Source organism: Anabrus simplex, chromosome 1, assembly GCF_040414725.1.
Source record: "Anabrus simplex isolate iqAnaSimp1 chromosome 1, ASM4041472v1, whole genome shotgun sequence".
Lineage (NCBI taxonomy): Eukaryota > Metazoa > Arthropoda > Insecta > Orthoptera > Tettigoniidae > Anabrus > Anabrus simplex.
In genome coordinates, this window is record NC_090265.1 from 631861688 (window position 1) to 632005866 (window position 144179).

The 144179-nt window shown below is 39.1% G+C and overlaps 1 protein-coding gene across 2 annotated transcripts; it reads left to right on the top strand.

Moving 5' to 3' along the window:
* Positions 1-24355: 24355 nt before the first annotated feature.
* LOC136857230 (eukaryotic translation initiation factor 4E-1A) lies at positions 24356-108643 on the top strand. 2 transcript variants are annotated; one of them, XM_068225098.1, is made up of 5 exons: positions 24356-24510; positions 24729-24901; positions 52418-52595; positions 69595-69734; positions 77724-77866. In XM_068225098.1, the coding sequence occupies exons 1-5, from the start codon at positions 24481-24483 to the stop codon at positions 77788-77790; spliced, it is 588 nt and encodes a 195-aa protein (XP_068081199.1). In that variant the 5' UTR covers positions 24356-24480; the 3' UTR covers positions 77791-77866. The 2 variants fall into 2 exon arrangements, with proteins under 2 accessions (XP_068081199.1, XP_066991812.2); XM_067135711.2 differs by lacking the exon at positions 77724-77866 and adding an exon at positions 105560-108643 and having other exon boundaries at positions 24388-24510.
* Positions 108644-144179: the final 35536 nt, after the last annotated feature.

Sequence of the window (144179 nt, forward strand, 5' to 3'; positions counted from 1 at the left end):
TTGTATATGAGTGCCAAAGGATGTTAGATAAGCTGTGTGGACTTCGCTCAGTTACCCTGTTATGGTTCTCGGGGGCACAGGAATAAGTGGAAATGAAGAAGCTGACAAACTAGCGAAACAAGCCTCTAAAGGTCCTTTAATAGGACCAGTGCCTTTCCTGGGAATATCACTCCAAAGTGTGAAACTGGTAATATCCCAGTGGACAAACCATTCTCACTTAGACATTTGGAAGTGGTTAACTACGGCAAGGCAGGCACGCGAACTTATCGAAGGGCCCTGCCAAAGATATAAAAATGTCCTAATAAACTTGAATAGGACCAAAATACGAATGGTAGCTGGACTGTTGACAGAACACAACACCTTACAAAGACACCTACACATCATGAAAATCAGTCTAGATCCGATATGTAGAAGATGAGGTAGGGAGGTAGAGACCTCCGCGCATGTACTGTGTCAGTGCGAGGCTCTTGCACGCACTAGACTTCGATATCTTGGCTCACACATTGTGAAATGGAAGACATCAGGAATACCACCATCCGGACACTGGTATCCTTCATAGGAGCACTAGGGCTGGACGAGGCAAACCCTCTTAAGGGACAAAAGGGTATTCATGGACATACGTGTGGAGCGCTGCAAAGGCAGGGCTCAGCCGTTCCTTATCTATCTATCTATCTATCTATCTATCTATCTATCTATCTATCTATCTATCTATCTATCTATCTGTCTGTCTATCAGTCTGTCTATCTATCATTCTAGGCACTGCTGTGACTAGTGCGGGCCATGCCCGTTACCAGGCCATGCCGCGAAGTATCTTAAGAACAACTGCACTGCTTGATCTCTTTGGGGGTCCCTGGTACCCATCTTCCGATCCGGGAGAATGTGGCTACGCACACCTATGTGGGGACCTACTGGAGGGACTGGGCACATGGGGACGAGACTCCGTCCTCTCTGCCCAAGTCATAGCTCTGTAAATAAGGCAAATGCGATGAGCGGCCTGTTGGTCACGGCACAGTTGGCTCACACCAGCGTCACCCTACGTGCCATGAATTCTGTGTTGTAGTGAACACCAGAATAGCGATTCTAGCGTACCTGGAGCCACACCTCATACAGCGGAAACACAGCAAGAGCTGTAGAGGTTGAAAATTAGTTCTCACCTGATTGCCGTTTCGCGTCGATGTATTCTCCTGGTTGGTTCTTCGTTCGACTGCATTTCTGAGAGAGGTACTGGAATGCGGCTCGTTGGCTGTCGTCTTCTCCTTCCCGGTGCGGATGCGGAGTCTGTTTACTGTCAGCGGTCTCTTCTTGGAGGGAGAGGAGACGTCATGGCATTGGCTCTCCGCCTGGCCTGGAGAACCCTGTGGCGCGTAGCTCCAATGCAGTGTCGGTTTCTCGTTCTTTGTTGGCGGCGGCGTCGGTAGATGCTGACAATATTGTGTCCGCTCTGCCGTGTAGAGCATACACAGTTAGATGCATCTTGAGGGAGGTTCTAGTAGGTCGGGAGGCCTGGGTAGTAGTCTCATTAAGTCAGGAGGCGTTCCTATCAAATACCGAGCTGCCGTCCGTCGTGACGACGGGATACGAAAAGGGTAGTAGCGGGAAGGTAGCGGCCGTGAGTAGAGGTCCCAGAGCGTTTGCCTGGCGTGAAAATGTGAAACTGCAGAAGTCCATGTTCAGAGCTGCGACAGTGTGCTTGGAAAGCCGTATCTCCCGAATGCAAGCTGACTGTTCGGGAACCAAACCGCTCGACAATTTGACCGGTATTCCAGGCTTTTGGCATGCAACATAATGTTTAGATATTGTATATGACCATCTCTCCTATCCAGCCAGCCAACATTTTGTTGGTGAAATTTTTTTCGACCAACGGCTCATGAATCTTATAACTACGGCGTTAGACCCTATAGATTTGAACATTCTCGCTTGAGCAACCGTTGAGTGTGGACGCGTAGTGTAGTGTGTGCCGTGAAAGATGGTAGGAGTGGAACACTACCGAGCCGCTATTGGGATGTGGCAGTGGAAGCAGAGGAAGGAGCATAAGTTTGGTGAAAAAAGAAGAGATGTTATAGATGGGTACACCGGTACTAGTAGCAGGGGTGTTAGCTGTGCTTCTGGTCATTGGGTGGAGGGTGGATTTGAACCTAGTCACGAATATCAGTGACAAGTTCAGCTTGGAATATTTGGCAGGAATTAAGGAGAAAGTGAGGGAAGGCTTACAGGAATCAAGACAATGGGACCAAGTGAAAGAAATAAAGGACATGATGAAAGAACAATCAAGGAGATAGGAAATATGAAGAATTGGATAGAAGCAAAGACAGAAGCGCCGAAGAACAGAACGTGTAGGAATGAGATAGAACTAGAATTGTTAAGAGAGAAACTTAAATATCTGGAAGAGGAGGTGCGTAAGATGAATAAAGAAGTAGAGGTGTGAAGCCAGGAGAGGATGAAGGAAGCTATATCTGTATATGGTGTGAAAGAAGATGAGGAAGAAGGCAAGGTGGACACCATTTGTAAGGTGGTAGAGGTCATTCAGAAGAGGATGAAGATGAATTGTAGTGAAGTAGACATAGATGATGTTGAAAGAATGGGGAAAGTTTAAGGTCCCAGACATATTAGTAAAATTATTGTCCACTCTAATGGCAGAAATAGTGTTAAGGACCGCCAGCAACATGGAAGGACAGAAATGGGTAAAGACAGATATGGGTAAAGAAGGAAGTGAAATCATGAAATCGTTGAATAGACATCTTTGGAGAGCGAGGAAACAATGGCTAAAAGCCCACATAACGGGGAAGAGTCTAGTGGTGACGAATGGTATATGGTTTAGAGAGTTTTCAGTGACAAAATTGAAGGCGATGGATGATCACGACAAAATGGTGGTAGAGGTGATGGCAGAAGAAGATGGAAGGATGCAGAACGTAGTATGGATTGGGTGGAGGGTAGTGGGGAGCAGTACCCAGGAAGAAGCGGACATCGCAGTGCGGACTTAGAGAAGTGAGTCTAGGAGTGGTAGATGAGGCCGTGTCTCAAGAATCGTTAAGAGATGGAATGGAGGGAAGTGAGAAAAGCAGACCAGGAGGAAGTGGACTGTACAGGACGGATATAAAAGGAAGGGGACGAGAAGAGGAGAGTGATGGAGTATCGCAAGAATCGTCAAGTGCAGTGTGCAGTGGACAAAAGAACAATAAATGAGGTGAGAGCGTGTCGAACAGAAAAGTAATGCAGTTATGAATAAAGGAAAAAGTAAGAGTTTAAAAGACTTGTGGGGTAAAGTGTGTAAACGCATGGAGGATACGGTGGGGAGAGAATTACAAAGAATGTTAAAAAGGAGAAATGGAATCTATGGTAACAAGAAGTAATAATAGTGGAGGTTACTTGGAAGGGGGGAAGGGTAAGTTATATCAATTCCGGAAATAGGATTTGTGAATATTGAAGGGTTACTAGGGAGAGAAGTAGTGTAAAGTTACGATATTGTGTCACTCTTGGAGACTTGGTTGGAAACAGGGAAGGAGATAACATGGGAAGGGTTTGTGACTAAGTATAAATACAAAAGAAAGGAGAGGAAAAAGGTACACACTCCAGGAGGAATAGTTGTGTTAATAAAGGAAGAAATTAGTGGACTCGTAGAGTACATTGGGACAGAGATGCAAGAAGTGATTTGGATTAGATTTAATATGGGGAGGGTAGAGGGAAGGATTAAGAAGGTAAGTTTAGCCTTTGCATATTGCCACCCTAGAGGTTATTTATGCACAAACAAGCATTTTTTGAAGAGTCATTGGGGGATATTAGCATGATAAGAGAGAAGTTTACAGAAGATGATATGCTGTTATTTGGAGAATGGAACGATTAGCGGAACAGAACCCAGTGTATAATAGAGAAGCAGGAGGGGCAATAATGATAAGTAAAAAATGAAGACAAAGACACTAACAGGTATGAGGAGAAACTCCTAGAATTGTGCGCAGCGGGAAATATATATATTCTAATTGGATTGAAGGAGAGTGATAGGACTGGGAAAGTGACATTTGTTTCAGAGCAGGGAGGTAGCGTGATTGATGTAGTGTTAAGTTCGAAAGCCATGATAGAAAGAATGGAAATTGGATTGAATCATATCATTTTTCAGTATGGGTGTTACAAAAATAGGGAAGGGGCACAAAAAGAAAGAGAGTAAGGAGAACGAGGAATTAGGGAGAGGGTATATTAAACACACTGATGAAAATGGAAATTGCAACACCCAGAAGGAGTGGTGCTACATTGCTGCAGTTGAACATGCAGGACGAGTGTTCGGTTGTGATTCGATGATTACACTTTCAGGTCCCTCTGAACGCATGTTTGGACAACAATCAATACAGGATTTTTCCACCACGAGCTGCAATAAATTGATGAATTAGTCGAGGCATGGAGTCAATAAGGCCACGGATCGCTTGCTGAGGAATTGTGGCCCATGCTTGCTGCACTGCACGGGTCAGTTGTTCCAGAGTTGTGGGTGGCTGAGGACGGTTGGCCAGTTGTCGACCCATCATGTCCTACACATGCTCAATAGGACTGAGGTCCGGGAATCTGGCGGGCCATTCTAATGTTGTGATATCTTGGAGAGCTTCTCTTGTGATGCGTGCAGTGTGAACCCGGGAATTGTCCTGCTGAAACATCCCATTAGCAATGTTCGCCATCATAGGGACAACCACTGGATTGAGTACCCTATCAACGTACTGTCGAGCAGTCATAATGCCCTCAACAAGCACTAATTGTGATTTCACATTAAAGCCAATAGCTCCCCAGACCATAATGCTTGCTGTTGACCCTGTATTCCTCTCGACAATAAGATCTGGGCGGCCCCTCTCCCCGGTACGTCGGCGCACACGATTCCGGTGATCACTACGGGCAAGACAGAAGCGCGATTCATCACTAAAGACGACCCTATGCCATTCGTCGACCCATGTCGATCTTTCTCGACACCAGGCCAGCCTTACACGTCGCTGTTGTGGGGTCAATGGAAATCCCTCTGCAGGGACATGGGCTCGTAAGCCAGCTGCACGCAGGCGATTACCAACTGTTTTTTGTGTAACGTGGGGTGCCACAGCTGCTCGAATTTGCGCTGCTGTTGCATGGGGTTCCATCCGGGCCTTCCCAATGTTGCGGCGATCCTCTCTCACAGTTGTCTGTCGCGCTGGACCTGTGCCAGGTCTACGAGTGTGGGCACCTTCATTTGACCACTGCTGCCATACACGTTGTACCGTAGATGCCTGTCGCTAACACGTCCTTAGCGATAACCCAGCCTCACACAGCCCAATTATCCGAGCCCTCTCAAACGGCTACAGTTGTTGATAGCGTGCTCTTCTTCGTCGAGGCATGTTTGACGGGGAACACTTCACTGCACAGACTGCAAGTCAACTACGCTACACCAGAGTCCGTATTCAGGAGCTGATTCCTCCGCGACGAATCACGTGGGGAGACCTGTAGCAACAATCCAATGGCTCTGAAACTTTGATCGTTTACACACGTACATGGCGTCGTTCCATATCTTGAAAATCAACACAAACGACGAATGTCTTCATGGTGTTGCAATTTCCATTTTCTTAAGTGTATAAATGGTCAGAAAAAGCAGGTCGGGAATTTGGTAAGATAGTAAAAGAGGAGTTACTATTATTAAGTTATGGATGGGAAGTCGCGATGGAGGAAAATAACATAGCTAGAGCCTTGGAACTGCTAAGAGGGTAGCCAAGATTGAATGAAGAGATGGAGTAAAATTTATACACCGATATTAGCTAATGGATTAAATTAAAATTAAATGAATGGGCGGAAAAGGGCTCGGTTTTGACAGATTACCAAGGACGATTTAGAAAACGAAAAAGTACGGTAGACAATATATTGATAATGAAGACGATATTAGAGAAATACTTGAGTAGAAGAAGAGGTAAGGTATATGTTGCGGCAATAGATTTTGAAAAGGCGTTTGATAAGGTAAATATAAGAGCGTTAATAGAAAAATATGGGTAGGTTGGGAGTTTCGGGGAAGATGATACGAGCAGTAGAGGCGATATACAAGGGAGTAAAGTGCTGTATGAAATTGGAGGAAGACAGGTTGAGTAGGCCCATACAGTCGAAGGTGGTTATAAAACAAGGATGTAAATTATCCCCATTAGTGTTTATTTTATTTATCAAAGATATCTTACACGGGCACGGGGTGATTAATGGGTTAGAAGTACCGGGATCGTTTTTGCTGACGATGTGATTTTGCTGACATTGACAGCAGTGGATGCAGGGAAGTTTAAATTCAGTGTCAGAGTTTGCTAAGAAATAGGCCTTAAAATTAAGGGGAATAAATCTTAAGTGTTAGTAACGCAGAAACATAAAGGAAGAACAAAAGAAAGGACATGGATTTTGCAGGGAGAGAGGTTAGCACAAGTAAATAAGTTGGAATATCTAGGAGTGATTTTTAACAGAAAAGGGAAATGGGAGGATCAAATCAGAAGGGCGAGGAGTTAGAGGAATCCAGCCTTAGCCTCAGTAAAATATTTAGTGGCCAAATTTCCGGAAATTACCTATAAAACTTTGATGCTAGTCTTAAAGTCGGTTGTATTCGGTAGGATATTGTATGGGGCGGAAGTATGGGGTTTGGAGGAAGAGGGTATGCTTAAGACAAATTATTAGTAAATTTGGTAAGGCTGTGTTAGGGCTCCCACATTGCACAGCGAATGTGGGGCTAGAATTAATTTGTGGGGAAAATATAGAGGTGGAGTGTGTGATAACGGTAGTTAAATATTGGATCTCTCTTTCTTAGCATTAATCCCGACTTGCAGGGTCTGCTGATAGTTAAATATTGGATGTATCTGAAAAATGAAGGAGGATGTAGGGTGATCCATGCTTCGTATAACCAACAAAAGAAATTCATGTATAAGGGGTGTTGGTTAGAAAAATTAAAATATACTTGGAGAAGGTGGGGTTGGGTTACATGTGGGAAAAGGTTTGGAAGGAGAATAAATCGAGAGAGCGAGGGGTGCTTTCGAGGAGGATTAGAGATATACAAATGCAGAAATTATTTGAAGAACGTAGGCAAAGAGGATCTCTTAGTGTTTTTAATGAAGTTATGGAAGTAGCAGAGATAAATATGAGGCATATAAATAGGTTAAATAGAGGAGGGTTATTTTGGTGGCTTATGGGATTATACAGGAATAACGGTTGTTTAAAGGGTAGAGAAGAGATATTTTGTGTATTATGTGGAATAGCAGGAAATGATCTGACCCTCATTGGCAATTGTAAAATGAAGGGAAAAGTAAGAAATGAAATATTTAGTGCCAAACATCGCGAATTATTAGAAATAGGGTATGAGCAGAAAGTTATAAGGTGGATTATCAAAGAATGCGAAGACGGGGTGCAGGGGTTAAACAGGTATTAATGTGCGATAAAGAGAATTTGTGAAAGGAAGTTACGGGAAGTAGGTGCATAGAAAGAATTGTTAAAGAGTTAAGCGAGAAGAGTGTGTAAGAGTGATAAAGTATGCTGGTAACAAATAGATTTGTGGGGGTAGAGTTGATTAGTGTGGTTAAGGGTGAAATGTGAGTGAAGGCCCGCTATGTGCTAAATTTGGAGATACCTTGAAAAGTTGAGGTTGGTGTAGTGCAATTGGGATAGGGAAGTGGGTTAGTGACTGCAATTTTAGAAAGTGTAATCGTTATTGATATTGATAGGGCATGACATTATGGTTCTGGCAAAGCATGAACGTGAAATTGAGCTAACAGTGGTAACGAGGTTAGGTAACGGGCTACATGATGTAATTGTCGACTAACAACTGAACTGGAATCTACAGTGAGTCACCTTAATATTCGGACAACACCGATAATGGAATGTTTCCTGACATAATGCGTTCGCAAACAAATGTACCGGTATATACACTGACTGACAGAGCAAATGCAACACCAAGAAGGAGTGGTCAGAACTTTATCCCAATTGCAGGGTAGACTGACGTCACTGAGGTATGCTCATGATGTGAAATGCGCCGCTGTGCTGCGCACGTAGCGAACGATAAATGGGACACGGCGTTGGCGAATGGCCCAATTCGTACCGTGATTTCTCAGCCGACAGTCATTGTAGAACGTGTTGTCGTGTGCCACATGACACGTGTATAGCTAAGAATGCCAGGCCGCCGTCAACGGAGGCATTTCCAGCAGACAGACGACTTTACGAGGGGTATGGTTATCGGGCTGAGAAGGGCAGGTTGGTCGCTTCGTCAAATCGCAGCCGATACCCATAGGGATGTGTCCACGGTGCAGCGCCTGTGGCGAAGATGGTTGGCGCAGGGACATGTGGCACGTGCGAGGGGTCCAGGCGCAGCCCGAGTGACGTCAGCCAGCGAGGATCGGCGCATCAGCCGCCAAGCGGTGGCAGCCCCGCACGCCACGTCAACCGCCATTCTTCAGCATGTGCAAGACACCCTGGCTGTTCCAATATCGACTAGAACAATTTCCCGTCGATTGGTTGAAGGAGGCCTGCACTCCCGGCGTCCGCTCAGAAGACTACCATTGACTCCACAGCATAGACGTGCACGCCTGGCATGGTGCCGGGCTAGAGCGACTTGGATGAGGGAATGGCGGAACGTCGTGTTCTCCGATGAGTCACGCTTCTGTTCTGTCAGTGATAGTCACCGCAGACGAGTGTGGCGTCGGCGTGGAGAAAGGTCAAATCCGGCAGTAACTGTGGAGCGCCCTACCGCTAGACAACGCGGCATCATGGTTTGGGGCGCTATTGCGTATGATTCCACGTCACCTCTAGTGCGTATTCAAGGCACGTTAAATGCCCACCGCTACGTGCAGCATGTGCTGCGGCCGGTGGCACTCCCGTACCTTCAGGGGCTACCCAATGCTCTGTTTCAGCAGGATAATGCCCGCCCACACACTGCTCGCATCTCCCAACAGGCTCTGCGAGGTGTACAGATGCTTCCGTGGCCAGCGTACTCTCCGGATCTCTCACCAATCGAACACGTGTGGGATCTCATTGGACGCCGTTTGCAAACTCTGCCCCAGCCTCGTACGGACGACCAACTGTGGCAAATGGTTGACAGAGAATGGAGAACCATCCCTCAGGACACCATCCGCACTCTTATTGACTCTGTACCTCGACGTGTTTCTGCGTACATCGCCGCTCGCGGTGGTCCTACATCCTACTGAGTCGATGCCGTGCGCATTGTGTAACCTGCATATCGGTTTGAAATAAACATCAATTATTCTTCCGTGCCGACTCTGTTTTTCCCCCAACTTTCATCCCTTTCGAACCACTCCTCCTTGGTGTTGCATTTGCTCTGTCAGTCAGTGTACAACGAAAACACATCCAACAATTCATGACTATATACCCCACGTATCACAACAAAATGTCACGCGAATTGGTGAAGTGTTCTGTTAGTGATAGAAAAGGAAATCATGACTTACTACACATCACTTTATTATTCGGACACGTCGTCGATATTCCATTTGCACGTGACTACCTTACCCAATTGCGGCAAGGGAGAAACGTAATGAATGGGTACGTTTCCCTGAGCTTCACTGCAGAAACACGTTTGAACAGCGCCAACTGGTTATTTTCCACGATGCAGATGGACGTAGTTGCAGAGATATTGCGCAAGTGTTGTGTATGAGTAAGAGTACTGCCAATGACATTGTACGGCTTTTTAAAGAAGAGGACAGGATTGCGTCTATACCGCAAAACGGGTCAACTGAAAAAGCTAACTGATCGTGGAGAGAGACTTCTTTTAAGAAAAAATAGGGAAGGATCCTAAACTGAATGTGTCACAACTTGCACGGGAATTAGAAGTGGAAGCTGGTATATCAGTGCACCCTGAAAATGTGCGCAGGACTCTTCGAAAGGCCAGATATAACGGGAAGGTGTCTAGGATAAAGCCATTTATCAGTGAAGTAAACTGAAGGAAAAACTGAAGTTTGCCTTGCAATATGTACACAAGGACACAGAACGGTGGAAACTTATGTTATTTTGTGATGAGAACAAATTTAATATTTATGGATTGGATTGGAGAATAATGGCTTAGTGCAAACCAAATGACGAATTAAACATTTAACCAACTGTCAAACATGGAGGCGGGAATACAATGGTATGGGCGTGCTTTTCGTCTGCTGGAGTAGATGAAATATCATTTACTGAACATACAATGGACCATAAACAGTATCTAGCCATCCTGAAGCAGAATTTACACAAAAGTGACACAAAACTTTGGATATGGGACATTTTTCATTTCTATCAAGATAATGATCCCAAGCATAAAGCGTGGAATGTCCGAATGTGGCTATTGTTGAACTGCTTAAATGTGCATGAAAATCCACCCCAGATCCAGGATCTCAATCCCAATGAGAATTTATGGATTGAACTCGACAAGGGAGTAAAGAATTCCAGAATAACGTCAAAGTAGAAACTGCAACGAAAACTGATACAAGAATTGGCTAATATTAGCCCTAAGGGCACGGAAAAGTTAGTTTGTCCTGTGCCACAACGACTGAAAGCCGTGGCAGTGCCACCAAATACTAGATTGATTTGATTTCAATGTTACGCTACAGTTTCGGCCGTTATGATCCGTGTGTCCGAATATTAAAGTGGTTTTGTTATGTGATAAAGTGACGACTTATTTATCTACATGTCACTTTTGTTCTGAGACACTTGTATTATTATGTAATCATATTGGAAACATTGGGGTTTTTATTGTCAAACTTTCTTTTCTGTACCGTATGTGTCAAAATATCCAAGTATAATGTTCAGATAGTCACATGTCATATGGTGTCCGAATATTAAGATGACTCACTGTATCTGTACCAAAGGCAGTGTATATTTAATTATTTTATATTATGGGAACATGTATTTGGGCGGTTGCCTGTTCTGTTCAGCTAAATAAATTACTTACGTCATAAAGATTTGATGCCCTTAAGACGTTGGCCACCAGGCGGGCTTTACTTGCTCTATTACTATGGGACTAGTCTTTGCGTAATCCAACCAACCTGGACCTCTGTTGAGGAAGTCAGGCTCTGCTTGTCACAAGTCAGGACCAATGACGTGTGAAAGATGAGTAACACCCCGTTAAAAACATTGGATCGCCTCGTAAGGGACCCTAACCAGTGTTACGGTAAAGACCTCAGCGGCAGTGAAGGCGGAAATAACATTTATTGGTACGGTGGACTGGCGGAAGGGGCACCTGGCGACTGAGGTTAACAGTAGCAAACTACTGTTTTGTAGGAAGAGGAGGGATCCTCAAAGGGTACATCCCCGGCAGAATAGGTAACCACCCAACAGGCTGTGAAGGGGCAGACCCCCTGTTGGTTGTGCGCAGGGGTGACTTCCCTGCCATGGAAAAAATAAGTAGTCACGAAAATGTCGAGCGCATGTATAAATCGGACAGTCTCAATGGCGATGACAAGCAATGGACACGAACTAATCTAAGAATGGCTACGTAGAATATACTGAGTTTAAATAGAGCAGCAGCTTTCAGGAATGTAAAAGATCGACTGAGGAAGTACCAGATAGGAATAGCAGCTTTGCAGGAGATTATGTGGAAGGAAGCATACGCGATTGATTCGGGGGACTACACAATGTTTTGTTGTAGTAGTAGTAGTAGTAGTGGGACAGCTAATTTTGGAACAGGCTTCCTCGTACACAGAGCATATAAGGCGGCAATATTGAACGTTGAACCAATTACTGGCAAGATATGCACATTGAGAGTTAAAATGAAATTCTTCAATATGACATTGATCTGTGTTCATGCTCCAACAGAAGAGACGACTGATGAGGTTAAAGATTCCTTTTATGAACAGCTAGAACGCACATATGATACAATTGCTAAAAATGATGCCAAAGTGCTTCTAGGAGATATGATTGCCAAGGTTGGAAGGGAAACCGCGTTTCGGCCAAATGTGGGAAACTATATTTTATACGAAGAGTGCAATGACATCGGAACAAGGCTGGTTGATTTTGCAGTAAGCAAAAATCTCACCATAAACAGCACTATTTTCCTACATAAGGATATATATAAAGAAACTTGGACGTCACAGTATGGAACCACAGTCAATCAGATAGATCATGTGCTTATTCAAAGAAGGCATGGCACGGATATAAGGGATGTTAGGGTGATGAGAGGGGCAGATGCTCATTCAGACCACTACATGGTGTTGGTTAAGTTCAGACAGAGGATATCAACAACCATCTATAACCAAGTAGAAAGGGATAAAAAGTATAATATAACTAGAATCAGCACCCATGAAAGAGAAAGAGTTTCAAGGAGGAATGAAAGAAGCAATAAGAGCGATAACGGTTGAAGAGGAGGGAAGCCCTGAGATACATTGGGAAAAATGGGAAAAGCAATACGGCAAACAATGGACTCAAAGCTGGTTCAGGAAAATAGAGATAAACGAAAGAGTGATGTGATAAGGTATGTGAGAAGGCAATAGAAGAACGAAATAGTGCAAAGAAGAAGATGTTTCAGAAGGAAACACGGGTCGCCAGACAGAAGTATGAAGAAGAGAAGGAAATTAAAAACTATGTGTAGAAGGAAAAAAGAGAGAATTTGAGAAAAATAGACTTAAAGACATTGAAGAATGTAGAAACGAAAAGGACGTAAGAAGAATGTTTAGAGGTATAAAGGAGATAAAACAGGGATGGCAGCCCCGTACAACAATATGCAGGGACAAAGAAGGAAAGATGATCGGTGATGAAATGAGAATTATTGGAAGATGGGAAGAATATTTAAAAGGATTGCTGCAATGGGATGAAACCCAGGAGTGGGAAGATGAGGAACAGGGGAAACAACAGGACAGCTATGAATAAGAAGAAGAACTAACATTGGGAGAGGTAACTGAAGCTGCAAAGGAGATGAGAAATAATAGAGCTGTGGGAGAAGATAAGATATCAGGTGAAATATTCAAGTATGGTGGTATAGAGTTATTAAAGGAAATGCATAGATTGATAATCTGGAGAAGCGAGATAATGCCAAAAACTGGAACACAGCCATTATTGTACCAATATATAAAAAGTGTGATAGGACAAAGTGCAATAATCATTGAGGAACAGCGTTGCATAATGCAGCATACAAAGTATTTGCTAGGATATTGAACAAGAGACTACGACCATATGCAGAAGCCACTATAGGAGAATACCAGTGTGGGTTTGGGGAGGAAAGAGCAACAAGGACCAGATGTTCACCCTCAGAATAAAAATGGAGAAGTGTTACAAATAAAACGTAACGGTTCACCAACTTTATGTAGACTTCAAGGCAGCCTGTGGCAGTGTTAATAGAAGGGGGCTTTTTAAGGTGTTACAGGATTTGGGAATCCCACCAAAGTTAGTGAGACTCGTGGAAATAACTCTAAGCAACACCTGTTGCAAAATAAAAGCAAATGGCAGATATACCAATAATTCTCCAATCAATCAAGGACTAAAACAAGGGGATTCTGTATCACCGACATTTTTAATCAGGTACTGTTTGGGAATATGCGCAAACTCTAGGCAAATTAGATGGCACTATATTCAACAGAACATTCCAGAGTATGGCATTTGCAGACGATATAGCCATGCTTGGGAGGAATAGAAAGTACATGCTAGAGAACTATACAGTTCTGGAAAGAGAAGCGGCTACACTAGGCTTGGTCATAAGTAAGGAGAAAACAAAATATATGATCAACACCAGAAATAAAACCAGGTGTAGAGGGACAGAGCAGTTTGAAGGGTTTGGAAGAGTAAATTAGTTCAAGTATTTGGGAGAAATAGTCACAGAAGACAATGTAGTAGGCCTACCAGTAGAGATTAAGGCAAGAATAGCGGCAGGCAACAGATGCTATTATAGTTTCCATAACTTGTTGCGATCGTCAAACATCTCAAGGCAGCTGAAGATGAGAGTATATAGAACGATTATATAAAACGTGTAGTTATGTATGGATCGGAAACATGGACAATTACACAGCAAATCAGAGATACTTTGGATGCATGGGAACGAAAAGTGTTGAGGAAGATATATGCTGCATATACGAGAAGGGTGGCTGGAGAATTAGGACCTACAAAGAGCTGTATGAACTCTATAAGAATCCGTCTATAACTGCAGATATAAGATTAAAATATTATGGTGGTTGGGACATGTGCAGCGAATGGAGGAACAGCAAGTGCCAAGGAAGGTATTAGTCACCAAGCCTGAGGGAACCCACTCAGTGGGACGTTCGAGATTACGATGGCTGGATGATGTAGAGGCGGACTTGAGACGACTAGGAATACGGAACTGGAGAAGGCTGGCTGCTTCGAAAGACGACTGGAGTAGACAAGTGGTCGACAAGGCCCAGGTCCTTCAAGGACTGTAGCACCGGATAAGTAAGTAAGTAAGTAAGTAAGTAAGTAAGTAAGTAAGTAAGTAAGTAAGTAAGTAAGTAAGTAAGTAAGTAAGTAAGTAAGTAAGTAAGTAAGTAAGTAAGTAAGTAAGTAAGTAAGTAAGTAAGTCTTTGCGTAATGGGATCATATGTTACATTCTTTGCTTTAAGCGAAGACCGTAAAAGTAGTTAGTGGGACGTAAAGCAAATAGTATTATTATTATTTGCTTTAAGCGACCGTGTGGCCGCTTCTTTTCAAGGTAAAAAGGGATGTATGATGCAAAACTTGTCCTTTTCCTTCGGAGGGGTGGGGGTCACCGAAGCTCGCTCCTCTCCGCCTGGCAATCGACGCAATCTACATTGCCTCCGACATGCTATTACTTTCTAAGAAGAAAAAATTGCAGGGAAGAGTGGAAATGGTCCTGCAGGAGTACCTGCCTTTTTGTACGTTGGACGCAATACCAGGCAAGGTTTATGTTGGTAAGATGGTGTTAAGGCGTGGTATTAAAGATCAGGGAAAACCACATAGGCAGAAAAGAGCCTACATTTAAAACCTGACACCTTTTGATAGCACATGCAAAGATGTGGGCTGGAAAAGTGCAGAGGTTATGTTAGTTTAGAATATGTGTCATACAGTCATAACTCTTTTCTTCGCGTTTGTCAGTTATGGGGACCAGTCCTTCTTGTCACTGCCTGGTGCAGCTCGGGTCCGCTAGCGTCCTGGCTATGGGCCACAAGTTAGTTACTTGGTCCAGCAACCAGTGGTCCCTGGTGAAGTCTCCGTTAAGGAGAAGGGAAAATAGAGCCAAGCGTTACTTAAAGTAAGAGGCTTTTTCAATTTCGCCTGATGACCCTTCTTCTTTGCGGTGTTGGTGGCACACACTTGCCACTGCAATCTGTAAATATATATATCATATATGTATATTATACATTTATACATGTATACACTTATCGATAGATGACGGGTGATTTCCGACAAAAGGGTAGCGTTACAAAAATGTTGCAAAGTTTGGGTTGGGAAGAATTGAGAGAAAGAAGAAGAGCTGCTCGACTAAGTGGTATGTTCCGAGCTGTCAGCGGAGAGTTGGCGTGGAATGACATTAGTAGACGAATAAGTTTGAATGGCGTTTATAAAAGTAGGAAAGATCACAATATGAAGATAAAGTTGGAATTCAAGAGGACAAACTGGGGCAAATATTCATTTATAGGAAAGGGAGTCAGGGATTGGAATAACTTACCAAGGGAGACGTTCAATAAATTTCCAATTTCTTTGAAATCATTTAGGAAAAGGCTAGGAAAGCAACAGATAGGGAATCTGCCACCTGGGCGACTGCCCTAAATGCAGATCAGTATTGATTGATTGATTGAGTATGGATTGATTGATTGATTGATTGATTGATTGATTGGGCTGTTTTCCGCTCTCGTCTCCTGTAAGAAAACAACGTAAGCAACATAATAGCTGGAAATTATAGTTAGAGAGGTGGGCTTTCTGTCCACTCTCTTGTCGTTGGCGGGAGCGGAGGTGGATTGAGTCGTCTCTTATTATATGGCTGTGTTTCCTTCGTCGTTTGGATTTCTCCTCTCCATCCTTCCTCGCTTGTTTCCCTGCGGTGGTTAAAGCTGTAACATAGTAGACATATACATGTACATATATACAATCGTTTGCAGTGTAGGATGTGTGCAGAATGTTGTGTGGGTGTCAGCTTATGGGGGAGGAGGGTGTCTCTTCGGACCCCCGGCTTCCCAACCCTGTGGTTGAACATTATGTGTTTCGGAGTTTGGTATTTATTGTACAGATCAACGTCGTAACGTCCTATTCCACTGACTAGTGGGTTGATCTTATTACCCCAAGAAATCGTGTACATTCGGAGTGTTTGTTTACGTATGTGATGCCTTATCGAGGTGACTTTCGCAATTTCGCGTAGGTGGCGTATTGGTGTGTCAAGTGGGAGTCTAGCCACTGCTCGGATGCATTTGTTTTGCATTACTTCCAGCTTATCCAGGTTCGTCATAGCAGTGCGGCCGAATGCGGGCGCTGCGAATGGAATTATTGGCCTAATTAAGGCCTTGTACATGTTGGTTACAAGTCTCGTGTTAATACACGGTGTTTTATTCAGTATAGGATAGAGCTGTCTTAGTTTATCGTTTGTTTTTCGCTGGATGTCTTTAATGTGATGTAGCATGGTTAGCTTCCTATCTAGGAATACTCCTAGGTACTTGGCTTGTTCATGCCATGCTACATCTTGATTAAATAGCTTGAGCGTTTTCATATTGGCTGGCCTGTGCGTGCGTCTGTTCTTTCTAGTGAGCAGCACAGCTTGGCATTTGTCAACATTGACCTTGATACGCCATTTGGTTAGCCAGGGCTCGAGAGTTCTTAGTGCTACTTGTTGCTTCTTTCGGGTGTACGCTAGCTGAGGGTGTTGTACTGTTATGGCAGTGTCGTCAGCGTAGAGGTGCTTGGTTGTGAGTTCCGTTGTTGGCATGTCGTTTGTAAATAGGACGAACAAAATTGGGCCTATTAGTGACCCTTGGGCTACGTCCGCCCTAGTTGTTCGCATGCTTGACAGTGTGTTGTGAACATCTGTTGGAACACTCAGCCTTTCAGTATGATTTATTCTGGTGCCAGCAGCCGCGGTAATTCCAGCTCCAATAGCGTATATTAAAGTTGTTGCGGTTAAAAAGCTCGTAGTTGGATTTGTGTCCCACGCTGTCGGTTCATCGCTCGTCGGTGTCTAACTGGCATGGTTCGTGGGACGTCCTGCCGGTGGTGGCGAGTCGAAAGCGCTCGGCCGCCGTGGTTATCCGCGTGCGGTTCCTGCGCGCCGTAGGCGGACCCCGATGAAATCCTACCGCGGTGCTCTTCATTGAGTGTCGAGGTGGGCCGGCACGTTTACTTTGAACAAATTAGAGTGCTTAAAGCAGGCCGGCTGCGCCTGAATACTGTGTGCATGGAATAATGGAATAGGACCTCGGTTCTATTTTGTTGGTTTTCGGAACCCGAGGTAATGATTAATAGGGACAGGCGGGGGCATTCGTATTGCGACGTTAGAGGTGAAATTCTTGGATCGTCGCAAGACGGACCGAAGCGAAAGCATTTGCCAAGTATGTTTTCATTAATCAAGAACGAAATTTAGAGGTTCGAAGGCGATCAGATACCGCCCTAGTTCTAACCATAAACGACGCCAGCTAGCGATCCGCCGAAGTTCCTCCGATGACTCGGCGGGCAGCTCCCGGGAAACCAAAGCTTTTGGGTTCCGGGGGAAGTATGGTTGCAAAGCTGAAACTTAAAGGAATTGACGGAAGGGCACCACCAGGAGTGGAGTCTGCGGCTTAATTTGACTCAACACGGGAAACCTCACCAGGCCCGGACACCGGAAGGATTGACAGATTGAGAGCTCTTTCTTGATTCGGTGGGTGGTGGTGCATGGCCGTTCTTAGTTGGTGGAGCGATTTGTCTGGTTAATTCCGATAACGAACGAGACTCTAGCCTGCTAAATAGTCGCATCCGGTATCCGTTCGTGCTACCGGCGACAACACATCTTCTTAGAGGGACAGGCGGCTTCTAGCCGCACGAGATTGAGCAATAACAGGTCTGTGATGCCCTTAGATATTCTGGGCTGCACGCGCGCCACACTGAAGGAATCAGCGTGTCCTCCTAGCCCGAAAGGACCGGGCAACCCGTTGAACCTCCTTCGTGCTAGGGATTGGGGCTTGCAATTGTTCCCCATGAACGAGGAATTCCCAGTAAGCGCGAGTCATAAGCTCGCGTTGATTACGTCCCTGCCCTTTGTACACACCGCCCGTCGCTACTACCGATTGAATGATTTAGTGAGGTCTTCGGACCGGTGCGCGGGATCTGCTTCGCGCAGTTTCCGATGTGTCTTATGATTTAATAAATATTTTGTACCCTGGGTTGAATTCGTGGTCTATTAATTTCGCTAACAGGCCTTCGTGCCACACTTTATCAAATGCCTTCTGGATATCAAGGAATACCGTACCTGTGTACCTCCGCTTGTTTAGTCCGATGGTCGCTTGCTCGACGAACCGGGTAAGTAGTTGCGGGACGGAGTGGCCGTTTCTAAAACCGTTCATTTCGAATGATTCCTATTTCCTTGATATGTGCTACTAGCCTTTTCAGCAGTATTTTCTCGAATAATTTGCTGAGGGCTTCCAGGAGTCTGATGGGTCTCTACTTATTTGGATCAGATTTGTCCTTGCCTGGTTTCCCAAATACAAGGACTCTCGCCTTTTTCCACTGCTCTGGATAATGCTGCAATTGGAGCATTGCATTGTATATATTGGTGAGTAGTGTGAGGGCTATCTGAGTTAGTTTCTTGAGTATTATGTTTTGGATTTCGTCTGTGCCGAATGCTTTCTTCGGCTTAAGGTGAGCTATTATCCACTTAATTTTGTGTATATATTAGTTTTCTCAACCTCAGGCTTAGGTGAGTTTGCGGGGAATTCCGCTACCTTAGCCTCTGTTCGGATAAGGGAAGCAGGATCGGACGGTTCCTCGTTGGGTGTAAAAGCCGCCTCCAGTGAGTCTGCTATAACCTCAGCTTTATCCTGGTTTTTGTATAATGCTCGATTTGGTCCCTTGACTGTTGAGATCACGTGTGGTTCTCGCGTGAAATATCTCACTAAGTTCCGATCCGGTCTGGTGTTTGTGTCAAACGTACTCGGTTTGTTGTTCCAGACCCGTGACCTATGTTCCATTAGTTGGGTTTCGATTTTGACTTGAAAGTGGTTTCCAATTTCCTGATGTTCATCGCGGTGGTATTGGGCCCATTCGCGCCTGTGGTGGTTGCGCTTGTGAATTAGGTCTTTAATGTGAACAGGTATCTCAATGTTAGAGTGATGTTTAGGCTTGTGTACCGGGATACTCTCTGTTGTGGCTACCTGGATCGCGTCTACTAGTGTTTTGACTGCCTCGTCAATTTGGGCTGGGCTTTTAATTAGTCTGTCCTCAGTCCTCGGCAGAAGTTCGTCCAGTTCTCATTCGAATTTGTCCCATTTGGCTGCTTTATAGTTGAACCGGCGCTTGGGATTGTTCTCATTTTCCTCTGGGTTCGCATTCAGCGTAAATAACAATGGTTGGTGCCTCGACCCTAGGTCGTTTATTATTGTTATGCTATGCCGTTGACGAAAATGTCGCAGTAAGGCTATGTCTAATATGTCGGAGACCTACCCTTTTGGTGCTAGAAACGTGGGCTCGCTTGGGACAGTTACCAATATAGTCCTGGGATATCCTATGGTTTACAGCCTCGCGCCTGCTGAGTTAGGGCACAGGCAGCCCAGCTGGCGAATTTCGAATTTAGGTCTCCTCCTAGTATCGTGTTTCGATTTAGCCTTAGTACTGCTTATATGTCTTGTGTGTTTAGGCTTTTCGGTCTGGAGTATGCCGCTATGACATTGATAATTGTTCCTCGCACTGTCATGGCAATTCCGCAGGTCTCCATTTCGACTAGTTCTGGTATGTCCACCTCCATATTTTTTATATCCTTACGAAAACTGCCTACTCCGTTAGCCTTATCGCTTCTGTGTATTTTGTAGCCTCTTATGGTGAACTTCTTCCCCGGTGGGATGAAAATTTCTGTTGGGAGTGCTACATGTATGGTGTTCGCGGCTAGGAAGGCTTCGAGTTCGTATTTTCTTTTCCTGACTCCCTGACAGTTCCATATTAGCACTCGAAGCTCTTGTGTGTTATTATTATTATTATTATTATTATTATTATTATTATTATTATTATTATTATTATTATTATTATTATTATTATTATTATTATTATTATTGTCCTCGTTGGGTTCTTCAGTCATCCTGGATTAGGAAGTCGGAGATCGTATTCACCAGGTCCCTTGGCCATGGAAGTGATAGCGTCGCGGCCAGCAAATTGGCCATCATAACTCCAGTGGTTATGATTGCGGTTGAGTTCATGTTTGGTAAGACGTTTTTCAGACTTTCGTCTATCCTTTCCTTGAACGCCCTTCCTGCCATGTTCCCTTCTGTCTGCTGTACCTGTTTTAGTGTTTCAGGTGTAGGTGGTGAGTTGGGTGAGGCTGGTGTTGTGTGGGGGCGGGCGTTGGAGCAGTTCTCGGGTGCCGGCTTTCTAGCTTCAGGTACCCTGCGAGATACGGGGGACGGTGGAGCTGGCCTTCGGTGGGCTCCGGGGAACTCGGGATAAGCTTGCGTGGGCTTGTCCTGCCTTTTGTTAGTTGTAGGGGACTGGGTCTTCTTCTTTCTGTTGTTGTTGGGGGCCTTACCATGGACGGTGGTGTGGTTGGCTGGGCTGAGAACCCTGGGTTGTGTTCACCCTCCGTCCTTGGGAGTCACAAATTTAGTTTGCTCCGCCTGATGGGCCTGGTTTACCTGATGGGCCTTTTTTGGCCCATTTTTGCCTGTGGGGCCCGCTTGGTCTTTAGGGTCGCCACGCTTGTCACCCTTTGGCCCTTTGCTTTTATAAGCGGCTTCGAAATCCTTGCGGCTGGGACTTTCCTTAAAATTAGCCGCGTGTTTCCCCCCGCAGTTAGTGCCCTTAGAGAACACGGGGTCGCTGCCGTGGGGGCAGTCGCGAGTCAAGTGCGATGCGGCGCATCTGCGGCATCTGGGATCTAGTTGGCACGCCGCCCCTAAATGCCCGTGCCTCTGGCACACTCCACAATGGGGGCCAGTGGCTGGTGGGCGGTACGACTCGACCGACACCAGCATCTTCGCGAGCATCCGCATTCTCCTCAGGTTGTCCGCTCCTGGGGTGTCTGCCACGGCAACCAACAAGAGGCAGCCTTTGACTGGCCTATATCCCGTTCGCATCCGCACCAACTAGAATGCGGGGATAGCTTGCGATTGCATTGCAAACTGGATTTCTTCCGCATTATAGGTGTTAAGGGGCTTCCTTACCACGAAACGCATCATTATGCTGTTGGGCATTATCCTTACAAATTTCATATTTAGCCCGTTCAGCACTCTGATAGCAATCTCTTAGCTGTCATAGCTGGACAAGTGTAGCCGGACTTCTTCATGCGCATCTACTCTCGGCCTAAAGAAATAATAATTTCTCTGTTCACGAGCCAGCTTTTTGAGGAGCTCCATTTCGATTACCTTGGTGTCCTTAGTTTATACCGTAATGGGTGGGGTGTTGACCCCTTACGGGTGTTTGTTTGTGTTGGTTGTGGTGGTTGAGGTAGTTGCTGCTGTGTCTGCCTCGTACATGTTGTGATCTGTGGCTTTGTGTGTGGCTGCTGGATTGAGCCGATAGATGTGTCGGTAGAGCTATCGGCTCGGGTATTCGGTTCTTGAGCCCCGCCTTTCTGTGCCTTGCGGCTCAGGGGTTTAGATTATGCCCGTTCCCCTTCCTCCTCTTCCTCCCTTTAGCCTCACTGTAGCCGTCGCCCTGGTCTCCCGGCTGGGTCCAATGTTTCGGTCAGCCCGTGCTTACGCTGCTCTTCTCCCTTCGAACTTTCAGAGTCGGCCTCCTGGGAAGAATAAGACAGGTCCATCACCAGTTTAGCCTTGTCCGAGTTGCCAACTTGCTTGGGGGGGGGGTTGGACTTTTGTTGGCGCCATCCGCCGAGTCCGGTTCTTTTTCCCCTCTTTCCTTCCCTGGGGGACCGCATGTTCGCTCGGGTCTGTCGGACTGGGTCCCACTTTCCCGGCGTCCGGTTGGTCAACCACTGGGTTGGGTAGGAGGGGGCTAAATATGTTGGGGGTGAGGTGCTCTCCGTTTTGTGTTTGACCTCTTGGGCCACCGGGACAGGCGGCACGTCGCCCCCAGTCTTCGCCAAGCCGGCCGGCGTCTCAGCTATATAGCGTTCAGCGCGGGCAGGCATTGGTTGGACCAGAAGGTGCGAACCTAGGCTCCGGTTAGCTTTCGGGGCCGTGTGTGTGTTTATGTTAGGTTTGCCTGTCATGTGTAATATGTAGTGCTTCGTGAGTGAAACACCACCTGTCACATTTATTCCCTGCTCTACGGGCCAGTGTCCGGAGCGAGGATTATTTGTTACCTGTTGGGACCGCGCGTGGAAGGTCTGCACGTGTCGGCCTTAAGAAAGGCTGACTTCGTGTGCCTGCCCGCTTCCATGGCTGTGAGCCTGCCCTCAGACTGCGTCCACGGAAACGTGGTGTTGAGGTTGCAGCGCTTTGAAAACAGCGTCGCCACAGTCGAATATAGAGATGAGGCGGTCTCACTCTCCGCCATAGTATTAGTGACCGCCAATTGGTTAGAGCGCTCTAATAACAGCGGCTCTTCCCTATCGGTCGCCTTTGGATGTTCTGGATGATCGGCGATTAAGTCTGTATGGTCCCAGGCTCGCCGACAAATTGCCCTTTCCGAAGCGTATCATTGCTCTTTCGGGAATTGCGAGCCTGGTTCCGAGTGAGTAGATGTGGGACATTCGAAAGCGAACTAGTGGACGCGGATTGATCCGATGCGAACGGGATCCTGGACCACAGATTGCCCTATCTAACCCTTGGTACCGAAAAGCGGTACCGGTAACCGGTTTGGACAGGTTGTGTATACTCTAGAAATTCTCGGAGAGAGGAAAGAGAGCGAGAGAGAGAGAGAGAGAGAGAGAGAGATAGCGGGGCGAGAGGCACGTAGGTCCTTTCACTTCCATTTTCGAGCTGCTTCTCAACAGTTGTCCGCTAGGCAGCACAATAGTAATACCCGGTATGCGCATTCCGCTTGTCGATTGTTTTACACGAGAGGCATATAGAGTATTTCTAAATTTGTGTTAATCGAAACGAAACTGTTACTTTAAATGCATGAAAATGATTTTACCGTGTTCTTCTGATGTTTTGAAACAGCCGGGAAATAATATAGATGCAATTACGATTGCAGATTTCAAAGCAGAATAGAAGGAAAAGGGCATAACATTATCCGGAAAGAAGCGAGTTTAGTGAAAGGGAAGGACGAAAAGTAGCAACCTTTTCTTTTAATATTTCTTGTTAAGATTGAATTCTTAAATTGCAAATGGTCTTTTGAAAAGATGCGTAATATATATGTATTTTAGGGTAGAGGTATACATAAAGCACGATGTTCGTACGACTGCAGTACCAGAGGCTACATCCTGTCCTACTGAATTGAATTTCTTTTCAGCGCAGGAGTTTCATGACCTAGTTTCAGGTCATAAGGCAAATAAATATATTTTAAATTTGTTACTGATTAATTATTTCGTGTTCAGAAAGTCTGGAATTGATGGTGTTCCAGTGTCAAATTATAGGTCACTGTGTAATTCAGGGTGCACCACCGCACACGGTGTTTTAGCTGTTTCCCGACTTCTAAATCTTCATGCTCTCGGAATTATTTCCAAGTTGCCGGCGCCACCGCATGAAAATATCTAAGGTACATTGTTCTCCGTAAGTCCTCGTCTTTCACCTAAAAAGTTTTATTAATACTGAAAATGAAAATTTGCGATTTCCTCAAATTAAACAATGTAAATGTGTGTTATAAAATGATATCTCCGAATTTCCTGGCTCAAGACCATTTAATTCCTACACGCCTTCAATACACTTCTATTCTATTTCAGTTTTTTTTCTACTTTTTGGAAGGATACAAATATACTGCCTTGCTGGACCCCTTTTAATCACTACAGCATCAGGTAATTCTTCGCTTATTCTAATTTTCGGAATTCGGTTTTTCTAGCCGCCAATTCTTGCTCTACCTAGTTCCCTTCTGGGACTTTTAAAAAACATCATCATCATCATCATCATGTGCTAATAGAGCAACTCGCTGGAATGATTGTTGGTGGTTTGCGCCGGTTGAAGCTCATCGAAGGTTGGAGGGGAGGAATCGAATTATGCGTCTAAACCCCTGTCGTAACCGGTCGTTACTTTCGATCGAGTACGAATATAGTTCCAAGGAGCATATCATATGTATAGTTCTGCTTGCTCCTTTTGGAGGAATGACGTTGTCATTTCAGGGGTTTATAATGATTGTTGTTTATAAGTAACTATTAAAAGTTCAAATGAATTTAGAAGGAATAATTTTAATTATCGAAAATTACTTGATTTCATACTGATCTCTGTTTATTTCCAAATATCATTTATTCTGTGTTATTTTCTTGAATTTGTTATTTAGTACATGTTCCTGTACATCAGATGGCGTGAGGTGGAAATGTTTCGCGAGTTTCGGTCAAATTAGCGAGTGTTGTGTGACATGGCTGGAGTTAAGTCAGAAGAAGTTGAGGTGAGAATCTGGATTTTTTAACTGGGAATCGTTGTAATATCAAAGTTTGAACTCGCTGTCGTCTTGGGTAGATAATACATGCAGTGTGGCAGGTTCGTTGCTGCACACGCTGAAACAGCATGGTTAGGGCACGGACCGGCTGATGGACGTGGAGTCCTAAATAGATATGAGCTGTTCTTGCGTACAGTAATCTCCAATCATTCATATTTTGTTGACAGGATATGGAAAAGAAAGAAGATGGTGTGACTGAAGACATACCTGTTGAAGTAAGTTACAAGCATCCGCTTCAGAACACGTGGACCTTATGGTACTTTGAAACTGATAGGAACAAAAGCTGGGAAGATAATCAACGAGAAATCACGAGTTTTGATACAGCAGAGGATTTTTGGAGGTAATATGTTAGATATAGCATTGATCTAGAATGTCTGTTCGGATCATCTCAGTTGTGAGCACAGTTAATTATTTTTCGAAAGTATGTCACATATGTGAATTCATTGCTGTCAACTCTTTTCTCCTGTGACCTGTTATCGTTGGGGATATTCCCCCGACAGCTACTAGAACACTTTCACTAGATTTATAGTTCAGCCTTAATATATGGTTGTACAACATTGCTGTAATGCTCATTTTGCAATATAGGTGAATTATATCTTTCTTCTTCCTGTCTAGTTTTTTTCCTAACAATTTTTTAAAAATCTAGAAAATTGTATCTTCTGTTTGATATTGCTATAAATATGCATGTCTCATTGGTTCAAAAGTACTGACTCTGGGATTGCAGCAAGTTTTACACATTAGAATATTAATGCAGCATATGTTCTGAATAATGTTGATGTTTAGAATTTTAAGGTACTAGTAGTCATTTTCAAGTAATATTTTTAGAAATTTTGTGCTATACTGTAGCTTATTCAGTGTAAGATAACCTGAATTTTGCACATTTCTGCAAATTGTGTGGCAAGGGCTGTGAAAGGTACCACGCAATGTCATGCAGGAAAAGATTGGTGTCACTGACTAAATTCGGCCTCGATGAAAATGAGAGCTAAAATTATTTTCTTTGCACATTGTGCAAATCTTTATTATTAAATAAAAATTTATTCTTACAAATACATGCATGTTATTTTTGAAGAGGGCTATATTTAATTTTCTTTATTATGAAAGTATTGATCAGCTGATCATGATTGTGCATATGTTGTGTTTGATATGTATTGCTTTTTGTCCCTTATAATCTATTCAGTTTACTACAGTTTTATGATTATCTGTGCTTGGCCGTAAGTGCATTTTTTTCCCCAGGCAGCTTTTATTGATGTAAAACTTCAAAATAGGGAAAATTGTGTACAGTTCAACACTTAAGCATTGTCAGGGAGTTAAAGTATAAATTGTGCAGTATACCCCTAAAAGCAAATTAGTTGAAATTGTAGGATTTACAGTCAGATTTTACTTCCTCCTTTCAAAATTATTTTGAAGTTGTAATATTAAATGGACATAATACTGACTAGTAACTATTTTTTCAAGTTTCAATGTTCTTTTTCTAATGGCAGCTTTTGGTTTCTAACCCATTAATCTCCTGGTGTCCCTTTACTATCTTGGCAGTATTCTGCAATAACATATTTATGCAATAGTTTGGTTAGGATTTACAGCAGTAAAATATCATTTTATTTTATTTGTATTACATGAGATATTTGATCATTATTGTTGTGATATTTGAGTGATCAGGAAAGAAATTCTTACTGTAGCTACTTGGAGCAAAGAAATGAAGAAAATATCAGCACCCTCTTTGTCTGACGTGAGGGACTTACATCAGATCAGTAGTTGTCAAGACTTTCAACATAATTCATTGCAAAGTAAATCAGTTGCTTATTTACTGTATTGACATTGAAAATATTGTCTTAAAACCAGGGATCCTCTCCCCACCTAATTATCATTTCACATAAAGACATGCAGGTTGCCTATGGTGTCAAATAGGAAGACGTGCACCATTGCAAGAGAATATCCTCGTTTATGGCTGAAGATGTTCAGAAAATGAACGAAACATGTCCTATGCTTTAACAATCAAGCAATAAAATAAGGACGAGATCCTAATTTTGTATTTGCTTTTTAAGTATTGAATAGGTGGAAATCTAAAATTTATTATTCTCCTTTTATTAGACCTGCGCGAGCCGAGCCGGACATGTCCTTGGACATTCTCTGCTCTAAAAGCCATATGCCAAAATTAACATTTATCACTATTCCCATACTGAATTGCATACATACATTCCTGATATCCTTTGTTGAGTAATTGAAATAAAAACGTTAATCCAATTACAGCTTGTCGTGATTATAAGGTAAATAAATATGAACACTGTCAGTGATTCTGCATGTTATTAGAAGCAACTGTAATACTTCCATTGTCATTACTGTAGGCACTCTAGCAATCAAGTATTTTTTCGTCAGAATAAATATGGTGATACCAGGACGTTTACCATTTACCACGAATCTACTACGCTGGCGTAGCAGGGGGAGAGGTGATACTCCCACGTGGCGAATCTCCTGTGGAGGATAGGGGGGTCCTAACTGGCTTGCCGGCGGACTTGAGGGAAATAAAATACCTCTCGCGGACCAAACACACAACCCCCTGTGGGTGGGGGGGCGCAGATGAAGAATACACCCACGGTAACTCCTGCCTGTCGTAAGGGGCGACCAAGGGATGATTGGATTAGAACCATGAAACTACTTGTGATTAGTACCATTACGCGGGGAACACAGTGGGTTGCTATTACTTGCACGTAGTACCACTATGTTAGGTACCAAATAGGTTTGTGATTAGTAGCAATCAGGAGCACCGTATGGTCAGGCTTTTACGGTACCTGTGATTAGTAGCACTATATGAGCGACACTAGGGTTCTGGCTTGCCTATGATTAGTACCCACTATATAAAGAACACCACGGGATAGTAAGAGTCCCTGTGGTTAGTATACTAATGTGATGAAAACCAACACCATAGGTCTGTATTACATGTGCGAATTTCATTATCTGTGAGTGGTACCATAATGTGTGGAATACTGCGAGTCTACGATACTTTTGATTAGTACCGCACCATGTCAAATACCATGGTTCTACTTTCCAAGCGATAAGTACCATTATGAGAGGCCGATGACCTATGTTTTGGACCCCTTTAGCTTGCAAGCATTATCGATTCAGTATTGAGCTATAGAAGCAATCCCTTGGTCAGTATTACTATTGTTTTCGTGAGTTTCTGAGACTGAGGCATTGCGGGTCGGCTCCACTCATTGTTTTAACTTCATATCCATCCGTTCATTTTTCGTCCTCACGCTTTGAATTGTGGTCAGTGGAGGATTTTTATTTTGTCATTGCATTTCGTCTCATTTTGTACAATCAGGGGCCGATGACCTAGATGTTAGGTCCCTTATAACAACAAGCATCATCATAGTCATCATCAATTACCATTTAGTCAGTCATCAATGATGTGCATTTATTGCTGTTGCCTAGATTGCACCGAGCTCGTTAGCTGCAGTCGCTTAACTGCGGCCATTATCCGGTAATCAGGAGATAGTGGGTTCGAACCTCGCTGTCGGCAGCCCTGAAGATGGTTTTCCGTGGTTTCCCATTTTCACACCAGGCAAATGTCGGGGATGTACCTTAATTAAGGCCATGGCCGCTTCCTTCCACTTCCTAGGCCTTTCCTATACCATCGTTGCCATAAGACCTATCTGTGTCGGTGTGACATAAAGCAAAAAAAAAAAAACATATTTGCACTCATACACACTAACATTCATACATTCATACAAACTAATCACATATTTAAGAGGAATTCTCAACAAGACCGTTTAAATGAGACTATTGAAGTGCTATTACGTATACTGACAGGGAGTGTTCCATAGCCTTGCCCCAGACACTTGAAAAGAGTGGCTGTATACAGATGAATGATTAACCGGTACATATGGGTAAAAGTCAATCTGGTATGTCCATGGATAGATGAGAGGATGGTGAAATGTGAGGATAGGTATTCTTGTGTAGATTTGTTCAGAAGTCGAAAAATTAGTGTCGCAGTATGTAGATTTCTTAGTTGATCGATTTTCAGCCAGGATAGCTTCTCATAATATGGGGAAATGTGTCTTAAAGTTCAAAGAGAATATAAATCATATGCAAGAGTTCATTGCCCTTTGAAGTTTCATTGTTTCTTCTACAGTTGCATCTTTTAATATGACATCACAGTAATGAATTAGTGGAAAAATGAGAGTTTGAATAAGTTTTATTTTCATGCTGTGTGGAAGAATGGATTGTTTCACTTTTAGGGGGTAGAGATATGCATAGGGCCTATACCTTTTTGCAGACACTTGTTATATGGTCATTTCAGTTTAATGTGTCATTTATGACAACGCCTAGGTTTTTTACAGACTTCTGAAAAGGTATTCATCGCAGAGCATGAGAGTAGGCTGTTGTGTGATGTTCAGCATATTTAAAAGCCTAGATTGGTCCTATTATGACAGCTTGCGTTTTCTTCGGGTTAATAATAGGCAGTTCTCTTTTGCATATGAGCTAATTGAATTTAAAGTAGAGTTCATTTGGTGGATTGCTTTGTCAGTGTCGGAGACTTTGAAGTGCGAGTATATCTGAAGATCGTCAACATAAATGTGGTAGTTGCAGTCATTCAGATGAGAAGAAATGACATTAATATAGATTAAGAATAAAAGGGGTCCAAGAACAGACCCTCGGGGAATGCCAGATAGCTTACTCCTCCATTCTGTAGTCATGTTAGATACAACTCGCTCTCATCTGTATTTGAGGTATGAGCCCAAGAGCTGAATAGCAGAATGAGCCATGTGAAGTTTTTGTAACTTGGCTAACAATATGTCATTATTTACAGTGTCAAACGCACTGCTGAAATCAAGTAGGTAAGTACAGTCGGTTTTTGTTCGTCCATAGCCCGTCTAATGTCATCTGTGATTTTGATTAGTGTTGTTGCAGCACTGTGTGCTTTCTTAAAACCAGACTGTAAGGGATCAAGTACAGAATGTTTTTCCAAGTATTTAACTATTTGTATTGCATAATTTTCTCCAGAACCTTAGAAAGTGCTGTGAGAATGCAGACAGGTCGGTAGTCAGATGTATTGCTTGCAGGAGAGTTTATTGGGACTGGCACCATGAGTGAGTGCATCTTTCCATTTAATTGGGATATTGCCTGAAGTAAGACAGGTATTATTTAAATGGGTTAATAATGGGCAATATTATGTCAATTATGTAGGTCACGAATGAAATGGGAATTTCATCAGCTCCTGTTGCGTGAGATTTCATTGACATAACTTCCCTTCTTACTTCATGCTCTGTAACAGTATCAAATTCAAATACTGGACGGGCTGGTGATTGTTGCCTTAATATATTGTCAATGGTGTTTTGTACTGTCAGCGAGTCAAGAGTGAGACGTTCCGTGGAGAAATATGTAGTTAATTCATCAAGGGACACCTCGGGATCAGTATGCTTCGCAAGTGGTTTGCCAATACCCAGTGACTGAAGTTGTTGCCATGTGGAACCAGTGTTAATATTTTTGTTTAAATGGGGGAAATAATTAAATTTCTTATTGCGAATTACAAGCTTAATTCAGTTTCAAAGAACACTTGTACAAATCCCAAACAAGAATTTAATTTTACGTATAATACACAATAAGTTTTCCCAGTGTTCGTTTCGCAGTCCACGCCCACCAGACTCCATCCACACGCTCGGCCCACATACACCGTCTCTATCCACCCCTACTTCCCCTCCCTAGCAATGTCCGATCAAGCACACCTACTCAGAGCTTTCTCATTGTTCATAGTGCGTGGCTAGCAATAACATTGTTTCACGGCAGTTTGAGGCGAGTCCTACATACAATTACTTTATCATTATGCCAAATAGAGCCACAACACACTCAACATTGGATCGTTAACTGCGTTTTCATATATTTAGAGGTTCCGCATTGAACTAAGAAACATTGGTTTCATAAACATCATAAGAAGCCACTTTAATGTTTCCACCTCATAGGCCTAGGACATAGAAGATTTTATCCAGAAAATTCCATAAGGCAAACCTTCACGTTTTTCAAGATGATTCTGCAGTATACACACTGTAGTGGAAAGGAACATAACATTTTATCAATCGCAACACAAATTTAAGAACTCTACAACTGCTGGTCCATAAGGATATCATTTAACCAATGAATTTTTATTATACGATTGACTTGCAAGTTCTTTACTTGTCATAATAGTTTTTATGAGTCAAGGTTTTAATTGTAGATTTAATGGGTTTTCGTACCAAACATTTTAAGATAGGTTATGAATGTTATATATATGGTTGCCTATTTTCCGATAACAGCTGAAGATGACGCAAGTACGCGTTGAAACTAGTCCCATAGTATTTAATATGTTGTAATTGAATAACAGCATTAAAATTGTATTGAATAGGTGGAAATATCAAGTTTATTTATTGGAACACTGTACTGCTCATGTACGTCAGCTAGTTGAGTCTGTTTATAGTGTCGGTGTAGTGCATCTCGTTCTTTCATCATAGTCTTAACATCAGAAGTCGGCCAAGGACAGGGCGAGCATGTTACTTTCACATTACGCTTTGATATGTTTTTATTATAAAATTCATGTAAATAGGAATTAAATATTTTCACTTTCTCATCAATGTCGCTCGTTATCATTATGTCATGCCACTCTAAGAGTATGCTAAGTATACGAGATCATGTATCGATATGTCAGGAACAGATAACTTGACCGTGTTGAAGGACTGGGGTTATTTATTAGTAGGTCTATGAATGTATCAGCGGAAATGGTGGAAGTATAAACGTGGTGGGTTTAAAGGGCAATATAGTCATGTCACAAAATTTAAAAATATTTTGTAGTTGTAAGGCATCGTTGTTCTGGGTTAATACATTTGTGTTAGTCTCCAAAAAGTATCACGTGCTTGTATGATGGTAGCAGTCACAGTAAACTGTCTTCTAAGTCACGGAAGTCTCGCACTGCCTCAGGATGCCTACATACTACACCTACAAGTATTTTTACAGAATTGACAAACACCTCTACAAACATATATTCTGGGGCAGTCTTTACAGCAGGAGTAGACATGTGAACGACTCTACTCTTGAGCATAGATTTACAATACCACCTCGTCTATTCGTCCAATCATGGCTGTGAATATCATAGGTGAATATGTCAACCATGCTTGAGGGGATCGAACTACGGAGTCAACTCTCGCTTACAGCAGCAATATGAATTGGACTGTCTTCAAATATCGTCTTCAGTTCGTCGAGGTGAGCAACAATGGATTGGCTGTTGACATTGCAAGAGACTATCCTCATTTTTCTGTATTGAAAGTCTATTAAAAAAGAAACTATAAAAATTTTGTATCCACCTATTCAATACATTAAAAGCAATTATAAAATTAGGATCTCATCCTTATTTTATTGCTTAAATATTAAAACATAGGATATGTTTCGTTCATATTTTGAACATCTTCAGCTATAAATATTCTTACAACGTTAAATGATAACATTGTTAACCTTGTAAGAATATGTATAGCTGAAGATGTTCAAAATATCAATAAAACATGTCCTATGTTTTAATATTTAAGCAATAAAATAAGGATGAGATCCTAATTTTACAATTGCTTTTAATGTATTGAATAGGTGGATACAGAAGTTTCCTAGTTTCTTTTTTGTCTGTTGACATGCGCACACAACAGGGCACGATTAAATGACTTGTTCCTTCTCTAAAATTGTTTGGGTAGAATAGGAGGGAGAAAGTGTTGAGGAACGGTCGGAGGCAAGCCGTGTCCTTCCAGACGCATGTTCCCGTGAAAGGGCTGTGAAAGGAGTGTGTGTGGGGGGGGGGTCTGTCTTACTGAATTCTCTCTTGGCAAATTATTCCAGTCCCTCATTCCTCTTCCTCTAAATGAATAATTGCCTCAATTTGGCCTTTTGAATTCCAATTTTATTTTCATTTATTATTTATTAAGTGTTGATCTGTCGCTCCAAGTGCTCCCAAGTTGTGAAGTGTTACTTTGGGGTGTAATTCTCATGAAGGCTCCACATGTGTACATGGTAGAGGGAAGGGTATTTTTGTACAATAATTATGTGAAAACAGTCTTGCAGGGAAGTTGTTAGGTGATTTGTAACATAGTTTCCAGGTGTTCGCCCTCCACATAGAGAGACCATGCAGAAACTTGTAGACAACTTGAGAGGAACTGGTTTTTTACTCAATAAGAAGCAAAGTGTTAAAAAGTGTAGAGGAAAAAGTAAATGAAATCGCAGAAAGATTAGAACATATGCCTACAAAATCCCTAAGATGGCTTGGACAAGAAGCCGGGGTTTCGAAGAGTTCAGCATGGCGGGCTACGAAAATATTAAAATAACCAAACAAGGTAACTGTAGTATACAAACTGCATCCACGTGATCATGATTGGATGTTGCAAAATGTTCATGATGAAAGAATTGATCCACGCTTAATATTTTTCTCTGACGAAGCATGGTTTCATTTACATGGGTATGTTTCGATGCACAATAACAGATATTGGAGTCCAGAAAACCCCCATCGCATATACAAAATTCCTCTACAAGGCGAACGGATTGGAGTATGGTGCACAGGGCACAATTAGTGCACAAAGATACAGGAATGATATACCCAAACCATTTTTTGACTGACACTGTCAAAATGGATATTTTCAGCAAGTCTCTGCCACCGCGCATACAGCTAATGACACATTAAACTTTATTGAGGAAATTCTTGAAGACTATTATTAGTACGGACTTATCGCCATCACGGCCCCCAGATAACTGTTTGTGACTTTTATTTATGGGGGTGTTTAAAAAAAAGTGTATGCAAGAAACCCTCGCATGTTGGACAAACTAAGAGAACATATCTGGAGAGAAATAGCCTCAGTTACGGAAGACTAATGCGTGTGATTTGGAGTTTTCTAAGATTGTCAGAAATGTGTGGATGCTAGATGAGACATTTCCAACACCTCCTGTCATAAGGTACGAGCTTATTTTCTTAATTCTTAATTAATTTTTAAAATTTTTCTTAATTATTTTATTTTTTAATTGTTATGTCATGCACGGATAAAGTGAGCAAAGTGCTGTCCTTGTTGTTGTGCCACAGAGCCGGGAGTGATGAGTTAACGGTGCAACCCCATTAAGAAGAACAGACATAACAATGAAAACACACAAATAGCAAAATGAACACAAATCACAAATTAATCAACTTGAGGGCAGAAGCACAAAATACAACGCGTGAAGGACCAAAACATGAAGGATAAAGAGGACTGGATCTTGAAATTAACGCTTGAAAGGTTGCCAGATCAATATTGCTAATTACTAAATAAGAAGCGAGATTAAAAGTTAAATTAATTAATTTAATTGTAAAGTAAGTCTTTAAATTTCATTTCATATATATATATATATACAATTAAATATATTTTTAAAACCAATATCTCAAAGAAAATTAAATTGTGAAATAATACTTTAAAATGAATTTGAAATAGACATAAATGAAGCTGATATCAACATAGGCTTCTTTAAAGAATTAAATATTTGGAAGGTTTAAAAACTTATATCTTTAACTAATCTGGTAAATAATGTTTAATTAAAACACTGAAAAACTAAAATACTTTTTAAAAAAAGTAGGTTGCAACCAATTTAATCATAAATACTTGAACCATAAGGTAAATTCATAAATTAATACATTAAATAGATGATCATCTTAATTAAAATAATACCCACTTGATAAGTAAAATACGGGCCCGCAACTACTAACACTGTTTAAAATTGAAATTTGCTATACTTCCTACATTCATAATTACAAGCAACACACAGACACGTACTAAAAACCGACTGTGGCTCCAACTGCGAATAAATATTACACAAATAAATAAATGAAGATTAAATGACAGTAAATTAATAGCAGAAAGCTTTCCCGACTAAGTCAAGTATTACAAGGGAAAAATAATATAAACGCTCCACACTTAGTAACAGAACACGGAAGCACACAACAGGAGCTAGTCGTTACAGACGCCAAGCCAACAATGGGTAGTATACGACAAGAGAACGTTAACAGAATGGTATATATAAAATTAAAAGTTGACCTGCAAATTTCAATTTTTCACAGACTCGGATGTTATTAAAATCATAATAATAATAATAATTATAATTAATAATAATAATTATTATTATTATTATTATTATTATTATAATTACTGTCGTGGATGATAGTACGAAATTACATTACATTGCCAATGAATGCAAGAATCCCATTTAGATTGTTGGTTATGATGGTATGCAATGAGAGCAGCACATGTTGCAGTTAACTTAGCAAAACTGGGGTTGGGATAGTAAGGTGTGGTGGTGACATGAGATATAGATAGATCGAAGCAGAATTTTCTAAACAGGTTACAGGCAAAAGATGTAGCATTGTCAGACACAATAAACTTAGGAGGACCAAATATAGAAAAGATCGAATTGAGACAGGATATAGTGGTCCGAGCATCCATCTTTCTTGTCGGGAAAATCCATGTAAAACGGGTAAAACCGCCAACACACACTAGTGCAAATCGTTTTCCTTTAGAGCTTAAGGGGAATGCTCCGACATAATCAATAAACAGTCTCTCCATGGGTTTGGTAGGGTGAGGTGAGGACAACAAAACCAATAGGGTATTTAAACTAGGTTTACTTATACTGCATAGTCTACAAGCTTTGACCATTTCCCTAATGTAAAAATCCATATTCTTCCATATGAAGTGAGTGCAAATCTTTTGACGAGTTTTAAAAACGCCTAAATGTCCTCCCAAGGAGGAGTCATGATAATATTTAAAAATTTCAGGGATTAGGATTTGAGGAGATACAGTTTTGTACCTATTGTCATGTCTAGCCTTGTAACATAGGACATTGTTAACAAGCTTATAAGGTTTAACAACATTACCATCTTCAAGTTGTTTAACAATAGAACTAATTTCAGGGTCATTAGCTTGCACTTTTGACATATCATAGAAGAGCAACAGGGAGTCGGTCAAGATAGCATTAATGCCATTGAATTGGCATGCAGAATGGTTAGGGAGGGCGTTGACGGCAAACTCAAAATGAAGTCAAAGAAATATTGTTTATTTATTCCACCTATTCAATACATAAAAAGTGATTTTAAATTATAGGGACATGTTTCGCCCTTTATTTAAGGGCATCTTCAGCCTAAATCTCAATCTGAAGGATAAAAAATCAGGATCCTGATTGTTCTTAATATTGGTTGATTTAAAAAAAAAAAAATTATAAATGAATGTGAGGATGATGTAGGAAATAGTTACGATATTCTTAAAAATAGTGTCTTACAAACAAATAGACGTAATTTATACACTTTATTGAATGTCCTTGTCTAAAAATGTGGTAACAAGTTGCATATTGGTAGTTCTATAAGAACTCAAATTGCTACATTGAATCTTATAAAGCGGTGCCCTGTGTTGGTTGAGGGCGTTAGAGAAAAGTTTGGATCCTAAACAGTTCAAACGTCAGAATAATGATGAAGAATGTTGCTGATTACTCCAAGTGGAGTTTAAATACAATTTAAAGCTAGTAATGAGACGTTTCTGCCGCTCACTCAAATTATGCTGTAGGGGCGAGGGAAATGCTTGATACCGGGACAAACACGAATACAGCAACATTAGTGGTGCATATCAAATTTTAAAATAGTAACCGCACACGCATCTAGGAAATAACACAGAAAACTTACACATATACGCAGGTAAACAAAGAATACCAAGGAAAACAATTTTAAATCGATGCAAATGCGAATTTCAAAAGTTACGCAGACAATAATGACCTTCACAGCTACACAGGACGCTCACTTGAAACCAGAACACCATCACACCAAACTTAGATAAAATTCAAATCATAGTTAAAAACAACTTATAATATAAATGACACACCCCAAGAAAACAACATTAACACAAATAAATTAGAGCGGCGTACTTACAGGGAGGTCATATGACTGGGTAACCGACGTGTTTCGAACCAACACTAATACACTCACTAGTAATTATATAATAAACTTACATACTACACCACACGACTATTCTAATATAATAGAAGAATATTAAGACAAGTACAGTCCCCTGCTGGGGTAGTTATACGTCCTTAGCCATTACCCAAAGGTAGAATCATAGTTTTTCGGTAACAACTCCATTATTAGCAGTCAACGTCCGCTTTCTTTGAAGTCAACCAGTCAACAGACACACTCAGATCAAGGCCACAAGGAGTGACACTGTCCAGCCTCGCAACACACCCTGGTGGGCTCCGTCAAAACACACCTTGCGGTAGCAAAGCACGCACATAGATAGCGCAAGAGTACATGTTGCTATCCACAGTACGATCAAACGCACTAGGTATAACTTGCAGGAACGTTACGCGCTGTCATGTCCCAATAGCCATACATACAATTGGTAGTATTACCATCCACTTAGTCACATAGTGTTGGATTCCAGTTTCAAATAGATAATGGCAATAGTACTGCTCATCACATCGGCACATTGTCAATAAAGCAGAGTCCAACAGTAAAATGCCTAATTCACAAAATGTTACTTGTGCGGATAGTGCACACAATTTAACAAGTGTCGTGTAGACAGTTGATAGTCCAAATTATATTACATAAATAACCCTAGAACTACCAACGGGAGGCAAAAATTGCCCGCGTTCTCATTTTATGAATAAAATGCGCAATTTGTAAGCCAGAAAAGCAATATTTTAAATAGTTGTCACATAGTCATTATTCCAATGTGTGTTTTCTTTTATTAAAGTTCCTATAATATACTTTTGTTGACGGGGCAATTTATGCCCCTCCCCTTAGACGTGCATGTAACAGATTTCCTATCTGACGAAATATCTCAAATAATGTCAAATGGACTGATTCACACATTTGCACTTTGAATGTTGGCACTTATGAGGACTATTGTTGACGTTTGCCGGCACCATATTCATAAAAAATAACCCTGACTGGAATAAGAAGAGACTGAACCTCAGGAGGCTGTATATGTTAGAGTTGGGGCAACAGCTTTTAAGACCACCTGCAAGAGACAGGGCAAAGAACTTGCTTGGTTTGAAGAAACCTATCATTTCAGCTATGGAAAGTGTCCTTGGAAGGTCATTACCCAGTGCTACTTCAACAACTGCTTCTGCTCCATCATACACAAGAGGAAAATGTCATCAGTGTTTGAAATCCATTCACACTAAGAAGGACAAAGACAAGATGACCAAAGTGACAATGGTTTGTTGCAGATGTTCCAAATACGTCTGCAAGACTCATTCTATGAAGACTATTATCTGTACCAACTGTGAAAGTGAATGAAAGAACATTCATAATGTTCGTATGATTTATGACTTAACTGTTGCTATACACCATGCAAATTTCATTATTCTCTTTGTTGTTGTTTGTGAGTGCAGTCATTGTTAACTTATCTCAATACTGTAATATTACAGGAATTGTATATTAAAAACTTCATTAGAGATGAAAATAATAGCGGGTAAATTCCCCCCCCCCCCCCCCTTAGATATCCAAGTGACAGATTTTACCTTGGTAATGCTAGGGTTAATGTTTCTTTAGTGTAATAACGCCTCAGCAGAACCAGAAGCATCAGTTTGAATAATGAAAGGTTTTGAGAAGTTAGGAATACCCAAAACAGGAGCATTAGCCAGAGCAGATTTAAGTTTATCAAAGGCAATTTTTGAGGTTTCTTCCAGACAAATTTAACATCCTTACTCCGAAGGCCATGAAGGGGAGCAGCAGTTTGGGCGAAGCGGGCTATTCCCTTCTGATCCTTGGGTTCGGGAAAATCATAGATGACTTGGGTTCTACTCTGGTCCACATCTACACCATTAGGTGATACGATGTGACCAAGGAAAGACATGCGAGGCTGCACAAAGGAAACTTTAGATTGTTTGACAGTGAGACCAGCTTGCTTAAAGCGACAAACCACTTTCCTAATATGAGAGAGTTGTTCCTCAAAGGTTTCTGAATACACAAGCACATCGTCGAGATAATTATACACATATCTGAATTTAATGTCAGTGTGGAATCTAATAGTCTGGTGAGTACGACTGCACCTGTGCTAAGGCCAGACGGAATTCTCTCGTACTCATAAGTTCCAGTCCGTGATAAAGGCAGTTAAATGCTTACTTTCTTCAGCCAGAGGGATCTGGTGATAAGCTTGATTGAGGTCAAATACAGAGTAAAATTTAGCACCATTAAAGAATGTGAATGAAGTATGCAAGTCAGGAAATGGAATTGATTGAAAGATAATCTTCTTATTGAGAGATCTATAATCAACAACACGTCTGAAGCCGCCTTGAGGCTTAGGGAGTAGGAAGATGGGGGGAAGCAGAAGTTGAAGGCCGGATAACTCATTCTCCAAGCATCTTATCTATGATTTCTTTCAGAACCTTCATACATGGGGGAGATAGACAATAGGGAGGTGAACGAACAGGAATGGTGTCCCTCACATCGATTTTATATTCAAGCACATTAGTTACCCCTAGCTTATCAGGGGTTGCCATAAGACCTATCTGTGTCGGTGCAACGTAAAACAACTAGGGAAAAAAAAGCTTATCAGGGAATTCATCACATAATTTACGTATCTGTTGAGCTTGTTCGCTAGTCAAATGACTCAGGTCACACTTTTCCTCAGCAACTTGGTTATGTGCGTCAATAGAACAAATGTTTAGCAGAACAAGGCAGATAATCAACCAATGGAAGAGTATAGTCAGTACAAATTTTGAAAGACAGACAACGGTTATGAGTATCCAGGATTAATCCTACGTGAACTGCAAAGTCATACCCAACAATTACATCATGCGATAACCCTTCAGCTACAATGAAATTAAATTTCCAGGTGAAATGATTGATACAAATTTTGACCTTTACATAACCCTTAACATCCAAGACAGAGCTATTGGCGGCATGAAATACAGTTGAAATGGGTACAATGTTAGGAAATTTACAGAAAGATTTAGTTTTAGAAAACCAAGACCAATTAATAGCAGAGGTAACACTGCCAGAATCGACCATTGCAAACGTAGGTTCATTATTGATTTCCACAGGAATAATGGGAATTTTAGAATGCACACTCCCTGAAATACTTTTGCAGTCACCAGGACAAACATAATCATTATCATTGAAATAGGTGTTATTACAGTTATCCAAATTATTGACAGAGGGGCTTGCATCATCAGTACCTTCCTCTAGTCAAATGCACTGGTTAGTATTACTCAGATTGAAATTAGTGGGGGAAGGAGGATAATTAGGTACAGGATAAACAACACTTTGAAATTGGGGGCTAGGATAATTATTAGTAGGCAAACTCTTTCTTTACCAATGGGCATTTGTTTCTCAAATGGTCTTTAGACCCACAAGCAAAACATTATTTTGAGATAGTATCTAGACTACTAGCATTCAGACCAGAGGACTGCCCTGAAGACCTTTTGAAGGGGGGTACATTAACTTGTCTGCAACTATCACTATGCTTAGCCTCTTCAGCCTTAATACACGCAATTTATAACTAAAAGATTCAGGGCATATCCTAAAGGACAGGTATGAACGGTACTCAGGTGATGTCCCACTCATTGTATTATCTACCATATTAGCTTCATCAATCGATAGCCTAAACATGTTGCAATAGAATTTTAAGTCACTGACGTAGTTAAATAGGCTTTCTGAATACAACTGGACTCTAAAACAATGTTTTGCTGTCAAATCCTTGAGTGCTCTGAAAGGGATAAACTTCCTTAAAATTCCTTCATGAAATTGGTCCAAAGTGGTTTCACTCAAACATGCTTCCAAAATTTCAGTTTTAAGGATACCAACACATTGTGAAAACAAGGTTTGGAAAGCACTGGAAGAGCTTAGGTTAAAACAATTTGCGGTCTCCTTTACTTCGACCAGTAATCTTAAAAAAAAAAAAAAAAATGGACAAGTTGTCAACTCTTTTAAGCAACTCACTAGCAGGGTTTACATTATCGCACCGTAGCATGCCAGGATTATCAACCAAGAATACAGGTTGGCCATAAAAAGCAGCTAATGACTGATTACCCAAAACAGCTAGAAATGGGTTGGTTAAAATCAGGATTGGCTGAAACATTGGGATCGTTATCTTGAGGACCAGCATTAATTTTAATATTCCTCAATTTAAGAGTTTGCATGATGGCATTCAAATCTGTAGATATAGAAACAGCCTTAGTTAGCAACACAGTACATTGATTTAGGGTGGACCGATCCATTTCTAATGTGAACAGATCCTGGAGGCGATTCGTGTAATGAGTTACATAAACTATTTGTCTCTGTACTTGGTATTCTGAAGGTTGAGGTATTTTAAAGGCTTCAGCTAATTCATCAATTTCATCAAGAGCATCTCTAATAAACAAAACAGACTCGCCAATCTCTGCTTCTGACATGTCGGGTACAACAATAGGTTGATCAGCAAGTTCAGAGAGTAATTCTACGTCACCCTGGATAGTGCCGGATGGCTTCCTACCACGAATCTGCACCTTGTAACTTAACTCCAGTTTCCGCAACATTCTAGGAACTGGCAAGGGGCGAGACTCCATCATTGACATGAAACAGACAACAGTTGGATTAGACTTTCCACTTGGTCTAACAAATATGAGTTTTAAATGCCTGTTTTTACTTAGCAACTAGCAGGGTTGACCTAGGCAACTTACCAAGTTCGTTAGTACAACAGCAACAATATAGCAACCACAGCAATCGCTACCACTCACTACTGCAACCCCATTAAGAAGAACACACACATAACAATGAAGACACACAAATAGCAAAATGAACTCAAATTATTCACCTTGAGGGCATTAGCACAAACTAGAATGCGTGGAGGACCAAAACATGAAGGATAAAAAGGACTGGATCTTGAAATTAATTCTTGAAAGGTATATACATACACTTAAATATATTTTAAAAACCAATAACTCAAAGAAAATTAAATTGTGAAATAATATTTCATAATGAGTTTAAATAGACATAAATGAAGTTGATATCAACATAGGCTTCTTTAAAGAATTAAATATTTGGAAGGTTTAAAAACTGATAATGTTTAATTAAAATATTGAAAAACTAAAATATTTAAAAGATAGGTTGCAACCAATTTAATCATTTATAAATACTTGAACCATAAGGTAAATTCATAAATTAATACATTAAATAGATGATAATCTTACTTGTGAGGAGGTATTTCTGGGACATACATTGTGAGGTGAGGTCTTAGAGACCGCTGTTGTATTGGCACGCTAGCTGTGTTCCTGGCATACCTATAGTCACGTGTAATCAAACGATTAACTTAAAATTGATTGCATTGGTACTTCCATTCATCTAACACGGGTTAGAAATGCAAATATATATATTAAAAACTAGAGTTTTGTCTGTACATTGCTCAGAATTAAAAAGGAACAGTATTTTTGTATCGGTTGTGTTCACAAAAAGAATGCAATGCAATTTTTAATTTTCCATTTTATCTGTCTTGTATGTATATGCATCACAAGAAAATGGCGTAACAGTATTGAATGAAAATCGGTAATTTAAAGTCAGGGAATAAGACTCTAGGCTATAAATATTTATGCTGAGTGAAATGGTAGTTTAGGGTAAGGCTTAAAATTTAATTCTCATGTATGTGTGTTATTAGCGGTCCTGTCAGTAAACACTTCCTAACAAAAGATATGGAATGTAATTTCCGATAATTTATTTCTTATAGCCTACAGTTTTAACATACTGGCTGTGGTAACAGATACTGCATTTGTGAATTTATATTTTTGTTGTTTATCCATATCAAAGTTGAGCCACAAGAAAATGGTTGAATATAATTTAATGAAAATCGATGAGTCAGGGGATAAGGCATTACAAGGCGAAGATGTTTCTTCAAGCTGGGTGAAATGGTAGTTCAGGGGAAGACTAAAATGTAATTATCAAATGTCCACGTTATTAATGGACCTATCAATAAGTACTCTATAGCAAAAGTTACAGCGAATTTAATTTTCAATCATTTATGTCTTATACAATTTTATCTTACCGAATATGATTACTTGTGTGGTGTTTGGAGAAAAGAGTAGCAGTGGTGTTTTTTTTTTTTTTTAGCTGCTCACTCCACCACTGACCAATTCTATCCATTTGGTGGCAGTTCTCTTCAATATGGAAAAAGCGTGTGACACCACATGGAAATGTGGTATCCTTTCGGCCCTGCGTCAGTGGAAATCCCGAAGTAACTTGCTGGTTTTTATTGCAAATTTTTTATCCCTCCATCTATTCCTTGTCTGAGTAGGGAGACCATATTCTGGAAAATTGAGTCCCACAGAGATCGGTTCTCATTGTCACTCTGTTTGCGATTGCCTTAAACCGTGTTGTCGCTGCTGCTGGTTCAGCAGTAGTACTGTCCCTGTATTTGGACGAATTTGCTCTGCATTATAGCTCTCAGAATATGGCAGTCGCAGAGTGAAGATTACAGCAAGCTATTAGGAGAGTGGAACAGTGGCTTTCGTTTAACTGTGAAGTCCTCTGTTATTCACTTCTGCCAGATATGCATTCTTCCTCATCCTGAGCTTTATTTAGTGGGGGGGGGGTCACTCTTTCTGTAGTTGACACGTACTGGTTTCTTGGGATCCTTTGCAATACTTTGCGATATTAAATTATCATGAGAGCCACACGAGTCGGTTAAAAGTCAAATGTACTAAGCTTTCATAGGGCACATATTTTATTCAGGTTAGACAACAGCTAAGCAGCATATGAATCAGCAAGAAAGTTTTCTTGTGAAACTGAACAGCATCTACAAAGGGCAGTGTTATGTTGGCAACAGAGGCATTCCATACAAGCCCCATTGCTAGCCTGCCTGCTGACTGGTGTGCTGCCTTTACACCTGATGCATTAGCAAATGCTGTTGTCCTATGATGCAAATTTGCAATAGATGCCATTTTCCCCAAGCTATCCCTGTGTATTCCACATTGGAAACCATCAGCTGTATGGTGTCTATCCACTAACAATGCAGCCAGTTGGTATACACCTGGAACAGATTGTTTGATGTACCTTCAGTTACTCATTTTGTTAGACGACCACGTAAGGTACCTCCATGGTTAATGATTATCTGAAATCATCCTGGATCTGCACACCAGCTCTAAAGTGAGCACAACTCCTCCAGTCATCAAAGTCCTCTCCTGTCTTGTTAGCCAGTATCCAGGCTCAGTAGTTATTTACACAGATGGTTTGAGGGCAGAAGCAAAGGTAGGCTGTGTGTTTGTTGTCGTTAATAAGAGGTTTCTTTTTTCTCAACCAGAAACCTGTAGCATGTACATAGCAGAACTCTTTGCTATCTTTTAAGTTGTGTGGTATGAGCTGTCCAGTGAACATCGGCACATTCTTTGTAGTGATTCTTGAACTCGTTACAATCTGTCGATGCAAGTTTCCTGCGGCATCTTCTGATGCAGCGGATCCAAGACTTGCTGGCCAGGTGTTGGTGTGCTAGTACCAGAATCACATTTTTGTGGCTCCCAAGCTACATGAGTGTAGTGAGAAAAGAGTTAGCTGATAGGTTAAGGGAGGCGGTCACATTGCCCCCATTGCCTTACAAGGTTCCAGCCAGTGTTATTCATTTTGGTAAGGTCACATTGGGAGTTAGAGTGGCAGGCCACCCCTCTTTCAAATAAGCGGAGAATGAGTAAAGGTATGGGAGACTTCCCTTCGAGTTTCTCAGAGAGAAGCGGTGTTATTGTTGTCTTCGGATCAGCCATGGTATAGCCACGTGCTCCTACTTGCTGAAGGGAGAAACCGCCTCGATGTGTGCTTGTGGTGATCATCTGACTGTAATACACATCCTCGTGGAGTTCGCGGACCTGGCCGATCTGTAGATTCTACAAGATGACAAGCAGTCAGTAGACCTCGCCATCAGTTTTATGAATATGTTTTGAGCTTTTAAAGTGAATAACATAAACAGTTTCACTTTAAAGCCAATGCCTTAATTTTTTTTCATTTTAATATAATTTTAAGTCATAGGAAAATATGGCATTTTGAATTAGATCCACTGATTATTGTTAATTCATAATCAGGTTCATCATTATAATTTTTAAAATCCTAGTTAGAGGATAGGTTTTAATCTATTATTTCATTTCATCTCATACTGTTAGGGGCTGATGACCTAGATGTTAGGCCCCTTTAAACAACAATTGTAGTCATCACCTACTATAAGAGATATTCATGAATTTAGACTTTTGTTGTTTAGTCCATATCAGTGCTAACATGGAGGTATTGTTCAACTGTGTTAACCAGTGATGGTGGTGGTTCTTGTTGTTATTGTTTTAAGTTGTAAAACCGTGTAGTCATCAGTCCACATCAACAAGGAAAATTGGACAGAAAATTGTAAAGGAATGATCGCTTGAAGAGTAAGAGGGAGTCATGACAGGAGAAAAGACTCCCTTTCCATTGGATGCCCTAATATCACAGAGATGGAAGAAAACTAAATGTGAAAGCCTTCAATATCAAAAGTCCATAAAACTGATCAACAGTAACATTACATCGACCGTTTTTTGTTGTTGTGATTTGCGCTCTTTTCTGCTACCGCTCATCTCCGATAGATGGCATTACTGCTGCATGCCGCATGAGCTAAAGGAGTTACATACCCAGGTAGAACAGCCCACTGAATATTGGTGGAATGTAGCAGGGGAGTTGGATAACTTTCTTTTTTTTAGCATGTCATTCTTCTGGTTCATAGATGTCTGATAACTACTTTTATGTGAAACATTGGTTCATCATAGTATTCCAGCTATTCGATCCCTGCTGATATAAGGCACTGATAGGATTGGGGAGTGTGCACACAAAACGAAAAACAGCAGAGCACTGCTGTCTTTGGCTAGGTCATTCCAGCTCATGGAGCTTGGCATTAGAATGCCAACTTAGTTCTGTTCATGAAAAGTGAGGAACTGTGCTGTTTCTTCGATTGAACATTTCACATGATAGCATTGCTTTTAACCATGACATTCCAGTCGGTTAATATTTTATTCTGACAAGAATACTGACTTCATTGTAATGTCCTATGTTGAGTTCAGTGCAATATTTGCCTCTGTCTTTTAAAGCTTCACAGGGAATATGGGTGTGTATTTTTTAATGAAACTTGGTGTTTTGATTTGGAATAAGGTCGAGTAGAATCTCGGCTTTAAGTTGTCCAAAAAATTTTACTAGAAGAGGGGGCATCAGAAGTGGCCTAAAGCATAAAACTTGATGTCTCTCTCTTGTAGTTGGTTTTACATGAAACAGAGGCCAGGGCTCTAAGAACGGACTGGATCTGTGCCAACTGATTAGTAAAGCCTAATCAAGTGAAGTAGGCCATCGGCACGTTTCAGCCAATAAACGGACTGTGGCCGGATGAGATACTTCTGCTACTCCTACAGGAAGGATGGGAGATACTCATCAAAGCATAGACTGATCTTTTCAGAGAAAGCCTGGCTCTGGGTTATGTGCCAGAATTATGGACTGAGGCTAGGGTGGTATTCATACCAAAGCCAGGAAGAGCGAACTGTGCTCAAGCCAAAGCTTACAGACCATAATGTTTGAACTCCTTTATGCTGTTGGTGGTTGTGGAAAAAAATACTGGATATATACAGGAAAGGGTGCAACTGAGCTCGACCTTATATAAAAATCTGTTTGTATACAGACCTGGCAGTTCCACTGAGGCTGCACTCCATCAACTGGTTTACAAACTAGAGGAAGGCCTAGAGTATAAAGAAATAGCTTTGGGAGCATTTCTAGGCATAGGTGCCTTCAGCAACACATCCTATAACTCAGTTATCAAAGCTATTGAGGAGATTAAGGTGAGTAAAACCATTGTGAAGTGGATTAAGTCCATGCTTGAGGAGAGAAAAATAAAGGCAAGTATGTTGGAGAGACTGATGGTCAGAGCCACTTGAGGCTGTGCTCAGGGAGGAGTCCTTTTTCTCTCCTGTGGAACCTCGTGGTTAACATTATCATAGATATGCCAATGAACAAGGATATGCAGATGATCTGGTACTTGTTGTTAGAGATAAAGCAATGAGAGTCATCCAGGACCTCATGCAAAGATGTCTCAACCTTGTGGAAAACTGGTGTTGGGAAGAACAACTTTCCGTTAACCCAAGCGAAATTACTCTAGTCCCTTTCACAAATAGAAAGAAATTAGAGAGAGAACACTGAAGCTCTTTAGAAAGAAATTCATATGGAAGAACAGGTATTACACTTAGGTGCTGTGTTGAACAAAAAGTTAACCTGAAATCCAGATATAAAAAGAAATATAACTTGGGCCAAGAACCTAACTATGCATGCAGGAGAGGGGTTGGGACTATGTAAGGTCTAAAGCTGGTAATGATAATGTGGATTTATACAATGATCATTAGACTGTTGATGACCTATGCAGCAGTTGGTATGGTGGAAGGAGGTTAGTCAGAGAAAAATCAATAGTAAACTAAATAGCCTGCAGAGAATGGAATGTATTTAACCATAACTGGGGCTAGAAAAACTATGCCGACAGAAGCCTTGAACACTACTGGATCTCTCTTCACCAAGTAACTTTATAGAGGGACAGGCTAGAATGAGTTCATATAGATTGATGCAAACTGGATGTCGGAAGGTTAAGAGACCCAATCTTTGTCACTGTAAAATTTAAGTGTTGTAACAGGGAAAGTTTTACACATGTCATCTGATTGTATGACTCCAAGGTATATTTTTGAAAAACCATTTGTGACCCAGATAATCTGAAGGGAAGACTGGGATATCAGTAAGCGGAAAAACTAATGGAGAAGATGTGGTATGGTGCACGGATGGCTCAAGGACAGGAACAGGAGGAGGGATTAACGGAGGAATACCTGAGAATGCCTTGAGAAAAACTTGAGGGGTACGAGTAAGAACATTCTCATTTTCATGGGTAGCCAAGCAGCCCATTAAAGTGTTTGAGGCTTTCTGAATCTCATACAAAATTGTTTGGTATTGCCACTCACTTCTCAAGTTCTCATAGTACAATGTTCTCAAAATTATATGGGTACTGGGGCATGCAGGAATGGAAGGAAATGAGAAAGCGGACAAACTGTCTAGAAAAGGATCAGACACACGTTTTGTGGGCCCTGAACTAGTATGTGGGATCTCATATGGGCATGCCTGCAATTATATAGGTAAATGAGTACAAAAGAAGAAGCTGAAAAACTGGAAAAAATGCTCCAGGATTCACACTTTCTAAGGAACTAGTACAAAGTCCAAACAAGAAGCAGCACCGGGCGAGTTGGCCGTGCGTGTAGAGGCGCGTGGCTGTGAGCTTGCATCCGGGAGATAGTAGGTTCGAATCCCACTATCGGCAGCCCTGAAGATGGTTTTCCGTGGTTTCCCATTTTCACACCAGGCAAATGCTGGGGCTGTACCTTAATTAAGGCCACGGCCGCTTCCTTCCAACTCCTAGGCTTTTCCTATCCCATCGTCGCCATAAGACCTATCTGTGTCAGTGCGACGTAAAGCCCGTAGCAAAAAAAAAAAACAAGAAGCATACATAAGAACTGCTTGCACTTAGCAGATAGTGTGGGGTTGCTCACTGGCCACTGCCATCTTAAAAAGCACCTACACTGAATTGGAGTGGTAAAGAAATATTTATATAAGAAATGCAATTAAGAAGAGGAATCAGCAAGAATGTAAGGTGCAGGGAAGAATCAGAATTTCCACACTGAGTCTTCTGGTGGAGAGAGAGAGAGAGAGAGAGAGAGAGAAAAGATCCAAGAAAACCCAGTAAGAACAATCTGCAGCTTTATGAAGGGAGCTGTAACTTCTCTGCTTTATCCCGGTTCAGGAGTCAGCTGCAACAATAAGTCTCGTCTTGCATCCTTGTCCCAAAGTCCTTCCTCCTTTAGGTCATCCACAATCTTGTCTCTCCACCTCATATTCTGTCTTCCTCTTAATCTCTGTCCAGTTGCTGGTTTATCTCATTCTCTCTTAACAGCTTCTGTTTCCTCGTTCCTTGCAAAATTCCTGTATACCATCTGTCTACTTCCCCTTATCTTTTTTTATGACAGTCTCATCCTCCTTCCTTGTCCATCACTCATCCATGATATTTAAATCTTGCTTTAACATGTTTGCTTTTCTGTCTAAAATTTGTATAATTTCTCTTGCTTGCCTGTTAGCTAACATCACTTCCATCTTTTTTTGTATTCACTTTGTCTCCCCCCCCCCCCCATTTCAATTGTCTCTTGCCATTTTCACGCTCTCTTTTGCAAGTCTTCCATTGTGTCCTCAATCATGACTAAATTGTCTGCGAAAAGCAACTCCCAGTGATCTTACTCTCGCATGTTCTCGCTGATGACATTTAGGATTGATTCAGTACAGATAGTTGATGTAATCCAACCTTAATTTCAGAATTCTCTCTCTCCAGCTGAAGTGTTCACTCAGATACTTGCTCCTGCATCTTCTGTATCTTCCACTATATCTTCAGGCACCAGTAGGCAAGGTATCTTGGAATTCTATTGCATGCTATTTCTAAATCACTATCTTTTTCAGTTCCCTTTAGTTTCTTTTCTTGCAAATTTCTGGCAATAAAGAGTGGATATATCATTCCCCTTTCACAAATTCACACTGCAGATAACTAACCATTAATAACCTGTTCACTCTATCATCAATTATGCTTTCCCATACTAAAATTAAGGTTCCATAAGTTTTATACCTCTGTGATTTCCACACTCCAGAAAATCATATTTCTGTTTGTCAATAGGATTGATCAGACATTTTCTCCATTCTTCATGTATCTTCCCAAGACTCCAGACAGTTTCCGTCAGGTTTCTTAAGGTCTTTGCCATTTCATTACTTAACGCCTATTGCTCCTGCTTTCCCATAGTTTTGAAGGCCTGTCTCCAAAGGCCAGCACGCTAAGCAATTAGCCATGGAGCCGGAGATTAAATAATGTTTAAAGTACTACATCAGCTTTACTATGTACAGTTACGTAGTAGCAGTTCACATCAATCGGCATTTGACGAGTTAGGAATATCCAGCCTTCGTGGTTTTGACTTAAGAGATCTTCAACATTTATTGCCCTTTCATTCTGGTTGTTTGCTAATGCAAGGCCTTAAGCCGGTTCTCTCGTATTGTACAGTACTTGTAGGGTTTTAGCTTATGTATGACAGAGAAACTTCTTTCTGTAGATCGGTGCGACGTAAAACAAATAACAAAAAAAAAAATAATAGCCTCCTATCTTGCTAAAGTATTCCTTGGCACTGAACCCCACTGCTGCTGGGGTGAGGAATTTTGTATTTACATTTTCTTATTATTCCTTAGAATGTTCCTTTTTCAAATTACTTGTTGAAAGTAAAGCCGATAATGACAACCGTGATTACCAAATATTTTGGTAAGCCTCCTTCCATATACAGTCTAAAATTGGCCATGTAAAATAAGCTCCAGAAAGTTTTTAAAGATGAGGATGAATTATGGCAAACTTCTGCACATTCTCCGTAACAATATACACGATCCCCATCATAGTGAACCATGGAACCAAAACCTGAAACAAGCTCACCCAATGACACTCAAGTTGAATCCGGCCCTGTAGATGTAGGCTTACAACAGTTGTTTGGTAACTTTTCAGGTGCATCGTAACAAGCACAGTGTTAAAGTGATGTGTTGTGGAGTTACAACCAAGGTTTCTTGAGGATTATAAAATATAAAATAAAACGAAATTGGCTGAAAACAACAGATTTTTAAAATTTTACAATTTCCTTCACGTTGCACCGCACAGATAGATCTTATGTTGACGATGAGATAGAAATGGGAAGGAAACAGCCATGGCCTTAAGTACAGTCCCGGCATTTGCCTGGTGTGCAAATGGGAAACCATGAATAACCATCCTCAGGGCTGCCAACAGTGTTCAAACAAAACACATGTAGAGACGGTTAAAATTTGAAATAAAGGTTTTATATTTCTGTTTAACTTTTTTTACATGAAGCTTCCGTATTTTTTCATGGTACACTGATAAATTAAATTGCATACTTCATTCAACCTTTAATTCTTTTAAAAATTAAAGGCTTTTAAAACATTAATATTATCACTTACTATTGATTCCCAGCCAAATGTTTCGAGGTGTTATTGTCTCCCTGAAGTGTGAAATTTTGGCTATTCTTGGGCTATTGCATTCAAAATGTAGTTTCTGGATGCATCCGATAATAATCAAAGAACTTCTGGGGACCTTTTTCCAAATCATTGAACAGATGATGGAATCTCCCATTGGCTTCATTTTAGCTAGTGTCAGGTTTACCCAGCATCGGTCTTCTTTTGTAATTTTTCCTCCGACGCATCATCAGGTAGGGAATCCCCCCAAAAATTATACTAAATCCTTACCATTCGTCTCAAAGAATCTATAACGATCTTGACATCTTGACAACGCCCACTACAGAAACCCACACAGACCTGTACGGTGTATAGGCGCCAACTGACAGTCGCATGAAGTTGCCTCCAGTGGACGATCGCAGTTGTTCATAGTCATACAAATCAAAGTTGGCTGTAGGTGTGTATAGTCGCTTTCAATGGATGAGCAGCCTTATTGTCACAGCCACCATGAGAGTCTTTTCACCTAAACTTTGCCAAAATGTTTGTCTGAGACTTCAATTGTCTGCAGGTTGATTCCTATTTTGCCTTGATGAAACTTTTATTTGAATAGATGGGTATTTATAAGTACTAAGGTCGTCTGACAAGAAGTCGCGTTGATATGGGGTAAGAGGTGCAAGGTGTAAGCTTGACTGCTGCGCATGCGCCTATCTCGAGTCTCAAGACCTGACAAACATATCCTCCGACTGTGGTGCCTCTTTCGAATTGAGGTGTTGTCGTGAAGTTTTAAAGTGGTAGTGTCTGACTCGTTGGCTGAATGGTCAGTGTAGTGGCCTTCGGTTCAGAGGGTCCCGGGTTCAATTCCCGGCCGGGTCGGGGATTTTAACCTTAATTGGTTAATTCCAATGGCTCAGGGCCTGGGTGTGTGTGGCGTATTCAGCATTAGAAATCATCCTAGGTAGGGCGCTCATCTTCACACAGACATGCAGGTCGCCCAATAGGCTGTGTACGAGAAAAAGACCCGCACCAGGCCCCTCCAGAGGCCATACGCCATTATTTATTAAAGTGGTAGTGCCGTTGTGCCTCAGTTACACATTTACTGTATGTACTTCATAATGAACAGTTTGATAGTGAATATGCATTGATTCAGAAAGTTTGCATAGTCTGCCACGATTGATGTTTGCAGCTAAGAGTGTTGTATCTGTTACTTGTGCCACACCTACAAGCTGCCGTCACATTATCGTCAGGCGCAGATAGTATTGATGAACGTTGTGATAGCACAAAGTCCACAATTAGATAGTGGTTGCTGAAGTCCATAATATCATAGAATAACTTTTATAAAACAAAGTTTAAGGGTTACATTTTAACTCTCAAATCTAAGGTCGCAGGCTTTATACAAAGAGGTCTTGGTTTTCAATCAATCATCTGCATTTAGGGCTATTGCCTAGGTGGCAGATTCCTTATCAGTTGTTTCTCTAACCTTTTCTTGAATGTTTTCAAAAAACTTGACATTTTATTACCCAGTTAGAGAGTTCTGATCAAATATATATTAGTAGATATGACTTGTATGACTGTTGAGTCACGTCATTTCATTATTTAAACGGAATTATCTCCATTTGTGTTGCAGCATTTTGTCATTAGGTTCTTTATGATTTTTAAATTGTGTATTTATTGATTTCAGTGCTTTTTTAGTGTAGCCCATTAATCTCTTGGTACATTTACATTTTTAAATGTTTTACATAAATGCTTCCTCTGTTCATTCTTTAATTTTCTGTGGTAGATGTCACATTTCATTGAACATATTTTGTTAATTTTTTAAATATCTTGTTTCAGCTTATATAATCACATAAAACTGGCCAGTGAATTACGCCAAGGTTGCGACTACTCGCTCTTCAAGAAAGGAATTCGTCCAATGTGGGAAGATGATGCAAACAAACGAGGGGGGCGCTGGCTAATCAATTTAGATAAAAAACAGAGAACAAGTGATCTGGATAAATTCTGGTTGGAAATTGTACGTATTGCTATTTGTTTTGAACATAAAAGTAGTAAGAGTAAGGGTGCTGTGGTACACTAATTGCTAATGATTACATAGTTCTTGTTAATATTAACATACTACAGCGTTTCTCAAACATTTTTCAAGTAGGGGGCCACTTTTATAACTTAAAATATTCTGCGGACTGTCCTACACTTTTTTTCAAGCTAATTAACAGTTGTATTTCTTCAGTTTTATACTAGTCATTTAATATATCATTGTTTTTAAACTAGAAATTTACATACCTTCTGCTTTTCAATTTTGAAGGCCAAAATTATTTTCCACTAAAAAGAGTGTAGGGTTAGAAAATGGTGAACATTTTCTGTTGTATACAACTGACTCTCAAACAAAGTTTCCTTTCAAACCTTGAGCATTGAGGACATTCAAAGAATTGTCTTGAAGGCTCAGGATTTAATTTATTTAGTTTGAGAAGAAGATAAGCAAATGTACTTAGCCACAACTCATCAGCAATGAATGAAAGATCTTCATTGATTTTGTTTTCCTATCTTAATTTTTGGTGTCTTGTGAGCATTCCATGAGAACTAGTGAACTTCAGAATGCAATACTGTAGCAGCCATTTGTGCTTGCTACCCATAACTATGCATATTATTTAAAACTGCTTGCATATCAGAGACTTTTCCTTAATAAATACTGTTATTACAAATGTGTACTTCTTGATTAATACGGCTTTCAATTTGGCCACAAAGGCTTCCCTGTGAATGAAACCGCGAGTCCAAGTTACATCGGGAACAATGTCTCAGACTTAAGCTATAATGCCACTTTGCCTGCTGGTGAGCACATACCCTTTCTGACGGATGGTAAGCCTGAATACACCTTTTTCTGGGAGTGTGTTGTAGTATGGCAGTATTTTAGCTGTTTCCGGTTTGAATTGTCAATTGGATGCAAGCAGGACAATATCTGAGAGGAGCGCAAAAGACTCATTGCGTCTCTACAGAAGTTACAGCTCATCACAGGATTTGTACTTCCACCACACCCTTTTTTGATGGATGGTAAGCCTGGATGCACCTTTTTCTGGGAGTGTGTTGTAGTATGGCAGTATCTTAGCTGTTTCTGGTTTGAATTGTCAATTGGATGTAAGCAGGACAATATCTGAGAGAAGTGCAAAAGACTAATTGTGTCTCTACAAAAGTTACAGCTCATCACAGGATTTGTACTCCAATGATCAGCTTTCATCTTCGGAGATACATATGTATGAAAGAAAATATTCAAAAAATGCCTTATTTCTAGCAGGATCACAGACTTCCATGAAGATTTTAGCCCATTCCTTCTGTGTTTTATCTGAATAATCTGTGAGGCATACAGATTCATTTGTGTAGGTATTTACATCCTTTATATCATAGCCGGTTAGAAACACTTTGCTGCCGTCCAGGACTAAACTCGAGCTATCCAAGTCTGATAAAATGTTTCTTGGCACTATGGTAACTGGAACTGATGGATCACTATCACCAGTGGTCCATATATTTGTTGTTAACGTATCTACAAAGATTGCACACGAGATGCTGTCATTTGGTACAATTATTTTATTCAAATCTATTTACAAAGTAACACACACACAACCTTAAACATTGCTGCCATAAACAAAACACTCACAGCACAAAGTCACCATTTTGTAAAAAATGCCAATTGCTGAACATGGAGATTGCAACCTTAACACACAGTTCAAATCCATTTGTCGTAGGTACAACATCGTAACTGGTGTAAAACCTTCTATTATTATGTTTAATATATTCTAATTATATTTTATTAAATGCTAAATTATATTTATTAAATGTTAAATATGACTACTACATGGTTTCCCTGTAAATATCTTTTATAAATTTGTATAACCTCAATATGTATTGTGTATAAGTTTAACCTCAAAATCTATATAGTCAGAAGTGGTAGAAAACACTATAATGTTCATATACTAGATTTATTGTACTATAATTTGGTATATATGAAGGGTTCTGAAAGAAACTTACTGTAAGGTTTATTATCCAGATATATGTAGAGACATAGGAATGTTGGAGAAATTTCTATGTGTAATGGTAAACAGTAAAAGAAAGTTCGAGCTGGATCCATTACTGGAGTACTCCATTTGACTAGCTGGTCGATCCAGGTTCGAGTGTGTTCCATTAGAGCAGGCCTTTCGAACTCGAGCACTCAGTGCTGGGGCGCACCAGCTCTGCACTCAGCAGCACCATTCCCCTCCTTCCCTACCTACTCCGCGCAGTGCATTGTATTTTACATCAAGGACAATTATGTGCAAACAACTTTCGCAACTTTATATCTGTTATGGATACTGTGTCAAAACGTGTACATTTCTGCAGAAAGTAAGGTTTAAACCATCTGCAGTTCAAATAATTTTTAAAAGATCTCAAGGCAGAATGTAGCGACATTCCCTTTTATTGCATTGTTCGCTTGTTAAGTTGCGTGAAAGTGCTAGCAACCTCCTTTCCAATAGTTGAAGAAATTGCTCTGTTCATGGAGATGGGAGGTTCTCCACAACCAACTTTGCGGAATAAACCATGGGTAGCTGACCTCGCTTTTTTGGTGGACATATCATCTTATTTGAATGATTTAAATATGTCATTGCAAGGGAGAAACATATTGATTAGCACTATGTGGATAGAATTAAGGCTTTCAAAATGCAGAGTTTTTTATTGAAAAGTCAGCTTGAAGCCGGAATTTTGACTATTTTACTTCATTAAAATCATTACATTTGTCTGCTTACGAAAATCTTGGAGACTATCAGACGTAATTACAGACTTTGCACCATGAATTCAATTCCCAATTCAAAGAAATGAATGATATGGCACCTCAACTTGAAATATTTATGACACCATTTTCAGCGCGTCCTAAAAAATCACCATCATATTTCCAAACAGAGCTGATAAACCTACAGTGCAACGCAATCCTAAAGGACAGGTACTACCACTACAACGGTGATTTAATTTCCTTTTACAAAGGTGTTCATTCACAAGAATTTCCCAGACTTCATGCACTTGCCGTAAAATTTACGTCAATGTTAGGTACAACTTTTGCTTGCGAACAGATTTTTTCATTTCTGAATTTAAATAAATGTAGAACTAGGACTCTCTGTCTGATGTTGTCTGAGAGACTGTTTAGAATTTCTACTGCCAAATCGATTGTACCCATTATTGGTAAATTAGTTGCTGCAAAACGATGTCAATAATCAACATAAACGCTAAAAGTACATTACGGCAAACGCAATGTATGTACAGAATAAATTGTGTGTTTATGTATTCACAGAATTGTCATAAATAATACTGTTTTCGTAAGCTGCGCGCTGACTTGACGACCTGTGGTTCTGCCTCTGCCACTTCTCCTCCTTCCCCCACCACCTAGCCGGGGGCTACAGCACAGCGCCGGGGCTGCTGCCGGGTCCATGGGAGCACCTCAGTTGGAATCGCTTGCATTAGAGTGTTGTAAGAATCCTTCCAGAAAACGATAATTCTAGACAGTTGATCAAACAGTATATATATCGAGCTGTCAGTCAGTGAGGCAGTTAATGTTGGACTCGAAGGCAGGTGATGGACTGCGATTGAGTGTTAGGCTCCGAGGCGGAGTCGGTGAGTTCAAGAGAGTGAGTCAATGTTGTTGATAACTGTACTTAACAGAATCGACTTCAGGGTACTCCGCTATTAAGTGTTTCAGTGTCACTTGGCTACTGTGTATAATTGTGTGTTGTGACTTATAGTGACAATAAAGCAATTTACACAAGGAAGTGAACCTGGTCTCGTGTGATATTTATTTCTGTCAAATAAAATATAATTGAGTATGCCAGTAGGAAACTCTCCGCTCCCGAGAGAAACTATTGTACAGCCGAGAAGGAGGCATTAGCAGTTGTATGGGCGGTCGGGAAGTTCAGAGAATATCTAGAAGGAAGGAAGGAAGTTCAGACTTTTTTCAGACAACTCTTCACTTCAGTGGTTGAATCGAGTTTCTTAGAACTAACTCCAAACTGATGCAATGGGCCTTGATCCTTGCCTACTTTTTCTTTGAAATTTGTCATGTTCCAGGCGTAGCCAACCAAGCTGCTGACAGTCTATCAAGAAATCCTGAGGACGGACAGAAATCAACCACGAACTTACCAGAGAGAGATTCCTGGGTCAACTAAGAGATCTCAAACCGACCTCGTGCTTCTCGCTATCCGGCGAGGAATTAATGAGATCAATGTGGATTTAATAAGGAAGTGGCAGACTGAGGACATGTCCTGTAACGGAATGGCATCCTGGATCAGCAAACGCAGCACTGATTATCAATCTGTCCGAGCTCAGTTTAAGATGTGCTACAAGAACTTTCGACTCAAAAACTGTATACTTAAGTATACTTCCCACCTGCCTGGATCCTCCCCGGTCATTGTCATTCCGAGGTCACAGACTCCGAGGATTTTGGGAAAATACCACGATAATCCAGAAGCCAGTTATCCTGGTCAAGAGGAAACCTACTCATCGATTAGGCGACGTTTCTTCTGGGTACACATGCGTCAGGACATCAAGAACTACGTCCAAGCCTGCGTAATCTGTGCTCTCACTAAGGCGAACAGCCAGAAGGCGAGTACCAGCATGAGAGGGCGCCGACCGCACAGCTTTGGGAGGTTCTCGCCCTTGACCTTATGGGACCCTACCCTAGGACATCTCGGGGAAAGACGGGGATCCTCGTGGTGACTGACCTATTTACCAGATGGGTGGAAGCATTCGCCATCGCTGAAGCTACATCGGGACGTATCGTACAACTCTTAAGGACGGAAGTCTTCAGTCAGTATGGGTATGCTCAGTGTCTACTCACAGACAGTGGCAGTCAGTGCACCTCGAGACAGTTGTTGCAAGCTCTGTCGGAGTGGGGAATTGAACACTAGACTACACCGATCTATCGTCCTCAAGCAAATCCCACCAAACGGAGAAACCGGGAACTAAGGAAGATGCTTCGGATTCACTTGGTCGGCATAGAACATACCAAATGGGACCAACACCTAGATGCGTCCCTTCTGGCCATCAGACAGTGGGTTAACCGCATCACGGGTTTCTCACTTGCAGAACTTTTCCTTGGACGTCCAATAAAGAGAACTGGCGACTGGAATTTTGTCAATGAACAAAGTGAGGGACTGGAGGATCCTGACACCTGGCATACGCGGACCAGTGGCAGATTCAACAGTTGCACCGCCAGGCCTAAAAGCGTTCAAGGAGAGAAGCCGAGAACAACGATGCGCCAGAGGAAAGGGAGTTCAGATCTGGAACACTGGTTCTTCGTCGAAACCATCCCCTCAGCAACAAGATTCAGAAGTTCCACACTGGGATGGCTCCAATGGGGCTCGGACCTTTCGAGGTGGATAAGAAGTTGGGGAATGGTGTGTATCTCCTGAAGACTACACCACCAACGAGGGTGTATGCATCGGACTTGAAGGCGTTACCTCGACCCCTGCAGGAAGTCGGAGAGACCGAGGAGTTGACGCTCTCTACGGGGCCCCAGAAGAATGCGGACTTCATCACACACCGATACCTACCTTGGAGGATAGGAGATACGAAGACATAGATATAAGGACACATAGATATAATTTAAGACCTAGAGTAAGGCACTGGACAAGGAAAAACAAAAACAGGGTCAAGAACGAAATGAACAAGAAATACAAAGACTTCAAGGAGTATACAGGAACAAGAAACTTGCTGTAAAGAACATTGTAAGGGAAGAAAAAGAGAAGAAATGGAATGAGTTTGCAGACAAACTGGAAGAGGACAGTAGAGGAAATATGAAATTGCTATACAGAGTAGTGAAAAACAAGCGAAGGGATCAAGAGACCATAAAAGCAATAGAACGTGATGATGGAACTCTGGCACAAGAAGAGGGAGAAATTAAACAAGAACTCAAGATCTATTTCGAAAAGCTGCTGAATGGAGATACAGAAAACGTAACAACAGATAGAGGAGAGGCAAGCCGAGGAACCACAACTGAACCACCAATTACATTGCTTGAGGTTGAAAATGCGCTCAAGAGCATGAAGAAAGGAAAGGCAGTGGGCATAGACGAACTAAGTGCAGATATGCTGAAAGCAGCAGGAATTCCAGGAATCCAGTGGCTCTACAGACTGCTCAACAAGATATGGGAGGAAAATACTGTTCCTGAGGACTGGAAGATGGGCATCATTGTACCTCTGTTCAAGAAAGGAAGCCGACGAAAATGTACTAATTACCGTGGAATCACACTACTGTCTCATGTCCTGAAAATATTGGAAAAAATAATAGACCAGAATCAGAGATATTGTTGAACCAATTTTGGAAGAAGAGCAGTATGGCTTCAGACCAGGTAGGTCAACTACAGACCTTATATTTGCAATTAGGATGCTAATGGAAAAATAATGGGAGAAGAACAAGCCTTTATTTTTAATATTTTTAGACATTGAGAAAGCATACGATAGTGTACCAAGGGAAAGAATTTGGCAATGCATGAAAGAACTTCAAGTGCGAGACAGCCTTATAGACAAAGTGAAAATGTTGTATAGTGGAAACAGAAGCTGTATTCAAGTAGGATGTGGTTTGTCGGACTGGTTTGAAACAAAGAGAGGTGTGCAGCAGGGCAGCTCATTGTCACCACTTCTATTTATTATTGTAATGGATGTAGTAATGAAATCTATTAAAAGGAAAGAACATGGAGATATCAAAGCCTTCACATTTCCAGATGATGTTGCGATCTGGAGTGACTCAGAAGAGGAATTGGGAGAGAGAATACAAAGCTGGAATGAGGAGTTTAAGAAATATGGTTTAAACATCAGCAAGACCAAGACGGTGGTGATGAAAGTGTATGGGGAAGGAGCAGAACCAATAGTCATGTTAAATGAAGCTCAACTGGACAGCGTTCCAGTTTTCAAATACTTGGGTAGCGTTATATCAAATGACAACCTAGCAAAACATGAGGTGAATAATCGAATCAATAAGGCAACACAATTTTACCACCAGGTAAGACACCTGCTGTGGGATGAGCAAATACCCATGAAAACAAAAATGACATTGTACAAGTCCTATTATACACCAATTCTTACATACAGTCTCGAAACCACAATACTGACCAATAGAGATAATTCCAAACTTCAGGCAGCTGAAATGAAATTCCTACGCACTATGATCCAGAAAACCAGGAAAGACAAGATTAGGAATGAGAAAATTAGAGAAGAAATAGGAATAGATGATTCTCTCCTCAATAAGATTCAGATATCAAGACTGAAGTGACTTTGGTCACATGAAGAGGATGCCAGTAAACAGAACTGCAAGGAAGGAATTTGACAGAAAGGTAGAAGGAAGATGACCCGTGGGAAGGCCACGAAGGAAATGGATAGATTTAGTTAAGAGCGATTTACTGCTGAGAGGTGATGATTGGGACAAGTTGGTGGAGGAAGAATGGTACAAGGACAGGATGAGATGGAGGAGGCTCATATACCATACCCGGGAAACTGGAGATGGTTTAGGATGATGATGATGAGTAAGGAATGTATAGGATAGATATTGAAGGTTTTAGGGGGGATAATTGTCATAGGTACAACATTGTAACTGGTGTAAAACCTTCTATTATTATGTTTAATATATTCTAATTATATTTTATTAAATGCTAAATTATATTTTATTAAATTTTAAGTATGACTAATGCACGGTTTCCCTGTAAATATGTATTATAAATTCGTATAACCTCAAATACGTGTTGTGTATAAGTTTAACCTCATAATCTATATAGTCGAAAGCGGTAGAAAACTCTAAGGTTCGTATATTAGATTTATAGTACTATAATTTGGTATAGGCCTATATGAAGAGTTCTGGAAACTTACTGTAAGGTTTATTATCCAGATACATGTAGAAACATTAGGAATGTTCGAGAAATTTCTGTGTGTATTGGTAGACAGTAAACAAAAATTCGAGCTGGATCCATTACTGGAGTGCTCCATTCGACTAGGTGGTCGATCGATGTTTCGAGTGTGTTCCGTTAGTGTGTTGTAAGAACCCTTCCAGAAATCAATATTTCTAGACAGTTGATCGAATAGTATATATATCTAGCTCTCAGTCAGTGAGGCGTCCGTGTTGGTCTCGGAGTCAGTGTTGGACTGCGATTGAGTGTTCAACTCCGAGGGGGAGTCGGTGAGTTCAAGAGAACGCGAGTCAATGTTGTTGTTAACTGTACTTGTCAGAATAGACTTCAGGGTACTCCGCTATTAAGTGTTGTAGTATCACTTGCTACTGTGTATATAGTGACAGTAAAGTAATTTCCACAAGGAAGTGAACCTGTTCTCGTGTGATATTTATTTCCGTCAAATAAAATCGCATTTGAGAACGATACACTCTCTTTGGTTGAAACAGTTCACTGCTTAAAAGCATGTCGCAGCACATTTTCACAAGTATACACCATAACCCCACTGAACAGTAACTCGTCAACCAATCACTCACTAACCAATAACTCTCTCATCACTGTCAAGATCGTCTACTTAAAAATGTGCTGGCCAGGCTTCCAGAAAGATACGTTACAAAAAAAAAACTACCTTCTTGAAAATTCTATAGTGTCTAATGCTTAGATTATAATGTACAGAATATTCACCATCGTTCTTGTCACTTATCACCATTCTGGAAGTTACTGTATGTTTCACAATTTTGGATTACAAATTATATATACAGGTAAGAATGAATTATATACAGGTTCTTACATTAATTGAACTGATATAAATGTTTCATGGCATAACCTCACACACAATACGATCATTTGACTACGTCAATAATAATACTAATACTTTCATGACATACCCTCACACACAATACGATCATTCGACTACTTAAATAATAATTATACTAATACTAAATGGATGTACATCACTTCATAGACATACATGCAAGTAATAATAAGAATAAGAGGAATATAAAGCAACACATTCATTTATAAAATTAGTACTTGTGCTTGTATATTCTAAACAAACAAGATCTGTATACTGTTTCATAAATGCTCAGTATTTTGTTGTACCATGCTTATAGAACAGTATTTCTCAACTACATACCGGTACCTTTAAATACACTAGCATCTTATCTTCATCGTCTTCCAAATCATCCACATCGTCATCTATATTAGCTACACTATCCCCAATCTCATGCCATGGTAAACTTTGGCAGGCCTCCATTTCCACTCACGCATTTGGTGTAGTGGTGTGATAGCAGTCATGATAAAGCCGCAGCCTTGAAAATATATAAGCTGGAGTGCGATCTCTTGCTCGCTGTTGTTACTAACAGTATGAGGCTTGAACCTCCCATGACCAGATCCTTTGAAACACTGCTTAACAAAGTAACATTTGTTTAAATGAGCGACCCCACAGAAAATCCAGGCTTTTCAGGGAAAATGCAACCCAAAAAATCTACAGTAGCAAGAGTTTTAAACCACTAGCAACTGAGCTCGAGAGCTGCAGTCGCTTAAGTGCGGCCAGTATCCAGTATTCAGGAGATAGTAGGTTCCAACCCCACTGTCGGCAGCCCTGAAGATGGCACTCTCAATACCACCTGCACTTTTTTCCCTAAAATATTGGTTCTAAATCTTGAGTGCGGGTCGTATTCAAACTGTTTATTCTCATAAATATTTACTACGTTTACATGGAGTATTGAAATAGATTTGAATAGGTTACCATACTCAATATATCACATGTAAATGGACATTCAAGTCTTATTGTGTTTTAGTTGCGTTCTAGAAAACAAGATAGATTTTTTTCTCAATACGGTTACAGTGGCATGTAAATGCGAAATGTAAGGTAATGAAATATGGTAAATCAAAGAATATGGGTAAATGTGTGGTATATATGAAAGCCGCTGCTGCAGATGCTCAATCGTAATTTGTTTCACAAGTGTTGCTGGCATGCTGGGTGCGCGAATCGCCAATCTCGTGGGATATCATACTTTGCGAGAGTCGAGACTGTTGGTTACGGAAGTCTAACTCTCTCACATTCGAGTTCCGTATCTGCCCCGTGAAAGTGCTGTCTCGATAGTAAGTGGTGGATTCAAAACGGAGTCTGTGGTCATTAACTGTGCTTGAGAAACTGAAGTTGTAAGCGAAGCTGAAAATAAACGGAAATCGTGCCGTTGGCAGAAAGTACTGTTTTGATGAATCGTGTGTTGTATTCGTGATTGACGGAAGAAGGAAAGACCTAAAAAGTAACAGCGATCGCAGAGCGTTCCACGTGCGGAGTGTAGTGTTTTCGGAAATTGAAGAACGACTCCACAAATTTGTGATAGAAAAATGTAATTTAGGATATGGTGTTTCTGGTGAAATGTGTCAATTGAAAGCACTAGAGATCTCAAAAGAACTCAAAACACAGGGTTCTACTGCAAGCCGCGGATGGATTCGAAACTTTTATCGGAGAAAGGGATTGTGCATTCGTAGACGTACGTCTATTTCACAACGTTTCCCTGGGGCGTATGAAGAAAAATTAACGGCCTTTCAACGTCACATTATTCTTTTGAGGAAGCAAAATTCTTATTTGCTGTCGCAAATTGGGAGTGCTGACCAGACACTCGTTTTTCTTTTTTTTTTTTTTTTAATGTCATTGGAAAATACAGTGGATACAAAAGGTTCTAAAAGTGTAAAAAGCAACGATGCACGGTAATGTTGTGCGTATTAGCAAATGGAACCAAACTCCCTCCATATGTGGTTCTTAAAAGGAAAACTCTTCCAAAAGGAAACTTGCCACCCGGTGTTATTGTTAGAACACGAGTCCGGCTGGATGGACAGTGCGTTAGTTGAGGACTGGGTGAAGTGCGTTCCGTAACATCGCCCAGGAGCTTTGTTACAAAAATGAAACATGCTGGTATTGGACAGTTACCGAGGACATACAACTGATGCCGTAAAAGATATGATGAGGAAAGGAAAAGTCGATCTTGCGATAATTCCCGGAATATTCACTTCTATTCTACAGCCATTGGATGTGTGCGTGAACCGGCCTTTCAAAACTGCAATAAAACAGTTGTACACCAAATGGATGGCTGATGGTGATCACGCTTTTAACACCAACTGGATGAGTGAAGAGGCCTGAAGTGGGACTACTATGCAACTGGATCAAGACCCCATGGGCGCGCATTCCCAACGATATAGTGTCCAAAAGCTACAAGAAATGTGGAATTTCAAGTTCAGTGGACGGTAGTGAGGACGACTATTTGTGAAAAGATGCTTGCGACCAAAGTTCCTATGGTGAAACTTCAGATGACGACGGTGAATTGTGAATGATCTGAGTATTGGACCGATTTTATTTATGATTTTTGTGATGACGATTTTATTAATCGTAAGCTGTTTGAATTTATATTTGTGGTGTATTTGAGGAAAATTAAATAGGTATGCAAGTTATTTGATTTTTTAAAACTTTTTTTCCGTATTTTGCTGTCTCAAATTTAGGGTGTGGGTCTTATACGGTGGCGGGTGGTATTGGAGATTATACGGTATTTTGTTATCTCTTCCACAGCAGATTTTTCACATGGCAGTAGAAGTGTAAAGATTTTTGTGTCCCGTTAAGTATTTCTTGCTGAACAGTATTATCGTTTAAGGTGATGCTTTCAAGGTCCTTTAAGCTAGATGCTGATTATAGCTTAGTTCCCTCCAAAAGGATGGTAAAAGTTGTTTGTTCCTTTTCTGTTGATACTCCATAGTTTTTGCTAATTTTAGGCCCAAATTCTTTAAATGTTCTGTTTCAACAATTCAACTTATCTTGCACTTCTGCTTCGGTCCTTCCCCACATCACATCATCATCCAGGTGTTATCTATATATTTAAAAAATTATGAAAACTAAAGTCACCCAGTCCGGCCATTCTATCCGGTTGATTTCCTTCATTTTTGTTTTAACTTAAAGGTATTCATGCACAAATTTGTCATCAGGTACTATAAATCACTTAACTTCCACCTTCCTCAAATTATTTAATTTTTTCAATTTTTTGTATCTTTGAAGCAATCATAGCTTTGGTTCTAATTGAGGTACGGAGTTCGTTTTGGCCTAAGAACACTCAGTGGATCAGGTTCTTTCATTTCAGCTCTTAACTATTCAAATTGGTTCATTCTGAGCAAAGTTATGAGTGCACATTAAATTTGATGTCTCATTTCTTCAACATTTTTTCTCATTGGACCAATCATATCTTTCGTTCTAATTGAGGTACGCAGAAACGCTCAGTGGATCAAGCGCTTTCTTTTGAGGTAATAACTACTTACGTTGGTAGATTATGAGAATAGTTATGAGTACATTTGTCTCCATGACGAAGATCTTTGAAGGACTTTTTAATAGTTCGGCGTGTAGTGTTGTTCCAAGGAACGTTTAATTCAATTTCTCTGTGTAATGTATTTTCAAGTGTTTTTTTTTACACAATATTACATTCTATTACCGCAGCAGATCATGTGCTTTATTTCATTAAGTCAGAACTTTGCAAATACATCCGTGAGGATAGTAACGAACAACACCATACATTGTACATTGTGGGTGGAGCCAGCGGGAAACTGCTAGTGTTCATTGTAAATTTCTGTGTGTTTTATGATGTGATCAATGAGTATGATAAATAGAAGTGGTGATAAGACATTTCCCAGTTGGACTCATACATTCATATCAAACCAATTTGATCTTTCAGTCCCTATTTGAACACAGCAGCATTTCTGATAATGCATCTTCACTTTGGCATTGCCAGATCCTCTTCTTGGGGCCACTATCATAGGCCTTTTCGATGTCCATATATACCATTACCAGATTCTTCCCTTATTTCAAGTATTTGACTGTTAGCATTCTCACAGCAAATACAGTGTCGGTAGTGCTTCGGTCCTTCCTGAATTCATGTTGTTCCTTTTCTTAGAGTGGCTTGACTCATCATCATCAATATCCCACTCCAGTCGCCGGGTGTGGTTAACAAGACCTCCTCCACTCCCTTCTGTCCTTCCACTTTTCCTGCTCCATTACTTCTGCCACATCCAATCCAGCTTCTCTAATGTCCTTCCATATCTGATACATCCACCTTCTTCTCGGTCTTCCAACTGGTCCCTTTCCCTTAACTTCTTTCCAATTCCCTTCTTGCTACCCATTCCTTTCCCATTCTTTTTACATGTCCGAACCATCTGTCTTGCTTTCTGTAGTTTCTGTACTAACGGTTCTATATTTAGCTCTTCTCTGATTTTAATATTTTGAATTCTATCTTTTCTTGTCTTTTTATCTGTTCTTTATATGTTCTTAAAACATTTAATTTCTACTGCTTGGATCTTATTATCTTGTCTCATATTAGTTACCAGCGTTTCTAGTCCTTATGTTACATGCATACATACATACATTATCATTATAGACTGTTATGCCTTTCAGCGTTCAGTCTGCAAGCCTCTGAGAATTTACTAAACGTCGCCACAATCCTCGATTTGCAACTAGTGTTGTGGCCTCATTTAGTTCTATATCTCGTATCTTTAAATCGTTAGAAACAGAGTCTAACCATCGTCGTCTTGGTCTCCCCCTACTTCCCTTACCCTCCATAACAGAGTCCATTATTCTCCTGGGTAACCTATCCTCCTCCATTCGCCTCACATGACCCCACCACCGAAGCCGGTTTATGCGAACAGCTTCATCCATAGAGTTCATTCCTAAATTAGCCTTTATCTCCTCATTCCGCATACCCTCCTGCCATTGTTCCCACCTGTTTGTACCAGCAATCATTCTTGCTACCTTCGTGTCTGTTACTTCTAACTTATGAATAAGATATCCTGAGTCCACCCAGCTTTCGCTCCCGTAAAGCAAAGTTGGTCTGAAAACAGCCCGATGTAAAGATAGTTTCGTCTGGGAGCTGACTTCCTTCTTACAGAATACTGCTGATCGCAACTGCAAGCTCACTGCAGTAGCTTTACTACACCTTGATTCAATCTCACTTACTATATTACCATCCTGGGAGAACACACAACCTAAATACTTGAAATTATCGACCTGTTCTAGCTTTGTATCATCAATCTGACATTCAATTCTGTTGAATTTCTTACCTACTGACATCAATTTAGTCTTTGAGAGGCTAATTTTCATACCATACTCATTGCACCTATTGTCAAGTTCCAAGATATTAGACTGCAGGCTTTCAGCACAGTCTGCCATTAAGACCAAGTCGTCAGCATAGGCTAAACTGCTTACTACATTTCCACCTAACTGAATCCCTCCCTGCCATTTTATACCTTTCAGCAGATGATCCATGTAAACTACGAACAGCAAAGGTGAAAGATTACGGCCTTGTCTAACTCCTGCAAGTACCCTGAACCAAGAACTCATGTTTAGTGGCATAATGTATATCAGCTAGCAAATTGGCTGTTTCCTGCATAGTCGGGTAGTTTCTTCGTTTTGTAATAGTTTATTCACGTAACTAATAATGGACACGGAAAATCCAGTTTGAGGTCCACATCAAGGAAAATAACGCAGGCCCTACAAAACGAAAGGTGCTTTCAATTTTAGCCTCTATATATTTGATCCACTTGTACAGGACCAGTTGTAGTGATGTGTGAAATTTTCATGCGACAATTGTGGCATGAAAAACTAGACTACCGGGCGAGTTGGCCCTGCGCGTAGAGGCACGCGGCTGTGAGCTTGCATCCGGGAGATAGTAGATTCGAATCCCACTATCGGCAGCCCTGAAGGTGGTTTTCCGTGGTTTCCCATTTTCACACCAGGCAAATGCTGGGGCTGTACCTTAATTAAGGCCACGGCCGCTTCCTTCCAACTCCTAGGCCTTTCCTATCCCATCGTCGCCATAAGACCTATCTGTGTTGGTGCGACGTAAAGCCCCTAGCAAAAAAAAAAAAAAAACTAGACTAGGATGAACCACTACCATATCTGTTACTTGAAAGCTGGATTAAAATTTGTACTAATCTTCCAGCACTGAACTCCATTTATGTCGACAAATTGATTCTTTGCACAGGAAAGGTAGCCCAAATACAAGTTCGTGGCTTCTCAGACGAGCTTGTGCAGCGTGTGGTTATATCCACAGTACCAACCAACACGGTGAAGTTTTGGTACATTTGGTATGTTCAAAATCGAAGAGTTGCTCCTTTGAAACAACAGTTTCTGACTAGGTTAGTGTTGTGGGGTTCTTTTCCTGGAACGTCGCATTGATAAGACTACCAAAACTCTGAACCAGAAAATCAACACCACTTTCTTGTGGGCTATCTCGACAGCAGTACTCTTGTGGCTTGTAGCTGGACCAACGAAATAGAAAACGTACACAATTAGTGGGAGTCGGTCCACCTGTTCACCGTATTTTGAGATGTATTGTGCTTCAGTGTTTATTTTTGATTTTTTACCAATTTTGGTTTTAATGTAATGGCTGAGGATGACCAATAGATAAAAGGGAAAAATAGTAAGAAATGTGAAGAACACAGGGTACTAAGTTTAATATCTCATGCAGCTAAAATACTATTAAGGGCAATAAACAGAAGGATTTACAGATGAATGGAGAATTATACTGGTGAAGAACAATATGGATTTAGGCTTGGAGTAGGCACATAGGATTTTTAATGTAAGTGAAAGTTCTGAATTTACTCTTTATTGAACATCATTTTGTTTTATCATGTATAAATATGCATCGGCAATTTGATTATTAACATTATTAATTAGATGACCCTAAACAGAAGATCTCATGAGGTTTTTTTATTTTCAAGTGTGAATAGTGCAAAAGGAGGTGCAAAAAATGCTATGTTCCAGAAGGGGGCGCAATAACAAGTTTGTGGCCTGCTGCTCTAAAACCATCTCTTAGTGGCCTGCTGCTCTAAAACCATCTCTTAGTTGCAAAATGCATGTTTATACAGAGAGCATGTTCCCTTTTTCAGTATCAACTACTTCAGAAGTGTGTGTTATTGTAAAGCAACAAATCAATGTGTATTGTAATTTTCTACATTTCATCATCATCATCATTTCCCTTTATCCAGCTGTAGCCGGGTAGGGGCAAATATGGTTCCTCTCCACTTTCATTGGTCTTTCCACCACTCCTCCTCCAACACTGTGTCCCAGTCCAGGTTTCTTTCTATAATGCTGCGTTGGATGGTATCCTTCCATCTAAATCGTGGTCGTCCACGGCCTCTCCTTCCTTGGATTTGCATTTCCATCACCTTTTTTGGCATTCTTTCGTCGCTCATTCGCTTTATGTGCCCAAACCATCTTAGTCGGCTCTTCTCTATTCTATCATTCATTTTTTCCACTCCAATTTCTTCCCGGATTTTCTCATTCCTTATTTTGTCTCTTCTACTCTTCTGTATCATACTCCTCAAGAACTTCATTTCGGCTGCCTGTATTCGACTCTCATCCTTCTCTGTCATTGTCCAAGTTTCTGCTCCGTAAGTTGTTATGGGTACGTAATACATCTTGTACATAGTATCCTTTGCTTCCAATGGCACATCTTTGTCCCATAACATATTTCTTACACTGTGATAGAAACAACTTCCAGCTTGAATCCTTTTACTAATCTCAGCATCCAGTCGAGCATTCTCCAGTAATTCACTCCCCAGGTATTTAAACGTTTCCACTACTTCCAGGGGCTTGTCTGCAAGTCTAATCTGACCTTTCCCTTCTCTCTCCCCTCTAGTCATAACAAGAGTTTTACTCTTTTCTACACTTATTTTCAATCCACATTCTTCATTCTTCCCATTCACCACATTCAACTGTTCTTGAACCTTCTTGTCGTCTTCTCCCCAAATCACAATATCATCTGCAAATAACATCATGTTCATTTCTCTTCCTCCATATATGTTCATATTTGCAAGGAACAGTTAATACACATCATCTGTTGTGCATTTCTTTCAGTGCTGTTATCTTTCTATATATAACTTGATTTGCACTTGTTACATTGTGATTGACAAATTGAACACAAGCAAGTTTTTGACCTTAAATAGTGGTATTATTTTTTCTGGCAAATCATTAATCAGTTTTTTTGTAGAATGGAAATAATTCCCATAAATTGTTCTTTTTTAGTTGCTGTGCTTGATAGGTGAAGCATTTGATGATCACAATGATGAAGTATGTGGTGCCGTAGTGAATATCAGAGGAAAGGGAGACAAACTCGGCTTATGGACTGCAGATGCCAGTAAATCTACTGGTGTTCTAGAAATTGGGTTTGTATAGTTCTACATTTGTTCCTTAGATAAGGAAAATAGTCTTGAATATTTAAGTTTTACTTTTGCATTGTATTTGGGATAAACTTTTCAATGTATCAGCTTAAACGTCGAGAGCTTACTTTAAGAAAATAGTCCTCTTCTGTAAATTTCTGTAAACATATTCTGCAAATCCAAAATTGAAGAATATGATTCCAAAACTTGTTCAGTCAATTCTCAAACAGTTTCAGGAATAGCAATAATAAAGTACGAGCAAGACTGCACACTTCGTTTTGAAATTCTGTAATGCTTCTGATTAAAGTACAAGGGTTCTCGTAATAGAACATCCATCAAAACCAGTTCAATCCATGGACTTGGTAACTTTTCATGCCAGATACAAAGGAAGGAGAAAGTATTAAAGTATTAAGAACAGAACATTTGTGATGTTTTGTGTTGAACTTACACTTAAAGGATACACACTTTCAATACTTCTACTTCACTGAACTACTTATTATTGATATGGCTATATAGAAGTTGTCCACCATTGTCCGGTCCCAAGTCCGGAATGGGAAGGGAGGAGGGTTAGCTGGCTTGGCAACCAGCTGTAAAAACAGCCAACGCAGAGTGTCGAGCGGCGGTAAATAACTCGACATCGGTCAAACATGCCGGTCAATTGGTACCCGTATCAAGGAATATGAACGTAATATTCATCTCACCAGCCAGACAAATCAGCAATAGCTGAGCACGCTCTATCGTCGGGTCATGATGTCATGTTCCAAGATGCTCGAGCTCTTACCCACATTAGACACTACAGGTCCAGGATTATACAGGAAGCTGTGGAAATACGTAGAAATCCTAACAATTTCAACAGGGACACTAGCTATCAATTAATACCTGATTGCCAGCCATTAAGGATTTACATAGGTAGTTCCCTTCCCTGTCCCTTCATTACAGTAGAACCTCGATAATTCAAAATCCCACGTAATTTGAAGGAGGTCTCGTTCCCGAAAACATGAGATACAGCTTTGCATGTTATTTAAATTGTTTAATTCGAAATACGGATAATTCGTAATTCGAAGTACAATGTCGGCTCCATTACCGATATTCAGACTTTTAATTCGAAACTGCCTTTACATTTTAAAACAATAGTATGTTACAGAGTAATTTCAACTCGAAATTTATCCGCGTCATAATAGAACGCGTGTTCCGGAACGAGGACGGGTATATTTCCGCACTTACACTCACTTCGGTGGGTCTACAGCGCGCTTCATGATTGCCAAGTTGAATGAAATCGGAATTCTTTTGTATTCAACCTTTTAAGGAACGCCGTAATATCACGCAACAGGCAGTGTGCGGGAAAACAAAATGCGCGAACATCGGCGATGCCGACAGTTGACGAAAAAGCGTGGCTCATATAATAAATTCGTAGGCACCGAAAAATACTGTCATTGCCGATGAAACTGCATTGCTTTATTTTAATGCGAGCCCGAACGGTCTTATGGTTTTAAAGGAGAAAGTGCCAGCCGAGGAATCGTACAAGGGTCGGGGATGGGGGTCATTGTAGTGCGTTGCAATTGCAATGCACATGGAAGCGAGAAACTTTATCCCCTCATCATAGAAAAGTTCGATAAGCTACAATGTTTTAAGGGCGTCGGACACTTTCCATCCCAGTACAAAGCATCTAAAAATGCAAACATTACAGATATCCAAAAAATAATGCATTTGCACAGGGGAAACAGCATAATTTATCCTCGTCTTTCAATTGTGCGATTGTTTTTCTTTCGTTGCGTGAGGTTATGTTCGTCAGTGATTTATCCAAGTGCATTATTTGAACATTGTAAATGCACCTTGTTGGATACATGTCGGAAATAGTTTTTCCATGGCATTGGAAAGGTTTAAACTGTGAATCGAGGTGATTGAATGTATTAATGGGTCTTAGAATACTTTGTGACGCGGCAAGTGTTTACATTTCTGAAGTACAAGAGAAGTGCCATGGCGGGAAATCGTACAAGGATAGAGTCATAGGAAAGTTTGATTTTAAGGGCATCGGGTACTTTCTGTGTAAATACAAGGCATCTAAAATGCATTCAGTATAGTACTCCAATGAATTAAGCACTTGCGCATGGGAGCCAGCATAGATTTCTCCTCGTCTTTGAATCGTGCTTTTTTTTTTTTTTTTTTCTTTCTTTCATTGCGTGAGGTTATATTTGCCAGTGAGATATGCAAGTGCATTATTTGAACACTGTAAATGCACCTTTTTGGATACATTTTGGAAATAGTTCTTTTTACATGGCATTTGAAAGGTATAAACTGTGAATCAAGGTTAACTGCATGCAGTAATGGGACTCAGAATATTTCGTAACGCGGCAAGGGTTGGTACTTCTGAATTGCGAATTGGCGGTTAATTCGAAATCACGTAATTCGAAGTCCGATTTTTGAGTCCCAACGACTTCGAATTAACGAGGTTTTACTGTATTGTTATTTCGTCTCGGTGTTTTTGAAATTCGTACATTCCTCATCGCCAGATGTTTAATTCCAGGCTTATGTCAATGTCATACACCTGTCAAAGTCATATGTTACGTACACATGTTACGTGACCCTCTTAGACTGATTCTGATGGTTCGGTCAGTTTCCGCTTCGAACGCTAGCGCTGTGCCATGTCCGAGGAGCCATCTGGTGACGAATGAACGTACCATTTCCACTTCTATTATAACTTCTAAATTTCAAAAAGTCATTGTTTAAGAAGTCTTTCTCGTGGACAGTCGAGATTTTCTTCTGATCATGCAGAGCACAATTCTCTGCAAAACGTAAAGAATTTCACCTTATTTTCTTGACACGGCATAAGCCCAAAAGCCTATACAGTATCATGTCTATAAGTACGGGCCGTGAAAGCATCAATGGCAACAGTGAAATCTTGTTAGGAATTTCCTCATAAAGACAATGTCTCTCTTAGCATGCTGTAAATTCGAAGTACCAATTCAAGTCGTATTAAATCTATATAAAAATACCCCACTTATTGCATCACGAATTTTCACTATTATCGCTTTGTACGATCACATTTTTCCTAGCCCTGAAAATGTTCTTTGTTATCACTTCTGAAAGGAGTGGGATTTCCAACATAGATTAGAGTTTTCGCCAGTGGAGGCTGGTCGGAGAAGGTTGCGCAAAAACGAGAAATGGTCTTGAAGTCCTGAACCTTGCAGTAATGATGGATAACGTTCTTGCTCGATACTCTCGAGACTCTTGTGAGAATCTCGAGACCGATTCTCCTGTGTTGCAACCTGTGCCACGTCCCAGTAACTACGAGTGTAAACTTTATAGCATACCATAAGAAGTTATTGCATGAAATAACGTTTTCATATGGGAACGTGTGAGCCGATAAATTTTGTCAAAAGCCTGGAAAAGTACAACATGTTCAGCAGTGGCCCCCTTAATACCATTAACGAAAGTGAAAACAAAATGTCAATATCTTAAACTGTTCACGACTTATTTGAGGTGGACATCTTAGCTTAATAATCCTGTATAATTTATGAATAACTGCATATAGGATGTACAGTACACCTTCTCGGATACTAGAGGCGCGCATTATTCGAACTTGAGTGGGGGCAAGATGTGCATGGCTGCATGTGCAACCACCATTACACATGAGTGGAACATGTAATCTAAAATGCCCGATTTGCTCCAATTCTTTCGACAGGGATAATGGGCAACGCTCTCGAGACTGATTCTTCTGTGCTGCGAGCTGTGCGACGTCCCAGTAACTACAAGCGTAAGCTTGATAGTATATCGTCAGCAGTTCTCATTTGGAAATGTGTGTGCTGATAAATTTTGTCAAACGCCTGGAAAAGTACTGCATGTAGAACTAAGAGCCCCATAATACCATTAACGAAAGTGAAAACAGAATATCAGTATATTAAACAGATCAAGAGTTATTTCAGGTGGACATCTTAGCTGAATAACCTTTACGTTATTTGTTAATAACTGTAGATAGGACGTACACCTGCCTGGATACCTCGCAATTGTTGTGGGCAAGGTAGCTTCTTGCAAAGTTATCTCATTATAAAACCGTATTTGAATTCAGAATAAGAAAGTTGTTATATTAATAAAAAAACCACCTTTCCAATACATGACATTCCTTTATATTTAGGATAAAACCATTAATCATCATCTGTAGTTTCCAGCTGTTGGCCAGGTCTGCTCGGATTAAACCATTGATAGATATTATAATTAGGATATATTACAGTATAATATCTGTTGATGGTTGTATCCTAAATATAAAGGATTGTCATGTATTGGAAAGGTGTTTTTTATTAATATACAGTAAAACCTCGTTAATTCGAAGTCGTTGGGACTCAAAAATCGGACTTCGAATTACGTGATTTCGAATTAACCGCAAATTCGCAATTCAGAAGTACCAACCCTTGCTGCGTTACAAAATATTCTAAGGCCCGTTACTGCATGAGTTAACCTTGATTCACAGTTTATACCTTTCAAATGCCATGAAAAAAGACTATTTCCAAAATGTATGCAAGAAGGTGCATTTACAGTATTCAAATAATGCACTTGGATATCTCGCTGGCAAACATAACCACACGCAACGAAAGAAAGAAAAAAAAAAAAAGCACGATTCAAAGACGAGAAATCTATGCTGGCTCCCATGTGCAAGTACTTTATTCATTGAATTACTATACTGTAAGTATTTCAGATGCCTTGTATTTACACAGAAAGTGCCCGATGTCCTTAAAATCGACCTTTCCGACGACTATCCTTGTACGATTTCCCGCCATGGCACTTCTCTTGTACTTCAGAAATGTAAACACTTGCCGCGTCACAAAGTATTTTAAGACTCATTAATACATGCAATCACCTCGATTCACGGTTTAAACCTTTCAAATGCCATGGGAAAAATCTATTTCCAACATGTATCCAACAAGGTGCATTTACAATGTTCAAATAATGCACTTGGGTAAATAACTTACAAACATAACCTCACGCAACGAAAGTAAAATATCACACAATTCAAAGACGGGGATAAATTATGCTGGTTCCCCTGTGCAAATGCATTATTTTTTGGATTTCTGTACTGTTTGCATTTTTAGATGCTTTGTACTGGCATGGAAAGTTCCCGACGCCCATAACATTGTGGCTTATCGATCTTTCCTATGACGAGGGGATAAAGTTTCTCGCTTCCATGTGCATTGCAACGCACTACAATGACTCCCATCCCTCACACTTGTACGATTCCTCAGCTGGCACTTCCTCCTTTAAAACCATATGATCGTTTGGGCTCGCATTAAAATAAAGTAATGCAGTTTCATCGGCAATAGCAATATTGTTCGGTGCCTACGAATTTATTATATGAGCCACGTTTTTTTTTTAATTATTATTATTTTCGTCAACTGTCGGCATCGCCATTGTTCGCGGATTCTGTTTTCCCGCACACTGCCCGTTGCGTGATATTACGGCGTTCCTTAAAAGTTTGAATACAAAAGAATTCCGATTTCATTCAACTTAGTAATCATGAAGCGCACTGTAGATCCACCGAAGTGAGTGTAAATGCGGAAAGCTACGGTACCACTCCACGTTCCGGAACACGCGTTCTATTATGATGCGGATAAATTTCGAGTTGAAATTACTCTGTAACATACTACTGTTTTAAAATGTAAAGGCAGTTTCGAATTAAAAGTCTAAATTTCGGTAATGGGGCCGACATTGTACTTCGAATTACGAATTATCCGTATTTCGAATTAAACAATTTAAATAACATGCAAAACTGTATCTCATGTTTCCGGGAACGAGACCTTCTTCGAATTAGGCGGGATTTTGAATTAACCGATTTCGAATTATCGAGGTTCTACTGTAAGAACTTTCTTATAGGGTAGCTTCTCGTGGTGCAGACAAAGCCAGAGGTGTTCTGTGTGACTGGTGGTGGTGATAATTTTTTTAAAGAGGAAGTACAACTAGGCAACCATCCTCTTTCAACATTAATCAGAGAGAGAAAAATGGAAGGGATCCGACCAAAGAGAATAGAATAGAGATGTAACTCGATGATAAATTTCGGTACCAAGCCACTAGGCGCTAGTACAGTAGTTTGTCTCCAATAAGAGATAGCGCCACAGTGCGCATTTTGTGCATTACCTTACTGCTATTATCAACAGATAGCGCAGAGAAGTAGCATCCGGAGCAGTGACGCACATCCGGTTATGCTTATCTAGCCTCCCTCCCCCCCCCCCCCCCCCCCCAACCCGTCGATAATGTAGTTCTACTACTTCCATGCCCAATACATTGTAATTCATATATTTTCATTTCCAAGTACTTACTATGTTGTAAATAATGATCTGATGCCCCTAGTTCGTATGGCATACAGTGTTACTGAGAACACAACCTCATGCCTCAAAGCAGCTTTTAACTTCAAATGAATGATTAACACATCAACACAAAGCTGATATTATAACAAATAAGAAATCCCTTTAAAAGCAAGACAGCAGAGCACACCATATGCAAGAGAACGAGGTATCACATCAATCACAGAGAGTTACAATAATTGAAAATCTTCCACCTTTTTGATACTTTTTTTTTGCTTTTTAGCAAATTATAAACAGTACATGTTTCGTTCTCGCTTGAGAACATCTTCAGCTGTTGTTAAGCTTAGGTGAATCACTAAGTTTCTGAATACATTATTTTCAGGTACATTGTTCCTCTTAAAGACTAATTTGAATATAAAATTAAATTGAAATGATGTTAAAACAATGTGAGGGTTAATGGGTTGATGAAATGAGACAGGATGAATACATACTTAGCCTGCTTAAAAACTATATCTATTCATTAGAATAGCTGTTAAAAGTTTCTACTCTGTTACACTAAAAATATCTATTTGTCTTCCAGTTAAAAGGTGTTTTGAAAAATGAGTGGCTTCTTTACACTGTTCTTATTACTGCTGAATGCTCATTTCATTCACTCCTTCCAGGTAGGCTGTTATTTATTTTGAGCTTGCTTAATGTGCCCTAAATTGAGTCTAATGCGGAACTTTGAAGCTGATTGCCGGTCACTTTTTGAGAAGGGAGCTTCGTCTTAATTTCTGTAATGAAATGAGGAAATTAGGAATTTGTTTTCTTTGTAATGAAAGCATGTGTCTTTACATATAAACTTAATGTATAAAACGGTTCCATACCTTAAATGTTGTTAGACTCCAATTCTACCATGACCCTGGAGGGGGAACGTTTGAAGCTGCTTTACGTCTAGTATAATAATGGTGTGTGTGTTCCGCTGTTTGCTCCTCCTTTCGGGGAGGCAAGGCTGCGGAGAGGGGAGGAGGCGTGTCTCTTACTGTCACGGCTTCGGCTTTAGAAGGGGTGGGGAGAGTAGATGTACAAAATGGCGGAGGCTCGTTTTTATTTATCATTTTGTGGTCTGTGTTGTTTCTTTTGCCTAAAGTTTCAAGACTTGATAATATCCCTTCGAATATAGGGTTTCTATTGTCAATTGTATCATTCAGGTTATTGTCCTGATTACATTTTTGTTCTAAATAAATATATAAATTTTCTAATGTATTTAGAAGAGCTCCTTTGTTTAGTTTTTGTAATATAGTTAAATCCAGCTCTATAGTTGTGAACTGATGTCCGGTTGTACTCATGTGTTGGCCCATCACGGAAATTTTTTAATGTCTTTCAGCATTGACATGCTCTAGGTATCTTACAGTAAAACTGTGCCCTGTTTGCCCGACATAAGCTTTTTCACATTGATGACACTTCAATTTGTAAACTCCTGATTCTAAATGTTTGTTTTTTCCTAGGGAATTGACACTATTGTAATTAAATAATTTTTGCTTTGTATTATTGCCGGTTGAATACACGAACTTATAATTATATTTTCTAAACAAATTCGTTACTGTATATAAGTTGGGGTTATTGAACGTGAACTTGGCATATTTATCTTTCTTTTTTATTTCTGGTGTTTGATTAGTTTGTAATTTCTGTTTGAATTTTCCAATTATTTTGTTTACCTTTTTAGTTCAAATCCGTTGTATCGGGCTTGTTTGCGGATAAAGAGCAGTTCTTTTTCTCGTTCCGTGGCGTGAACGAGAAAATGAAGCTGATTACTTGCAATATCACCCCTCCTGGGTCACGGTAGAATTGGAGTCTAACAACATTAAGGTATGGAACCATTTTATACATTAAGTTTATATGTAAAGACACATGCTTTCATTACAAAGAAAACAAATTCCTAATTTCCTCATTTCATTACAGAAATTAAGACGAAGCTCCCTTCTCAAAAAGTGACCGGCAATCAGCTTCGAAATTCCGCATTAGACTCAATTTAGGGCACATTAAGCAAGCTCAAAATAAATAACAGCCTACCTGGAAGGAGTGAATGAAATGAGCATTCAGCAGTAATAAGAACAGTGTCAAGAAACCACTCATTTTTCAAAAAACCTTTTAACTGGAAGACAAATAGATATTTTTAGTGTAACAGAGTAGAAACTTTTAACAGCTATTCTAATGAATAGATATAGTTTTTAAGCAGGCTAAGTATGTATTCATCCTGTCTCATTTCATCAACCCATTAACCCTCACATTGTTTTAACATCATTTCAATTTAATTTTATATTCAAATTAGTCTTTAAGAGGAACAATGTACCTGAAAATAATGTATTCAGAAACTTAGCGATTCACCTAAGCTTAACAACAGCTGAAGATGTTCTCAAGCGAGAACGAAACATGTACTGTTTATAATTTGCTAAAAAGCAAATAAAAAGTATCAAAAAGGTGGAAGATTTTCAATTATTGTAACTCTCTGTGATTAGAATGTGATACAGAAAATGAAGCTGATTACTTGCAATATCACATCAATGTCGAAGTATGACATGAAAATAAAAATAACAGAATTAAATGCACTGAGACAGGAAACATATAGAACTGCATTAATAGAACCGTTCAGCTTTTAGCCCCTGATGTGTTCTCAAACGGTGAAATACAGGATTTCAGGAGGACTGGCGAAGATATATTTCTAATAAACAAGCACAAAGAACAAAGTTTTACAGTACAAGCACGTGGCATACCTGCCAAGTATTCCGGTTTTTCTGTAAAATGTACTGATTTTGAGTGTGTTTTACGGTTGTACGGATGAACGTTATTGGTACGGATTTTGAATATCTGCGCTTGGTTTCGGTTTCTGCGGTCACATTATCGATTATCACTGTGCTTTTGTCACCTACCTCAACTGCTACTTCATTCAATGAGATGTTCCCAAACAAGTAGCAGGCTGTGGTTTTTAAGAAATGAAATCCGTGAAGAGTAGCAGGCTGTGAATTTATATAAAAAACAACTTTAGTAACTGCGTCGTGCTTCGTAGCAGCTGAAAGGCTTTGTTTGTGTGCGTGTGTAACATTGGCGGTAGTTCTGAAACTCGTGGTATTGTCGCGAATTTCTAAGTGATTTAGTATTTTTAGTGGTGTTCGCAATGAGATCAATTAAGAAACGATATTATCAGTCTTTTCGGGAGGCATATTCTGCTTAATATCCTTGTTTTATACGATCACGGAAAGTGACCCAGTGTTAAGTGAAAACAGACGAGCACTCATCAAGACGTAACTTTATGTATTTAATTTCAGGGGCAATTATAACATATACAGTAAAACCTCGATGCATCGCTTCTCAGGCGGCAGGGGGAAAATGACGACGGATGTGGGAAAACTAAATGTGGGCAACATAAATAATAGGGGAAAAGCAAAATAAGACGACGGGTACTGTATTGGGACATTTCTCGTTATGTAAATATATTATAATAATTATTATAAAAACAATAATGGCGCGTGGCCTCCGGAGCCAGATGCAGGTCTTTCGAGTGGTCGCGTGATAGGCGATCTAGGCGCATATGAAAATGCGGCTCTACCTAAGATGAATTCTAATCTTTAATTCGGCAAACAGACAGCCCCCGAACCGTTGGAATTAACCAAGGAAAGTTAAAATCCTCGACCCAATCGAGACCCCTTGAACCAAAGGCCAACACGTGCTAACCATTTAGCTCATACTATACACACCGGTATCAAAATATTGCAACCGTGATATAGACCTACGAGTTGAAAATAAAAAGCGTGACTTTTACACTGTTTCGTTTCACATTTCGTAATAATTGAAAACCTTTAAGTCCAGTTCTCTTCTTGCAAATCAAAGATATTCGTGGACATTATGGCGATAACCTGTATTTAGGAAAAGATTCCATAGACCCTTTGCAAACGGTAGATTAGATACCCAACACGGCGCGGCTCCCGCAGCTCAACTGAGACGATGTCACGATTCAACGCACCGAGCACAGAATATTCTGTGCTCGTTGGCACCGCGTCTCGAACGATATCACAGCGGCTTGTGCGAAGCTGCCAACTTAGGAACACTTGTGTCTAGGCCTACAAGACCAGGCTATGAGAAAAGATTATTGGTCTGGCTTGTAATGAGACTGAGGTAGTGGGCAACAAAGCGGTCAACAGGCCTCTAGCATCCCTCACACTCCACAAGGTGCGACGCGATTAATCACCCTGTGACTAATTAAAATGTATTTGGCACACTGCGCGATTTTCCCCTTTTTTTCAACGAAGTTGGCAGCCCTAGCCAGCCTATACCAACACAGAAAATGGTGGCAAATTTGAGTTTTACGCTGTCTAGGTTTTAATTCTTGTTGGTAAGAATACTTCTAGGGGTCGGTTACTGGGCCGAGGAGAAGGGTTGTCACCAGGAGGCTCGTAGTTAGGTTGCGCGTTAATAACCTGTGCACAGCACTCCAGCCTACAAGATCCTTGTTCAAGACTTGGAACTCCGAATCGCTCGTACATTCTCGCGTAACAGGTTGCCGTTATTATATGCTAAGAGTATTGAGCTGTCCCTCTAAATTCAAAATCTTTTGCGTATATTTTTCTTACGCACGATCGATCAATGCGGAAAAATTGTGACCGAGGACAAATAATTTTTCGACGATCGATGCGATAAAACGATAGTTCGAGAAACGATAGATGCAGGGAAATTCAACGTTGGTTTATATGGAACTTTTTTGGGATCGAATAAATTCAACGATGAATACGGGAAAACGACAGTTCCGGGAACGATGCATCGAGGTTCTACTATATTTGACTTGTTTTACTATTTATAATCCCCCCGGCCGCCCTTTTTCATTATGTCTGAAGACTGTTACGCATGCGCATGTTAAAAATTTTCCGCTTGAGGATCTTCCGGATTTCTCTTTTTGAAAGTTGGCAGGTATGACATGGGCACTTGGAATTCAAACAACACAAACATTGTAGCTTCATGGGAACATTGACTGAAAAGTAATTTACTACCTATATTGTTATTACATAGTGGAAAATCATTCTAGTTTTGGTATTCTTTAACTTTATATATATTATGGTGTACACTTCTCAATGTAAACTCTCTTTATGACAAATCTTCTAACATACGCAGATGTTTCAGTTCGTACACAAACATTTTACAATTATTTGTATATATCATATCATTTTTAAGAACCTATGTTAATGTAGCTTGTTTCAATGCCTTCGTTATACTTTCCTAGGCTGATGATGGCATACCTTATTGCCAAAACTGGTCCCACAAATGTGAACAAATAAATACGTGAGACTTAATAGTTATCACAATTTTTTGTATTGAATAGGTGGATCTCCATACCTAATATTTTTGAATGTGACTCTTACCATAGTCAGTATGGTAAAACTGAATAAAACATAAATGTTCGGAAATTGTATTCTCTATAACTTATAATATATGTAGTACTTCTCGATGGGACCAAAAACGTAGGTATTTAAATTAAATTTTAGGTGCCTTCTCCTAAGCTACCATTTCATCGAGAGTGAATAAAATTATTTATAGCCTAGACCAGGGATGGCGAACCTTTTCCAACTAGTGTGGCATTTTAAGTCAGGTTTATTTTTCTGAATTGTATACTGTGCCACTTGTTATTTTCGTTTGGAATGGCTACAACCATCCCACCCCCAACCCACCCCCGACTTCCATGCCTAATTCCAAATTATGTATCATAATATGTTATTACATATACACCGTAAAATAATAGCATACATTTCATTACATGTCCCGTGGTCGTATTTTGACAATACCGCAAAAATACTTTTTAATGTGTAATTTTTAGAATACCTAACATTATTTTAGTTTAAATATAATAAGCGCCCATTGTAACACACTTCGTCATTGAGTATTATTGGGTATAGAAATCAAAAATACAAATATTGCCGAAGGACTTTAAGTGAAATGTCGTTCTCAACTTCACTGTGAAACTTGTCGCTGAATCCTAGTAGCCATGTCATTTATGTTAGGTTCTTAACTTATGTCTTCGATAACACACAAGAAGCACTAAGATCTGAACTAAGACGGTTTCTAACAGTTGACTTCACAACGTTCATTGCATAAAATAGCTGTTCGCAGGCGTATGATATCTCAAACAAGGTAACTAACGCTGTAGCAAGTTTCTTCATGGCGGAAAACATTTGGGGGAGGTTGTTCCGCTTTTCAAGTATTAAGTTCTCCGGCTTCTGGAAATAATATTCACCATCAACAACACACTCGATTTTCACCAATACTTCACCAAGTTGTAGGAATTTGTTAACAGATGTACTGCTTTCCTGAAATTCAGTCAACTCCATTTCTAAACTGTCAATATCTACCCACTTAAAAAATTGACCTTGATATCAATCATTTGTGCAAAATGAGGTTTTGAAATAAAGTGCGATATTTTCTCCAAATCTCGAAGTTGGGATAATAATCGCTTGGCAACTATTTATTTGTCTTACAAAATTCGAAACAATAAACAGTTACACACTGCCAATAATTACGCGATGTTGCAACCAGACACAAGCTAAACTTCGCTAATTGACTGATGCGGCTGAGTGAATGGTTCGTTGGACACATCTGACATTTATCTCACTTGACTCAGCGTTGATGTATTGCCATAATGCACGTCCGAATGGAACTAGAATTAAGATTTTCGGCATTTATTTCTTAAACCTGAAGCACTGTAACTATACCATGCGTGAGATATGTTTAGTCTGTAGTACAAGACATACATAAAAACGTTAATATGTGCATGTGGTGTGCCACCAAAATCGTGTTCGCGTGTCACCTAGTGACACGCGTGGCATAGGTTTGCCATCCCTGGCCTAGAGTGTAGTTTTTTCCCCCTGACTCTACATACTGATTTTCATTAAATTCTGTTTACGCATTTGCTTGTGGCCCGGCATTGATATGGACAGCAACAAAAATACAAATTCATTAATACAGTGGAACCTCGATTCTCTGTTTTTTGAGGGACCATGAAAATAAAACGTACAACACGGGAAAACGGAAAATCTGGGAATGAATGAAAACCAACAATTTGGCTAAACATCACAAAAATGAAATATGTATAAGTTTAATTATAATGTTACAAAAACTCCTAAACCAAACCAAATTACAGCCCCAATAGGATTTTGCCTGCCAAGCGACCGCTGCTCAGCCCAAAGGCCTGCAGATTACGAGGTGACGCATGGTCAGTGTGATGAATCCTCTCAGCCAATATTCCTGGCTCTCTAGATCGGGGTCGCCATCTGACCACTAGATTGCTCCTCAATTAAAGGTAATCACGTAGGCTGAGTGGACCTGGAACCAGCCCTTATATCCAGGTAAAATTGCCTGACTTGGTCGGAATCGAACCCGGGCCCTCTGGATGAGAGGCAGGCATGTTAGATCGCAAAACCACATTAATTACCGGTACGCGAGTTCAAAATCTCGATACTTTATATTCAATTTCATAGGGGCTTCGTCAGTTTCCCGTGAAAACTTCTTTCAGTTCAGCAACTTTGATTAGCCAAACTTCGAAATATCTAATAACGCCAAGCCAAATAACAATCGACCAAAAGTAGTTTTTAATTCTCTCATCTAATAAAGTACCGTACATTAGATACAAAAACACCCAATATGATGGCGAAATCCCTTCTTTTCTTAATCTTTCATTGTAATTTGATCTCGGGTATACTGTGGCTGTTCGCAGTCAGTTTCTGGGAATCTTGTACCGTGTAAATTAGGCCTTCGTCTACTTTTAAAGGTTATGTTGAACTCGAAAACATGGTTTCAAATGTAAGTATCGATTCTCAAAAGTTCTCGAATGCATTATATTCTATTCTGCCCGTCACTAATCCAATCAAATTGGAAAGAGAAAAAATATATCATCAAAACTTCAGAAATTACAGTTATTCGTGGTCTTGAGATCATCTGGAAAGCACGCTCGCTGCACATGTCAGTACGAGTTGGAAATGATACAAACCATTTAAATGTAATGTCCGGAAATAAAACGACTGCGGTTTTTGGCATTTTAAAACGAAAATATAAATTTCCCAGTCTTGCATTAGGACCAAAATAGTAATAGGCAATCCCAAAACCTCCCATGGCTTTCTTTTTAATGTAAGGTGCAGCATCTGTTCTGGTCTCGCTAACATAATCGTGTACGATAATTTTAAAATACTAAATTTGTGTTAAGAAGGAGCAGTTTAGATTCTTGCCTGAAAGCCCAGTTCTTCTACAGTGCCCTGAGGAAAGTGCCAAAAACCTGTTCGGCAGTATGATCGAAAAATAGTAAAAATATAAACATCTAACCCTTGATATAATGTGGACGTTTTATAAGTGCGAACATTTGACGAAACTCTTCTTCAGGCAGAGCTGTCGAAATGTGCCGTGTCTGCTTAAAATTGGTGTGGCCACTCTCTGCTTTATGATTTCCGAGATTCTCTAAACAATACCTCCCAAATGCGATGCTAACATGGTCCCTTGTGCAAGTTCATCGCTGATCGCTTTTCCAGTACAGTATTTGCTCTAATTATCGCAATGACGGGGCGTTAACGCCAAGATCAATAAGTATGTCATAGCCGTCCTTTCGTGAGGTACAGTTTAGTAAAAACGATTGATCGAGGATTTAGTGTTGATGGGACTGAAATTTCTTGACAGTTGATCCGGGAAATCGTTTCTTCGAGGAACGGATAATGCAGGATTTTTACAACGTGATTTAATTACGATGCTTGTGGGACCACGTAATTTGAACACATATTCCGGGAAAACGTGGTTTCCGGGAACGGATAATCGAGGTTCCACTGTATTTCTGTTATCACAGCTGGTACGGTAAAAATGTATAAGACATAAATGATTGGAAATTTAATTCTATACACTTTAGTTATGTAGTATTTATTGATAGAATCACTACTAACATATATTTGAGAATTAAATTTTAGGCCTTCCCCAAAACTACCATTTCACTCAGCGTGAATACAATTTATAACCTAGATTGTAGTGGTTCATTCCCTGACTTTACATACCGATTTTCATTAAATTCTCTTCAGCCGTTTTCTCGTGATGCTTGTACGTACATACATACAGGCAGAAATGACGGAAAATTAAAAAGTGCATTTCCTTGTTACTGTGGACTTGTCCAATACAGAAATACCATTCTTTTTAAATTCTGAGCAATGTACAGACAAAACTCTTAATTTATATAGATTTAAACAAATTGTTAATTTGTAGGTTGAATATTCATATAATAAAGAATAGTGTGTCATTCTAAATATGTTGTTATATAATTCACTGTATCTTACAAGTTCAAGTAAATTTAAACTTTCCATCAAATCTTCTGTGGTGAATAATGTCATGTTTTTTTATTCTGGTCTTTCCATATTGAATGTATCGGAGGAAGTTATCTTGCCAGTTTTCAAAGTTGATTTCTGTTCATCAGGTGCCTAGATTCCATTGACAAAAACATAGTAATCAGTTACACTTCCTATCCCACTAATGTTAAATTCTCCCATCTTGCTTTGCTGCCACCTAGTGGCGAGATTGTGAATTCAATGAGCCTAATTATGACCAAAACTGTGACTTCTTTCCTGGCCCCCTGAGTATCTCAATAGCCAACAGATGAGCTAGCTCTCTCGAGGAAGCTAGTTCTTCTGCTTTTTATTGTTTAAAGGAGTAGTAGTCCACTTTTTCAATACATTACATTAAATATTCAAAAATAATATAACAACCATATAAAACCTTTAACAATTCAGTACATGTTTTGTCCCCTAGTTAGGAATGTCTTCAGCTGATGAAGACAACAAGAGGGTCTTTAAATAAAGACAAGGTAAAATTGGCCATAAGTATAAAATAAGGCATAGGACTTTTCTAATTTGGGGGGGGGGGGGTGGCAGATTTTTTTGTAATCATCATCATCATTTAAATGTTCATTAAAACAATGCCAAGATAAAAAGTCTGAGGAAAACACATTAAAAATAGTCTTGAGGTCTTCTGATACAAGACATCATTTAAGTGTGAATGGTTTCTTTGGCAGTTGAATATTACATTAAATTTTTAATTAGTGATCATTCGGAACTCCTTTTTTCTAAAAGCAAGCACGCTAGTTCATATCGTAAAGCATTGAAATTAGTAATGAGCAGAAATGGGGTAGAAAATAACTTGTAAATCAGACAGAGTGAAAATATGCTTACAGAAGGATTCAAAAAAGAAAAGAGAAATCAGGAGAATTAGAACAAGAGTTGTAGATTGGGCAGGAATAGATAAAGAAATCATTGTAAGGAATAAGTACAAGAGGTGTAGAATGGGTACGAAAAGAGAGAGAAGTAATTGTAGGAGGCACTTAACTTCCCTGCTGGCTCCGCTGTACTGATGTAAATGTGGGTGTGGCTGAGAGAGAGCTGTAGACTGCTAGGATGTAGTGCCCATAGAGTTGTGTAAGCAAACATTCAAGTTCGAAGCAGAAGGGGAGAACACGTTTTCATGTTAAATGCATAAATGTTTTCATGATAAATGCATAAATAGTGCTGCCAAAAGCAGTTGTTAACTCATTAGAAATAAAGGCTAAAGTAAACAGTTGCTTAATTTCTTTCATTGCTTACACGTAATTTTAATACTATCATAGATACTGAAATTGATCAAGAATGTAACTCCCAAGATATGGCAGTGTGCATCACTGATTTCAGAAGTTTGTTTATATATTCTTGCATCTAGTTTAATTTCAGCATAATTTAACACGTATCAAGCTTATATTGATCCATTTCACAATTATAGGAAAGTGCTGTTATTTACAAATGGAACCTATAAAGACCAACATTCGACATATATAAAAAGGCAAATTATGGAAATATAACGCAAGAATCAAGGCCAACACGTTTCAATCTCACTAATACATTGACTATATTACTAGACATTCAAGTGTTTTTAAAAAACTTCTGTAGTAAATGATAAGCATTCTATTTAATAGACATTTATGTTTTATACAATACATCATCAACATAATATGCAAGAAGGAACTGACACTTAATCATTAGACTTAAAAGCTAACCATACACGGCATATTTAAATATTATCAATATCTGATGTTATATAAAGACAAATTGTTACAATATTTTACCACATAACGCAAGATCCAAAGCAATAGTATTTTAGACTTTAAAGTACAATGATTAGACTTTAAAATATATTAGTGTGTTTATGTAAAAATATTTTATAGAGGTCAACACACATTTATATTCTACCTAAAATAATATCACTCCAGCAATGTGGTGTAAAGATGTAACATGATATTTTATTGTAATTATCACGCAAGTTTTATTTATCAAATTTTACTGATTGTCTATTCACGATTGTACATAAGTATAAAAAGGGAATCGATTCAACAGAATAAGCAACAATACCTAAGATAGATGCTTAATCAACCTAAGGACGCATTCTGTCAGCCAAAGTGCATGTATATAATAGACAAAGTTTTGTAATTTTAATTTTAACACAGTGCTTGTAAATTTGTACGTTTTTAAGATAAGTTTTCACTGAAATTTATGAAACAATATATCATGAAGGTCTTTCAGAGGTATAAGATAGAAATGCAAATGTGATTCTGATATAGCTGAGGATGACCTATGAAGGGTCGAAACCGGTCCTAGATTGTAATACTTTACAAGAAAATAAATGTATTGATTAGGTGGAATTTTTCTTTCCTTTTATGACGATTGGTAAATATCAATACGGAAAATGAAATTCATAAATCAAGAAATTCATAAATCAAGATAAATCAAGATTGTCAGTATACGCTTTATAATTGAAATGTATGAATAAATAATTTTCAATTTATAAAAAGTGTATTAACGAAGTGGACCAAACACGTATGCCCAGTTTCTTCAACTCTTATGTTAAATTTTACTTAACAAATGCTAACTAACAATTGCTATTAATTTAATACTTTGGTTAAATGTATCCTGTTTCACAAACACATTTCCAACATTTGTTACGAAACAGTTGTTAAAGATAAATTAAGACATTTCCGTGAGATTTCTGAACGCGTTTGGCAGTGAGCGTCTTTAGTTTCTTTACATAAAGCATACCTGCCAACCCTTCCGATTTACCCGGAAACTTTCCAGTTTTTAACTCGTCTTCCGTTTTTCCGATTTATTTTTACTTCCTATTTTTGACCAATATATCCTCTAGTATGGCCAATACTCTTCCCCAAGTATAAAAGATAAATTCTTATGTGCTTGTGTAATTTACGAAACCTCATTTTCAAGCGTATTTAGCTGATGCTTCATTTTGAGAGTGTTTTGTCCGTCACCTTTGTGCATCGTGTTTCCCGCTCACCACAGCAGCATGTGCACTTTATACAGCTGGTGGTTCGGGGTGGCAATCGTCCTGCAAGCAAAAGAGGCTAGCACGCGCTAGCGGCTCCATTAATCGGGACTAAAGAATGAGTTTTTTATTGTGTTGTTTGTGCGCTGTTAACATCGTTTCTGTGCGTAGTTTCGTCGGAGTTGTAAGCCACGTTTTTTTTGCATTTCTATGCTTTCCCCCTCTGTCAGTCGTATGTTAATGTATGGGACATATTGAATTGTTTTGTATGTTGTAGTTTCGCATATTTAAGTGCATCATTTTAATGAGTTGAATGTTTTTAAGAAATGTTAACGTATTTGACGCACCCACAACTTCGAACAAACATCACGCAGCTCCAGATGTGTTTCGAAATGAAGATTTCTACTACTCAAGTAGCAGGCTTCCTACTGCAAAAGCGGGCATTCCAAATACCGGGCAACATGCTGTTTTTAGCCGGCGGGAAATCCCACTGCACTAGTTTTAAGAGTGTTTCGGGTACGGGACATTCTGTGATCTCAAAATTGTTTGTCTGTCCACAGTATACAAACTCGCGGTGATCAGTTACGCCGAAACATACGGGAATAGGACAGCGGGCAGCAAGTATTCAGTCCCAATGAAATGTGCGCTACTGCGGTAACAGAAGTACACTTCCAGAGGCCAACAAGTCTCGCAGAGCATTTCGCGGACCAAAAAGCTGTAAGTTTCCGCAAGTAGAGGAGAATCTGCTTAAAGATATGATTTTGTTATGCAACGTTGGATAAGCCGTTTCTCATGAAATGCTTTATTTTAAAGAATGAGAAATAGCTGCTGCACATGGAATCATTGTCTCGGATTTGAAGGTTAGCCGAGGCTTGATTAATTTTATGAAAAGAAATGGACTTTCTCCTCGACGAAGAACAACATTATGCCAATAAATGACGAATGATTTCAACCATTTTCATTGCTTTGTGATTGAGAAGCATAAAGTGAAGGCATATTTGATCTCCCTTATAGGAACCGCAGGTCAGATGCCAATCAGTTCCCATATGCCACAAAGTCGAACAATCGATAAGAAAAGAACATAACAGTGGTATCGTACGTGCTAATGAAAGCGAAAAACAATGATGTACTGCAATGCTTGCTGTAACAGCTGATGGCAGAAAGCTTGCACCTTACATTGTTCTGAAACGAAAAACAATGCCTAAAGCAAAATTTCCACGGGTGATCGACGTTCGTATTCAAGAGAAAGGGTGGATGGTCACGTCACTCATACAAGATTGGATACGAACGGTTTGGGGTAATGTAGCACGGTCCCTCCTTCAATGCCCGGCCTTTCTCGTGTTGCACAGTTTTCTTTTTTTTGCTGGTATGTCATTGTTATGACATTACATGAATTGTACTTTTGTTAGTTCATGTTTATTTCACTTCAGGTCATACAGGTCATATTGTTAGCTCATAATGGGAAGAATATTTTCCAGTGTCTGTACTTCAAACCCATGTGTCTAACTTACCTGATGTACCCTATGTGACTTTTCAGTAAAAATCACACGCCAGAATTTTACGCGAAATGGCAGTAACCGCAAATTAGTTGAACCGATTATGTTTATATTTGATGTATCATTTAAATGTAAATGAATTATAAATAATTTGTAAATATCTGAATTCCTTGAATAATTAATGCATCCGAAGATTTCGCCTGTATTTTTCGTTAAAAAAAGTGTGTTAATTACGCTTTCAATTAATTGCGTGTATCGGTGTGACATAAATATTATTCATATGTACGTGTCATAAATGAAATTGATTAGGTACATTTTCTTGTAACCATTTTTATGTTCCCTTAGTTTAATTTTAAATTTAATGGTCCATTCACATTGTAATTGTAGATATGTATGCATTTCATCCTGACCTTTTTTTCATGTAGATCGTGGTGGTATATATGTGATAAAATCCAAGAATTAAAAATCTTCCTTGTTTTTTTTTTTTTTTTTTTTGTTTCTAAAAGTTGGCAGGTATGATAAAGCGTTCCTAGTGGTTTGTTGAAATAGTATTTTGTCACACATCGTTGACATTATTATAGGTTATGGTTAGCAGACTGCTAAGACGTAGGCCTAAACATGTCAAGTAAGTGGCAACAAAAGCGTTATTATAATGAATGCAAAACAAATTTTATAATTTTAATTTGTAAGTGTGCGATTGTGCTTAAAAAATGAAAGAATGGACTGTTATATCACAACATTTGATATAGCCTATTCTAGGAGTGCAATGTAAGGCTCCTACATCACCGGGAAAATGTGATAATTGATATGCCTTGAATGATTTTCAGGCATTATTTTATTGCAGGGAAAATAATGTAATGCTTTGTTAATGCTGCAGTGGCAGCAGGAATTCTTCACAGAATTCTACACACTTGTCTTGCACTCATGATCATAGTCGCCGACAATGATATGAAGAGAGTCTCAAGCATAATATCTAATAAGGAGAGGCCAGACCCTGCGGGCAGCAGATTTCAATGGGCTTCAATGTACCTGTTGTGGAGATACTCGACATAAACTCGTATATAAGGGTTTAGGTCAATACACTTTCATTTTTGAAAAACAAATGAGGTCAAATGTCATGACACAGGATCCGCTTCAGGCAAAATGGAGGTGATTGAACACTAGAAGGTGAACAAATTTTACTTAAACATGTCAGGTCTGGAACCTAATAATTTCTGAAAAATTGATGCATCCCAGATTTGAATGCAACACACACATACTTGAAGTTACATCACAGTGAAACTGAGTGGTGACCTAGTTGCCTCCATACTTGTCTGTGAACCTCGTAGAAGTTCGAGTTTTGTCGCAGCTGTAATTCTTGTGCAAAATAAATTAATATTTGAGGGAACGTAAAGATAAAATTGGGAACAAAAATATTAAGCAAATTGCAGTACACTATTTTCTACCTGAAATTAATATAGGCCTCAATGTTCTCACAGTTACTGCTGAATTTCTCTCTTTGTATATATATATTAATTTGAGGTAGAAAATAAAGTTCAGGCAGTTTGCGTAATATTTTTATTCGCATTTTTACCTTCACGTTTCCTCAGATAATTTAATGTGTATAAAAAATGTTGCTATGGCGGGACTCAAACTCGCATCGTCGTGGTTCATAGACCCGTACGGTAACCACTCGGCCACCACTCCGCTTGACTGTGTTGCAACTCTCCACGGATATTCGTGTTGTATACGGTGTTCTATCACCTCCATTTGATCCAAAGTGGATCCTGCCTCATGACTAAAGCCAAATACAGTAGAGACAATACACGACACTGAGCGAGATATCGAGGGACAGCTATTGGAGCTCACTCTAGCGGGTAGACCTGAACGGTACTGATTCTGTCATAAGAGCACGTGTATTTTTGTGTGAAGTTTTTGGTGTTATTTGTGCGTTTTCAGTGAGTTGACATAATTAAATAGTAGCGTGTGTCATTCCTTGATATCTCCTCTCAACATGAGGGGAAAGGTATGTGCTGTGTTTGGCTGCAGTAATTACGAAGTAGAGAATAATGCGCGCTCGTTCTTCAGGTTCCCTCGTGACAAGAACATGTAAGTAATATTGTGTTTGCATATATATTCTTCCAGTGACAGAGATTTTTATAGTGCTTCATAATCTTCTGACCTGCTCAACCCATGTTTTAACGGGCTTAAAATATAATACGCATATTTTATTGTATAGTGCAGCAGTTAACCTTCAATACCGATGTGTTGTTGTAGGCGTGATCTGTGGGTTTTGAAATGTCACAGAAGCGATTTGGATAAAGTGTACAAGAAGGAAGGGACGTTATGCTTGTATAAGAATTATAAGATCTGTTCAGATCATTTCCAGGCCAGCGACTTTAAAAATCCTCGACTATACAGCCAAGGGTATGTTACATTTTTACTCTAATTGTACGTAAATATTCCTCAAAGCATCACTATCAACAACATTTTCAAACTTTTCTTTCTTTTATCCCTCTTCTCAGATTAAAGCCGGGATTTTATAGATTTTCTTTCTGTTAGTAGGCTTCATGTTAAGAGGAAAATTGTCCAGCTATTAAATGTTAATTCATTGCATCATATGTGTAAGGAATGTGCCGATATTTTTATTGACAAATGTCTTAATGTGAAGATACATTGTTTTTAAATGAGGAAAAAAGACAAATCCAACCGTAAGATTTCAGGCAGGTATGCTAAAGCTAAAAAAGTAATGCATAAATGAAAGATCAAGCCATTTCACAGCAGTCCATTTGACACCTTGTTTATATGTCTAATTTCAGTCTTTGAATAATAACCTTTTAAATAATTCTTCATTTATCCAGAATTGCTTTAGCAACTTCGAAGTTAATATCTCAATACCACTGTCTTTCTAGACGTAATTTATTTATCCATTTCCGTATATACATTTCCATTGATATTTGAATTTAGCGCGATTTGTTCAGGTCAGGTCACTAGGAGCGCCACCGTTGAATTGTTTCCCATTTTAGCAAGGCGAAAGCCGTAAGTGTCGTGTATTGTCTCTACTGTATTTGCTAAAGCGTATTGACCTAAACCCTTATACACGAGTTACTGTTGAGTGTCCCCCAACAGGTACATTAAGCTCGTTGAAATCGATTTGATGCAGGGTCTGATCTCTCCTTGTAAAATCTATAAGCAACTGCTGCACTGGAGACACTGGTTTCAATCTGTTGGAAACTCTTAACGTATTTTGAACTTCTTCTAGTACCTTGTTCATTATGGTTTTGGTAATTAGATATCTTAGTAGAAATCTTTCTTCTGACAACTCCAAAAAGTCCATTTTCTTAGTATGGGTTGTCGTTTGCCTTCAGTTTATTTTTAGTCTTCATACAGCAGTAAAGCTTCAAAAACTTATGACTTCTACATGCTATCATTTTGAAATTTTAGCAGCTGTTAAGATGTTTAACACAGGGCTGCTGCCATGTTAATTTAAGACAAGTATAAACAATTTGTTAGAGTTAACAGTTCTTGATGAGACAACCAGTTTGTTAAATTATGTGTTAAGTCTCCTTAACAGCACTGTTAGTTCGGCCCCACGGTGTAGGGGACAACGTGTCCGCCTGTCACCCGGCGCCCCCGGGTTCGATCTCTGGTCGGGTCAGGGTTTTTAAATTGTAATGATTAATATCCCTGGCCTGGTGACTGGGTGTTTGTGACGTCTTCAATCTTCCTTTCCTCTCACACAATATTCCACACTACCACCATTCCAATTACCCGCAGGTTCATACAGTATGGTGCCAGTAGGGACAAAAATCCATATGGGTCGACGCCCTGAATAAATAGCGTTTTTTAAATAAAAAAATATAACAGCAGTGTTAAGTTACAATTCATTGAAGAAACTGGGCCTTACTATTTTAGTTTTTGATAGCTTTAGACAAGTTAGCACAGAATCAAATCAAATACTTTTTTTTTTTTTGTCATATCCTGGCCTCTAAGTGCTCTTTCCAACCACGCTATTGCAAAGTTCGGCACACGAATTACAGTTCACAGCCTATTTGGTATCTGTTCACAGTAATCATACCTAAGTGTTATTCGCATGTACCGCGTGTCCACAATTAAAGTTATGGTATTCAGTGCGGTACAGCATGGGCTGTAATGATTGTAGGAGTCTAAATTTTCGTTTCAGATGAACTGAATTCTGGAAGATTCTTAAAGCGCTAGCTTTTAAAGTTTCACCTAGTCTTCCATGAAGTGCATCCTTCAAATTGGAAGGAAACTGAGAACTTAAACAAGACATGTGATTGTGATGTGTGTTTAACATCCAAATCTTTACTTTAAGCGCATAAAAGGAGAAAGGTTGTGCCATAGTTGCATGTTCCTAGAACAAAAACAATGACTATTAGCAACGTTAAAAGTAGGCACGGTTGAAGCATCTTACATTGACAAGTGGAATTTGAACTAACAGAAGACGCACGACTACTTATAGTACACAAACTTTTTCTTGAGCCCTAGTTCCCATTCAGCACTATGGACCTCAGGGCTCAAGAAAATGTTTGCATACTATACATCCTCGTCTGCCCCGGAGAGGTGAAGCTTAATACAGCTCGCTACAGCTGACTGAATGTGGAGGCCGTGTATGATGAAAGCTAGTGTGGAGGGACAGTAGGGGAGGGTTTGATCCAGTGGGTGGGGGTGTGTGCATGAAAATTTGTTGTGAGGCTTGTTCATGGGGAATTTGTTGAATAATACCTCAAAAAGCATATATATAGTTTCCAAAATTTCATTTAGGTTGTGAGCAGGATTGCATTTATGGTCTATGTTAATTAAAACTGCTTTCTGAGATGTTGAGTGAATTGCCCTTATTATTGATGCAGAGAATTTTTAAGTCCTTTTCTACGGAAGTGAAAGGGCGGTTGAATTCTGTTACATAGGTATTGATGGGAGCTAAAGAGAAGAGTTCCGCTAGGAATGTGTCCGGGAATGCGTTAGGCCTCGCTTCTCCCCTCGTCCCTGGCTTCACGTCGCCAAGCTGGTGTATGTACTTGCGTTTCTGAAAACGTTCGTCCTCGCAGTCGCAGTGTCCTTAGCTGGTCTCTTCCTGCAAGGCACTTGATGTATTTTTATATATCGCAGGTGGGTAACATTATTCATCTGTTAATAGACTATATCCGACCAGCGAAATATTAAGACAAGGCAGTTTCCAACTAATAGTAATCTAGGTTAATTTCCACTGACACTGCGAATTTATGCCAACATTCGATTTTATCAGGAGCGGAGTCCATCCTCAAGGTGCATATCGAAAGAGCTTCTGTTATTATTTTTTATTTTAATATATATATACTGCATTAATTATTATAATACTTTTTACACATTTTTACAAAATGTCCGATGACGATTACATCACTAAAAGAGGACGATATTTATTTCCTATATTTCAAATGTAAGTTTCAAGAAGTGAGCTACAGGCAGGTCAATTTCGTTCATCAGTGTGCCGAGTTACAAATGCATTCTCTCTCACACACACATGTACCGGCGTGTTCGTTACGTGAAGAAAATAATAATAATAATAATAATAATAATAATAATAATAATAGTCTAATAATGAACCAGATTGAATATGTGCGCGTATAACATTTTTTATGATTACGATCCAATCATGCAACTCATCCAGACATGCAGTCATTCCCTCATTCAGTTAATATATAATGTCTATTGTAAGCTAAGGAGAAATCTGTTCGGACTTATAAACAATTTTACACTAATTAATAATAGGAGTACGGGTAAGATACGTGTTGTTCTAGACAATATAACACTGTTAATGTCTAGGACAAAAAGAATTATAAGGAAACAAAATTAAAAACTGCAATTTAAGATTGGGTGTAAATAATGATTAGGAGTAATTATAATGTTTAATGTAGTAATAGATACAAGAAGAGCATTCATATAAAAAATAGCAATAAATGATTACTCTTTCCAGGCGATCCGGAACTCGGGGAAGGGGTATTCTATTCTACTATTCTGTATAACAATGTTCCCGCTTGTGCGTCACGAATTCTGTGCCGCAAGGGTTACTTTATATGTCGTTAAAGCTATCGACACGACGCTGACGTAGTTCAGCACCTTCAAATACCATTGCACTTAGCCGAGATTGAACCCACAGACTTATTGTAAGCTCAGAAACCCAGTGCTGTACCGTCTGAAATGGGTGAGAGAGGAAGTAACTTATTCATTATTCGACCAGTTAGTTTACTGAAGAACATAATTTTATAGAATATTATTAATCACAAAATATTTAAAACAATAGACTGTAGGCCTAAATTAGGTTCAGTAAGCCTTGTGTCCCTATGTCACATTTTTATACACAATACTATTAAATAAATTAACATTTAAAACAATACACTGTAGGCCTAAATTAGCTTCAGCAAGCCTTGTGTCCCTATGTCACTTTTTTTACACACACAACCATCAAATAAATTAACATTTAAAACAATAGACTGTAGGCCTAAATTAGCTTCAGCAAGCCTTGTGTCCCTATGTCACTTTTCTTGATGATACACAAAATAACGAAGTAAAATATCATTAAAAACAATATTTCCTAAGGTGAACACTTACTTAAAGTTACACGAACGAATTAACAGAAACCCTACGAAGAAGTATTTGAAGAGCATCTTCGATGGGTTACTCGCTGTCTGTTAGGGGTGAGCAAGTTCGGATTCGGGCGAGGAAAACTGGTCATCGCTTGATTCATTAGAGTCACTATCCAGAGATATGATGAATTCTTCGAGCGCGTCTTCCATCAGTCCATCGTTCTTCCAGTACTCTTTCTCACTGTTATGAACGTGGGAACAATATCCTTCCCAGTCTGCTTTGGTAATAGAAGAAATTGCAGTTCTCGTTACGGCTTCAAGCTTTGTCATGGAAATGTCCCCGGTAACATTGCTTTCCCGTACAATCCTCTTTGCCTTTGACCAAGCCAGTTCAATGGCATTAAACTCGCACATGTAAGGCGGCAAACGAATTACGTCATGCCCATGCGACCTTAACATCTCATCAATCCGGAAGATTTTCTCGGGACCTTTATTAATTTCAATCAAATGAAAGAGCTCTGATTTTCTCATATCCTCACCGTATGGCACATAGTTCCTTTCTAGCCAGCTTTTCATTTCCTTCTTAACAGCATACTTCGTGGGGGGTTTGTTCTGTTGCACACAATGATACGAAGCATTAACACTATAACACTGTTCTTAGGTAGGTTAGGCAACAGCTTCTCACGAATCCACTTCTCAAAATTCTCTGCGTTCATCTGGCCATGATAATCTCCTGACGATTTCCCGGCCTTAAAAATAACCAACGCTCCTTCCAGGAACCCATCTTCACATCCTGCGTGCACAATAATTAAGCGATTCGATGAGCTTCTGTTGGTCATAACACCAGGTTGAATGTCACTTTGCCAACACTTATTAAATGTTAAATTATTATCTACCCATGTTTCATCTATATAAACAATAGAACGATTATCACTTCTATAACGCCGCATAGCTCTTAAATACCTACAGCGCCAACTGACAATGTTTGGGCGCTCCACCAAAATTTTTCTGAAATTCTGACACTTCTTCCACTTAAATCCCATGTCTCTTAAAATTCGCCTCAAGGAATGAACGCCCCACGGAAATTCGATTTTCTCCTTGATGGCACTCAAAAGCTTGGGGCATGTAGGCACTTTCTTCTGGACTACATAAAAGTCTTGAATTACTTCTCTTATTACATCTCTATTAAACCCATCACATTGCACTTTTCTTTCTTCGGGCTGTGGGCGATGCTTCCCTGGTGTTGATAGTGACGTATCGCCAGCTGCTGTACTTTCCTTGCGAATTCTACTCACTGTGCTGACTGAAATGCCCGTGTAATTAGATACACGCAAATTAGTTTGCCTCAGTAAGTGTTTCAGTTGCCCTTCTCGTGCCTCTTCATCACATTCTTGGATAACATGCCTGATAACCTCCCTAGCTTCGCTGTGGATAGTCTTTCCTTTCTTCCGGCAGGGTTCCATAATAGTAATACAAAGTAGCACTATAATAACATAAATGTTTTATAACACAGTTATGTAAGCCTCAGTATATACTGTAAATCGCTGTTCAAAACTTACGACACATAGACAAGATGAACGCTACTGAACTGTTCGACTGGCCACTTGCATCATCAAAGGCAGACTGGTTGCAGGCTGGCTGACGATAGTTTTAGGAAGAGCCATAGCCGAGACGACAGAGAGAGAAAGCTGCTCCTCCGTGTCCCACCTCACGCCCCGCTAGTCTTCTCTTCAGCTCGCATCAATACTCATGGCGGAATATTTGTTGTCTGGAGGCATTGACGTGTTCTTTGTACCTAACAAAGTGTCTACTTAAAGATAAAAATTTCATTGTTTCGTATTGAAAAGTATCACAGTTAAATTGAAATAATAAATATGGTAGTTCAACCTATTTAATACAAGTAAATAAGAGATGTAGAGATTACATTCTTATTTAATTAAAAGTGGAAATGGTACCAGTTTCGATCCCAGTCTGGGTCATCATCAGCCGATTATAACTCGAAAAACAATGCATAAGTAAGAAAGAAGTTAACGGTCAAGTCCACACAATATCAGTTGAAGAGGCGATATAAAAATGACAGGGGTAGGCACTGTAAAATTCAGACGAAGTGGAATGTAAGTCACTTAAAAGAAGTAATGTGTAATCTTCCGAGCATTAGCACGGCACACGCAATGTTTGGCACTGTCTCACAATGTTTTAAATGAGCTAGACTGCATACACCGTCAGGCACAAAGTCACAACACAATCCGAATATGAAGATCTAAAGTCGTGAAGAAGCCAAAGACGAGCAGCTCAACCAAAGTAACTTGCAAGCTCCAGAAGATCGGCGTGGTGTTTACAACGTCAAGTGCTGTAGTTTCATACGCTGACGGAGATTGAAGGGTAGATTAATGATCAAATATTTGCTTAGTTCACGAAAATGTACCTATATATATACTTATAATACGAATCAATATTGATAGGGGCCTTATTTTTTGGTGAAATAAAACTGTTTATTTCGGTGTTAAAACTGACAATATTTCGGTAGGTATTTAGTGAAATAAATTGTTATACTGATCGATGTTCCCTGCGAAATCTTCCTTGTGGTAGCGAATGGGGTAGATGTAACTAACTTTGTGATAAGGGATTTTAAAGTAAACTCTTGTAATGTATCATTGTTATTAAATCTTAGAAAAAACAAATACGCAAATTGTTATAGAAATAAATATATTAATCACTGATTCTTCGAAATGAAGTTAGGTGATCTGCCCTGTGATACATATTTATAGATAGCCTACATTTTGAGACGTTTAATACTTGTTTCCAAAGTACAAACTAAGCATGGTTTCAACAATATCATGATGCAGTATATACTGCAGTCAGAAAGTCAGAAAGTGTCTCTGTGTAAGCAGAGAAGCTCCTCTCGCTGACCACATTAGATGTCGGAAACCATAATGCTTGCGAACACTTGGATGCAAATTCACTGTGGTCTTTTGTAAAACCTCCTAAAACTTTGCTAACACTGTCTTCTTTCACTTCCTCAACCAGATGTGCTTTCATTGCATTTTGAAGTCATATAGCTCTGGGAGATGTTCATGGATATGCTCTTTTTCCCCGGTCAGGGATGAGTAACTTAGATGGTTAAAGCGCTGGCTTTCTGACCCCGATTTGGCAGGTTCGATCCTCGCTCAGTCCGGTGGTATTTGAAGGAGTTCAAATACGTCAGCCTGGTGTCACTAGTTTACTGGCACGTAAAAGAACTCCTACGGGACAACATTCCGGTATCTCGACGTCTCCGGAAAGCGTAAAAGTGGTTAGTGGGACATAAAAACAATAACATTGTTACTACTCAAAAGGCGATTTATTTACAATAGGCCTGCCAATACCGTCATATTTTACAGTAAAGACAGTATTATTTATCTTTCCCTTTATATTCATTCTCTTCCTCATGCCAGGATTACCCTATTTTTCTAGAGGAATGTTGGCTTGCATGAATGCTTTTTTGTGACTATTACAAATTGCTCTCTATAATTTTTCAACACCTTTACGATCTGTAAGGTATCGCCGATTGTTATTTGCCGCTTATAATTATATTGCCAACGGCCATAGCCGTGTTGAAACACCGGATCCCGTGAGATCTCCGAAGTTAAGCAACATTGGGCGTGGTCAGGAGTTGGTTGGGTTGCCACGCGCTGTTGGTGGGGGGTAAGGGAATGGAGGAGCGGAAAGGAACTGGCCACCCTACCGCACGTAAACTCCGGCTCAGGAACACCTCTGCGGAGGTTCGGACCTGCCTTCGGGCAGAATAACCCTTACCTTACCTTATAATTATATTAATTTGCTTCATTCTGATTCTCTGCAGTGTATATCGCACGTTTCAACTTTAAGAATATTACCGGTACACTATTGATACATTAGAATCTTTCTTGCAGCATTAAATACATAGAACCCCTCACTGTTGTATTCTTCGGCCCTCGGAAAATCTGTTGTGACTTCAGTTTTCGGCATTTATATACTTAAATGTTGGACATTTGCCGATAAATGTTGGTAAGTAACGAACTCTCATTGCGTACTGCTGTATCTACGACTGGTCTTCTATCTTGTTACGACCACAACGCTTTTTGCTGTAATCGATAGAATACTGATTTTTATCGACTGCCTTAGAGATCGCAGAACTGATTACACATGCTTTCGATACACAGTGTGTGCCGCTTTGTATGCATTTCTGTGGAGAATATACAGCGCTATCAAGCAAAAGAGAAGGAAACTACGATAGTCAAGTTCTCAGAAGCATTTAAACGTTTATTGGAGAGCTCTTCCGGTGCCATTTCGCATTTTTCACACCAAGTGGTGTATATTTCGTGATTATTTGCGCATTTCGCGCAATAAATCAAATTTCGCGATATTTCGCGAGTTCATTTTGCTAAAATACGTTATTCTTAGTACCTGGGAAGTCATATATAGACAAGGAAGAAGATATTTTAAAAATTCGTGCATATCGTTGTTACCAAAAAATAAGGCCCCTAATAATTGAATACGTAATTATCTTGAAGATTTTTAGAACAGTTGATGTGAAAAAACAATAGTGAATAGAAAAAATGGTAAAAAGCGCAATACTGGAAACAAATGAAAACGTGTATGCACAGTACGCTATTTCTTGAATATAAAAAAAAATTCAGGTTGTGATTGAAGTAGTCAAAGTTGGCGGTCGCAAGGCATGAGTTTAAATTTGAAAGTGAGGGCCCAAAATGAAGGTGGCAATGTAGATTTTTTTTTTTTTTTTTTTTTGCCACATATATATATAGGTACATTTTCGTGAACTAAGCAAATACTTCATCATTAATCTACCCTCAATCTCTGTCAGCGTATGAAATTACAGCACTTGACGTTGTAAACACCACGCCGATCTTCTGGAGCTTGCAAGTTACTTCGGTTGAGCTGCTTGTCTTTGGCTTCTTCACGACTTTAGATCTTCATATTTGGATTGTGTTGTGACTTTGTGCCTGACGGTGTATGCAGTCTGGCTCATTTAACTGTTCTCTGCTTTTCGTGAACATTGTGAGACAGTGCCAAACATTGCGTGTGCCGTGCTAATGCTCGGAAGATTGCACATTACTTCTTTTAAGTGACTTACATTCCACTTCGTCTGAATTTTACAGTGCCTACCCCTGTCATTTTTATATCGCCTCTTCAACTGATATTGTGTGGACTTGACCATTAACTTCTTTCTTACTTATGCATTGTTTTTCGAGTTATAATCGGCTGATGATGACCCAGACTGGGGTCGAAACTGGTACCATTTCCACTTTTAATTAAATAAGAATGTAATCTCTACATCTCTTATTTACTTGTATTGAATAGGTTGAACTACCATATATATCATTTCAATTTAACTGTAACAAAGTGTCGACGACACTTTTGCTTTAATAGATCACATCATCACAAACGGCGATACCATCCTTAAACAAATACAGTTGATCCATGGTTTAAGTTCACTTCTGAAGTTGAAACCAATAACTCTTTAAACATTTTAGGTCTCATCATTAATAGCAGCTCAAACTTTCTTATAATATCTGTAGAAAGCCTATGTAAACCGTAAATGACATTCGTCAAGATTCTATGCACCTGAACTCTCAAAAAAGAGCGACTTTTTATAGTCTAATTCATAGAGCATTTAACGTCTCTTCATCTGATGTAATTCGAAGGAAAGAACTCGATACCATTTACTTTATTACAAGTAAAAACTGTTTTGGCAGACATTTCATAGATACGATTGTCAGTAAAATTGTAAACAAATCCATCTCAACTCCACTCAGAGAAACATTAAAGAAAGCAGACAACTGTGCTACCTTCTGTTACTCCAACAGAAATATTTATGAAGTCACTAACATTCCTAAAAAAACATAATGTCAACATAGCTTACAAAACGGTCAATAACAATCTCTTCTATAACCAGTACAAAGACAATAACACCAATAACAAATACCACAAATAAGATGTATACATATTAAATTGTAACCAATGTCCAGAGAGTTACGTGGGTCAAATCAAATATTCCACCATGAGTACCCATGTAACTGAATCCAACCACGCTTTCACTTCCATAGAACAGGACTTAAAAAATTCTTTGCTTCAATAATAAGGGCAATTGACTCAACATCTTAAACATTTTCATTAACATAGACCAAAACTGCAATCCTACTCACAATCTAAAGAAATTTTGGAAACTATAAATGTGCTTTTCGAGGTATTATTCAACAAATTCCCCATGAACAAGCCTCGCAACAAACCTTCACCCACTCTCCCTCCCCTGCCCATTGGATCCAACCCTCCACTGCTCTCCCTTCAAACTAGTTTTCATCACACACAGCCTCCACAGTCCACATTCAATCAGCTATAACACGCATAGAACCTCACCTCTGAGGCAGATGAGGATGTAAGTAGTCATGTCTTTTATTAGTTCAATTCCACTTGTCAATATAAGATGCTTCAACCTTGCCTACTTTGAACGTTGCTTATACCGGTCGTTTTCGTTCTAGAAATATTAAACCACGGCACAACCTTTCTCCTTTTGTGGGCTTACAGTCAAATGTTCCGCCTGCCTCATAACCTCTTGACTAAGAATTGTCAACAATACATCATCACACCAACATAAGAATTTGATCAATTAACTTTTAATGGAATATTACATGTGTTTAACAGAACAAAAAAGGCAATTGAGCTCCAACATTTTAAGAACATTCTTTGAATTTTATCATGTATTAACTTGATGTATTCAGTAAACAAAGTCGTATTTTAATGTGTATTTGTGACCTTATCTATTTTACTTATAAGAATTTTCGGCTGATGTCCAAAGAGGACGAAACATGTCCCGACACTTATCAATGTCTACATACAATTTACAAAATATACATTTAATGTTAACCTAGTCAATACTTACAATACCACATTTTGTGGTTAAATATTTATAAATAATAGAAAGGTTGTGAACATGTTTCGCTTTTCTTAATGGGCATCATCAGCACAATGGATAACCTTAAAACAAATAATTACAATTAAGAACGTTTACAATTATTGGTCATATAAAATTGGAATGAGATGTTGTGATGTTAAAAGTTATTTTCTATATCATGATTAGAAAGTTTGACGCGAATGTTACATACACAAGTTAAAACTATTGTAGTACATTTTTACAATATTGTCTAAAAAATATATATCGGCATTCGTCTGGAATTGAAATGGATTCTCTTCTTTTAATTTTTTGTGAAAGTCAATGTTATTGTCGTGTTCACCACCAAGCAGATTTGAAGAAAAAGATATGTATAAAACATATGTTCCTATTGTAAAAATTAGGTCGGGAATGAACAATTGGTGTTATTTCTAGAGTTAAATTGGTTACAACACTTCCAGGTGAGAATGACTTGTAACTTATCAATGTCACCCTAATTAAACATAATTTTGTAGTATTGTAAAGGTGGAACCTTTGATTGTACCCTTAAAAAGTGTACTATCGACAATACGGGTTTTGCAATGAAATTCATTTTATGCAACATCATTGATCAGTAAGTCCGACTCGTTGGCTGATTGGTCAGCGTACTGGCCTTCGGTTCAGAGGGTCCCGGGTTCGATTCCCGGTCGGGTCGGTGATTTTAACCTTCATTGGTTAATTCCAATGGCCCAGGGGCTGGGTGTTTGTGCTGTCTCCAACGTTCCTGCAACTCACACACCATACATAACACTATCCTCCACCACAATTACTCGCAGTTACCTACACATGGCAGATGCCGCCCACCCTCAAACGGAGGATCTGCCTTACAAGAGCTGCACTCGGCTAGAAATAGCCACACGAAATTTAAAAAATTGATCGGTAACATATCAACATACTCATCACTGATACACAGCATGAGGAAGTGAATAAGCTTTGTGTTGTGACCGAAGTCACAGAAGCAGTGTTAATGCAGCATACGTACCTACTGTTCACATATTTTTCTCGGCCCAATGGAGCACCTGCCCTAGCATTGTGCATTGGGGAACTGTGAACACTTACAAAAATATTTGTGAACTTTTGGATTCGCTCTGTTCATTCACAATCAACCCTGACGGGTGACTGGCACCTTGCCATTTCTGCCCTGCTTGCCGTACAGCACTTGGCTCTTAGAAGACATACTTGGAATGTAATATTTTCATATCTCTGATTTGTGGTATCAGGCATTCGTGTAACATTCTATCCCAACGGATCACTTTGCACATAACCTATTGTCTCCATCGTATTACAAGCAGAAGCATTATAACAGCATGCCAAAAGGTCTTCACTTCTGATCGTGAATATTACATATAGCCTGTTTTCCTTTGAATGGTACACTTGATGTAAGTTTTTATCACATAGATGGCAAGCAGTGCAATATCAGCTTTAGGAAATAGCTGTGCTAATTGGGTTGAAGAATTATAAAGTGCTGGTGGACCATCTGGTAAATAACTAAATGATGAGGATAAGCAGCTTAGCAAGTACATTAGAGATCTGTATAGTTTTCAGAATTGGGTCTATCTTGGACTTGAAAATAAACAGATATGCAGTGTTGTAGTGCAGGGGGTCTTCAATTATTTTTCTCCAGGGTGAAGAGAAAGAGGCAGATGATACTAATCTTGTGATGACATGCGACACTCCTGCAAGTTGAAGAAGTATTGCAGGAATGACCCTGTATGGACAGGAATTTAGAAACAAATCCTATAGAGACTGCAGAACCGTTCCTCGACATGGTATTTGATAGTCTTTTTTAACAGATCCTTATCCTAGCAGAATGGCAGTTGATTCTAATAGATTCACTCAGAAAAACTCTTGAGGCGGGAAATAATTGATATTGTGCACTGAGGAACAAAATTCACCAGTCTAAAATGTTCTGTCCATTCTGTTTTCTTTATAAATGTGCATACTTGTTGCTGTAGAACTTTGTTACTTAGAGTACTGCATCCATTGTATCTAGTTGTTTGCTTTCAATTCTGTGCAAAGCATGTTCAAGAAATGTGAGGTAATGCTTAATGATAGATTATGCATTCTAATTTATTTTTGGTTTTGATTTTCTTATGGGTTCTTACAATTCTTCAGGTGTGTTTGGGTAATAGAATGTGTGTTAAGTTTACTTTTGATGTATTTATGATTTCAGGCGTAAGTTGAAGGAGAGACTGAAGCTTGGTCGCAACAACCCTATTGGCTACCAGATCCATAGTGATACCATGAATAAGTCTAGTTCAGTTACAAAAAATACGTATACTGTATAACAGCCTCTTGTGACTAGACATTTGTTTAAACAAAAAATTGAAAATATTTTAAGACTGGATTATGACAGAACAACCCTCATGTGTGAACATTTCTTCATTTTTCTAATTGTCTATGAAGTTCAAATGCTCAAATGATGTTTTGGTGAGTTTGACAAAGCTATTTAATATGAACCACCTTTTTTTTTTTGTTATTTATTGATTCAAGGAACTGTTTTTTATATACATGGGGATGGGGCTAATGTGGGTTTGTTAATGTAGCATAAGGAAGAGAGAATTTTAATGATATTGTATAATATATGTCAGAATATGAAACTACGACTGGACATTGTACATTGAGTGTGAAAAGGAGGAAATGGATCCCTGATATTTGTAAGTTCTGATTGATAACTCTATACCTAGAGAGGTTATGGTATGTTGCCACCAAACTTTCTAATGAAATAATTGTTTTGGTGAATATTTTCATTGCAGTCATGGGGATGGAGCAGATGCTGTAATATTGCTTACTTAAAATGTTTTTAAGTTGCACGTTAACCATAATTACTTCATCAGTTGGAAGTATTTATAATGAATAATAACGGACTCTGTTCCACTTCCATGTGTAAATGTTTGGTCTCAACATGCGATGTCCTCTTTCGTGTATGCTGTTTCTTTGCCATCATAGGTCATCACCTTTGATTAGTATCAGTCCATGTTGTATTTTTGAGAGTTCTGAATTCATCTCCTTTTATCTCTTTTTGAAATGCCTGAAAATATCATCAGTATCTTTTACTGTGTGATGCTGTAGATATAGAACTTAAGTTTTAGATATGATCATGTGTTGTGTGTTGGTTTGCCTAATAGTGATAGGCACTGAATTCAAATATTACTTGCTTTGTTAACTGATCTGTTATGCAAGTGGAAGGTAGTAAAAAGAATAGGAAATCTTCCATGTATTACATGGCAGCATTACAAACCCACCTATGTTAGAATATCTGGTTTCCTATCCCCTTGTCATGTTCATAGGGTTTATAACCCTTTATTGTACAGAAATGTAATTCATTAGTTGTTGCTTTGGTTTTCAAAAATGTCTTCAGCATGATTATTTAAAAATGATGCAGGTATTTTTCAGTTCAGTGGAGTTTGTTGTAAGATCTATGTAATATATTTCTTCCGGGCTGTAGAAATTGTGATTCCTTCTAAAGATGCTAGTCAGTCAATGCCACTCCAATTCCATATTTATAAACACCTTAAAATACACTGCATAATACTGCAAAATACACATTGTACAATCCTTATCCAAAGTTTACTTTTCCTGTTCTTTAATAAAGGCAACTCATTGTGTTCACCTGGAAGGTGTCAAGGCTCTCTGTAAGATTTTATGATGTATAATTATTCTATTTCTTTACTGCCAGAAGTAATTTTAAAAATTAATGGAATGATTCTTTAACCCTCTTAACAGAGCTTTTTCAAGCACCCCTTTTGATATTTTGATTATTAGTAGAATATGAATACTCTCTGGTGCCTTTCATACATGAAAGTCTACCGATAGGTTTTAAGAACTAGGAAGTAATTTCAGCAAGTTCATTTTATGTTTATTCAAACCTTTAATATTCATTATCATACAAAGTTCATACGATAATATCTAGGAAGGTGGCATCTATTTCTGTGGCCAAAGTAGCAATTTCTTCAATATTGATAATAATATTGTAGAAGAGACAAACCTAGTTAAGTCAATCGCCTACATAATGATTGACTTAAAATTCACCTTGTATATACAATTTACGAACTTCATTGTATAGATCCATATTGATACAGTTAAAACTAAGAAACAGTGTTAGGTTTTGGTCCACCCAATCAATACACATCACTTTACAAGTGAAAAACTATTTAATTTTAATTAAATAGTTTTAGTTTTTAATAGTTTTAATTAAATAGTTTTTCACTAGTAAAGTGATGTGTATTGATTGGGTGGACCAAAACCTAACATTGTTTCCTAGTTTTTACTTGTATGTTTCAGTACACTGGAAATCTTACATATTGTATTGAAATATCGGGTATAACAGTTCTTACACATACACATTGCCAAAGTTGGAAAAAACTTTAAATTATTCCAACTTGTAACTTTTAAATTCAATTTATTTTCTATTAATTTCAAGCAGGTATGTACAATCTTGTCATAACCAATTTGTTCTAATGAGAATCATAATTATTGCAGTACAAGAGGTGAAGAACGCAACCATTTTCCCTGTTTTGCAACTTGACTACAAGTCTTTTCGTAGTTTTTAGAAGGAAATGAGAAAATAACTTCCATAATCAGCACCTGCAGACTTATTAAATAATCATTCTTCATAAAAGCCATCAGATAATTAATTTGTGTTTTATAAATTATGCTTTTCTAACATGGACATTGTAAATATATAAATGGCTGAGAGAAATACAATGTAAAATAAGTGACAGACAGAAAAAGGAGTTATTTAATCCAGTAAATAAATCTTATACACAATATTAGATATGTTTTATTTACATAATTTATATCTCACTCATACACTCTTGGGTGTTACTCTAATTTCAGTGTCCTTGTATGGTTATTTTGTCAATGATTGTGAGAGTATCTAATAACATAGGTTAATTTACGATTTATATAATATAACATTTTCGTTTCAGTTAATGTCAACTTTGTGTATGTAAATATACAGTGTGCTCGATAATAACTTTTCCATAAAAGAAATAAAATCTCTTTTAAAAAAAAGGTTCTATATTTATGTGGATTTTATATACTAAATGTAGTCATTCTAAGGATCTTTGTGTATAGTATATACTGTATGTAGATCTTGTAAATTGGTTTCTCTATAGACTGCACCATTTTGCACAGTCATAAAATGCAACAGTCAACTTAGCAGTGAATTGTGATTTTATTTTTAAATCATACATCGTAGAATTGCAATTTTATTTGTTGAAAATAGTTTGCAATAAAAGCTAGTTTAACTATGGATGTTTATTTATCGTTAACTGTTCATAGCTGCTTATATATATATTATTTTTTTACAATATTAGGTGTAAGTTACAAATTACTCTTGTCAACAGGCAATTAAACCACAGTATTGTTATTGTTCAAAGTAAAGTTCTAAAACATATTAGTTGATGAATAATAATATTTAATGTTCCTTCAGTTAATATAGATTTTGAGGTGTCTGAATGTTGTCCTGCAATTCGTGTGGATGAAGGAAGCGCACTTCTGCATCCGAACAATGGTAGAAAGAGCCAGAAGTGTGAATCTAGACGTCTTAGTCCTTTATTGATTTTGAAAAGACATTCGATTGAGTCCAACACAGGAAAATAAAGTTCTTTACCCAACAAGTGCCAAGAGTAGGTATTTTTGGCAGTCCCAAATGCTGTGCAGTGTCATTATCAAAAATTCAAGTACATTTCTTTCTTTTCAACCATTTTTCAGAGTCTTTGTTTCATATACATTACTTTAAAAACATTTCAATCAAGAAACTTCATTTCCAGAAATAAAGTAACAATATCCTTTAAACTAATGCATGACTAATCAATGACAAAAACTAAAAGCATTGATTTTAGTACTTAAAATGTTAACCTTCTCATCTGACACCACAGTAGTATACATGGCACTTGGGCATATATGTCTATGAAGAACCTCTGGAATAAACAACTAAGATCAGATACCTGGGGTGAATCATAGATGAAATTTGGAATTCCTTCATTGAAATCAGATGCCAAATCGAACAAGCCAGGTCAGTTTTCAACTCCATGAAGTCAGTCCTCTATAATCATGATCTCGTGTTTCCCTGTGGGTACGAATGGTCAGATGTTACATCTTTTCCTTCCTTGTCTGTGGTGTAGAAGTCTGGACGCTCATGGAAGTATCATTGAAGATTTTGGGCTCTTTTGAGGTGTAGGTTTGTTGCTAAATAATTCGGATTAGCTGGACTGCAGAAGATTCAGAATGGAAGTTCAAAATCTCTGGAACTTTGGTCCTTGTAATGAGGCACCTAGAAACTTGCAGCCTGCCGCATCTCATCTTACAAGGAAAAAAGCTGGGAAAAGAGGACTTGGAAGACCACAAACATCTTGGTTGCAGAGTTTGCGGCAGTCGTTTGGAATGTCAACTGTTAAGAGTTGTCAGCAAACTAACAACAGCCAATGTTCAGCACAACATGAAGAAGGCTGCCATCTTCAATGTGCCAGAAGCTGACTGTCCACGATTGTTGCATAATCATCTGAAATACCACCGACCTCAAACAGAATTAACCCCACCCATTTCGGAACAGACTGTGGCACTAACATTGACATATGCGAGAGAGAGTATGTTATTGAGGTAGGGAATGGAAGGCGGGTGTAGATGCAGTTTGATTCTCTAGGCCCGAATATGACTTAAATTTTTTTAACATTGAAATGTTCTGATAAGAATCCTAGCCATCTTATACTGGCATGGATAGCGCAAGTCTCCACATGCATCACAGCTGGGCTCAAGGTCACGAATAAACAGAAATTGATCTTTTTTTGTAGGAAAGAAGAGCTTCTTTGTCACTTTGATTAAATAAAAGAGGAGAAAATTATATCTTGGAAATATTTTGAGAATAATCAGTATTTATTCCAATACTAAAAACAATTCATTCACTTGTTTGAAATACAATTGTGTCAAGTAGGACATATTTCATCCCTTCTTCTGGACATTTTCAGCTACTTAATGAGTAAGAACAATTCCAAAAGCAGAGAAATGGTCGCATCATTTTATGTAATGGATATGCTTTAAAACAGCCTGCCTGGTGGCCTTGATTGTTAAGGCATTGAAGTCTGATACCGTGGTTAGCCGGTTTGAGTCCTGTTGTTCGAAAAAAGTTTCACCATCAAAATTCTGGCCAGCAGGGTAGGAGAGGTGGTGGGTATACAATTTCAAATCACTAGATTGCATGCCAAGAGCCTGGATTAAATTCCAAACATCTCCACAGTGCTCATGTGGAGTGAGGCCTTATAATGCTGTTGATGGTGATTCGTCCATCGGATGGAGACATTAAGCCTTTGGCAGATCCCTTGATGCTATTCGGCAATGTGCCGGTACCTGGTTTTACCCTCTCCCTTCCTACTATCATATGTCACGTCATTCATTTAATCTCGTTAACTCCTCTGATGAGGTTGACAATGGGAAGGGCATCCGGTCATAAAAACCTGCCACGGCAGATTCATCTCACCTCATACCTGATCCTGTAGAGAAACATGACTAGGTTGGACAAACAAACATATGCCTTAAAACATATAACAATACTGAGCTCGATAGCTGCAGTCGCTTAAGTGCGGCCAGTGTCCAGTATTCGGGAGATAGTGGGTTCGAACCCCACTGTCGGCAGCTCTGAAGATGGTTTTCTGTGGTTTCCCAGTTTCACACCAGGCAAATGCTGGGGCTGTACCTTAAGGCCACGGTTGCTTCCTTCCCACTCCTAGCTCCTTCCTGTCCCATCATCGCCATAAGACCTATCTGTGTCAGTGCGACGTAAAGCAACTTGCAAAAAGATTAAAAGTCTATGAAAGCATAGTCTTAATGTTGAAGGACATCAAATAAACCTATGTAGGGCAATATGATAATATAATTACACTTGGACAGTTAATTATTAAAAACTTTTCTCCCTAAGCATGTGTGGTTATGTGATTTGATGTTTTTAAATTAAAGCAGAATGTTCTTAAGTGAACGTTACATTTTTATGTAGCTGATTGGACCAGGCTGAACTCCCTCAAAAAATTCAATGAATAAAATTCGTGAAGAATCAGTGTGGTAAAACAGAACATTGAATGTAGTCGTGAAAGGTGCATAATGTAGATTTTTTTAATTACATGAAGGAGTAGTAGTTTCCTTACCGGTCTCCTTGTGCCGGCTGACATACTGACAAGCTTATATGAAGGACTAGGACTTTACATTTCGGGTTTTACACAAAGCAGTACACTTTGCCAACATACAGGCTTTCGTGAGTGTAATACAAAATGTTACAGGAAATGCAAAGGAAAGTTAAATAATACATCCATTCAGAGGACTAGACAGGAAAATTCAACAAAATTGATGGGCTTGTTGCTGAATTTATGCAGGAAAAATAAAAGCAGGGTTATCTCACAAGTCACAATTTTTTTTTTAACTCGCTGAATATATAATTAGTAAAAAGTTCCAGCAACTGAATTTAAGGAGAGCCTGAGGTGGTGTAAATATTTGCTGCAGCATTCAGGACCAGTATTCTTTATTCTCTACATAATTGTATTACTTCTGGACAATGCCTGCCAGCAAATTATGCCAACATTTTGGTTACATATCAGTGTTTCCTAATAAAACTCTGAGAAAGACCACAATAATAATTTATTAAGATGCGCTCGAAAGAGCATTACTTAACCTAGTAAAAACATTTACAAATTTGCAATTTTTTATATTCTTAGTTTATAACTTGAGTATTCCCTACTATATTCGCTAATTGATTTCACCCTTTTCGGACATTCCTTTATATGATATAGACTGCACTTTTGATCACAGAGGGAGCAAACACATTCATTGTTTGGTTTATGAAAGATGGTATTCCTGCAAATACAGAGGTGAAAGCCATGTATGGCTAGCCTGGTAACAACATGCCTTTGTTCTTGACCTTCTTTAGTCCAGTTTCTGTCACATACAGCGCTTGTGCTGTAGAACTCCTCTTCTATCTCTTCTCTCTTCAACTCTGTTGTTGCAGCTTCTGGCTTGATCTAGTAGCTGGCAGAGAGTATTATGTCTGCTGTGAAGGAGGTTTCCCTCATAAGAACGTAAACTAACCTTGAAGGGGATACCTTGCTCATACGCACAACTCTCTTCATGAAATACACTTTCACCTTATCAATTTCCATTAAGTCACTAAATGACAGCATTCCCATCTTATTTCAATACCATAGGTGACTATTGGCTCTATTGCACAGTGACAGAGTTTCATTGCCGTATCAGTTGACAACTGAGTTATATTTATTTTACAAGTGGCTCTGATGGCCACTGAGGATATTTCCTGAATATGTATCCTGAAGGAACTTCCTGTCGATTGCATGGTGATTCCTAAGTACTTGTACTTAACAACTTGCAGCATTACACCTTCTAACCATTATTGCCTAGCTAAGCCCAGCCAGTGAGCGAGAGATCCCGAGGTGGACTGTTCGTTCATGGCTATCATTTTCTAGAGGCATTTAAGGGAAAAAGGGGTTGATGACCAGGCAAAGATAATACATTTTAAAACGACACTCTGACATTTATTGACATAAGCATATCACAAAAAAAAAATATCCTTGATGGTTTTTTGTTGTACAATGAACTTTCATAATATTTTATTCTTCCACAGTATTTGAGAATCACACGTATCTCTCGACCTCCAGCCTTATTGTTCTGGAAAAATCAAAGAAAAATTAGGCCTCTACCGCCTTTTAAAATTAAAATATTTGGCTGAAAGAATTCAAATACAAAATAATTAGACAGCTGTCCACTGATGGTTCTACAATAAAATAGTTAAAAGTTTCATGAATTAACAGTAGTCTCAACACGTGGGTTAAGCTGAGATCTATTAAATTTCAACATTTAAAGTATGAGTGATGCTAGTAGTGCCATTCTTTCTGCAGCCAGTCCCTGCAATGAATGGTGTAAAAATATTACTCATAGGGTCGGTTGGTGCATGCATTTCAGTGGGCTTGGCAGACTGATATGTAATAGCAACTTCTGGCTCGGTGAGGAAAGCAACGGGAAACTACCTCACTCTTCATTTCCCTAGTACGCCTCTTCAGTGATGCCCAGGCCATCTATGACAGCTGATGGCGGAGCTGTTGAGGATCCAACCAGCCTTCGGGCTGAGTACTAAACATACATACATACAACATTTGTAAATTACACCAATATAAGCTTTAATAGAAATCAATATTAATTTCAAGATCTCATAATTTATTATTATTATTATTATTATTAATCTCTATCCTTGTTTGAGTAACATATTCTTTACCATCACACGATCGTGTTTCTAATTTATGTATCTCACTGCATTATCCACATGGCAATTATCATTTACATTTTAAATAATAATTATTCTTCAATTAATTACTGTGACTCATCATCACTAGAATTCAAGATAATTATGCCGTTTGTGAACATTTAATTCTGACATTTGCATGGCATTCACATTTCCAATTAATTTAAAATTTTTGTTATCCACGTGTGAGCTAATTAAATAATAATTTACTTTACAAATTTGCCTTTGCGAAAATGAGATGATCTTTCCTTTCAAATCACACTATTCAACAAAATAAAATCCTTGTCTAGTCTTCCTCGACTTAAACTTCTTAAATTTTCCCTTAAGGGCGCAAAAATAACTTCTTAAGGTGGCACACAACGATGAACGTAATCTGCGTCGCCACAAGTACACGACCAGATTAAATCAAATGGAACAATCAAGATACATGGAAAATACTCATATTTACACGCACACACATCATATTCATACTGGGAAACACGTATTTTTATATACATTATTTACATCGAATCCTGTCCTTATAAGTTTATTCTCTAATTTTAAACATGGTCACGTCAACATTCAGTAGAAGATAAATTCGTGTACGGAAATTACTCTTTCATCAATAGTGACTAGTGATCGAAATTAGGGATATCACTTGGGTTGAAATATTCTTCTCACAATGATGGAGATTCATCTAAAATTTTGAGATATAATTGAAGATTCCAATAAAATCCATAATCATTACAATTCGCAACTATCCGTCCGTGAGCCTCAATCACATTATTATTATTCCCCATCCGTGAAATACACACGCAACACGTTCTCCACTTACAATAAGTTCCCTTGTGCTCCCAATGACACAAGAACAAGTCAATCATCACAAATAAGTTCTCCAATTACTCAATTACATAACATCCCGCAGGATTTGTCATATTCCAGACACTTCATGAATAGAGCACATTCAATCTCACATAAAAGGAATCTAAGATAAGTTATAGCTCACGAGCATTTAATTCTCCTTTTACCCGATCTTTAGTTAATTTTATTATTACTCAAGTGATTATTACATCTATCAATCCTCCTGAAATATCGTAAAATTAGATGACTCGATCCTAAGGAATACAAGTGATCTTAAAAAGACACTAGGTTCGACCCTATCTCACAAGTTGTACACGTAAATTCAAGTCCGATTAATTTCAATATTATAGGCAAAGAAAGAAGGTTTATCGCGTGGTCAGTGATTTTTAGGTACCTAACTCATATGCATGGGAAGTCATTCAAAGACAGACTACACATCTAACCTAATAGGTTCCAAATTTCAGTCACACACATGAAACTAGAGTACCATGACACCTCAAAAAATGGAAAAATGAAACGTTTCTAACTACAACAAAACTAATAGATCTACGATTTAAAGAAGAAAGACCTCTAGTTTTACAAAAGATGAAAAAGAAATAAGAATTTTTAAATGGTACTCAAGTTTTAGATGAGGTTCGATCCCAGGTAGTAGTCAGTCATTCCAGCATTTCCCCGGTCAGTCACCTTCCCCTGACCAGATACGCCTCACATTTTAGAAATACATGGAGACACGGCAGTAGACGTCCCACGATGAAGTTGAGGTGTAGATTATTGAAGAATTATCCATCTTGATGCACTGCGATCTTCGGGATGACTTCTGTTGCGTTCCAGACGTGTAAGCTGTAACTGAGACGGCAAATGTTAAGATAGGCACAAACACACGCAGAATTACTGAATATTCTCCTGGATAGTCACACTTAACTTGGTTTTTAAGTTGAATTTTACTCCATAAGAGTTTGTTAGCAATTTCCACTAAATTTTGGCAGAACGGACGTCTGCTCAGACTGCTAAGTTCCTTTCCACATGGTCACGTAGATCAGCGTCGAGTAACGTCGTAGAGAACAACAGCATAGCATAGAGTAGCATAGAGAGTGATTTGCTCGGAACATGGCTTTTTATATCCTTGGCTTGGGAGGCGTGTACTCTACGAAGACGATAATTGGCTATTGGGTCTCTTGTAATTGGCTTTGACTGTTCGAGAAGCTGGCTGTCAGTTGTTCGCACGTGGCAGGACAGCACATGGCTCGTCACGTGATTTACCTTGCCCTTGTCGAAGCTGGATCAATACATCGCCCCTCTGAATGAAGAAAAACTGGTTCGGAGCTCACTGACTACTTCCCAAATGACAAATTACAGCTCCCGGCAGACAATAAAACTTTTTTTATTAACTTGTTGGAAACATTCTCAAGATTGCCAAATTTAAAGGGGACAATATTGTCTTTTGCTGTTTGTTTCCCTCCTCTGAAAACCATTTGGACAGTTTTCTCTTTATTTATATTAAGATGATTCACCTCAGATCATTTCTCTAGTTCAGCTATTGCATTTTGCACTTCTTCTTTGTTTGATGATCCAATCATCATGTCATCTGCATACACGATCAAAGTAGCCTTCAAATTATCGCTTATAATTGATTTGATATCTGCTGTTTGTATATTAAACAGAGTAGGACTGATAGGATCACCCTGCATGACACTGTTGGGTTGCTTTATTTTCCTTGATCTTGTATACCAGTATACATACATACTGCACCTGCTCACCTCCTGAGTCCCAGACTATTAACCGAAAACAAACAAAAGAACCCTCGGCTACTTCGGTTTGCGCAGCTTGTTCCGGTTCATCCCGATGTTACCCGATGAATCAAGGACAAGCACACGCGCAACTGGCTGACAGACATGCCAGTTGTCAAGCTGCCGTTAACACATACTGCAAGTAGCTGCAGTCAGGCTCTTCGATTGAGGTTATTCTTTCATTAAAGCCGGAAACGCAATGCAATTAAAAGAACGAAAGTAAATGTAAAGTGGCCAAAAGTATTGAGCATTGAGTAAAATGGAACTACTTACAATACCCAAGCTGTAAACCATATTTAAAAAAAAAAAAAAAGTATACTGTTCCAATAAGCGTACACACAGAGGACATAATATGAACAACACAAAATAACCGTCGAAGATACTCTGCTACAGTCAAGTATCTTTTCCGATTTTAACACACGCTTCAATTTGTCCAGTGTAGGTACAGTTTTTTCATCACGTAAAATTCGCTTATTTTTCGACGTATCACATCTTTTGTGAAGTCGTCTGTTTCAATCCTTTTCTTGTAGACTGTTTTCTTGCCATCAGGTGTAGAAAAATGCAAACGACCCTTGGCTATAGACGTCTTCCCTTCCGCTAAAATACGTTTCACCAGTGACTTTGAAACCCCTGTTGCTTCACTTGTTGAAGCCACTACATTATAATTCAGTTTATGATCTGTTTTCTGTTCTCGTAAGTGAGCAGCTACGTTACATACTATTTCTCTGGCTTGTCCCCTTACAGGCTGTCTAGATTTGCTACCAGACTTCGAAGTAGCAGCCATAACTACTGTACATTTAAATGACACTCTCACTAGAATACCATGGTACACAACACTATATAGCTGAAAGACTGGGCTGCCGTCAATTATTTCGCTGCTGAGCGGCTTTAGATGTGTGTGTGTGTGTGTGTGTGTTGGCATACCAGTTGCGCAACTGCCGATACTTCTAATTCTGTTTTTTACACAGTCAAGAATTTAGTTTATTCACCTGCTTAATGTGCTCCGTAATGGGTAATGACGCTTGAAGGTCGCTAGGTAACAGTGTTCAACACTATATACATAAAAATATTTACCAATACAGTACACACTACACGCGAAGGAATTATAGGACTATAATTAATACAACTAAAGAAAGAAATGCGAATAAAACTGACAAAAAAACAAGAGCGCTAAAATGGATATAGAAGTGACAGCGAAACTCTTGTGTAACTACGCTTCACAGTGTGCACAGTACAGTGGCCAGGCAGCATGTGACCCCCTCCACTACTCCCTATGATGTCAGACGTCCACTCGGAGAGAATGCGTGGAGAAGTGTGCTTTGCGCAGGTTCTTTTGTTAGTTGCAGGGTAATAGCCTTAATCTCAGGGGTGATCAGTTCGTAAAAGATTTTAAAAAATTTAATCAAGAGAAAAGAAAACAATCAAAATATTGATCGGCGCACCAAATGAACACAGGGATGAACGGGGCATGCAAATTATGGTAACGGGAGACGGCTCATTCATGGATACAAATTATAGACTCCAGAATAGGACTGGAAAGTGACAACTTAAATTTCATAGCCTAACTACAATAAAAAGATATGGAAACTTTCCTATTGAAATTGCAATGAGGAGCAATTTATTGACTTATTTTGCAAACTGCACATGATGACAATTATTACATTGGGACACTTCCACCCTGAAAAAGAAATGATATAATATTTGGATTCTCCTCACTATTCTAGTAGTGTACAATATTTGGTGAATTCGCCCCATTGGTTATTGGGGATCGAATCCACATCCGTATGAGTGGACGTTTCACCGCTGGAGATCTTTCGGAGACGAAGGCATGAGAGTAATTATTTACTGTCATCTCCTCGTTCCGTTTGGACATGAGACACTTCCGGTATATGCATTCTGGTGAGCCGGACCCCCACCGTGGAAATGTTATCATATTTAAAACGGGAATTTATAGTACGGACAAACTCTAGCCTATTATTTCCAGATTCACAAACATGCCAGGTATAGCCCATTAACTCAAAGCTTAACTCAACATTTACTTTTGTCAATACAAGATGTACGGAGAGGTTCATCACTATGCTCTGACAATGAAGACATGTGCCGTCCGTGGGTTATTTCGCATCTACCGCTAACAATCTCCCACGTGGAAACCCAACATCTGGTTCCGACCAGTTCGACACATGACGACTGTCCCGATCATATCATCCTATGATAATTAAATAATTATCATTATCATCCTATATCTGATCATTATCATATTCTTTAATTACCATCAATTATTTTATTATCATCATTAATTTCAATTATAATCCTATATTTGATTATTATCATTTCTCATCTGGGATGATTATGTGCTAACCCTTGCCGACGTTTCAAACAAAGGGTCGTTCTTCCTCGTAATTTATCCGCACAATTTAATGATCAGTTTCCTAATAAAATATTATTATAATATTTGTAACACTGAATCATCGTCCATAAAATATCTCAATTTTCTGTCATCATAATTATTATTCTCAAAATACTATTTCAAGTTGTTCTTCTGCTCCTTCAACTTTTCATTATTTTCATTATTATTATTATTAGTGGAGATTATCGTATCACTTATTCATCATGGATTTAATAGTTTACATAGATCTCACCATAATTATTCTCAAATTAATCGAATAAATTCTTCCAATTATTTGATAATAATTATTATTATGGTAGTTTAATTTCACGTGTTACACTACCGTTAGTGATATTTATGGTTCATGCATAAGCTTTTACAATTTCAGTCTACTTTGGCACTAAGCAATTGATTTAAGACAAGATTCCCTTGGATTGTTATTATTATTATTATTATTATTATTATTATTAAAAATGGAAAGTTTGATATTTTAATTTCCACTCTTTAGAATTCAGTCACATATGTTAAATCCCATTATGAACCACCAAGATCTGCTCTATATCGGTTGGGACAACACGGTATTCAGGACCGTACCTTCAAGTTCGTACTGCCGTTAATTTTATGGGGACACATGTCCTCCCAAGACACATCGCGGCTGGGCAAATACCTCCGATGCCGGCGATTGCTAAACTATTCCTTCCAATTCGTTTGAAGTCCATCTTTTTTCCATTGGAACTCTTTAAACATTTAATTCGTAAATTAATCCTCGGTGCGTGGATTCTGTCACTCATAACACCGGAATCGGCATTTTATATCATCTTAGGCCTTGAGATTCATCTAATTCATCATTACAAACAGTACGGCTCAATTTTATGTCATGCCGGATTTTCGTACCTCATGACTTCCAACTCTAAATATGGGCTCAAACTACTCTGGGCTTTCAACATATCGTGACCATTCTAATTCATGTGCCTCTATCGCTTTTAAACAAATTTTAATGGTTAAGATAAAGTCCAAAAACGTGAAATGAACAATTTACGTAAAATCAAACTTACTGCCCGAATTAATTCTTTAACGCTACATGTCATCTCCACATTGATTTTTATATGCACTAGCAAACTCACAAAGCATTATTATTATTATTATTATTATTATTATTATTACTATTACAGAGGTGCCAACCTTTGAAGCTGATTATCAGTAATCGCCCTCCGTCCCCGAGAAAAATGTAGAGTCAAGTCCAAACCGCCCTTCTCGATAATGACATCCCTTTTGCCCTTCCCTCTAGCAATCTATTCGAAAGAATATATTAAACAATAACATTTGCACACAACCTGTTAATTCTGTAAAAAAATATTCCTTGTACCTTGTTTCTCACACAGCAGCTCCTTTTCACTGTAGTTTTTCCTGAAGCATCCTTCCCACTGTGATGACATTTTCGTCTTCTCAACCACAAGTGATTCCAGTGCAGATGTGCTTAATGTAGGCCTCACTTCTTTCTCAATCATTCTGTCAACTGTCAGTACCGTACACTTAACACAGCAAATGCAACATTACTGAAGGGTTTATAGTGGAAAAGATCAGCTCCTGAGCTCCCTCATTCACAATGAATTTTTCAACGCTTACGGGTAGCAAAAGGAACTCACGATCGAATAAGTATCGTTGCCAACTCACAAGCAATAAAACGGGGACCATTTAGGAGAAAGGCTCGAAAGGATTGAACATTTTTCCTTATTTTCTTTCTTTCCGTAGAAAATTATTTTTTTGTGATAATGTCAGCTTCTCCGTAATAATTTCCCCTTTGACCGTAATCCTATAATCGTGAGGGAAAATCCGTAATAATTACGGATAATCCATAATGGTTGGCACCTCTGTTGTTATTAATAATAATTTACTTTTCTTTGCCAACTCACAAACATTATTATTATCTCTCTCTCGCAAACACACCCAGCAGTATTACTATTATTATAGAACTTGCGAACACACAAAGCACATAAAGCAGTATTATTATTATTATTATTATTATTATGACCTTCCGTACGCAACACAAAATTTACTCTCTGGCACTTTCATAACCTGGCTGTCCGGTAACAAATATTCATACTAACATACAAATAATCACCGCAGTGATTGAAAATCAAATAAATGGGTTAGCACAAAAAGAAATCTAACACTTGAATTGAACTTAAATCAAAGTATTCACAAACAGCATGCATTAATTGAAAGTAATATCCCATATTTACATTATCTACAACAAACAAATACTCAATTAATTAATCTAACCCATTATTACGTTAATATAAATTAGTTCGTCCGTGTATCAGAAAAAAAATAATGGATTCGGGAGGCGAACCACCTTAAGTAACCATAATTAATCTACACTGGACCCCGTTTTGTCGCGATAACATCCCCAAATATTAAATTGGTGTACTCATTCCTATGTAGAATTCCATTGTCTCGTAGCGGATGAGAAGCCTCATGGCCCCATGGTAATTTTACTCGTACTTCATATTGCACTTTATAAATTTAACACAATAAAACACTTCTGGGTGACTACCCATGATTAATACTTTACTTAAGGAATTTACACTAATTTATACAAGAATAAAAAAACACTTATAGGTTCCTCTAGACCCATTACATTTGCACAATTATTCTTCCTTGAGCCCGAATCACACATCGTGACACATTACGACGAAGTGCGTTTCATTCGAACCGGCGCATACCGCATTCTTCAACCCGCACTTCCTGAAGTATACGAAACCGTCTCGTGATCGCCTCGCTCCTACAGTTCCCTGCTACAATAATTGTTAGACCGTCTATCATGAAATATTTACTTCAGGCTCTGAACAATGCCTTCAAAAATTACCATCGGCATTCTGTCGATCCTTAAAATTCCAACACATAAAATGTCGAGAAATATATTATTTTCACATACAGTGATACTGATAATTTACACTCGATGTTCTGAATAACTATCACTGTTTGTCTTCACCATGACTACTAATGTACTTTCAACAGAATTTATAATGCGTTTTCTGGCACTGGGTTACAGAGTCACCGTGTCAGCGTATCAAATTATTTCAAACGACTGGTTGATGTGAAGCTCGACTCCCTAGTATATATGGTCGACCTGGTTTCGCGCGTGGGTCATCGGTGGTCATATCAGTGGGAGGGGGGTTGGTTATCCTAAATCGGTATTTGCAGGTGGATTTGGATTTCTTTATTTATCCCACTTAATAAACTGGCGATACACATTCACGTGTCGTATTCTGATCTCATATCGTTCGGCGATCACGGAGATATCACTTGATTTCTGTCCTCCACTTTTCGCGCGCTAAGTCGGCGTCCCTGATGGCGTGATCGTCTTGACCAATGGCGAGCTAGCGTGGGTCATTTCCAAGAATTCTTTACTTTAATTTATTACAATTGCTATTAATCAACATTGGGATGGTATCACAAAAATCCCCCTCTGTTCAATTTTGTGGTTGGAATAATTTAATTACTTTTATCGGAGAAGCTAACTGGAGTTCACCTTAGTTTCTCTTATGTTGGCGCATCTGCGAGCCTCTGAAAAATTTAGTCATTGGCTACCATCGCAGCGGTTAGTTCAAATATCGCTTCCTTGCAACCTGATGACAAAATTCATCGAGGCGTTGGAAACCCTAGTACGTCATATTCTCTGTATCGGTGATGCACCTGGCCTCGCCTTGTTCACAAATAAATGCTCCATCACTGTCGCGACCATGTCTGGCTATGTCGAAATTCTTCTTTCCACACCAAACTGACACTGTACGTAATTTAATATTCCCGTATGTCTGCATTTATATTATAATATCAAATCATGATATCTAGGGCCCATCTCATCCGGGTACAATACATTATCATTATAGACAGTTTTGCCTTTCAGCGTTCAGTCTGCAAGCCTCTGTGAATTTACTAAATGTCATCACAATCCTCTATTTGCAACTAGTGCTGTGGCTTCATTTAGTTCTATACCTCTTATCTTTAAATTGTTAGAAATTGAGTCTAACCATCGTCATCTTGGTCTCCCTCTACTTCTCTTACCCTCCGTAACAGAGTCCATTATTCTCCTAGGTAACCTATCCTCCATTCGCCTCACATGACCACACCAAAGTCAGTTTATGCGTACAGCTTTATCCATCGAGTTCATTCCTAAATTAGCCTTTATCTCCTCATTCCGAGTACCCTCCTGCCATTGTTCCTGCCTGTTTGTACCAGCAATCATTGTCACTACTTTGATCTCTGTTTCTTCTAACTTACGAATAAGATATCCTGAGTCCACCCAGCTTTCTCTCCCGTAAAGCAAAGTTGGTCTGAAAATAGACCGATGTAAAGATAGTTTAGTCTGGGAGCTGACTTCCTTCTTATAGAATACTGTTGATCACAACTGCGAGCTCACTGCATTAGCTTTACTACACCTTGATTCAATCTCACTTACTATATTACCATCCTGGGAGAACACACAACCTAAATACTTTAAATTATTGACCTGTTCTAGCTTTGTATCACCAATCTGACATTCAATTGTTGAGTTTCTTATCTACTGACATCAATTTCGTCTTTGAAAAGCTAATTTTCATACCACTCTCATTGCACCCATTTTCAGGTTTCAAGATATTAGACTGCAGGCTTTCGGCACGATCTGCCATTAAGACCAAGTCGTCAGCATAGGCCAGACTGCTTACTACATTCCACCTAACTGAATCCCTCCCTGCCATTTTATACCTTTCAGCACGTTCCATGTAAACTACGAACAGCAAAGGTGAAAGATTACAGCCTTGTCTAACCCCTGTAAGTACCCGGAACCAAGAACTCATTCTACCATCAATTCTCACCGAAGCCCAATTATCAACATAAATGCCTTCGATTTTAATAATCTGCTTTTAATTCCATAGTCCCCCAGTATGGCGAACATCTTTCCCCTCGGTACCCTGTCATACGCTTTCTCTAGATCTACGAAGCATAAACACAACTGCCTATTCCTCTCGTAGCATTTTTTAATTACCTGGTGCATACTGAAAATCTGATCCTGACAGCCCCTCTGTGGTCTAAAAGCACACTAGTTTTCATCCAACTTCCACTCAAGTACTGATCGCACCCTCCCTTCGAAGATGCCAGTGAATACTTTGCCTGGTATTCTAATCAATGAGATACTTCGATAGTTATTACCATCCTTTCTGTCTCTTGCTTATAGATAGGTGCAATTACTGCTTTTGTCCAATCTGAAGGTACCTTACCAACACTCTATGCTAATCTTATTATTCTACTAGCTGATGTACCCGTGCTTCGCTACGGGATTCTAAGAAAGACTGACTTTGTGGTTTTCCTAAATGAAGTCAATATAGGTCATTACAAAAACGTCAGTATGAATGTAGCAATTAAAAGCAATGTTATCATATAAAATACTCGATCAAATGAAAAACTGCACATTTTCTCACTTTTAACGAACAGTACTACGGTACCGATCTAACAGTCCAAAGTTCCAGAGCTGAAATGACCAGGCCGCAGACAGCCTTGAACACTTATCTGCCATTATTCCGTTAAATATGCACAATTCTCATTCCAATCAGTGCCTCAGAGTAGGGATTGAATAGTTGGAATGATATGATGAACCAGTGTGTTACGTACCAGTAGTATCGGAAAATTTATGAAACAGAGGAATGGCATGCTAAAGAAGAAAGTTACCTAACTCCCCAGCTACTTCCCGCCAGTATTTAGACAGACTGTTACACTCGTACATCTGGGCGAGTTGGCCGCGCAGTTAGGGGCGTGCAGCTGTGAGCTTGCATCCGGGAGATAGTGGATTCGAACCCCACTGTTGGCAGCCTTGAAGATGTTGTTCCGTGGATTCCCATCACACCAGGCAATTGCTGGGGCTATACCTTAATTAAGGCCAAGGCCGCTTCCTTCACACTCATAGCCCTTTCCTATCCCATCGTCGCCGTAAGACCTATCTGTGTCGGTGCAACTTAAAACAAATTCTAAGAAAAGACCTATCTGTGTCGGTGCGACGTAAAACAAATTCTAAGAAAAGACCTATCTGTGTTGGTGCGACGTGAGGCAATTCAAAAAAATACTCTGTACGCAGCAGTAATCCTATCTATTGGAGCAGGGTGGCAACAGAAGACACAAACGCATCACAACAAACAATGGTCAATGTAATGTTATTGTTGATCAATTTTATGAGCTTTCTATATTGTAGGCCTTCGACTGTGTGATCTTAGGGCATCTTATAAAATTATTTATAGCGTAGACTGTAGTTCCTTTTTCACTTTACAGTACATACGTACCGATTTTCATTAAATCCTGTCTACCCATTTTCTCGTGACTCGGCGCTGATAAGGACTTAGTATAAAAAATCAAAATTCATGAATATCTCTGATCATAGCCAGTATGGTAACAATGTATAAGACATAAATGATCTGAAATATAATACTAATATAACTTTAGTTATGTAATATTTATCGATATGACCACTAATAACATAATTATTTGGGAATTAAATTTTAGGCCTGTCCCTAAACTACCATCTCATTCTACGTGAATAAAATTATTTATGACCTAGATTATAGCGACTTATTCTCCAACTTTGCATACCGATTTTCATTAAGATATGACCACTAATAGCATAAATATTTGAGAATTAAATTTTAGGCCTTCCCGTAAACTACCATTTGACTCAGCGTGAGTAAAAGTATTTATAGTCTAGATTATAGCGGCTTATTCTCCGACGTTGTATACCAATTTTCATTAAGATATGGCCACTAATAGCATAAATATTTGAGAATTAAATTTTAGACCTTCCCCTAAACTACCATTTCAGTCAGCATGAATAAAATTATTTATGGCCTAGATTGTAGCGACTTATTACCCGACTTTGTATACCGATTTTCATTAAATTCTCTTCAGCCGTTTTCTCGTGATGCGTGTACATACATACATACATACAGACAGACAGACAGAAATTACGGAAAAGTAAAAAGTGCATTTCCTTGTTACTGTGGGCACGACTGATACAGAAATACTATCCTTTTTAAATTCTGAGCAATGTACAGACAAAACTCTTATTTTATATATATAGATGAAGCAATTTCATCCCTGCCTTCCCACTATACTTCACCATCTCAGGTAGGGTTGGGGACTATGTCCCTGTTTTGGCACACTGTGCTGGTGCACAATTATGTTCCGCTGTTCCGGAACACGGAGCGCCAGTTGTTCCGAAACGGTCTCAAGTGAGACCGAGACAGTGACACGCTGTCCCATCAGAAGCGCCACTATGCACTGCCCTTCGCCCACTGACTGACTGTCGATACCGGCAGTGTGTCGCCATGTGCTGGAGTGTTCCGTCGTATCCCCTTTGTTCTGCGAGTTCTGTTGCACCGGCAACTGGCCTTCGGTACATGCGGATAACTTAATGTTTTCTGTTTTGTAAGAGTGTTTTCATTGAAGCCTAGTAATATATACCTACGAAAGACGGTAAACTTTGAATAATGTTGCACCGGAGTCTTGTTTACTCCTTTTTTACTAAAATAAAACCGGACAGCGTGAAATGCAATTTATGTTCTTCTATTTTGTCTGCAAAGGCATCTGCAACCGGCACAATGACGAGACATTTGAAACTTAAACTTTCCACAATTTTTATTTTCTTGTTCTACTTGTACAGTTTTATTTTTATTATCCTGTTCCACTTGTATTTAGTGTTCAATGTTTATCTTCGTGTTTTGCTTGTATGGGTTATTTTTATTTTTGTGTTCCGCTTGTATATTGTGTACGTATATAGAGTACTGACGAATGTTTCTTCAACTGTGCAAGTATATTTTTAACTGGTGAAAATAACATTGTGACATTTGTGAACACACCTGCCAGTGTAATTGTGACAGGTGTATTTCAAAATAAATGAAAACATTCTTATCCTAAAAACAACATTTAGACCTGGTTTTCTGGGTGCCTACTTCAGAGTTCCGACTGCTTTTTCACGTGCCGTGAAGTTTTATCCTGACTCTAATTACTCACAATAGACTGATACATTCAACCGGTGAAAATGTCCTGGGATTAGTTACTTTTAAACACCTGTACTGCCATTGTGACCGTGTTATGTGTATTTCATATTGACCGAAAAAATCTGCACCTAAAAGAGCCCTTAAACATTATTATTTGGCGCGAATTTCAGTGTTCCAACTTTTCCTTCACATTCCGTGTAGCTTTACGCTGGCCGTAACTACACACAGCACACCCAGTATAGCAGCGCTTTCCCGCTGACGCGGAGCATGTCATCTTGCCTTACGAAGTTCTCTCTCCTGTGCAGTTACAGTCCCGTGTGCTGGCACAATGTATTGAAACACTCCACCTCAAGCTTTCTAATGTTCCGGAACAACTGACTGTTCCGGTCTGCCCAACCCTAATCTCAGGTCTAATTTCATCTATTCCTGCTGCTTTATGAAAATGGAGTTTATTTACCATCTTTCCCTCTTCCTCCAGCGCAATTTCACCATCATCATTTTCCTCCTCCCCATGAGTTTGGCTGTTCGCAACACCACCAGGACGATTTCCTTTTACATTGAGAAGATGTTCAAAATATTCCCTCCACTTCTCCAGGGATCTATTATGAGTTCACCTGAATCACTCAAAACACTGTTCATTTCCTTTTTCGCTCCTTCCTAAGATTCTTTATTACTGTCCAGAAAGGTTTCCCTGCTGCTTGACCGATCCTTTCCAGGTTCTTAACAAAATCTTCCCACGACTTCTTTTTGGATTCAACAACTATTTGTTTCGCTCTGTTTCTTTAGTCTACGTACAATTCCGTGTCTGCCTCAGCCTTTGTTTGGAGCCATTTCTGATAAGCCTTCTTTTTAAGTTTACAAGCTGCTCTCACTTCATCATTCCACCAAGATGTTTGCCTTTTCCCATCTTTACACACAGTTGTTCCTAAGGCATTCCCTTGCTGTTTCTACTACAGCTTCCCTGTATGCCACCCATTCACTTTCTATATCCTGAATCTGCTTACTGTCTACTGTTTGAAACTTCTCACTAATCATATCCATGTACTTCTAATTTCCTCGTCCTGGAGATTTTCTACCCTTATTCATTTGCAGACAGATTTCACTTTCTCTATCCTAGGCCTAGAGATACTTAGTTCACTACAGTTCAGATAGTGGTCTGTAGCATTGAAAAATCCCCGGAAAACTCTTACATTCCTAACAGATTTCCTGAATTCAAAGTCTGTTAAGATATGGTCTATTATGGATCTGGTACCCCTAGCCTCCCATGTGTAGCGGTGTATAGCCTTATGCTTGAAGAATGTATTTGTAACAGCTAAACCCATACTAGCACAGAAGTCCAGAAAATGCTTCTCATTCCCATTAGCTTCCATATCTTCCCCACATTTACCAATCACCCTTTTGTATCCTTTAGTTCTGTTTTCAACTCTCGCATTGAAATTGCCCATTCGCACTATCCTATCCTTGCTGTTGACCCTGACCACGATGTCACTCAATTTCATAAAACTTGTCAAATTCATCCTCATCTGCACCCTCGCATGGTGAATACACTGAGACAATTCTCATCCTAATTTCTCCAACTGCCAAATCTACCCACATCATTCGCTCATTTACGTGCCTAACAGAAACTATGTTGCGTACAATTGTATTCCTGATAAACAGTCTTACCCTATACTCTGCCCTTCCCTTTTTAACACCCGTCAAGTACACTTTATAATCTCCTATATCTTCCTCGTTATCTCCCCTTACCCGAATATCACTTACTCCTAGCACATCCAGATGCATCCTCTTTGCTGATTGAGCCAGTTTTACTTTCTTCCTTCCATAAGCCCCATTAACATTGATCTTATATCGTTACTAATTTCAATGTAATTGTATCTCATGATGTTTTGTATTATCAAGGTATGTGGATGGCTTTCCCCTATAATCTCTCCCAATTTTTCCATTAGCTTTCTTCTGTTCACTAGGTCAAAGGCTTTTCTGTAATCTACGAATACTGCTTTGTACTTTTCCATGGGATGTCGTAATGCTCCTTCTGTATCCTGCATTAGAAGTTTCACGGCCTGTATTGTGCTCCTCTGTTTCCTAAAACCAAACTGGGAGTCTGGTATATAATATACTAATTGATCCTTAAGCCTTTCGTTAATGATACATGTGAATATCTTAAAAAGGACATCCCCCAGAACAAGTCCTCTGTAGTAATCTGGTGTGTCGAACGATCCTTTTCCTTTGCAAAGAATTTTCATGGTTGCTGGCCTCCATTTTTCTGGTATTTCCCCTGTTTGAAAACATTTGTTTAAGAGGGACCCATGCGTCTACAGGATATCTGCAGATTCTTTCAGGTGTTCTAGAAAATAGTTTATTTTAAAAAACAACTTTTGTTCTTAGATCTACATACTTTGACTAATTCATACTTACTTTGGATTTACTGAAGTATCTTAGTTACAGGAGAGCTTGGATATGTTGTAATGGCATTCATTATTTAATTCTTCTTATAAAAACATTCCAAAAATTCATGGTCTTATTGTATGTAAGACCCTCTTACATTTAAGCTAATACAGTATTTCCTTGAGAGATAGACAGTGTACAATTAGGGATTTTTGCAATGAAAAGTACAAAATTGAAATCCGTACAGTACAGCATATTGGTTGTGGTTTTTTTGCATATAAACTGAATAAGCTACGATATTTTATACAGAACATAACTTTGATAAGACCTCTGTTACAGTGCATTAGAAGCTATGTTTCTAGGTGGTGGTTTATATTCAGCTTTCTTCCTTCCCCCTTTTCAATGAGTTACCCAGTGAAAGAAGTAGGTTAGTTCTGCATTAAACTAGTACAGCAGTAGACTCTTTGTTTGTTAAGGGCCCCATACACATGCAGACTTCTGGAATACTTACCTGCACAGACTTGCCTCCGGGAGGTAAATCAGAAGTATGCAGTTGCCTACACTCTCAGACTAAATGATTATTTACCGAGGAAGTTGAATACGACGCGTTCAGCTGTTTTCCGTTTAAGATTATTGTTGAAAAATGTATACAGATTGAAATTAATTAGTCGGTATAGAAGATGAGTTATTTGGACATAATGTAGCACTCTGCACAAAGAAGACGCCCAAAAAAGATTTGTAGGTTACCACGTTTATATATTTTCTGCCTCAGCACGGAGATAGCGCTTTCGTCGCAAAGTCCTCGGCTCAATTCAAGCAGCGCCAGATTGTCAGAGACTTGCCTGCGGACTTTGTCGAAAGACTTATCAGCCATACACACAGAGACATGACTGAAGAGAGTGGTTTGCCCAGACTTACCTCCGACTACGTATGGGGCCCTTTAGAGTAGTACACAACAAAAAAGTTCTGTCCATTTCTTCACTCTTTGGAGAAGACAGGTCATGTTACTCCATGTCAGTGCGATATTGAAGTGTGTTCAAAGCAGCAGATTCTTCTTTGGACCGAATGAGTTTGCCGTGTAGTTAGGGGCGCGCCGCTGTGAGCTTGCATTTGAGAGATAGTGGATTCGAACCCCATTGTTGGTAGTTCTGAAGATGGTTTTCTGTAGTTTCCCATTTTCACACCAGGCAAATGCTGGAGCTGTACCTTAATTAAGGCCATGGCTTCTTCCTTTCCACTCCAAGCTCTTTCCTATCCTAAAGGCTATGTTTACACTAGCAAGTTATTGCAGCAATTTACTTGCACGGAGCAACTTGCTGTTCCAATTGCAAGTCTAAATACATCAGCAAGATGATTTGCAGCGGTTAGCAATTTATTGGGCAAGATGCTTGCAGCCAGTCTCGTGCTAGCAGTGTGAAATGCACACCGTGAGCTTCCGCAAGTTACTTGCATGGATAGAATCCAATCCTATTTTGTGCAAGTGGAAGGTGCAAGTTGGTAAGTAGGTGATCACATTTCACACATTTATTTCTCTGTATATTGTAATTTAATTTAGAAAATGTAATTTAATTAATGCAAGCATCGTACATATACTCAGTGGTCCAGGAAGGACATTGGTGAGCTAATACAAACAATCGAGAACTTCTCAGAAATTTGGGACGTTCACAGCAGGGAATTCGAAGACAAAATTAAGACACCCAATGCTTTCAGTACAGGTGTGGAGGACTTAAAAACTTTAGCAAAGGAAATACTGAGAAATTGGCACAACCTGAAAACAAGACTTTTTTGTGCATCTGAGAGCAAGGCTGTGGATTCATTGTTCCCATCATAGAATATTTATTATCGTAGCTGCTTGTTGAGATATCAGTGTATAGTACATTGGGTTTTGGGGTTGTTATTTTATGGTAACACCTTATTTAAGAGATGAAATTAATTTTGTTAGCACAAGTCCCAAACTATGCTAACATTCAAACTGTCACATAACTAAGTGGCATTTTGACAGGATTTTTTATAAGCCACTTGACCGAAGCTGCAGCTGCATTCTCCGGCGAGGTCAGGTATCACATTTCCACTTCATTCTAATTAATTTCAATAAACATTCCAGATCGTTTGTAGATATTTTACAAATATTTTGAAAACTATCAGCATTCTCTACTCTCAATTCTTGCAGCAGATGATTGTAGGCTCCATACTATGATGTTTTGAGTATCCAGTTCCTAACCCAAACCTTCCTATTTACTTTTTTTCCCTTTATTCATAAGAATTAAGAGAGTTGCAGCATATCTGATCTGCCTGTATGTTGCCATTTTGGTTTACTGGCATTGCAAGCACGTGTAAAAACTATCTGCAAGTTACTTGTGAAAAACTTGTGTAAGTAACTTGCTTAGTTTGGTTTTATATATGAAGCGTAAACCCAGCAGTAAGTGCCTTGCAAAAATTTGCAGCAATAACTTGTGCAAGTTACTTGCTAGTGTAAACCTAACCTAAGACCTGTCTGTGTCAGTGCAACATAAAGCACATTGTAAAAGTAAAAAATTCTTCTTTGGTACCATAACTTTGAAAAACCATTAAGTTCTGTTGCAGCCTTTATTATCCATGTGCAATATTTTTATTTTTGAAATTATGTTGCCAAAATATTCCTCTATTGACCAAGCTAGGCTAGGAAAACAACAGTTAGGGAATCTACCACCTGGGTGACTGCCCTAATGCAGTTCAGTCGTGATTGATATGGTTCGGGTCACATAGTTGTGAGCTTGCATTCGGGAGATAGTGAATTTGAACTCCACCGTGGTTTTCCAGAGTTTCCCATTTTAACACCAGACAAATGTTTGGGCTGTACCCTAACACCACAGCTGCTACCTTCCCAATCCTAGCCCTTTCATATCCTTGTCACCAAAAGCCTTTGATATCTTAGTGCAGTGTTAAACCACCAGGGGAAAAAAATACCTCTATTACAGGTGGCAAAGGCTTGAGATTGTAACCTGTATTGCAGAAATGAATCCTCATTAGTGTAAGCAAAAGATGAAAATATAATTCATAATTTTGATAATACTTAGTTTGTAGAAACACAAGCTAGTGGTAAGTGGAATTAACAATAATGTTACTTTCTCTGTAGCAGAAAGGAAGGCACTCTGAGAAGAATCCTTGCTATTATAATAAAAAACTGTATATCACCTTGCATATCATAAAGTTTATTTTGAGATCTGCTGAAGCAAAAGCTACTGGTACAGTAGGGCATTCAATTGATTTTTTGTTTTCTTCTCTGGGAGAAAGCAAGAAATCCTGAGATGAAAATCTGCTTCTGTAAGTAACCTTGCATCTCATTCTGATGTTGAGAATGTCTAGAAACCAAAGCTGCTGGTAAGTACAGCATGTCATACCTGTTCTGCCTGTGGAAGTAAGTGACATCCTGAAGTGGAACAAAAATTTGATGAAATTTGTTGTAAATGTATTAATATATTTGTTACAATTGAATTGAATCCAATGGAAAATTTACATCAATGATAGGAGTATTTTCAGAATGTAAATGAGGAAATGTATTTCTGCAGATTGATCTGTAAAGATCCAAATACTGTTGTTTAGGGCTTCAAAGCTGGGTTTTTTTTTGTAAATTATTGGTTTTTTCACATACTTCAAACAGCACTGAGATGCAAATGAAATATAATTTCATCTCTGACAATCCCAAAATTCTATTTTGTATCTTCATTTCCTATTCTATCTACACTCATTTTCTGTTCCATCCTTTTTTTTTTTTTTTTTTTCAGAATTGTCATTTCTGTTACTTATAATCAATTTTCAGCCTTCTTCGTCCCTGACCTGGTCTCAGTTGAACAGCATTTCTTCTCCTTACTGCCAAACACTGTAGCCATACTCTAACTGCGGTCTTACCAGAGACTTACACAACGTCTCCTTTACATCCTTACTACAACCCCTAAATACAGTACTCTCATAACCATGTGAAGAAATCTGTAACCCTTCTTAACGACCTTGTTAATATGATTTCCCCAATGAAGATCATTCCTTATATTAACACCTAGGTACTTACAGTGTTCCCCATGATGTACTATCACCCCATCAACACAGTACTAAAAACTGAGAGAACTTTTCTTCTTGGTGAAACTTACAACTTGACTTTTCATCCCATTTACATTCATACCATTGTTTGCTGTCCATCTCGCAACATTAAGTCCCCCCACAGTCACTCACAATCCTGCAACTCAGTTACTCTCAATACAGTGTATCATAATCTGCAAATAGCCTTGTCTGTGTTTCTAGATCTCTACTCATATCATTTATACATATAAGAAAACATAAAGGTCCAATAATACTGACTTGCGGAGCCCCCTCTTAATCACTACGGGATCAGATAATGGCCTAGTCTAATTCTCTGATTTCTATTCTCTAGAAATGTGGCCACCCATTCAACCACTCTTTTGTCTAGTCCATTAGCCCTCATTTTTGTCAGTAATCCTCCATGATCTGCCCTATTGAAAACCTTGGATAGGTCAATAGCAATACAGTCCATTTGACCACCTGAATCTAAAATATCTTGCAGAAATCCTTTGAGGTTCACTGGAATAACCTTTCCTAAACCCAAATTGCCTTCTGTCAAACCAGTTAGTAATTTTGCAAACGTGTGTAATATAATCAGAAAGAATGCTTTCCGGAGCTTACAAACAACATGTCAAGCTGACACCTGTAATTATCCACTTTATGTTTGTCGCCCTTTCCCTTGTACACTGGGGCAGTTATAGCACCTCTCCATTAATTTGGTATTGCTCCTTCATACAAACAGTAATCAAAGATATGGCATTATATCCGAACCAATAGCCTTTAATATATCCCCAGAAATCATATCAATTCCAGCTGCTTTTCTAGATTTCAACTTTAGTATCTTTTTATGAATGTCTTTATTATTATAGGTAAATTTCAGTATTTTGCCAGTATTAGTTGCCTCCTCTATCAGGGCATTGTCTTCATATCCAATTAGGTACCTTTACATATTGCTGACTGAATAATTCTGCCTTCTGGAAGTCCTCAAATACACACTCCCCTTGTTCATTAACTATCCCCGGAATCTGTTTCTGCCTTAAAGTGTCTATACATATCATTCCATTGCTATCTAAAATTCATTTGCCTGCCAATTATGTTTGCCATCTTGTTATTTTTAGCTGATTTTTTTTCGCTGAATTTGATTTCCTAGTGAGCTCCTTCAATCCCTCCTTACTCCTGCAAGTATTCCTAACTCTATTTCTTTCTAATCTGCACTTCCTTCTTAATCTCTCTACTTCACTGATATAATATAATGGGTCCTACTTCTTTTCTTCATTGGGCCTCTAAATATTAGTTCCTAATTAGCGTCAACCTCTAAGATCTTTAGCTACCATGTTTTTCCATTTCCCACTTAGATATACCTGCTCCCTTCACAAAACTCCAGGTTGTTCTTATTGGGTCTTCTTGGATTTTTTCTCTCTCTTCACCTGGTAGTCCTAGGGTGGAGAGCCTGATTCTACCCAGCGCCTCACATTCGTTAAGTATGTGTTCAGCTGATACCTCTACTTCATTGCATTTCCTTCATATATTGTCTCTTATTACTCCAATTCTATGTAGGTGTTTTTTCAGATGGCACTGTCCTGTCAACGGTCCTACTATCCATCTTATATTTTCTCTGGCGAGTTTCAACAATTCCTTAGTACTTAGTTTGCTTCTTGTTTGGTCCTTTTATCAATTCCTTGCAAGCCTGCATCCTGGAGTATTTTTGCAGTTCTCCATTTGTTTCTTTTGTACCCATTTTCCTATGTAGTGTTGGGCATATCCATAGGAAATCCCTCATGCAGGTTGTGGGCCTACAAAATGTGTTTCTGCCCCTTTCCTGGCCAGTTTATCTGCCTTTTCATTTCCTTCTATACCTACCCATATTATTTTAACAATGTTGTACTTTGAGAACTTCAGGAGAAGTGAATGGCAATGCCAGACAATTCCGGATATTATCCAGACTGCATCTAGTGCCTTAATGGCCACTTGGCTGTCCGTAAAAATAAAAATGTTCTTATTCCTATAGTTCATTTTCATATTTTCTTCAATATATGTTGTGATAGCTATCACTTCCGCTTGAAAGACTGTAGTGTGTTTGCCCAGGCCCATCTGGATTGATCTCTCAGGTCTTTTCCCCATTGATACCTCCTCCTGTGCCATCCCCAGTCTTTGAGTCATCAGTCCACCACACTATTCTTTTTCAGTATTCCATTTGATGATATCAGAGTATTCATTTTTTATTATCTGGGTCTTTCAAAGTTGTACTTTGGTATCATGTGATCAGAAGGCATGTGTAGAACTTTCTCTGTTATTACTCTGTTAATTTTACATTGTCCTAGATTGGGTCTTTGTGCATTCCAGCACACTGATTGTGCCAATCTATTTGAACTCATTCTAGCCTGTCCTTTTATGAAATTTCATAGTGATGGGAAGTCTAGTAAAGTATTCAAGGCTTCTGTCGGCGTAGTTCTCATAGCCCCAGTTATGGCTATGAATGCCATTCTCTGTAGGCTATTCAATCTACTACTGACTTTTCCTTGGCTTACTTTCTGCCACCAGATGATTGCAGCATAGGCCATCAATGATCTAATGATCATTGTATATATCCACATTACCACTGATGGTCTTAGGCTCCATGTCTTCCCGACGGCTCTTTTACATTCGTACAGCAAGTTCTCGGCCCGGGTTATGTTCCTTTCTATAAGTGGATTCCAAGTTAGATTTTTATCTAACACTACACCTAGTTGCAGGGCATGTTCTTCCATATATATATTTTGCCCAAAGAGCTTCAGTGATCTCTTTTCCTCTAATTTTCTCCTTCTTGTAAAAAGGACCAGAGTTATCTTGTTTGGGTTGACTGATAGTTGTTCTTCCCGACATCAGTTCTCCACAAGGTTGAGTCATCTTTGCATGAGGTCCTGGATAACAATCATCACCTTACCTTGTACCACAATCACTAGGTCTTTTGCGTATCCTTGTGCGTAGAAACCCTGTTCCTTGAGCAAAGCTATGATTTTGTTCACCACGAGATTCCACAGCAGAGGAGAAAGAACTCCTCCCTGAGCACAGCCTCGGATGGCCCTAACCGTCAGCGTTTCTTCAAACAGGGTTGCTTTTATTTTCCTTCCGTCTACCATGGATTTAATCCATTTGACGGCGGATTTACTCACCTTGCTTTTTTCCAATGCTTTCATCATAGTCATAGGTTGTATTGCTGAAGGCTCCTTCTATATCTGGAAATGCTGCTAGTGCAATTTCTTTATATACTATGCTATCCTGTAGGTTACAAACCAACTGGTGGAGTGCTACTTCAGTGGATCTGCCAGGTCTATATGCAAACTGATTTTCATGTAATGTTGAGTTCAGTTGCACCGTTCTCCTGATATATTTATCCAGAATTTTCTCCATTTATTTCAGCATGGAGGAGGTTAAGCATAGTGGTCTGTATGCTTTGGCTTGGGTATAATTTGCCCTTCCAGGCTTGGGTATGAATACTGCTTTACCTTCAGACCATGAATATGGCACGTACCCTAAAGCTAGACTAGCTCTGAAAAGGTCCGTTGGGGCATTGATGAGTATCTCCCGTCCTTCCTGTAGGAGTATCGGAAGTATCTCATCTGGCCCCGGAGCCTTTATAAGATGAAACATGTTGATTGCTCATTTTACATGGTTATGTTTTATTATTCTTTTGGCACAGTTCCAGTCTGCTCTTTGAGCTCCGGTCTCTGTTCCAACAGTTTCTTCTTCTGTCATCTCCTCAGCCTCAGGAAAGTGACATGCCATTAGCATCTCCAGCGTGTCCCTCCCCGCCTGAGTAAATGACCCATCTGGTTTCTCCAGTGTCCCCACTGGATTTATATGGGCTGCTTTAAGAACCTTCTGGGGCCTTGCTGTTTCAGTGTGTGAATCCACTTTCTTACAAAGGAGTCTCCAAGATTTTCTTTTTTTCTCTCCCTATCTCTACGTTATACTAGTGAGTTTCTTATGATATACGTCTCATATACCATTTCTAGATGATATTCTATACAACATCCAAACCTCCTTTTTTCATTTTGGCTAGTTTGTTGTTCCACCATCTTACTTTTTTGGTGTTTTTCTTTTCTTTGAGAGGACAGACTTCATGGAATCGTTAATGGTCTTTTTTAATAGTTCCAATGCCTCATCCAATTCTTTTTGTCCTCTCACGTTAGTTGGAATTTTTTTGTACAGCCTTCTCTGGAACTTCTCTGTATCTGTTCCAGTTAGTTATTTTTGGGTCTCTGTACATCTCAATCCCACATAGTCTTGCATCTATTGTAAATTGGATGTGCTGGTGGTCTGCCATGATGGTTCCTCCAGCACCTTCCAATCTTTATTAAATTTTGCAATATGCGTAGTGCTTAGTGTAATGTCTATCACCACCCCACGATTCTTATTTATAAATCTAGGCTTGTTTCCTAGGTTTAGTATTGTCAACTCGGTTCCAGTAATAAACTCTAGTAAAGACTCGCCTCTTGCATTGCAATTTAAAGTTAAAAATTTCATTGTTCCATATTGAAGAATATTACACTTAAAATTGAAATAATTGATAAAGAGATTCAACCTATTCAATACAAAAGAATAGGTTGAATCTCTTTATCAATTATTTCAATCTTGCCCTGCAAGTCGTGTTGCCCCATGCCGTGTGGTGTGAATTTGCGTCTGCTGCAAAGACTAGGTGTTCGCCTTTCCTCTTTGAGTTGCAAATTAGGTTCTCAGCTTCTTCTGATGGGGGCAGATAAGTTGAGTCATATTGTACGTATGTAGAGCCTATGGTTATTTCTTTTGGTCCCTCCCAATTTCCAAGTTTAATCTTGGCCACGGTTAAGTCCCATGAACAGTGTTCCTGCAAGATAAGACGTTTTAATTTCCTGTTCACAAGAAGACATGTTCTGGGCATTTCCGATGTTGTATCGTACATCAACTTACCTCCAGAGTCCGCCAATCCTGCTATTCTGCATTAGACTACCCATGGCTCTTGAATAAGGGCCACATCAATAGCCTCAGACTTGAACTTCTGGCGAAATTGGCCACAGCTGCTTTTTTATGCTGAAGATTGGCCTGAATGACCTTCAGCTCCATCTTTATCAACATTGGGTTTCGTTTTCCCCTGATGACTTGAACCTTGATCTGCCCAAGTCTGAGCTTAGCCTTAAGGCTTCTCTTTCTGAGCTCTTCCAAGTCTCTTTCACTAAGGGCTAACACAACTGTCCTTCCTGTCTTGTCGATTGAAGTGGCATTCAGCACTCTCCACTCTTGTGTTAGAAGTTTTGTTTAAAGATAAAAATTTCATTGTTCCGTATTATACCCGTAACACGGTTCACAATCAAAGTCCCAATGTATGCGGAGTTATGCTACCTGCTGGACACGCTCCCCTGCGACCACGTCAGCTGCGAGCAGCGGGGAAGTGAAACGTCACGACCGAGTAATGTGACCAAGGTGGTGTTACATCAGATGGAATGTTCCATTTTCTTCCATCGTTAATTTCTTTCAGACGGGTTAATGATATAAAAAAATGAACAACATCACTGCGTAGTCTGATTTTATATAGTCATAATCCCTAAATTTCATGGAGATCCGTTAAAATGTACGTAGGATATTAGCAATTACGGTTCCCAGGGAACACTGAATAAATAGGCAAGCATTTCGCTTGTCAGATCAGTCTGCCTTGTGCCACAGTCGAGGCCGGTCGGTCGGCTGTTGGTGATGTTGGCCGCCAGTTCATCTACAGTACAGCTACAGTCTACACCTCAACGACGTTGCTTCGCTGCATCGTATTTTCTGACAGGACTCTTTCCGAGTGAAGCGTGAACTTTGGACATAGAATACTTAACGTTGCTACGGAACTTATACATTTGCAGTGAGTAGAACTTTATTAAAGGGACTAGTAAAGATTCGAGTTCAGCTCCAGGACTTGTAAATCATAGTAGAACCAATACTTATGTGTGTCACATATGTCAGAACAATTTCAAAGTGAATTTAATTGAACTTTGACGTTTCGACTTGAGTGATTGAATATCCAGGTACTTTACTTATTGCAAGTGTTCTAGTAGTTCACTTCAGACATTGTGAAGAATGCAGTACTTATAAGTGACATGTTTTAGTGAATTGAACTCTGCTGATAGGAGATATTATTATTCATAATAATAATAATAATAATAATAATAATAATAATAATAATAATAATAAACTCCGCTATTACCGGTCCCAAGCCTGGGGCCTCGTCTATCAAGAGACAGGGAAGTGAGGAGGAGGAGGAGTAACAACCTCGTTAAAAAACCTGGGTCCATCTGGCTCCGGGTGGTAGCACTCGGTAAGGGCCCCTGCCTAGGGTTACAGGTGAAACCTGGCCAACGGTCTTGAAGGCGGAAGAGGAACTCTGCTTTAGTTCCGAACGGTGGAGAGAGCGGAAGAGCCTAGTGGAGTGAACCACGAACAAAAATCAAATTTCGTACTAACAATCCGATCTTATCCTGGAATCTAATTCCTCACTTTGTGTTTTATACAATTTCAATTGCAGTATGGAAAGTCCGCTGAATGAAGGCACTACCCCAGGTGGTAACTCGAAAGAGAAATCCACCATTGCGTCATGCAATGCATTGGGACTAAAGGTTCTGGGGAGTCCCAACAACTGCAATCAGAAGGTTGAGTCGGAGCAACCTTGGAATCCTTCTAAAATAAAATTCAAAAAGGAATTCTTTTTTGGCTATTTAAATGTAAATTCTCTACTCAAGACTGGTAAACAAAAAGAACTAGAAATACTTCTAGAGAAAAACAAAATTGAAATTTTGGCAGTTCAAGAAACTAGATTCCTAGATGAAAATGTAATAGACACTTGTAACTACAGGATCTTTAAAGGCAAACCAGCAATCAAAATTATGAAGGGGATGCCACTACTTGGTACAGCTTTCTACATTCATAAAAGTATAATAGGAAATGTAACAGAATTTAAATCCAACTCAGAAAGAATATCTCTCCTATCAATTAAATGCAAAAACAAAACGTACACACTTGTTAATTGCCATGCACCAATAAATGAAGACAATAGGAAAAACCCTCAAAAAACAGAGGAATTCTGGGTTCGTTTGGAAAATGAAATATCCAAAATTTCGAAAATGAACACCATATTACTATTAGGTGATTTCAATGCAAAAATAGGTAGAGAAAAGAAATTTAGAAATGTAGTACGACATTACCCAGCCCACAGAAGAACAAATACAAATGGTATTGGGCTAATCAGTTTGTGTCAAAGCTATCACCTGAAACTAATGTCAACCTTCTTTAGAAAACTCCCCAGAAAAGCTAAAACGTGGATATCTCCAAACCCAATGTTAGGAGAATTTCAGTTAGATCATGTGGCTGTTTCAAAAAAAAGTACAAAAGAAATTATGAATGTGAAAGTAGTAAGGAATGGTGAATTTGATTCTGACCATTATCTCTCTAAAATAAAAGCCAAACTCCTACCTAATAAAGAACAAAGAAAGCCACAGAGATTAATAAAATATAATGTAGAGAGACTTACTATAACAAAAGAATCAATGAAAAACTACCAAGACGAAATTAAAGTGGCTAAACAAGGCAACTGGCAAGAAATATCCAAAGCAATTAATTATGCAGCACAGAAAACATTTGGGCCAATAAAAAATAAAAGGAAAATATGGTGGAATGAAATATGTGAAGAAACTTTAGCAGAGAGGGCTAAAACATGGAAAAAATGAAAATGCTCAAAGAAAATTGAAGATTTTGATCAGTTTAAACAACAAAGGAAGGAAACAGCAAGGATAATCAGAAGTACTAAACGAGCCTTTCAAAAGGAGAAACTTATAGAAATGGACAAAAACTTTATAAAAAATAACACCCGTGACTTTTATCAGACTTTTAAGAATGAATTAAAGGGGTACCAAACTACAAATGTTAGTTTCAAGGATGAAAATGGCAGAATTGGACTAAGCAATACTGAAAATTGTGAGATATTAGCAAGATATTTTGATCAACTTTTGAACTGTCCTGAACCAAGTCATAAATTAGAATTTCAAGATACTGATGGAAATTTGGAAGAAGACATACCACCAACTATAAAAGAAATTGAAGAAGTAATTAAAACCCTCAAAAACAACAAAGCTAGCGGAGAAGATTCTATTACAGCGGAACTTTTGAAGTGGTCCTTGCCAAATATAGCAAATGAGCTACAATTACTCTTTGAAGAAATCTGGAAAACTGAAAAAATTCCTGAGGAATGGAAAGTAGCCTTGATACATCCACTCCACAAAAAAGGTAATAAACAGGACGTTAATAACTACAGAGGAATATCTTTATTAGCAGTGGCATATAAAATATTTTCCAAGATTTTATTAAACAGAGTAGAAACAACACTAGACAATCATTTAGGTGAATATCAAGGTGGTTTCAGGAAAGGAAGATCATGCTCAGAACAAATATTTAATCTTAAGTCAGTAATTCGCCACAGGTTACTTAATTCAAAGGACATTGTAGTAATGTTTGTAGATTTCAAAAAGGCTTTTGATTCTGTTGACAGAGAAACTATATATAAAATAATTCGAGAATTTGCATAAAGTCTGAACTGGCAAATCTAATCCGTGAAACACTTACAGACACAGTCTCTAAAGTGAAATTTCTGGGAGAGATATCACAGCCTTTCAAAATAAAAACTGGTGTACGACAAGGCGACGGACTATCCCCAATTCTTTTTAATTGTGTCCTAGAGAAAATAGTGAGAATTTGGAACGAAAAACTTATTGAACTCAACATTTCACCGATAAGGTTAGGAAGAGGAAACAAATGGATCGAAATTAATTGTCTTGCATTTGCAATACTTTCTGAAAATGTGACGTCTGCTATAACCCAAGTAAATGTCTTGGAAAGAATCGCCAGCAGAACTGGCTTAAGAATTTCTGCAGAATAAACAAAATTTTTAACAAATATTTGGGATGCACCAAAATTTCTGAAAACAGATATTGGCCAAATAGAGAGGGTAAAAAAATTCAAATATCTAGGGGAAATAATCCAAGAAAATGGTTTAGAAAAATCTGCAGTAGAGGAGAGGGTACATAAAATGGAGTGAGCTTATGGTGTCACCAAAGATATCTACAATAAAAGATGCCTATCCAAAAATGCAAAAATAAGGCATTACAACACAGTAGTGAAGCCAGAATGCCTATATGCAAGTGAATGTCTGGCATTAAACTATAATTTAGATAAACTAGAAATACTAGCAAGGCGAATCATGAGGAAAATATTAGGCCCACAAAACACAGCAGAAGGTTGGAAATTACAAAGTAATGTTGAAATATATCAAAAAATAGAAAATATATCAGATGTAATGAGGAAAAGGAGACATGTTTTTTGGACATTTATATCGAATGCAAGATAGTAGATGTACCAGTAAGATTTTCAGATATTTGTGGGGTAAGAAATCAACGACAAGCTGGGTCAATGAAGTAAGAAAGGATTTAGAAAAAAACAATATAACAACAGAAGAAATAAATAATAGAGAAGGCTTTCGGGGAAAAGTAATGAAAATAGAAGGATTCCAAAGTAGGAAAGTAAAAAAGACTGGTTCAAAGAGGTCTGAAGACAGAAAGGAGAAACATAGTGAAGAGATGAAAGCGTACTGGAAGAAAAGGAAAGAACAAAGAAGAAGGAATTGAAATTGGCACGTGGTCCTCTGGTGGCCCATTCGAAATAATAATAATAATAATAATAACAAGTGCTTCGTGTGAATTGTACTTTACGAATAGACATTCCATGACATGAATGCAGTCTTAATTGCTTTAGACATTCGTATAGAATACAGTAATTACGAGTGATATTTCCATTTTGAACTGTGATGTGCTAATTGACACGTCATCTCACAAGTGCTTTTGGTCGGTCGCTGCAGACATTTAATTTCATTCTAGAATATTCAGGAATTATCTCCAAATGAAGTAATTCCATCGGACGCTATATTTCCTGATGTGATTAAGAATAAACTGTGTATTTATTAGTGTAAAGAAACGGTGTTAATTTCTAGTTTAGTGGGAAGACACCACGCAAGTGTAGGGATTCAAACTTGATTTTTCCTTTGTGTGTGAGCAAACAACCACAATCTTTTCACACAAGTACATGCTATTTTTCTAAACTAACATTTTTGTTCTAAGTCAGAGCATAATCAATTATTAAATATTATGTCACGATTACGAAGTGCTGTGATTTACGCGAAACCATTCCATTACTTGGACTGTCAAATGTGGACACTCGCGTAACATAATCGGCGAGTGCTTACCTCGAACCAAGACCTTCTAAATCAACGACGACCAGCTTACAACGGATCGTGTTCCATGGTTCGGTTGCTGAACACGAAGGATCGTGTTTCCATGGCTTGATTGCTGCCTTTGAGGGATCATGTTTCCTTGGTTGGGTCTCCGTTCCACAAGGAGTATCTATGGAGACAACTAGAAGTACTCATAACTACTACACTGAGGTGATGTGGGAATCTGACTGTATTTTCATGAATAAATTTTTTTTAATAAACAATCAGTGTCCCATTATACTAATCTGACTTCCCTCTCCTCTGTAACCATTCAGATAGTGGCCGGTCACCACCTGGGCCGAGTCTTATGTTCGAGCTAGCCACCAAACTAAACTTTTACGGTTACAGTATTGAAAAGTATCACAGTTAAAATTGAAATAATAAATAAAGAGGTTCAACCTATTCAATACAAAAGAATAAGAAATGCAGTGATTACATTCCTATTTAATAATAAGTAGAAGTGGTACCGGTTTCGACCCTAGTCCAGGTCATCATCAGCTGATTAAAACATGAAAAACAATGCATAGGAAAAAAGAAAATAAAAGATCAAGTTCACTCCGGATCAGTAGAAGAGGCGATATAAAAATGACGGGAATAGACACTGTAAAATTCAGCAGAAGTAAAATGTAAGTCACTTAAAAGAAACAGTGCGTAATTTTCTGAACGGCAGTATGGCACACGCAGTGTTAGGCAAAGTCTTAAAATGTTT

Bases quoted from the DNA above. Each gene is read 5' to 3' on its own strand.
- LOC136857230 (XM_067135711.2), top strand. From the start codon at position 24,481: ATGGCTGGAGTTAAGTCAGAAGAAGTTGAG. The intron at 52,596-69,594 runs GTACGTATTGCT...GTTCTTTTTTAG, and splicing joins ATAAATTCTGGTTGGAAATT to TTGCTGTGCTTGATAGGTGA. The intron at 69,735-105,559 runs GTTTGTATAGTT...TTATGATTTCAG, and splicing joins ACTGGTGTTCTAGAAATTGG to GCGTAAGTTGAAGGAGAGAC.